The sequence below is a fragment of the Perca flavescens genome, chromosome 5, assembly GCF_004354835.1.
Source record: "Perca flavescens isolate YP-PL-M2 chromosome 5, PFLA_1.0, whole genome shotgun sequence".
NCBI classification, from domain to species: Eukaryota; Metazoa; Chordata; class Actinopteri; order Perciformes; family Percidae; genus Perca; species Perca flavescens.
The window spans coordinates 6,958-122,041 of NC_041335.1; the positions used below are offsets into that span (position 1 = coordinate 6,958).

Sequence of the window (115,084 nt, forward strand, 5' to 3'; positions counted from 1 at the left end):
AAAAGCCCTCTTTGTCTGTTGTGTTTCTAGTCTGATTCCAGAGCTGGTGCAGTCGGACCCCCTTGGTGTCCCGGAGCATGAGGCAGCAGGGAAGCAGCAGAGATGCAGTGGGACGTCATGGACACGCAGCAACAGTGTTGGGGTCTCATTTATAAAACTGTGGGTAGGATCCTTACTAAAAGTGTATGTATGCCCAAAAGCCAAAAATGGCGATCGGCAAAAAATAATTCTGACTTATAAAACCGTGTGTACGCACATTTGTAAGCAATTTTCCCATTATAAATCACAGATTGAGTGCGTACGTAGATCCGCCTCTTATCCCGGCCTGTACGCGCCCATTTTTAACCATAAATAGTCAATGCAAAGCACCTCGTCAATGCTGATAAGTATGTTAATGACCCTGGCAGTTGTTCTTTCGTCATGCCAAATCATGACTGCGGGGGAAAAAGCAAAAAAATTCTCAAACGTCAAACGGCAGGCATTACGGCACTTGGGGACAGCTTTGATATACACTTAGCTGTTTGACATTTCACTCTGGAAAGGACCTGTATTTGGACCGGGATATGGCACGGTTCCAGCACGTTGCCCTCTCTACTGGACCCAATTCAGTACATAGATCCAAGAGCTCAGCTTTAGGGAATTTAAATCTGCATATTAGCCAGTCATGGTCCCTGAAGTCTTTCTCTCCTGATTCTTCCATAGGGGGTTAGTCCTCCTGCCGGGCCAGCAGTGCCATCATGCAGCATTATGCACAGGGTCGGGTCATTGCAGTATTTATGTTTACAACAATTTGTGATTGTTAACACATCCATCCCTTGACCTTGTGTGAGTGTCCGCCCTCCTGTATTATTACCATTATACCATTATTGTAGTGATCCAACCATAACAAAGTTATACACTTTTACTGCCACTATGTGAAGAACTTGGGAATGTGAATTTCAGATGGCTTTTATTTGTAGAAACCCTCTCTACCACTAGGGGGAGACAAAGGCAACTATTTTCAATGTTTCAAGGTTATTAAATGTGAAGCTGGTTTAATTTTTCTGTCTAACTGTCCTTAAAAGATAATGAGTGATCTATTTAACACTCTTTTCTGACTTTGTGAATCCACCCAAGAGACTTTGGAGACTTTTGTGGTGTTTGGAGACTCGAAAGCACGTATCACTCTGCAGCTACTGTGCTCAACAAGCAGCGCGTGCTGCCGTGAGCCCCTCCCCCTTCCAAAAGCACTCACAGGCGGTCAGTCTCTCAGTAGCCTCGCGCACCAGTCCCAGCCTGCAGTCAGAGCAGAGAGGAGACACACACCACTCCTCATATAAACTCAGATGTTGCTCCTTGCAGACAGAATGGCCGCATCAGTCGAGGGAACTGCGACATGTTCCCCAGCCTTGCAGACTTTATTACTGATGCACGTCACACGACTTCTCCTCTCTATTTCAATCAGCGTCTGAGCACCTGTCAGCAATGAGAAAACAGCCACTGACCAAGCGGGAGTGAGAACGGGTCAAATTAATTTCCTTGTTTCTGTTATGAAGACGATCATGTGTGTGACTCGAACATCTCACATTTACCAACAAAACGTACAGCGAAAGACCGCGCAAAACATTTCAGACTCTACTGCCAACGTGTGTACATTTTAACATCAATGTACGCTGTAACGTTTTTTCATTATATAGTCACTGAAGCGGCTGCTGTTTCAGTACTGTCTGCTCTCTGCAGCGGGGGGGCTGCTGCTCCATTTCCCCCGCGACTGACGTGCGCACGCACACACACACACACAAACACACACACACAATCACACACGGTGGATGCACGAAAAAACGCAGATGACCTAAATTGAGGACAGCTATGCTCGTTATTGTAAGTGCAATGATAAGTTAAAGTCCAATAAGTACTTTATCAAACCGTATCAATGTGTGTGTGTGTGTGTGTGTGTGTGTGTGTGTGGCCAGGATAGGACATTAACTAACAATGTAAAAATCAACAAGCCACTGACAGTGACAGATATGTTCATATTTGATTCATTCAATAAATTATTATTTTTTGTCTTAAATCCACCAGCCATTTTCCTATTATACCAACATTTGCAGCATCCAAAGCCTTTTAAGGTTCCTAGGAAATCTCAGCCCAGAGTAATTAATTAATAGTACTAATTATTATTCTCCCCAAAACAAGTTTCCTTTTTATTTTTAAAGAACTATAAAAAAAAATTGCAACTTTTTTTGCACCTTTCACTGTCTTCTGCAACTTCATTGCAACACACATACAAAAGACACCACAACTTTTATTGCATTTTTTACAAAAGCTCCCGTGAAATCAGGCATTTTGGGCCGCAACAATCTCAAAAAAAGGCTGTGAAATACTGGAGGGACTGCCCTTGTGTGTTGTTGGGGACCAAGAAGCTGGTTAAACAGTGATTTGGCTCAGATTGAGTTGACTGCGGAGGCAAGACAAAGGATCTTGGCCTACATGTGAATCCCAAAGCCAGTTTCACCAAACTCCTACAGGCTGCTACTTGGAAGCAGAGTCCCTAAGATGGAGATTCTACATTCAACATGTGGAGGGCAAGGCAGACTGGTGGTGAGACAAAGAACTGCTTCACACCTGTGAGAAGGTTCAGTTTTCCCATTGGTCGTTGGGTCTTTGAATGCACCACCCCGCCACTAGGAGGCGGAGGAAGGATAAAAGCTGTCCGCGTTTGTGCCTTCTTCGCTTTCATGGTAACCCCCGGTTGCTGAAAGGAGGCACTAGTCCGGACTAGCTATCCAGCATCACCTCGCTGGTCGAGTTTTGAACTGGGACGACTTTATATCGGTCTGATATACAAAGGGGATCCGAGGAAATACTGGCCGAAGTATTCCCTCATCTGCAGCGGGTTTAATCAGCCTGGATTCAAGAAAAGGACGGCGTTCTGTTTCTTGTTTGGTCGACCTGGATTACGTTCGTCTCCTGCTCGGGACGAAACGGATTGTTAAGCTCTGGCGAGAGACTTAACTGACAAACAACGTGCACAGTAAGGAGGCTTACACAGTTCTGGGCAGATATTAGAACTAGTGCGTTTTGTTTTGTTATTAATGAGCAAAGGGTTCGCTACCATTGTTGCCATTATTGTGATCTGATTTAATCATGTACTGGTCCATATGTGATTATTAATCTGTTCTGTGAATTTATAACCGATCCCTATACTGTTTGATTTATGTTGTGTTAAGTAGCTGGTTAAAACCATAAGCGCTACCTGCTAAGTCACTCCTTTCATGGAGTTTAGTTACTGTCTGTGATAGAATCGCAAAAATCAGCTGTTAGCTACTGGAGTGGTTATAGTGACGTTTTCCTCAGCAAAACCAAAAGTCTCAGTCTGTCCTAACTACACGTTAGCCCAGACCTGAGTGGCTGAGGGGAACTGGGTCATTATCGATAACTAAGATCAGAATCTGCTTACGTTCGTACAGAGCTAACACAGGAACTAGCTACCATACCGGCTAAGCGTGCGCGTTGCCTAGCAACCCCCCCGGCTTCTTCAGCCCCCTCTCTGTGCACCCAGCACCACTACCGCCCTCTTGAGGCTAAATAGTTTGTGCAGCTCACAGGAGTAGCCATTTTTTCACACACACACACACACACACAGACACAGATGTGTCCGTCCATGCTTTGTTTTTGGTTGTGATATTGTAAAAAGGTATATAAGTTTATTATTGAAGGATTATTGATTAGCTACTGATAATTGTGACGTTAATAAATGTTATTATACTTAATTAGCAGCTGCTTGTGATTATTTGTGTACTTGTTGTAATAATTGCTGGTCGAAAGGGTCGCGCTCGAAATCACCCCTACCTTTTATTCCTTTTAAAGGATTTTTACAGAAATGAGACTGTTCCACAGTTTGATTATTGGTCCCTGACAAGCAGGGTGGTGCCCTGTTTTGATTGTTTGTCGATTTGATACAGTTATTAATAACCATATTCATAACTTTATTAATATTGATAAAACATCTTTGATAATTTGCCAATGATCAAATCTGTACCCTACGAGAATCCTACAGTGTTTTTTCATGTGTTATGGTCAACATTCACCAGTGTTTTTTTGTTGTTGTGGTGCGCGTAGACTACTCCTGATTTTGTCAGTCATCCCATCTCTTATATGCTGTGTCTCTATGATCCTATCCTGTCCTATTCATGGTAGCCTACTCGTGGACATTGCGCCGTCATCACGTGCTTTAGTGGGGGGGGGGGCCCGCCTTGATAATCCTGCATAGGGGCCCGGTGTTGGCTAGTTACGCCACTGACCTCCTGCCCTCTTTCGTCATTCTGGGCAGCATTGATGCAGCAGTACTCTCAACTCTGTGACGTCACCTTGAAGATTCTTCTCCCTTTCACGTTGGCATATTTGTGTGAGGCAGGATTCTCAGAAATGACTGCACTCAAAACGAAATACCGCAATCGTGCACAAATCTAGGATGATTTGAGGCTACGTTTATCAGACATTTTGCCAAGAAATTGGAGGGGGGGGCCCCAACTGCAATGAACCAGCTTTGTGGGGGCCCAGCTTGCAAAAGGTTGAGAACCCCTGCCTTAAATGTTTCGGGACCCCCGTCATCTGACCACAAATGCAGAAGTGACAGTAAAAAGGAAGTTAAATATTTAGGGATGGTAGTTACAAAGAGTATGAATATTAGGGAAACATCTAATATAAAAGTAAACAGAATAGTAAAACTATCCTGAATAGTTGGCTTCAGAGAGACTTGTCCATCTTTGGATGCATTTTGAAGATAGAGTTTATCTAGACTTGTATATCCAGCCTATTCATTCGATATTTCTGGTCAATCAAGACTATTTCAATTTTATATGGAAAAATAAACATATGGAGAAATGATATAGTGAAATCTGATGAAGAAAGGAGGTTTGATCCAATGAATGGTATCATCAAATTAAAATGGTTGCAAAGTTTCTTTAGGAAAGGTTTGATTTTTCCATCCAAGATCGTCAGGAATTTTGGTGGAATAGATTTTTTTTTTTTTTAAGATGTTACTTTGATATTTCTAAACTACCTGTCAAGTTATCTGCTTTTCATCAGCATGTCCTCCATTATTGGAAACTGATATACAAGCATAATTTACCCCAGACATGGTCTCAATATTTGAAGCATAATAATAGAGTCCTTCTTTTACAAAGTCTGTCTGTCTTAAAGGTCCCATGACATGGTGCTCTTTGGATGCTTTTATATAGACCTTAGTGGTCCCCTAATACTGTATCTGTATCTCTTTCCCGAAATTCAGCTTTGGTACAGAATTACAGCCACTAGAGCCAGTCCCACAATGAGCTTTCCTTAGGATGTGCCATTTCTGTGTTTGTAGCTATTGAGGAGGAGAGAGGGGGGGCAAGGTGGAGGGTGGGGGTGTGGCCTTGACCAACTGCCACTTTTCTCGTTTGAAAGCCATGATGCCTCTCTCTCATGCGTGGGCCAAATTCTCTGGGCAGGCAAAGCAGAGAAAGGGGAGGTAACCTTGCTCCTTATGACCTCATAAGGAGAAGATTCCAGATTGGCCCATCTGAGCTTTCCTTTTCTCAAAGGCAGAGCAGGATACGCAGGGCTCGGTTTACACCTATCACTATTTGTAGCCACTAGGGGACCATAGGCAGGCTGGGGGAACTCATATTAATGTTAAAAAACCTCATAAAGAGAAATGTTCATGCCATGGGACCTTTAAATGCTCTATTAAGTAGTAATTGCACTTTATGTGAAGTATATAATGTGTGTGCACTAAATGTAGCCTGTTTCGTATGTCGTTTTTATATAATGTCTTTTTCATATATTTTTAATGTGTAACACCACTTGATCCACGGTGAAAGGTTGTGTAGTTTCACTATATACAGTGTATATGGTTGAAATGGCAATAAAACCCACTTGACTTGAATAGATGGAGAGAGGTATCTGGTCTATCATACATTTATTAGACAATTCTGGTAATGTTCTAACACATAATGCTTTCACTTCAAAATACAATCTTGTTTACATAACCTGCAAACAGTGACTCTTTTAATGCAAGGCATGATGACTTCTTCTGTAGTAATTCCACAGATACCTTCATTAGTCAAAGATGAATGTAGTTTTTTTAGAAAAAAAAAGCAATAACAATTGTTTTAAGGACTAATCCTACCTCCTTTTGTTTCCCATTAACCCTGAAAAGAACGCATTTTCCAGACTTTACTAATCCCTCTGTGGTTAAGATAAGAACTAGTTCCCTCTCTTTTCCAGTTCCAGCTTCCACCTCCTTAATTTCCTTCGTGATAAATCCAGTATCTCTGTCTATCTACCTAAGGCTAAAGAAGTTGACTTTAAAATGATAAACGACATTTAGCCGTGTAATGACTTCTTGCGTCAAAGGTTTAACTTGGATTTGAATGTTTGTACTTTCTGTAACATAGACATTGAAAACATGGAAGATCTTTTTTCCTCTTGTTGATTTTAGAATTTTTGGGATGTTTTTTTAATACTGGTTTACTTATATTGATCCTAGTAAACAGATTTTAACATATACAAATTTTAAATTTGGTCTCTAACTGGAGGACAAGAAAGCACAATTTGGGAATTATCTTGGCAAACATTTTTTATAAATTTATTTCATTTATATACATTTCTTGAACTCTATTCCTACCTCACCTGCATCATTCATGGACTGTTAATCATTAAACCAGGCAGAACCAAGAGGATTGATGTGAGTCACCTGTCTAAAGGTCTTTACACACCGGGGGCTGATGTGATTGGCACATCAATATATTGTTTTGAACTGTTTTTGATCACTAATACTTTCACAGAGAACGCAAATGTTGATTTTAAAATGGTGTTTCTGTGACATGTTTATGTTGTGAAGAAACAGATTGTAGCACTATGTCCAAGACAAATTTCCCCTCGGGTGTATTCTATTATTCAATTCTATTCTATTTATAGAATATAAAAGTCATAATGTAGTATGTCAAAAAAATTCATAGTAGTCAAGAGGAAGTAGTCCATTCTGATAGGTATTTCTCACCTGACGGACTAGGCTACCCTGCTTTTAACTAAATTTATAGAGGTAGTCCATTCTGATAGATATTTCCTATTTGTGATATAAAAATGTTCAGATAAAATCTAATGTAAAGCATATATTAGGTGAGAGAGATGAAGAGTTGGGCTGGATTGGGATGAGGAGATGCTTCCCCAGAGGCTCGGGGCAGAAGGAGCCTTCTCTGTACACCAGCCGGCCCCTGACAACGGTCACACACACCACTCCTTGCAGTGTGATGCCGAGGTAAGGAGTTAGCTGCGTACAGACACACAGCATCATAAGCTCAGTCATATAAAATATGTGCATCTTACATTATACCATTTGTTCATTTAATATGGTTTACCTTTTTTTTATGATAAATACTTGCTTCTTTAATCTGTGAAGAATGACAGAAAATGAAATTAATACAGTAAAACGCAATGTATTTCAGGGAACATTGCAGTATTGGTAGCAAAGTAGCCAGTAGAGTCCGGATCGGGCCAAATTTTTCTGTCCGAGCCCGTCCCGCGTCCGACAGAGCCGTGACCGAACCCGGCCAGAGCCCGACAGGCATTAAGAAATTTGTGTCCGAGCCCGACACAGTTAAAATCTCATTTTGTTCTCATACTAATGACACATGTAGGTTACGTTTTTGTGTGGAAAGCCCGCTTTCATTAAGCAACTGTAGGAAGGCATTCAGAAATGTCAACAGATGAGGCATCAGCTCACACGGGGCAACAAGCGCACGTTAATAAGCTGTTAAAATGTTCAGTGTGTTCACCTCTCCTGATCACTTCTTTTCCGACCGTGATCAGAAAACCAGGGGAGACTGGTTACCTCCAGGGTTTTAGGTTGTAAAAAGTTAAAACCATGCTTATGTTTTATGTTTTAAATAATAAATTGTATGCTGCAGTCAGCTTATGAAAATAAGAATGGAATCTAGAATGACTAGCCTATTAAGGTAAAAACAGCTGGTTATTTATCTCCCCCTCTCTTCCTGTTTCTTGCAGATAGATTATGTTAAAACAAACTATTAACATATGAAGAGAAATGTCTCTTTGAGTCTCCAATCTCCTGGTGCCAAGTCTGGGTTAGAACAAAGGAAATGCAAACTCTGTAAACTTGAATATAATCAGCACTACCAAGATAAATGACCTTTTGTCTGTGACCTGAAGTAGACCTGAAATCAGAGGTGTGTCCTTAACCTGAGGGACATATAATTTGGATCCTGAGAGAGATTCGGGGCTTCAGCTGTGTGACCCCGCAAGGGGAAGCTGCTGGAGTCCGCTGTTTACAGTGTATTTGTTTTGTCATGTCGCATGGCTGCTAACTGTGACCCGACAGGGCAAGCATGTTTTGCAGTCTGCTGCTGGCAGTGTTTTATGTTTGATTGTGTTTTGACTGTCGTTTTCACGTAGTTTCATTAAACCTTTTGCTTAACTTTCAATTCGACCCCAGCCTCTCCTCCTTCCTCCAGAAATCAGAACGAACAGGTCTTTTAGATATTCTTAACAAGAGCCGACGTTATAACATGAATAACGTTGGGGTTAAAATCCCATTTCTGATGAGCAAATGACTGAACTTGGCTTTCAGTCTGGGGTTTATTTTGGACACCGCACACACCGGGTACAAAACTAAAACTTATTCCACCAACTCTGCTCTGGTCGCATAAAACACGTCTGCTTCCTCTTTCTCTATCGCTCTTCTGCCCACTTTCCACACACACTGAGCTCTCTTAAAGGAGCCGCAGCACCATTTTACAATAAATGCCTTATCACGCTAATGTAACCGAGCTCGACCCGAACTCGACCATAATTTCTAAATATCTGTCCGAAGGTATCCATGCCTTAGTAGCCAGGTGTACAATAGCATTGTTATTCAATTCTTGGGCCATTTCTAAACAGTTTTTGTGTTGTTCATGTGAATGACTTTAGTTCTCCAAAGACGGAAGTCCAGGAAGCAGCATTACATTACATTACATGTCATTTAGCTGACGTTTTTATCCAAAGCGACTTACAATTGCTATATATCAGAGACAGCACGCCTCTAGAGCAACTAGGGGTTAAGTGCCTTGCTCAGGGACACATTGGTTGATGCATCACAGTGGGAATCAAACCCAGGTCTGCCACACCAAAGGCATGTGCCATATCCACTGCGCTATCACCACCACCTAGCGAGGGCACACATTGAGTGCCTTGTGCCATGGCTTAGAAGGCCTCTACAGATATTGTGACTGCAGTCTAGTCCTTCAAATTTACCAACCCTCAATAAATTTCATAGAATGTATTTATTTCAAAACATTTCATTTATTAAAACCCCCAAAAATAAAACCAATTACAAGTAATTAAAAACATTTTCAAAGAAGCCAACTAAAAAATGCATTCATTAACTGACACAAACTCGGAGCAGACAGTCAGTTCTTCCAGGTGTAGCTGTAGTTGTTCATGTAGATGTGAGTTAGAGCCGTCTTCCCCAGACCTGAGGTCTGCTGGAGCTGCTGGAGGGAAGCAGGATGGAGTCCACAGCCGGACAGGTCCACAGACCCAACAGGACTCTGCAGACGCAGAGAGACAGACTTCAACACAAGTCTTTTACTAAGCAGCTAAAACACATTTACATGTCAGCATTAGAACCATTTAGGTATGTAGTTTGCAATCTCTATGTATTTTATTTTATTTCCAGCAGCTGTGTCTTTTTGAATCTCTGTAGTTTTAGCTTGTAATTCTGCTCTTTTTTTTATTGCTAATCGTTCTGCTTCTGTGTTGTATTGTTTTGTGCTTGTGTTGTCTTCCTTTCTTGTTTCTTTGTTTGTATTATTTACAGAAAGCCTTTTTAACATTAAGGCCAGGGGACTACACATGAGCACAGCCTTATGGCTATCTGTGGCATTGTTAACCCATGTAGATTCATGTGTTTTATTAACGTGCCGTTCTTTAACAAACTGATTGAATATAATCAAAATCTGCGTACAGAAAGCCGTCTTACCTGCTGCAGCGTGGGTGTCTGTGAGTTCATGACGGCGGTGGGTGTGTGTGTGTTCATGACGGCGGTGGGTGTGTGTGTGTAAAGAGCAGCCGAGAAGTTTCCTTTCTGTGCAGGTCGTAGGAGAGTAGTGATGGCGTGGAGAGACGAAGGAAGGATCGGTCCTAAAGGAAAGAAGAGAAATTAAATTAAAGTGCCTCCAAAGAGCGCCCTACCTCAGACGTTATGTTCAGTAAGTATGACCCATATACTGTAGGCTATATAAGATGATATACCTGTGATCTCCAGACTGCTGATGTTCTGGAAGGTAGAACCAACTTGGCTCTTCACATTCACACTGCGTGCCTGAAAAAAAAAAAAAGACACAGACAACTCTTTAGGATAAAAAAAAACCTGTGCATTGAGACAGAATTGCGGGTTGATGCCTCACTTTGTTTGTAGTTTTAAAAGAAAGTAGTTCACAGACCGTCCAAAATCATAGGAATGACCACTGAATTTAAAAAGGTATTAGACTTTAATGCCACAAGAGCAGTATACAAACTGAAGCAGAGAATGTGGAGGTGACAGTGGCAGCTGGGTTGGAAGATAGCAGAACCCAAAGGTGGTAACCTGTTTTGCAAGGTCGTCTAAAGAACAGTCACATCTGGATGCTGAAGTGATGTACACGTTGGACAATGGGAATACCGAGCCCTCTTCATCAAGTTGGGCATCACCTTGCCTGATGGTTCCTAAATTGTACAACGCCCACAGGTTTTGTACCAATTTTTGCAAGGTAAATGCGTTGACTAAACCAGATTCCTTTCCACTCCCATGGCTGGAAGACTGCATTGAATAATAATGATAATCGAATAATCGATCAATCCAGCTTAACGTTAGGCTACTACAAGGTGCTGGTTGACAAGTAGCTAATGCTTGCTGTATAATGTTAGCTAATGCATTACGACACCGTTCAACAGACTCATAAAGTTATTTTTAGTATGATTGTTTTGACCACAGTTAACAACTCTGCATTAACTGTATAGATAGATAGACAACTAATCTAATGCTAATTTAGCCAGCTAGCAAAGCCGAGTCTGACTGCTTGCCTTACTCTCCAGGCGCTACAAGGCTTCAGTCAGGATGCTGCTGCTGCTGCACATCGGCCATCAAAACATGAACTTAAGGCCACACTTAGTGTGTGCGTGTGTATGTGTACCCGCGTACCTTAAGTGTTTGCATGGCGGCCCCTCTGAAGGCGCAGGGAGCCAGCAGCGTCGGGGGTAGTCCAGCCTGGGAGCCGGCAGCCGCCACCAGACTCTTACAGCTCATCAGAAAGTTGATGAGGGTGAAGGTGTGTGAGCCGTCCACACACACCAGCGACTCGGGCCGGTGGTCAACACACACTGTCTTACCCTCCTTACGACTGCACCACGGGTCAAGGAGCTTCACTCATTCTTTCCCAAGGGCTGACACTAACAGTTATATTCATGTTGGATTAATGTGTGAATTATTGTCTGGATGAATGGATGAGTTGCTTGGTCTCTAAAATGTGGCTCAGTGTTTCCAAAAGCCCAAGATTGTTTTGTAGACAACTCCAAGATATTCCCTCCTACTGTCATAGAGGAGAGAAGAAACTAGTAAAATTTAACAAGCTAACATCACACGTTTTTCATAAATATTACTCAAAATGATTAATCGATTATCAAAATAGTTGATTAATATGAGATTAATTTAATAGTTGACAACTAATCCATTCATCCCTGCAGCTCTATATGTTAGTTGTGCTACAGCAGAGAGTGAGAGCAGCAGGAGGATACAGTTGAATGGATATGCTGTCTGGCTTCTTGATTTTATCCTGGACTCCCATCTCCTTCAGCCAGGAGAAGCTGCCATCTTCATCATCACCATCCTCTTCATCATCAGCTGCCAGACTGTCCTCGCCCTCATTCAGCTCACAACACCTACGATTCAAATTAAATAACTGTCAATTAGCTTTGACTCATTTTATAGGGTTCAGGTGTAGTGTGGGGTCACAGGTGTAGTGGAGGCAGCAGACTCACTCCATCTCCTCGTTCAGCTTGTGTTGTTCCTTGCTCCTGCTCCTCTTCTCCACCAGAGGCAGACTGAACTCGATACCTGAACAGGAACACAACATCAATGCATTAACGTAGGGTTATAGTCACAGTGGTGTTTCTGCCAGCCAGAAAACGTCATCACGTCTTTTGCAACCAGCACAAAGGCTCCAAAGGTTGTTGCACTGTGGCTCTGAATTTTTGTATCTCATCTGTATGATTCTTCATCTACAGACCACAGAGTCAAACACTGTATGATTCTTCATGAACAGACCACAGAGAGTCAAACATCTGTATGAGTCTTGATGTACAGACCACAGAGAGTCAAACATCTGTATGATTCTTCATGAACAGACCACAGAGTCAAACATCTGTATGAGTCTTGATGTACAGACCACAGAGAGTCAAACATCTGTATGATTCTTCATGAACAGACCACAGAGAGTCAAACATCTGTATGATTCTTCATGAACAGACCAGAGTCGAGCAGCCTTACATATTAAATGTGTGTTCAGAGAGAGACACCACACTGGGAATAGAAAAAGCATTTTGCTGAAGAGTCTGGAGGGCTCGTTTTGTCAAAGTCAAAAAAACAGCCTCATGGAAAGAGTGTTCTAACAGACGTGTCACTTACAGACGTTAAGGATTAGAGTAGATAAATGTAATGTTTCGCGGTACGTCAGTGTTTAAAACTGCTCTAAGCGATGTCACGTTTTTTAGGCTACAACATTTTTTGTCACATACAGCAAACCTCTCCTCACTATCTGCTAGCTGCCTGTCCCCTGAACACACTGTAAAAATAACACTGTCTCTGTTAAGGCCGAGATTCTGCGATATAAAAATCAATATTTTTTTTCCCAAGAAAGTATTGATTTTTAAGCCGCTAGTATCGATACATAAGTCCCATTCAAATCCCCCGCGTTTACCCCCGTTCGCGTTGCAGGAAGAGCGATTTGGTCAGCCAGCCGCTAGTGTCGCTGTAGAGCAAGTTACCCGTACTAACTTTACAGACGCCGACGTCAACCTCTTCCTGTTTACGGAGTCAGAGCGAGGAGATTCAAGAAAATGGCGGCGAATATAAATCCAGCACCTTCATGCTTAAAAGCAGATGTGTGGGAGCACTTTGGGTTTAAAAAGAAGGAAAGCGACGACTTGGACAAAAGCATCGCGGTTTGCAAGCTGTGTGACACAAACGCGAAACCTGAAGATACCACCAACCTACGAGCCCACCTAAAACAGAGACGTGCACTTCTCCAAGAGCACGTTGATCAGATTCTATTCCTGAGCAAAAATCTGAAGACAATGTAGATCACTTGGTCTGCAGTTATGTGGAGAGTTTCTGTTTAGCGTTCACTTAAGGCCTTAAGGTACTCTGCTAAGATGGGTACAATTTTAAGTTGGCTTAAATGTTGCTCCTATGGACTTGAATTATTGGCTGGCTGCCATGGTTTATTTTTCTTTTCTGCTGGCTAGACTGGCTACCTCACATACTTGTAGGCCTACAGGCCTTAAACTACTCGGCTAAGATGGGTACATTTTAAGTTAAATGTTTAAATGTTCTTCTTAGTGACTTGAATTATTGGATGTTTTGGAGAAGCCATGGTACTAGGTTTACTTACCTGGTGGCTAGACTACCTCATATGTTCAGTGTCAAGCTAAAAAAGCTGTCAAAGAAACTGTTCAGAACAGGCCACTTGCTGCACTTTTTAACTCTCCATTGTTAATTGCAATACTGCACTTCATTTACTTTTCAAAGGCTTGTAAGCTACAGTTTGCATAGTTTCAATAAATGGAACCAATTTTCTCAACACATCTTTGATTCATTTTGTCCAGCATTTGCAAGCTGTAGACTCTCGGTCCAGTCAGAGACATATATTGTGTAATTGATTGTTTTAGTTTTCAGTTCAATTAATTAAATCACCAAAATCACTCTGTCCCCTTTAAATCTTTCAGAAAATGACGTAAGTGTATCAAATTATATTGAATCCTATCGAATCGTATCGTGAGCTGAATATCGTGTATCGTGAGATTAGTGTATCGCTACAGCCCTAGTCTCTGTAGACAGCCCAGGGTCCACAAACGCCAACAAAAACAAACTGCGCCAACCTGAACAAGAACCGACGAGAAGGATTTGGGGTGGGGGGGTTGGGGGTTAGTGTGCAGAAGGGAGGGGAGGGGACGGGATGAGGAGGAGGAGGGGCAAGCTAGCCTCAGTTATGTTTGACAGTACTTACGATACAACTTTATTGTCAGCCAAAGGCTGAAATTCTTTGAACGTCAACAAGAAGTGACGTCACCCAACATTGCTTAGAGCACCTTTAACATGGATGTAGGGCTGCAACTAACAATTATTTTTATAGTCAATTAATCTATTGATTATTTTCTCGATTAATTGATTAGTTGTTTGGTCTATAAAATGTCAGAAAATGGTGAAAAATGTAGATCAGTGTTTCCCAAACACCCAAGATGACGTCCTCAAATGTCTTGTTTTGTCCACAACTATATTCAGTTTACTGTCACAGAGGAGAGAAGAAACTAGAACATATTCACATTTAACAAGCTGAAATCAAAGAATTTTTACTTGTGTCTTAAAGAAAATACTCAAAACGACATTGATTATCAAAATAGACCAAGTGATACACTTTGGGGATGTTCTTATGTATTTATTGCTCACCATATGTAAACAGGTTATAGAACAAGAGTACATAGCGTTACACTTGGCTAAAGGCTTCACATGACGCTTCCCTGACTGGTGTTAGGTTGATAAGGGGTTGAAATGCTTTTGTGTTTACCTCAGACATTTTTCTGCCTTCGCGGTTGTCGAGCTACCAGCAGTAAACATAGCGAACATTAGCAAAGTTACTTTCCTTGTGTTAGCCTAGATTGTTAGCAAGCTACTAACCCAGCATAACGCTAATTGTAATGCCTCATTATGTAAATAAACACAAAATACCAACAATGGTCTAGGCTGAACAGACAGTATGGACGTTATCTAAGGTATAACATTAAACTTAGCGAACAAGGAGAACAGAAGTAGCCTTGACTGGCGTTGACGACTGAAGTGGAAGCCCGGGGCTGTCAGTCAGTAAACAAGGAAGTGATGTCCTAACTGAAGCCCCACCTTGATGAGACGTCTGACATATTGCATTATATTTGAATAAAGAGACCAAAAAACCATGGCAAAATGAAATGCAATTGGTTTCGCTTTCATTCTAATTTTTTGTCCAAATAATTTCAACTGAACTGAGGATTGCATTGAAACTTTGCATATTGAAATGTCAATTGCAAAATACATATTCAAATTGAATGACAAAATTGCAAATTAAATTGACAATTGACAAATACATTTCCATTTGAATAAAGAGACCAAAAACATTCAATAGTTAATATGATGTTGAGGATGTATAAGAAGAGAAAAGCCTTTGTATTATGAACAGTGAAGATGAGGTGCGGGAGCGACTCACCTTCAGCCTTCATGGCCTCTCGGAGCCCCCTGGTTGTTGGAGAGATGAAGGCAGTGATGGAGCTGGAGCCCCCGAGACCTGCGGCCCTGAACAGCACCGTCAACTGACAGACACGTCCAACATCAGAACATTCAATCACAACAGGGCAAACATGTTTTCAGATGCAACCATCCCATTTAAAAAAAGCAATGTACTTTTTTTCAGTAAGGATGTAAGCATGCATGGTTTAAATTTGGATATGTGTAAAGATGAATGAATCTTGATGCAGTTTTTAATCTACATTTGATTTCACTTGTCTTCAGACGTCACTACGTGTTCTTAGTTAATTTATTAGAAGATATTTGTTTCTACTTATTTAGTTATTTTAATATGGGATTTGTTTTAAAAATCAAATTTCTGTAAAGGAAAAAATACAGTTTCAGTGTCACTTTTGGTAAGAGGACACATCCGTTATTTTACACAGTTTATAGAAATAAAGTAGGCCTGTAGCGATGCGTCGATGTCAAATTTTTGCTTCGACGCTTCGGCACAGATCGCCACCACAGACAGTATATAACGTGGGAGACCAAAACATTGCAGAATGGAGAACGAAACAGCAACCTCCTCACAGAATTCCCAACAAAGCCCTGCAAAAAGCCCCAATAAAATAAAAAGTCCTAAAAAACAGCTTGCCCTAAATCATCGAAGGTATGGGAATACTTCAAATTTAGTCCCAAACGTAACGTCGTTATTTGCGCTCTTTGCCAAATGGAGTTGCCATACCACACCAGCACAACAGCAATGTGGGAGCATCTGAAACGGAGGAACCCCATTGTCACTCGTGAAGGAGACAATAACGTAATAACGTTGGCTAAAATTAATTTCATGTTTGTGTGTTGTGTTGCTTGAGCTCTGCGCACTTCGGTGGTGCTAGCTAACTATCTTAGCTCTCCGTGCAGTTTGTTCGTGCTAGGCTGGTGCTAGGTTAGTAGCTAACGTTAACGTTAGCTAGCTACTGGCGCCTAGACAGCGGTGTTTAGCTAACATTAGTTATCATCTAATGTTGGCTTGAATCGTAGCTAGCTTACGGCTGCAGAACACAGCTATCTATAGTAGCTAACGTGAACATTAGCTACTAACCTAGCACGAACAAACTGCACAGAGAGCTAAGATGCGTTGGTTAGCCTTGCATCACCAAAGTACACAGCTGCTAGATCTAGCTAACGGTAGCAAACAGATTGCAGTAGCTTTGTACAGGAGAGATTTAGGTTGGGACTGTAAAACTGAAAACAGGAATTTTATATTGTGTTAAACACTCTCAAAAATGTCTATACTGCACGGTATTTTTTGCACTACAACTTAGGCCTGGGCGATATGGACCAAAAGTCATATCCCGATATATTTTGGCTGAATATCGATATACGATATATATCCCGATATTTTTTTCCGCAAAGTGAGAGCAAATGTTCAGTCAAAGCCAAAATCAAATATGACATGTCACAAGTAGTTTCATAGAGACAGTTGCAAAATCAAATAAATAATAAACCGGTTTCTTCACCTGGTTCATGATTAAATGCTCAGCTGTTCAAATAACAATAAAATGTAAACCTAAATACTGTATAACAGGAGTACCTTTTTTGAAATCAAAGCTCCATATTTGTGATTCGTTCCAAAGGTCAATTAAGCTTTTGATATTAATATAATCTACTTTGTTCAAAATGTAATGCCTCATGCCTGTAAGCCTAGGTTTATAGTCCCATTCTTCCACTTGATACTGCTTCCACTTAAGTAAACTAAAAGATGAACTATCGACTACAAAACAAAGAAACTAATTAATGTGTTAATACAAAGAATATTTATTATGATCGGTTCACAGATCTGAGTCCAAACGGAAACTTCACCCTTCTGAACTAAGAGTTTCTGCTTCAAGGTGAAGTTTAAAACAGACTGAAATGTCCAGGCTCATTCCTCCACTATTTATTTCTGTATGTATTTATGCGTTACATGTCATTTTAACGGGCACTGAGCTCCAGATCCTGCAGCTGCAGACGGTCTCTGCTGCCCCGCTGTAGCTTCTCTCCGTCCGCCTGCCGCCGGCAAACTTATTGGAACTTTCCGCCGATATCGACATACAGGTCGTCCTGGACTACGTGTAAGATCCTACCGATCACCACTCTGTCTTTGGCTGGTCCGATTTGGATCAGCGGGGACCCAGCGCAGCAGCGAGGCAAAGCTGTGTTTTTCCCGGGGAAGAGACGCGCTGCGGCCGGCCACGGAGCTCTCCGCCTCCCGCTGCCGCCGGAGCTCAGGTTGCTGGTCGAAGGCAGCATACATAATCATAAAACACATTGTCACCTGTTAAATGTTATTCATTGCTGTTTGTTCTTTTCATTTCCTCTATCGAACATAATTAAGCAGTACAAAAGTCCGGCATCTTTAGCGTTGATCTGAATGCTTCGCACCCCTGTTCCAAGATGGCGGCGGTTTTGACGTATGTTTAGAACCTCAAGGCGACATCTGTGTATATATCTATGGGAGCAAGGATCACATTTGAACTATATCGATATATGCGATATGGTCTAATTCCATATCTCATTTAAAAATATATCGATATATTTTTAATATCGATATATCGCCCAGCCCTACTACAACTTATTCATTTTTTTAAGTTATGAGAGAGTTATGTTTGTACTGTAAAAGAGTAAACTGGCTGGCCTTTCATTTTGTATAACAGTAAAATAATTGTATTTATTTAATTTTGTGTAAAGCAGAATACTTTTTGCTGTGCAAAACTGTTTAATAAAGTATATTAAGATTTTTTTTGGTATTTATTTGATACATTATGGTTTTTATTAATGGAGCAACAGAAAAATAAACTTTAGATTAATCATCCGATTAGTCGACTAATCGATAAAATAATCCCCCCATTAATCGTTTAATAAATAATCGTTCACCCCCAGCCCTAAAATAAAGGAAGATTTTTCACTCATTTGTCTGTATCTCATTTGGTTAACTTAATGAATCAGGAGTTGAGTGTATTGTTTACATTCCGAGTGTTTAAAATCCATAAAGATGTGTGATGTATAAAGTACATCAGTACCTGATAGGAGCAGAGGTAGAAGTAGGGACAGAGTCTGGCCTTCAGCAGACTGTAGAGAGACGACAGACTCACCGACCTGGAGAACAACACACTGTCATATCAGACCTTTACAAGACTCAAGTGTGTGTGTGTGTGTGTGTGTGTGTGTGTGTGTGTGTGTGTGTGTGTGTGTGTGTGTGTGTGTGTGTGTGTGTGTGTGTGTGTGTGTGTGTGTAGGGCTCTACAGTGCGACCAATTTGGTCGTAAATGCGACCAAAATGTGTAAGGGTGTGACTAACATTTTTCCTAGGTCGCACCGGTGCTCCTAACGTCCTCGCATTCGCTGCCTCACCACAAACGAAGCGATGTTAAGTATGAGAGGAAACCTGTATTATTAACACAGCTGTATATTGTTAAGTATGAGAGGAAAACCTGTATTATTAACACAGCTGTATATTGTTAAGTATGAGAGGAAACCTGTATTATTAACACAGCTGTATATTGTTAAGTATGAGAGGGAAACCTGTATTATTAACACAGCTGTATATTGTTAAGTATGAGAGGAAACCTGTATTATTAACACAGCTGTATATTGTTAAGTATGAGAGGGAAACCTGTATTATTAACACAGATGTATATTGTTAAGTATGAGAGGGAAACCTGTATTATTAACACAGCTGTATATTAAGTATGAGAGGGAAACCTGTATTTTTAACACAGCTGTATATTGTTAAGTATGAGAGGGGAACCTGTATTGGTACCAGTGTTTCCGCTGATATCTCTGTTATTGCGGCGAAAATCACTTTAGAAGTTATTAAATGCAACTAACTTCAGTTTGTTAGCGTGTAAGACGGAGCCTGCTGGACCATAGTTCATAAAAAATGCAGCACAGGGACGATAAAGACATTTCATAGCCTACGCAAGACGTGTGTAACACCGCTGACCAGCCAAAGCGCATTTGACCCGTGCTGGACCCATTCATAATAATAATAATAATAATAATAATAATAATAATGAGTCAGCCATCACTCTCTGAGTAGCATACGCTTCAGTCCATCACACTCCCTTCTCTCCCCCTCTGTCTCCCTATGTCTTTCGGGTCTGTTTTTTTTCTAAGATTTCAGCCCTTATTTTGATAGGAATGCTGAAGACATGAAAGGTGAAGGACATGTAGGAAAGGGCCGCAGGTCGGAGTTGAACCTCTATATTTACCAACTGAGCTATCTGGGCTATCTGTTATTGTTGTTGAAAACAAGTGAAGCTTTCTCAGAGAGAGAGAGAGAGAGAGAGAGAGAGAGAGAGAGAGAGAGAGAGAGAGAGAGAGAGAGAGAGAGAGAGAGAGAGATCTCTCTGAGAAAGCGGAGACATTTTTTTTTATATATTCTAGGCTATTTATTTCAGATAAGTTTTATTTATGTGTTGCAGCTGTATATTTTCAAACTGCAAAGGACACCCTGTCTTTGCATTTTATTTTAATCACATCTTAAATCACCTTTTAATCATATTTTAAATCCTAATCTGTTTTAATAAAAGAGCATGTGAAAAGTTTAGCCCACTTTGTAAAAAATACAGAGCTATATATCGTGTATTGCCATTCATTCAGCCCTAATGGCAATTTGAGGAAAAATTTGGGTGCACCTAAATTTTGTGCTGGTGCACCTAAATAAAAAAAGTTAGGTGCACCAGTGCAACCAAGGCAAAACATTAGTCTGGAGCCCTGGTGTGTGTGCGCGTACTAACTGACCATTCAGTCATAAGGCTTTGCTGCAGAGCCCGGTCCTGTGCCCAGGGCGTGCTCTTCCCCGTGAAGTTCCTGTCTGCGTTGATCCGGGGGAACAGAGAGATCCAGGGCAGGGAGGGGTGTTGCCAGTACACCAGACTCTGCTGGAAGGCACAGCGGAGCTCCGGGCACACCCGCGGGTCCTGCAGGGGACAGAGAGACAGGGACGGACTGTCTCTAACATAACAAGCACCAACCACAGTTTGGAGGCCAAGGAGGCAGAAATGTAGCATCAAGGTCAAGTGTTTATAAGGGGTGTGTGTGTGTACGAGTTGATGTGGGGGGGTTCTTTCAATATAGTTAGTTCATAGTTTTGGCCACATTAAAGACTATCGCCATCAACATAAAGTCAAGTAGACAGTGTTTCCTCTATGTTGATTTGACAGTGGCGGCCCCCCACAGCAACATTCCTGCCCCCCACGGTATCAGAAATAGGGCTGCATTGTTAGAGTGCATGTCGGAGAATAGCGTGGATACTTTACTCTGCAAAAAAAGGGAGAAAGGAAAAAACTGCTGAACGGATGATAAACCAGTTGAGATTAGGGGTGCACCGATCCGATATTAGGATCGGATATCTGCCCCGATGTTGAAAAATAAGCTGGATCGGAAAAATTAACAGATCCACGGGCCGAACCAGTTTTTTTTTTTTTTTTGTTTTTCTCCGTTGCAGCACCGGGACCCCTGTTAACTGCGTACCCTTCTCACTCATGGTAGTAACTTTATAACACAACAATTAATAACCCACAACTAACTCTCTTTAAAAGGATAAAACACCATAGCATAGGGCTATAACAATTTGTGACTTAAACAGTTTCTAACACTAATAATTTTACATTTACAAATGTAGCTACACCGCCCAACGGCATGCTGGGTAACATTATAGCTGCTAGCCTAGCCAGCTAGCCAGGTAGCATAACAGTCTGTTAAGCTGGGAGAGGCTCCGGTCGCTACTGCACATTCAAGAACCGAGAAGAAAGTTAGCTAGAGGATGAAGAAAGACCGGAGATACACCAGAACAACGTGTGCTCAAGAGAGGAGCCGTCTGTTGTTCCCAAGTTTTTTGTTTCTAAAAAAAAAAATCTAACATAATTTAGCCACTGTTGTTGCCCATCGCTCTAACGTTACCGTAACGTTACTCGGCCATGCTAACGTTACTGTGCTAACGTTAAAGACATGTCACTTCAAGCATGCAGCGGAGCAACGTTATGAACATAATCCACCTCCGGTCCCGCTACAGACCGCTGAGAAAGACGGGTTCAGAGCAATGATTAAAACTCTGGATTTAAGATGTCTCGCCTCGCTGAAATACGTCCGCCAACCTGCTAACATGATTCAAACAGCGAAGGAGGCTGACAGCGGAGCTCCATTCAGTCACCTATAACCTAACTTACCTGGGGCCAAGGTAGTGTTTATACAACTAGCTAGCTTACAACTATTTAGTTTTGAAAGGGAAACAATGTTAAAGTTGTTTGTATGTGTAGGCTATTCATTTGATTTGAGTTTATTTTACTACTTTGCACAATAAAAATAGTTTAGCTTCTGTAACTGTTTGATGTATTCTCATTCATATAAAGTTATTGTATAATGTCTTGGAGCCAAACCCTTTAGTAATCAAAGCTTTTAGTAAACATGATGACATTAACATGTTTTTGTGATATTCTATGTACAGTGGGGGAAATAAGTATTTGACCCCTTGCTGATTTTGCAGGTTTGCCCACTTACAAAGAATGCAAAAATCTACAATTTTAATCATATGTACATTCTAACAGTGAAAGACAGAATCCCAAAGAAAATTCCAGAAAATCACATCATATGAATTTATTAAAATTGATAACCATCTGATGAGGAAAAACAAGTATTTGACCCCCTGGACAAACAGCAAGTATTCTGGCTCCTACAAGCCAGTTAGTCTTTCTTTAAGACACAGCCCCAATCCGAACCAATTATCTACATCAAATACACCTGCCTCACCTCGTTACCTGTATAAAAGACACCTGTCAACACCCAAACAACCAGCATCCAACTTCACCACCATGGGCAAGACCAAAGAGCTTTCTCACGGACATCAGGGACAAGATTGTTGATCTGCACAAGGCTGGGATGGGCTACAAGAGAATCGGAAAGCAACTTGAGAGAAAAGATCAACTGTCGGTGCAGTTATCAGGAAATGGAAGAAGCACCACACCACCGCCAACCTCCCTCGGTCTGGGCCTCCACACAAGATCTTGCCTCGTGGGGTGTCCCTGATCATGCGAACGGTGAGGAATCATCCCAAAACCACAAGGGGGGAACTGATGAATCAACTGAAGGCAGCTGGGACCACAGTTACAAAAGAAACGGTTGGTAACACACTACGCCGTCATGGGTTGAAATCCTGCAGCGCACGCAAGGTCCCCCTGCTCAAGAAGAAACATGTACAGGCCCGCATGAAGTTCGCCATTCACCACCTGGACGACTCAGAAGAGGCCTGGAAGAAGGTGATGTGGTCAGATGAGACCAAAATAGAACTTTTCAACTTGTCGTGTTTGGAGGGCAAAGAACACAGAGTACAACCCAAAGAACACCATCCCCACCGTCAAGCATGGTGGTGGCAACATCATGCTTTGGGGGTGCTTTTCAGCCAAGGGGACGGGACAACTCCATCGTATTGAGGGGAGGATGGACGGGGCCATGTATCGTGGAATTCTGGACCGACATCTCCTTCCCTCAGTGAGAGAGCTGAAGATGGGTCGAGGATGGGTGTTTCAGCACGACAACGACCCTAAGCACACCGCCAAAGCAACAAAAGAGTGGCTGAAGAAGAAGCACATCAAGGTTCTGGAGTGGCCTAGCCAGTCTCCAGACCTGAATCCGATTGAAAATCTTTGGAGGGAGCTTAAAATTTGAGTTGCCAGGCGACAACCTCGAACCTGAATGATTTGGAGGCTGTCTGCAGGGAGGAGTGGGCCAACATCCCTGCCGAAATGTGCACAAACCTTGTCACCAACTATAAAAACCGTTTGACATCTGTGCTGGCCAATAATGGCTTTTCTACAAAATATTAACATGCTGTTTGTCCAGGGGGTCAAATACTTGTTTTTCCTCATCAGATGGTTATCAATTTTAATAAATTCATATGATGTGATTTTCTGGAATTTTCTTTGGGATTCTGTCTTTCACTGTTAGAATGTACATATGATTAAAATTGTAGATTTTTGCATTCTTTGTAAGTGGGCAAACCTGCAAAATCAGCAAGGGGTCAAATACTTATTTCCCCCACTGTACTCCTGACAGTAGAATAAGCCATTATAAACCTATATAAAGGTGGCCCATTATTGAAGGCCCATTATTGTTATTTATTAAAATTTATTTTAAGAAGTTTGATTACATTATATTTTCAATTTGAATGCACAATTGTTTTTTTAAATAACAAATAAATAAGAATTCAATACATTACATCTGTGTTATTTTGTCTTAGTTAGGAAAGTAATGTTTAGTTAGGAAGGTCTGGTGCCTTTAGTCTCTTCCACATGGTGGAAGGAAGGTATGAGGTGGAAGGTATACAGTTTATTATTAATTCAGCAACGGTATTGGATCAGTATCGGGTATCGACAGATACACAAAGCCCTGGCATCGGTATTGGTATCGGGACTGAAAAAGTTGGATCGGTGCATCCGCAGTATTGACATTCTGTTGAAAATATCACAGATTCATGTCCCCCATGTATTGATCCTGATAGCACTATACAAGTGGATGAATCTGAAAATGTTTTCTGCAAGATAACATGTAGTACTAGTATTATTCCAGTAACATGTAGTACTAGTACTATTCCAGTAACATGTAGTACTAGTACTATTCCAATTATAATCAACAACAGACCATACAAAGTGGTGAAGCCCCTAAGTAATAAGAAGTTGACTGCAAACATAGTCAATTTAGCATCCAGTTCACGCTAGCCACAGCCTGTCCCAAAAGAAAATGAGACGGTGTCTGTTTCTCGACTAAGATCACTTAAATCAAAGGTAACCAAGAGAGGGGCAATACTTAACAACCTAATTGGAATTAAAACTACCACTGCAATGATAGAAAAGGATAGGAAAATTAGATGTGGATTACTAAATATCAGATCTCTGTCTTCTAAAACAGTACTAATAAATGAATTGATATCTGATAATCAAATTGATCTATTCTGTTTTACTGAAACCTGGCTGGGCCATGAAGAATACGTTAGTCTAAATGAAGTGACTCCTCCCAGTCATATTAATACTCAAATTCCTAGAGGCTCAGGCCGAGGAGGGGGAGTTGCAGCCATATTTGATTCAAGCCTGTTAATTAATCCTAAACCTAAACTAAATTATAACTCTTTTGAAAGCCTTGTTCTTAATCTTCAACATCCAACACGGAAATCAGAACAGCCAATTATATTTGTTGTTGTCTACCGAGCTCCAGGTCCGTATTCTGAATTTGTATCTGAATTCTCAGAGTTTTTATCATGTGTAGTCCTTAAATCAGACAAAGTACTTATTGTAGGTGATTTTAATATCCATGTGGACGTTGACAGCAATAGCCGTACTACTGCTTTCAACTCACTACTAGATTCTATTGGCTTCCTTCAGAGTGTGCATGAGGCCACGCACTGTTTTAACCACACCCTTGACCTCGTGCTGGCATATGGTATCAAAATTGAAGATGTATTAGTATTCCCGCAAAATCCTTTATTATCAGACCACTTCTTAATTACTTTCGAATTCTTAGCTAAACTTCAAGCATGTATTAAAGATATAAAATCCTGGATGACCTATAATTTTCTGATGTTAAACTGTAACAAAACTGAAGTTATTGTGCTGGGCCCTAAACACCTCCGAACTCCAAACTTCATTATCTAAAGATATAGCTACTCTGGATGGTGTTGTCCTGGCCTCCAGCACTATTGTCAGAAATCTAGGAGTTATTTTTGATCAGGATATATCCTTTAACGCCCATCTAAAACAATCATCGAGAACAGCCTTTTTTCATCTTCGTAACATTGCCAAAATTAGGAATATCCTGTCTCAAAACGATGCTGAAAAACTAGTCCATGCATTCGTTACTTCCTGGACTATTGTAATTCCCTACTGTCAGGTTGCTCAAATAAGTCCCTTAAGACTTTCCAACTGATCCAGAATGCTGCAGCACGTGTTCTGACGAGAACTAAGAAAAGAGAACATATTTCTCCTGTTTTAGCTTCTCTGCATTGGCTTCCTGTAAAATACAGGATTGACTTTAAAGTCCTTCTCCTGACCTACAAAGCCCTAAATGGTCAAGCACCATCCTATCTAGAACAGCTCTTAGTACCTTATTGTCCCACTAGAGCACTGCGCTCCCAGAATGCAGAGTTACTGGTGGTTCCTAGAGTCTCTAAAAGTAGACTGGGAGCCAGAGCCTTCAGCTACCAGGCTCCTTTCCTGTGGAACCAGCTCCCAGTCTGGGTTAGGGGGGCAGACACCATCACCTCATTTAAGAATAAACTGAAAACTCTCCTCTTTGATAAAGCTTATAGTTAAGAAGTGAGGAGTTGCAGCGTCCGCCTAACCCGGCCCACCTGCTTCTCTTCGTAGTCATCAGATTTATTGATTTGATTCCCTTCAAACGCCCGGCCGCGTCCTGCTGCGTCTGCTGCACCCACCCGTGCTCTGCAGCGCCACGTTTCATCCCGCAACCTCCTGCTGTGACATGAACTACAACGACTACCTTCAAAGTCACTGTTCCATTATCTTTAATGCGACAATTATCGCCATCACACCCCCAACCGGCCCCGTCAGACACCGCCTACCAAGAGTCTGGGTCTGCCGAAGTTTCTTCCTAAAAGGGAGTTTTTCCTTGCCACTGTCGCAATAGCCACTGCAAATGCTTGCTCTTGAGGCAACTACTGTAATTGTTGGGGCTTCATAAATTATAGAGTGTGTTCTAGACCAACTCTATCTGTAAAGTGTCTCGAGATAACTCTGTTATGATTTGATACTATAAATAAAATTGAATTGAATTGAATCCCTAGTTGAGATGGTGTGTGTACGTCCTTGAGAACTGTAAGTGGTATAACTTATGTTGTCAGTTCATTTAAGCCTGGTCTTGTAAATTTAAATTAAGTTAACTGGTGATTTTCATTGTTTGTATTCTTCACCTGCTAGCTAAATTGTACGAGGCTGTTTATTGGGCTGGGGGGGGTGGTGTGGTGTTCAGACCTGCCCCCACTGCTAAAAAAAATCTTAAAGGAAACACAAAGTAGCACTTTAATTTTTGTTTTCATATCCTCTGCTGGAAAAATACAGTTTAGGATTTACTGTGTTGCAGAAATGTCGGCGGATATTATAGCCTGGTTCAGTAACGTTACTTTAATCTTTTGCTGAAACCTGCACATCTTTGTCTATAAACCCACCATTTAAAATAACACTGAGAGTACCTGCAGACTGTGAGGCAGAGACAGGAAGTGAGCTCTGCAGTGCTGACTCAGCCCTGCAGCCTCCTCCTGAGCTCTGGGATGCTCGGCCCAGGACAGCGTGAGCGGCGAGGTGAAGAGGAGGCGGGTCTTCAGGCTCCAGTCGGCCGGGTACTCGGAGCACACAGGAGGGGAGATGGAGGCCGGAGCGATGGCCTGGGGACTCTGGGGACACAGAGACGTTTACAACAAGGCAGACACGTGGAGAAAGACAGACATTTTGTACAAAAATCAAACCACGAGTCCAACCTTCAGCAGTGGAGCTTTAACCTCCTCTTCCTCTTCCTCTTCAAACAGAGAGTCGTCTCCAGAGAAGAGACGCTTCTACAGCAGACGACACAGCAATATTAAAAAGAGCAAAACATAATCATTTTTCATTTAAAAGAAAAATCTAAATAAAATTATATTAACAAGTAACAATTAAACAATTAACAAGTAACTCTCTAAAAATGAAAATAACAGGACAAAGTAACTCAGTGTTTTCTTATCGTTTCATCAGACTAACAGGACTGACTCATGTTCCACACCCACAGTCAGATCAATACTTGACACATAACTGACTGAGGTTTTAACAAGGGAGAGTTTAACTGAAAGTATTTCCAGAAAACTCCAGGCAAGCTTCCAATCTTATGGATGGCTTTATACACAAATAATTCACTAATTTAAATCTATTCATGTCAAACAGAAATCAGTTTCAGCTTACGAAACAACGAGACAGACGGCTGCCTGAAACTAGAAAAAGAAGCCTAACAAATGGCTTCTGAAGAGCAACAAGAGGCTTGACGGTTGTGATAGATGAATATATGTAACGTTATATAGAAAGTTTGATTATTGTAACGGTCCGGACCTTGCTGGAGACATGTTCCTGTTGTTCTGCCTCAGTCAGCCTATCGCTGAGCGTTAAACTTCCTCGTGTCTCTGTTGACATGTCCTCGTGTCCCTCTTTGTCTGTCCATGTCTTCATCTTGTAAGAAGTGTCCGCAGCTTCTTCGTCATAAACGAGACATTTCTTTTTGGGGCTGTAACTGTTTTCGATGTTAGCGAACGGGTTCCTGCGTTTTCCTCCGGAGCGCGGCTGGCTGCTGAACAGCGGCCCCGGGGAGAAGGGACGGACACCTGCCGCCAGGAATGAGTCGCTCTGTTCCGGGCTGCCAGTGGAGCCCTGGCCGGCCTCGCTTCGACTTCTTTTCCTCCTCATTCGCATGATGTCCGCCGGTCGCTTGAAGCTGGGTGAGTATCCCGCCTGCTGAGACATTCTGAGGGGAAGAGTTGGTCTAAACCATTGACATATATCTAAACAGCCGAGAAGAAACACCAACACTGAGCTGCTGCTGCTGCTTCTGTTGTTTTGTTATCGCGCGCCTTCCGCACTGGACGGATTTGGCGCGAGGCGTAGCGTGCTGACGTAGGTGTTTCCGCTCGTGTTGCGTTTGCGTCTAGAGAGAATAAATGGAAACGGCACATCCCGGTGCAACGGACAACGGGGACAGTTTTTACGACGCAAGTGAGTTATCACAACTCTTTGTGACAAAAACACATATTTTTTAAAATTGAAAATGCACGCGCTAGCCTGTTCCATTTACGTGTTTCTCCGAATGACGAGGAGCCTTGCCTAGCCTCTGGAGGACCCGACTTGGAAGGACCCTCGACTTTGAGAAACAGCTTGAGTGTTACATACAGAGGAGCTGCAGCATGAAAAACATCAAAGCATATACACCTATTCTAGTAGACACCAAGAGGACAAATATGACGCTGAAAAGAAGTAAAAATTATCAGTTTTACCTGCACTTTAATGTTTTAATTTGTTTTTTAATCGTTTTCTAACTGCTCTTTAATGTTTTATGTAAAGCACTTTGAATTGCCCTGTTGCTGAAATGTGCTATACAAATAAAGCTGCCTTGCCTAAAGCGTGATTTATGCTTCCGCGTTACATCAAATTAATCAACGCCGTAGATAGGCCTAGGCACAGACCATACGCTGTAGTCTGACATGCACCTCTCAAGAAATGTAAAGGCCTTTTTATGGTCCTGCGGAGGCTCCATGCAGAGCTTTCACCGTAGCTGACTAAGTGGCCTGATGTTTATACTTGTGCACTGGTGTGTGTCGAGCCGGCATGTGTGCTTTAAGAAAGGTGTGTGTGGTAGAGCGAGTGAGAGAATGATGGTGATTATCTTCAGAGTGAGTAGTGACTCTAGACTAGAGTCCTAGTGAGAGAAACAAAGTGTCTCCCCTGTTCTTTCTGACCACGGTGGGAGATCTGGAGCAGGAAAAGTTAACTCTCTCCTTGATTTCATGTTGTTGATGGAGAACCAGGAAATGAGTCGGGGGGGAAATGCAACGCTACCAAGCCACGACCGAGCAACGTGCATCGCTGCGACGTGTAGTTACATTTTTTCGAGAGGTGCACCTACGGTGTAGGGTCCGGAATAGACGCAGAGGGGTCTGCGGGGGTCAGTGTTGCCAATTATTTTCCAATGAAAGTAGCTAGATGACATCATATACTCATTTGCATATTTGTTATGTCATTACGCAACAGATTTGTCACTAGTCGCTTTTTTGAAGAAAAAAAACGCTAAGGGGGGTCTGAAAAGTTGCTAAATCTAGCAAGTTCTCCTTCTCCTTCTCCATCAACAACATGAGATCAAGGAGAGAGTTAACTTCTCCTGCTCCAGATCTCCCACCGTGGTCAGAAAGAACAGGGGAGACACTTTGTTTCTCTCACTAGGACTCTAGAGTCATTACTCACTCTGAATATAATCACCATCACTCTCTCACTCACTCTACCACACACACCGTTCCTAAAGAGATCGACACACACACCAACACACAAACTTCAGGTCCCTTAAACATTCGGTATTCGCCGCTGACAAAAATAGAGTGGTGCACGACCTCTGGTTAAGCACTTTGAATCCTGGTGCGCCAGATCTACGTCATTTTGACATCACATTGTCATGCGACAGGTCGGGAACGGCGACTGTAAAGAGGCCATTACGTAGACTACAGCGAAAGCTCTGCGTGGAGCCTCCGCAGAACCATAAATCACGCGCCAAGTGATGGCTGATGTTTGGAAATCAATTCATCTGTTAGGGTGGAAGAGAAGAAAGAGCAGAGCTGGGAGTCTGTGTTAAATGATGACCAAATTACCTTATGCAGGGCTCGATCCCCAAAAAGCTCGGTCCCTTTTAGATAAAACTGCACAACTGCTTTACAAATCAGAATCAAAAACAGGGATGTTGGATCCTTTTCAATCTTTCTATTATCTTGTTAAATAGGGTTCCACCTTCCATTTAAACAGCTGTAGAAAATAGACCTCCTTTTCTTGGGACTGCACTCAACTTTGGGACGCAGAATGTGATGCGACCACTAGATGTTGCTGTTCACCAAGGCTGGATCCCTCTCATGTTGAAGCTACCTGACTGCAGGGCTTCTCTGGTTAAGTCTCATCATATGCAGTTCTCAGACCCCTTGTGATTTGACCCAAATGTTCTGGTCATGCCCCAAATTGTTCAACTTTTGACGCAATCTCGAAGGTTTTGGCGTTGGGGATCTGTCCCTCCGCCCATATAGCGATCTTTGGCAGACCTCCAGACACACTCAAATTGACCACAACTCAAGTTAATGTTATTGCTTTTACCTCTCTAATTGCTCGTCAGAAAATTCTGACTCTATGGAAGTCACCTTTACCACCGTCGTTTAAAGCCTGGCTATATGTGAAATGTAAATGGATTGTTTTTATATAGCGCTTTTCTAGTCTTAACAACTACTCAAAGCGCTTTTACATAGTACAGGAACCATTCACCATTCACACACATTCATACACTGTGGCCGAGGCTGCCGTACAAGGTGCCACCTGCTCATCACATAATCATTCACACACATTTACACTCCGATGCGCAACATTGGGGGCAACTCGGGGTTCAGTGTCTTGCCCAAGGACTCTTCGACATGGGACTGCAGGGCCAGGGATCGAACCACCAACCTTCCGATTGGCAGGCAACCGCTATATATATAAATATGTGACACATTGTCTTTCTTAAAACTTGAGATAAAGTCACTCTCAGAGGCTCTACTGATTTAATTGGAAACCACTGATTAATTATGTGAACCAGCTTTCCGTTAGGGAGATGTCACTGTAGTGGCATATTTAGTATTTGTCTGCATAGGTTCCTACCTCGCTATACCTCACTGGCTGCCTGCCACATCTACAGCCGCATTAGAGGTGTAATTGAGCCATAGCCCTCATGCTTCCTGCTGGTCCATGAATCCTAGAAGGCTGGCGCAGCGCCCTGGGTGTAGGCAACCACTAACCTTTTTCTACAGTTCACTCAGTCCTCCTAACTTACTGATTTATTTTATTTGTTGTTTTGTTTCCTGATTTTGCTCTCTAGTAGCTATATGTATGTATGTACATGTGTACATATGCGTATGTGTGTATACGCATATATATGTCTAGAAATTGATTTACATTACTTACTTATTTTTGTTTCTTCTTATTATTTATTCCTTTTTGTTTGTTCTTTTTTGTGTCTAAGTGGCTAGAATTGTTCATTCTGAAAAAACACAAAACGAGACTTATATTGTACTATGTTATATTGTAATAATATTGTTTGAAAGCTGTATGTATCTAATAAAATATATGAAGAAAAAAAAAGTCTTATCATATGCAAACTCCAAACAGATTCACTGTAACCACAAGATCCAGAGAATCCTGGGAAACAAAATAAGACACGTTCACATGTGTTGTTTATTTTATAGGTACTCTTATCACAGTTTTTTTTGTAAATTAACTGTAATATTGTACAGAGAGGAAAAAACTACGGGACATCTGCGAGTTCCATGAAATCAACTTTAGATGATTGACCTTTTTAAATCTATAAAACAATGTAACAACCTAAACACACAAACACAGTTGTCTATACCAGCTCATCCCTGCATGAACATGTCTAATGGTTACTATTAATCTATAAATGGACGGAGTAATTGTGATGTATTATAAACACTGCCTGTGACAGACAGCTTAGCATATAGCAGAACTTTTTAACAACATGCTCAACATAAAACACGTATCCCAGCATTCCTTGCACTCAGGTATTATGGCACAACTAAGTTGCCAAAATATAAAACTAAAATGTTCAATACATCACATCACCTCCCCTTTTAAAATAAAGGTAGTATACTGATGCCATAATACATAACTGAAAAAAACACACTCTCAGAGACAAATTGATCAATTCTTTAAATGCAAAGAGTGTGTGTGTGTGTGTGTGTCTGTGTGTGTGTGTGTGTGTGTGTGTGTGTGTGTGTGTGTGTGTGTGTGTGTGTGTGTGTATGTGTACAAAGTTATTTGTCTGATTTACTTAGAGTTCAGACATGGTTCATATTTTCACCCTGTCTGTGACTCGTCTTGACTGACATCAATTTCATTTTCAATTTCATTTTTTAAACTCAACTTCTTTGTCCACAGAATCCTTCTGCTCTGTTTTGGGTAGCATTAGCCAATCAAGTGCATGATATCTCAGTCCAGCACCCCCCAAAGCAGGAGCAGATGAAGCCATGATGGGAGGGGGGACGTAGTCCCGGCTGAGGACGCTCGGATGGGCACGGAAATCCATTCGGGACCGCACAGGTGGGAGGAGGTAGTGGACTGGTGCTGCAGAGAAGCTGGAGTAGGGATAAAACAGGAAGCCTCCAAAGTGTGAGAGGCTCACCAGCTCCTGTTACCATGGAAACAGTACATACAACAGAATATCAGTTGGTCTGCAATGGATAAAAGGGACAAGTTGCCCTTTACTTTATGCTACTTTCTTCAAATACTCTAATACTTTTCAGAGAAAAATTGTGTACTCTTCCACATTCATTTAACAGCTCTTGTAACTTTGCAAATTAAAATAATACATGAAGTAGTAGTAAAAGGTAGCTCGGACTGTAACATGAAAATGCACCTTAAACACCAAAGGATAGTTTGATAGTTTGTGGTCAGGTGCTGTATGAAGATTGAAACATGTTTCCCATGCTAATCATTCCTCCAGCTCATACTGGACTACAGTCCTGCAGATGCTCCTCCATAGCTATATAGATTACATATCTGTAACTAATAGGGGTCAAAACGTTAATATGGGGCTTCAGCGGACTCAGTTACATAAATCAAGTGAGGATCTTAAAGTACACTTAAAGTCAAATATCTTCCCGGAGTAACTATCCTTCTACGGCAGCTCAGCGAGGAAACAGGGAGAGTGTTACTGTGGAAGCTTGTCTCAGTCACACTGCTAATTAAGATAATGCATATGAAGGGTTAATGGTTGACTACACATTATTATGCACTAATAATAACCCTGTATTATAACATGTAACAACCCTACTAAAGTCTTAAGTACATTTTACCGCTACCTCTTCTGTACGTAAAATTTTGAATGAAGCATAATTTTATTAATTCATTAATAATGAATTAATATATATTATATTGGGGTATAAAGTGATATGGCTACTTTAACTTATGATCTAAATTCTTCTTCCATCACTAGTTCCAGTATTTTTTCTGTGTATAAATGACATTAAAAATGATGTGTTCTGTAAGTATTTTATGTGTTTTAAAAAGGATTTGACTGATGTGTGGGCCGTCTGTGTACCTGCACCGGGATCCCTGGAGGTCCTGGAGTCCTGCCCGCTGCTGCCAGGCTCTGTCCACTTCCTGTTACCGCAGTGGCCCCGCTGGTCCAGGTGTTAACCTGAGCCGAGTGGAGAAGACTGCTGGGGATACTGGGATCCCACAGATTTGGGTTACAGTCCGGTGGATAGACTGATCCTCTGCACAGCCTGCCCATTGGCTGTGTCTCTGAGTGCTGAGGCTCGCAGCAGCCCGCTCCACCAGGGGAACTTGTGAGGACAGGGCTTTGTCTGGGGCCCCAATCTCTCCCTGTCCTCTCTGCTAGGGAAACCTTCGGCTTAGTGCTGCTTCCGCACAACTCGTGCCAAGGATCGTCCTCGACATTGTCAGCATTGTCACTGTCGCTTCCATGAACACCTTGGATAGATAAGATAGATGGGAGAGTTAGTTTTGGATTCATATTTGTAGACTCACTGAAGGTTATGTATTGAAAGAATTTGTATTATGCAGGTTTTCCTTACCTGAAGATTTGGAATTGTCTGAATATTGTGCAGATGATTCTTTTACAGGTTCAGATTTCATGTCAGTCAGCCGCATCTCTTTAGACTTTTGTGATGACTGTTCTAGTTTCCTTATGAGAGAGAAAAGAAAAGGAGTTTACAGTGAGGACTCATCTGGTTGAACTCTTTAACTTTGACATAGCTTTCTGTGCTTGGACATAATACAAAATTGTCTAAAAGTTAACATTTTTATATTTCTGTTAAGAAAATGATTTCTGTAATTTGGAAATATTTGATTCTATTCCATTTTATTTATAGCTACATATGTAATATATATATATATATATATATATATATATATATATATATATATACAGTAAATATATATATATATATATATATATATATATATATATATATATAATATGCTATATACAACAGTTACCTCAGAACTCTTTACACAACTATCAGTTACAGAGACACAACAATTCCTCCAACATCCAACATTTATGGAATAATCAAAATAAAACAAAGTATATGTTTTATATCATATTTAATAATCAATATGTCATCAAAGTATGAGGATTGTTTTATATCTAAACGTTTGGACTGGAATACATCACAACAAGACAATAATCTGCAGATTCATTGATAATGATGAATTAAATATGTGTTGTATACATTTACATTGTAATACTTACAATAAATAAATAATTTAATATATTTTACCCTCTAAAAACATAGAAGAACTTCATGTTGCATCAAGATTTACTGAAAAGATAAAATATGACAAATCTAAACAATTCTCTATGGATTTTAGAGACTATAATAATATTTAATACTAAGAGTATTTCCTACATTTCAGAAGGAAATGTTCTTTTTTTCCTCAGCTTCATTTATCTGACAGCTAGAGAAACTTTACAGATCAAGTTTTTAAACACAAACATATGCTGAATGTTTAATAAATAAAAAATGCACTGCTTTAGAAGAAACAAGTCCTCTATTAGCAGCTTTAAACACATATCAGCAAAAATAATCTGCTAATATACTGACTATTATAACACACAATAACAATAATAATACTAACACACTTTTCTGCATAATGTGTACTTTCACTCAGTGTATTTTGCATGATAATACTTGTGTACTTGTACTTCAATCAAATTGAAGGGGCAGAACGTGGCCATGTTACAACTCTTTGACATTGTTCTGCTGCTAATCTGTAGCTCAGAGCACGCGCAGGACAATAATTAGGAGAAATCATGAAGCTAATATGGCTGCGTATATTTAGTGAAATGAAAAGAATGACTTGCCTCTTTTCTCTTCTTCCGTTGCCCGTGTCTCTGAATCCCTTCGCAAAAGGATTGTTGTCTATTTTCAGCTGTGTTATCTGAAAGAAAGGAGGTAGATACTTATCTTTATATCGCAGTGAGTTATAATTATTATGAGTTATTAGTATTTATCAGTGGATTATGATTACATACCTAAACTTGAAGTAAATTATGTGAGTTTTTTTTTAGGAAAGGTCAGGGGTTAATGACTACCTCGTGGTTCTGGTAGGCTGTGACTGCGATGAACTGCGTCTCCCAGAATGCATAGGTCCTGAAGGTGCTGTACGGGAGGCTCAGCACATCGCTGGCCTGCACGATGTGGAACCGGGGCTGGTATCGGTGCATCGAGTTCAGAATGGTCTGGACACACACACACACACACACACACACACACACACACACACTCATCAGGTAAACAATATAACAAAACCTCATTTATCTGTTTTATTGTTTAAAAAAAGAATTATACAGATATGAGCAAGAAGTATAATATATCAACATAACGTCATGCATCACAGCAAATATCTATTTACATGTTAGAAATCAGCACAGAGGCCTTTAACACATTCTCTGATAGCATAATAATAATAATAATAATAATAATAATAATAATAATAATAATGATTAATAATAATAACAACAATAATAATAATAATTATTATTATTATTATTATTATTATAGCCTATTATTATTATTATTATTAGATCAAAAATAGCCTGTTATTATTATTATTATTGTAGGCGGAAGTCCGTTACAGTTTCAGAACCCAAATCCAAACATACGAATCCATGCTTGTCGGAGATGTTGTTTGTCAGCTTGAGTTTGTGGAAGTTGACCACTCTGGACATCCAGTGCCCGCCCGGGGCCGGGCTGTCCGGGTGGATGTACATGCGTCTGGGCATCTCCGGGTCCGCCTTCCCCACCACCATCCAGCGGGAGTTGTGGAACTTATATCTGCAGTCATCAGCCGTCACGATGTCCATCAGAAAAATATACTTGGCTTCTGTGTCCATCCCGGTGCAGCGGGCCCTGAGCGGCGGGAACATGCGCCTGCAGGAGAAGACAGACACAAGATTGTTTAAAGCCCCGTCCAACTCTCCAACTGTCCATCCGCGCGCAATGATTGCACTTCAGCTGTACCTCCCAGATTTTGTAATGACCATTTCAGTGCCGCATTTGTGGAACTGTGTCCAAAGGTCGCTGGCCTCCAGATAAAGTTTGGGCTCATCCTCTGTCGTTTCTTCTTTCTGCAGAGTGTCAGGAAGCCTGTACAGAACCGGAGACTGCTCCGGGGACGCCGAGTGGCTCACCGGGTCCGCGATGGCATCAGAACCGGGATCGGATGAGGCCAAGATAGTTCCGAGACAGGCTGCATCTCCGCCTCGCGCGGGAAAGGCGCGTGGCTCCGAGAAGCTGCGCATGGTCTCCGAAGGAAAGGGGAAACTTTTACGCACGACTTGTCGGGCTACACTTTTACGCACCGCTGACACCTGCAGGATATCTGCAGGTTTTTAAAGTCTCTGAGACGCATTAAAGGTAGCAGCGTTAATAATGTTCCTGCTGTTTGACCAGTGCGGTCTAATGCCTCCCAGCCCGAGTCCGAACTGATTTAATCCTTGACACGTTGGGACTGGAGTATGACCGGCAACAGTGGGTGGAGTTTCTCACTTTATGTGCAGAAAAATGCTGCTTCATGTTTCTTCATTGGCTGATAAAGCTGTCTGTGACCATTTCTTTATTTATTATTACTTTATCAGACGCAAAAATTAGCATCTCTAACTTTATTCTTCAGAGTTCAAAACACAATGGACTCTGATGTGTGTGTTGAACACCATCAACCCAACGGTGTGGTGCTGACTCTGACTTTCAGTCCCCTACACCATCCCTGTGACCTGTGGTAGGGTGATCTCCACTGATGCAGTGCTGCAGTCTGCAGGAGTTCGGCCTCTGCCAGCGACTGTCCTGGCTGGATTAGGCTCTGGCTTTGGTTACAGACTTTACACTGCTCAATGGTCCGTGACAGAGATGGAACGTTCCGGACAAATCTTTCTGTGAGTGAGGGTGCCAGCTTCATATGTGCCACCCGTTATCTACAGTATGTCATCATGACACAAGGTGCTGCTTAATATGAAGTGACCTAAAACCATAGTGTTAAAAATGTTTCAATATTACAAACCCATCAGTATCAATGAAAGTTTGTCACACTAAATGTTTTGCCTTGGTCATTGGCCCACTTCACTCATCTCCATCAAATGATAGAGGCTCCAGGACAGAAATCTAGTAGGTGCTAAGATTTTTATTTAGATCAAAGAAAATATTCACTCATTACATTTATAACATAGTTTGCATGTTATGCTGCATTACAGATGTAAATTAGCATTCTTACTAATTCTGCATGTTTAGATCTTGTATTCTGTCACGATCAGATCAAGCTTCATCTTTTTACTAAAAATGTTTACAATGCCCTACACACACACACACACACACACACACACACACACACACACACACACACACACACACACACACACAACCTCATAAACACAATTTCTGCATCCTTGGCCTCCAAACTGTGGTTGGTACTTGTTATGATAGAGACAGCAATACATCAATATTAATACAATAAATCTTGAATTACTTTCAGGTGTTTCTTAGATTTTTTTACATCTAATGTTTCTTACTTCCTCACTTTCTACAATATCCTGATACGTCACCCTTACAGTTTTTTCCAATTGCTAACACACTAAAATGACATGCGTAGCACAATTATTTAAACTGACCCACAGAGAGCAAAACCTCTTCTGAAGTCTCCAAAAGTCTAAACATATTTTCTGCTTTACACACATTTTGCAATTCAAAATGGCACTTTTTAAATGCACTGAACACGGTGCTCTGCATAAGACAACAATCTGACATAAAGTCACATGTTCTGCCATTCAAAATGACAGTACATGAGCTAATTGGCCAATACATGTGCCACCTGGCCAAACACCTCAATGGTTCATTTTTACCACTTCAATCATGAAGTAGGCACTATGAAAAGACCAGAGGTGAACGCCTCTTTTTTTCTTCTTTTTTTTACATTTATGCAAATTTTTTCAGCAATTTTCTTGTTTAGTTTACTGTTTATTGTGAGCATATTTTTGTCCAGTCCAATGTAAATATATCTGATGTGCATATGTTGCACTGACGTGTTTGGTGAAAAATAAAAACATAAATGTTTCAGTGTGTGTGTGTGTGTGTGTGTGTGTGTATCTGCAAATATTTCTGTGCATGTGAACAATCTGAAGAATTTTCTACAATTTGAACTATTTTAGTATTATGGCAAAGCACACTAAAGATGAGAGTGCTTTTCATTATGCCCAACAGTGTGTAGTTGGTTAGACAACAATTTGGTAATATGAATGAAGTGTGTGCCATTTGGTGCAAAAGTTTGATTTTGATAATGCTATATGTAGTTCTGGTTGCAGTGCTTCATTTTGCAGGATATATATGAGGTAGTTTGCAGTTTGGGTGTGTGGTTTGGTGAATTGTGTTAAGTATTTTGATAAAACCAGCCTAGTTTGCAGAATTGTGTTTTAGCAATTGGAAAAAAAACTGTAATAGGGTTGGGTCAGGGAAAGATTGTGGTTATGGGAAATAAATATGATTATAGTATGGTAAGGGTTGGGCAGCTAAAACATTAGGTGAAGCGCTTTGAGTGTCTATGATAAAGAATTATATAAACGTAATGAATTATTATTATTATTATTTTTATTATTTAGGTTCTTTAGAGGAAGATGGCGGTTACAGAAGCAGGTTGTGTAGTAGTCGGGCTGGGGAGTAATGGAATACATGGAACAGCGTTATATACATCATAATTAGGATACTGTATTCTGTTAAAGTTACAGAAATAACATAATCAGAATACAGAATCATTTAGTAATAATACACTACCACGCAGCGCATGTGCACACATTAAAACACTTTACGACACCACGCCGGTGGTGCTTTTTATAATGCCCTGTGCTGATAAGAGGTAAGGCATTTTTCTCTTCGACACACTCTAATTTTCACTTGCACTGTTGAGCCTTCTGGTAATGGTACCAGAACCCGACCCTTAACCCAGATACTAACTGTAGACTCATAATCTACCTTAACTAGATTGCATTAAACTGAAAAGCAAGGAGTAATTGGGATTATTTGGTTGTACATGTTTGTGATGCGTTTTTAAATAAGAAAATGTACTAAATCATAGGATGACTTGCGATTAAAGTCCGGTGTTGATGTCTGTTAACTTATTTATAGCTTGTTACAACTTCTAGGTCATGGTCTTTGATGAAACAATGGTAGGAGTAACAGCAGTTTTTCTAAAAGTCTCACACTGAGGCTTGCATTTCAGCAAGGACTTTACTGTGAAATCAGGAAATATTTCACACTGAAGCTTTTGTTATAGCTTCCTAAGTAAGCACACTTCTTCTTCAGGAGGTCATTCAAGATATGCCGTGGGTGGCAGAGCTGTGGATGACCCAATCTCTTTCTGGCAGTGAAGAAGGGGAAAACCCTGCTTGTCCATCAGCCAACTTCAAAGAGCCAGTCTGTAATCTGAAACAGGCCCGAGAATGATGGCAAACAAGACGCCTGGCTGTTATGTGTGGGTTTGGCCCTCAAGCTGCATGTGAAACCTGTTACTGAGGATAAAGCCGCAGATCTCCACTGGGTCAGTGCCCAGCAACACACTCTCCCCAGCAGAGCCTGCACATTACTGGATGCTCTGTTTGGGTTAGGGGGGTATGGTCCATGAGGCTGCTTAGTTAAAAGCTTGCTCTCTTCACCTAAAAGAGTACTCCATCTATTTAGCATTACACTCCAGTAGCATTGTCAGACTCACGATTGGCAGAAAAAAGTGTTTAGAATGAATGCAGCAGTGTCAGAGATACCATCTTTCTTATTCCACAGATTATTATTTATTGTCAAAACCTGGTGCCTACATTACCCACAATGCATCTCAATCGCCAACAGTTCGGTCAAAAACGTGGGTGTGTAATGCTAGTAGCAACTAATGTATACGGAGCCCCAGAAGGGTACCGGCGAGATTTTTTCAGGGGACTACTTTTGTGTTACCTTGCAATACTTTCCTTCTTCCATTCCCAAGACATGGGTCTATTTCCACTCAGCTGCTAGCTGCTAGCTAGGAATGCTGATATGGCCTACTGCTCAATTGACACATTCATATCTGTTCTATAATTAGTACCTATTTCTTAAATTAATGAAAAGATAAAGTGCGTGTGTCGCATGTGGCGATGAACCAACACTGATCGAAGAGGCTCCACTCATGTTTTGCTAAGTTTTAGCTTGTGTCCATTTTATTTCTATGGTTGTATCAAATTAGACAAATAACTAATATTTTCTTTATCTTTATCAGTAAACAAACACGTAGCCTATCATCTATTTAGACACCACCTAAATTAGAAACCGCATAATATGCCGCAATAGACCCAAAATGTTTTAATGCTTATAGACACTATACATCTAAAACCAAATATCCTAATACTTGAAAATTATTTTAAGACACCATTTTATCTAATTTGACATCAAATACAATGCTATTAGATCCAAAATGTGTGACAGTAGATGCCATGCTACCAAACTGTAGACACCACTTTTACTAACCTGGACATACAGCTTAATTAGACAGCAGGCTGTTATTATAAGAATGTAATCTCATGTCGTGCATAGCCTTTAGTCAGACAAAACACTGAGAGCTCAGAAGACAATACATTTATTTGGCCTTTAATTAAGTTTCACTTTCTGTAATTTGTGGCTGATTAGAAGAAAACTCCTGTAAACTAAGTCAAACCACATCAGGTCACATCTGGTCACTACTTCACACGTCCCTTACAGCCCATGTAGACACCAGACTATGATGTAATTGTTGATGTAAATCTGATGTGATTAAATGGATTTGTCCCACACAGTACAGGAATATAGACCATTACAGGTAGAAAATGAACATATAGGCGACTGAAAGGGGTTGTAGCCATGGTTGATTGTAACCACAGTGCAGGCTATATTTAACATTCTCTCTTAGGGAGCTGCAGTTTGTTCATCGCCACATCATGAGAACCTCTGACATTGCACATTCTCTTTTTTATACATAAAGAAATAGGCTATTGATCATAGCCTATATATGAGATATGAATGTGCCCATTGAGCAGTATATCAGCATAATGCATAATTTCAAAGTAAAATTCAACGAGATGATTCATTGTGCTGGGCAGCTGAGTGGAAATAGACACATGGCTCAGAAGGGATGGAAGAAGAAAAGTTTTGTGAGAGAATGCAAAACATATTGCGAGGTAACGCAAAAGTAGTCCCCTGAAACAATCTCGCCGTGACCCTTCCGGGGCTCTGTAAATGTATCCTCGAGCCGCTCCAGAGATCTGCTAAGCTCACTTCTTTCAACCTTTCAAAATTAGAACAGAAAAAATACATTGCACATCTATATTGTGTGTGGAGGGGGACAAGTTGGTAAAACTTTTATATTTGCAAGTGAGACAGTGTGCAGGAGTTTCTTTGCAACTTTTCAAACTTGCAGTTTTCATCCCCAATAGACGACATGAGAGTAAAGAGAAAAAGAAAAAAAAATGGAAAGTTGAGAACGCTCAAAAAGCCTAACTTTAGCAAATGTTTCAGTGCATCAGTCCGAGTTGCTGTGTCATGGTGTGCTACTTTTCCGTTTTTGATACCGTTAATGCTTTTTAGTCAGTGCAGCCAAAAAAAGTGTAGCAACCCTCAAGCATCATTTGTTCACAATCTCTTAGGCAATATTATTCATTTGCAATGTACCACATCTGTGATCCCCAGTCTCCATGTCATTGTCCTGCAGACTTAAAGCGCCCATATTATGCTAATTTTCAGGTTCATAATTGTATTTTGAGGTTGTACCAGAATAGGTTTACATGGTTTAATTCTCAAAAAACACCATATTTTTGTTGTACTGCACAGCTCTCTCTCACTGCTGCAGATCCTCTTTTCACCTGGTCTCTGTTTTAGCTACAGAGTAAGACCTCTTTTCTTCTTCTTCTTCTTCTGTACTATCTTTGATTGCACTCGCACATGTGCAGTAGCTCAGATGTAGATCATGTCAGCTAGCTAGCTCCATAGACAGTAAAAGAAAGGCTGTTTCTTCAACTTTGGTCAAGGCAAGATTAGCTGGGAGACTTCTTCTAAACCAGGGCGCACATGGAAGTAGTTCATTTGTAGATTATGGTGAACTTGTGTGTGTTGTAGCAGTGCTTTGCTAATGAGAACGAGGTAGCATGCTAACGCTAACGCTACGAGCTAACGGTTGCGGTTAGCCAGCTTGTTTCAGCTTGTGACGTCACAAGCCGTGCAGATTTTGACCAGCTCACCAGGAGACTGAAGGCAGGACACATTCAGAAACCATATCTCACTCAGAACAGCATGGATGGTTTTTTTCAAAGTTTGTATACCGCATAATAATTATAACACCGCATATCCCAGAAAAAGTGTTTGTTTCATATGGGCACTTTAATGTCCTCTGACTGGAAATCTTCTCCACTAGAAGGCTACCAAGCAGCTCTGGCTGTGCTGCCTACCTAACACCTCTCCTGTTTGGACAGAGTTGATGAATGGCCTGGTGGTAACAGGTTAGTGCGAGTGAACATAGTTGGGCTTCGGAGGTGGGAGGAATGTAGTTTAACAGCAGAGCAGAGGTGTTAAAGGAGGCACACGCACGCACGCACGCACACACTGTTCTGTTATGTATTACTGCCTTCATGTCCTATTCAGTCTAACAACATGATGGAGACATCCTCCTAGACTGTAGAAATAATGTATTTACATTTTATTCAGAACTACAGAAATAGTTCTTCCCGTAATAGAGTATTCATTGGAATTGTATTCAAATATTTCAGGGGGACTTCAAGGTGATGCTAAGCATTCCTCACACTTCCCATGGAACAAGACATATTTGATCGTAGGCCCGGAGATGAACAACAGTACCCATCAGCGCTGTAGCAGTGTGTCGTATGTGTGAAGAATCACAGGTTGAAATAACCCCCATTTCTATGTCCAGAGTAATTACATTTAACAGCAGGGGCTCCATGTAAAGAACTGTGTGTTCCAAACAAGTGTGCATTATGTTTGTTGTGGAAATTCTTTTTTTATTTTTGTTGCTTTTGCCTTGTTATGCAGAGAGAGTGTGCTGTTTTTGTAGAGTTTCATTGTTGACTATCGGGTTCCATTTTGCTTGATAATCATAGTTTTTCTTTGATTGTATTTAGTGATGCAGAAGCATGTAAAAGTCTGAGCTCAGGGCAAACAAATTAATTCTATTTTTAGAAAGCATATACAGTATGTATGATTGCTAATCCAGTCAATTCATTGAAAACAAAGGTTTATGCAAAGAAAAAAGGAAACAATCCAGTTTTTCCAGCAGCAACCCAGTGATAAATCATCTGCATAGGAAGGTGAGGGATGAAGGGATGAGAGAGTGCTGAGGGAGGAGGAGAACATTAGACCTATTAGCTTATTGAGAGAGGGAAGATGGATGGACGGCTGAACGTTAAAGACAGCTGTAAGCCTTAAACAGCTTCTCCACTGATCAGCTCTCCATCATTACTTCATTTCCCCTTCCAATGGAAAACTATATTTAACATTCCTATTTCAAACACTTTCACTGCTAAATAAAATGTCCATCATTTAATAAACATGACTGACATGATAATTGATCATACATTTAATACTACTTCTGCTCCTGTTTAAAGGATAGTAGATGGTTTAGAAATAGATGAAAGGTAGTAAGAGTTTGGCAGCCTGCTATATTAAATGGATCTTAGGAGCTAAACTAAACAAATCATTTAATAATATATTTAAGTTTAAGTACAAAACTCCATATTTGACATATTTATATTTATTCAAAGCTGCAATATTTTATTCAATATATTATATGAACCATTGACTATGTGTAATGTGTAATGGGAATTCTCTCGGTGTCTGTCAGCTCGTTGTTCTGGTTTGGACTGCTTTGGTTCAGTCTCATAGCTCAGATCTGTCCTTCTTCCTCAGGTTTCTCTCTCTTTATGTTTACGTTTTTTGGTTTGTTTCATTGTGGACTTGCTTTTTCAAATCAAAGATGTCATGTTATAATCAGCCAGGGTGATGCAAGTTGTACACATGAAGCCCTGTTGCAGTGCATTTCAACTTGTGATTTAGTGTTCTATGGATAAAATGACAGGAGTGAGAGTTTGTCGGACCCTTCCATGGTCATTGCAAAGCTAAACATCACTGTTTCCCTTGAGATCAACACTTTAATAGCTACTAGTTTGAGGAATATTGGCCACAAAAGTAAAAGAAGAGGAGAAGAGTGGTGATAAATATTCTGGACAGTACATCTAGGCTCTATGCAGAATGATAGCAGGCTGCACCCAAGACAATAATGTCATACAAATAATGTAGTATGACTACATTACATTACGTGTCATTTAGCTGACGCTTTTATCCAAAGCGACTTACAATTGCTATATATGTCAGAGGTTGCACACCTCTGGAGCAACTAGGGTTAAGTGTCTTGCTCAGGGACACACTGGTTGATGTATCACAGTGGGAATCGAACCCGGATCTCCCATACCAAAGGAACGTGTCATATCCACTGCGCCATCACCACCCCATAATGACTATGTTATAATGATAAATATTTTCTGTGATTGTCACCTCTCAGCACTTTATCTCCCTTGACAAGTCAATCTCCTGTCTTTTCTTTTAGTGTGTATAGTTCAATGTCCTGAACTGAGCCCCAGTGCACTTTCAGGATAATTTACAGAAGTTGGCAGACTGTCACTAATTTTCTGGAGTAGCTTTTCACTGCATTAGCAAGTCAATCTTTTTAAGAAGAAGTGTTAAAGTGTACGGATTTGCTCAAACCCAAACAGCTTCCTGCTCTCCATCTGCCACCTGGGGGCCAGCTGAGTCAAAATGTGGCTCCATTCATTTTTCACGATATCTATGCAAACAGTATAGAATGACTGGAATGTTTAATTAACATTATTTGTGTTAATCATAATGTCATGATGAATGCAAATATCATACAGAAAATAACCCTCTGCCTTGATTTGAAATATAGACGTGTGTCTAGGTAACACATCCTGAAGTGATAATAGTGTTTCAATTAAGAAGATGTGTTTTCCTTGTTGTCAGCACAAAGAACCCATTAAAGAGCCTCTGAAAGAAGCCGTGGCTCTATTTCACTCCGCTGGCTGCTCTGACAATACTCCTTCTCGCCTGTTGATCTGAATAGTGTGAATATTTATGTCCAGAGGTGTTTGCCTCTCCTTAATGTCTGCACTCTTTAAACAGACAAAGAGGACAGGTCCTCGTATATTAACAGAGGCCTGTCCTGCCAGAGGAAGCATTACTGCCTCCTCATTATGGAATCACTGACTGCTTCATATACTGCTCAGCAGGCTGGCTGCTGCATCAGTGTAAACTCATCCACTCACTGAGCATTTACCAAAGAAGCTGCTGTATGAATAATGCTCACATCCAGGTGATGTCTTCCCAACGAACCATCCACACAGCCTCCGGTAGCTCTTTCTTCTGTAAAAAGCTCTTTTCATTATAATACAAAGTAACTTTTACTGAACAGCAACAACAACTGTGGCCACAAGAGACAATTACAGCATAATGGCTAATGTATAGTGTAATCATAGCACAAGAGGAGAAGTCAAAACAAGGTATGATATACTGTATATATATATACAGAAAAATTATAGAAAATCAGCCTGAAACCATAAAAGAAGGGTGACATGCGCCTTTCTTCACATCCTTTACATCGGTAGTAATGCCAGAATAAATAAATATTTGTAAAATGCATCTAACTGTGTCAGCTAAATATAGTAGAGACAATAATAAAATATGTCTCTGAACTATAGTGGACTAAAAGTCTCTCAAAATATGTCAGCGTTACACGCATGTCTGGGATCTTTAGAGACAAGGGACCAAATGGCCATCTCAGTCCATTTGTTTAATAATAATAAATTGCTTTTGCATCACCTCACAATATGTTTTGTGCTGGCTCGCTACAGCTAGCTGCTCTGCCTGGCGGTGGCTGAAGCTTCTACACTACCAACAGATTCTCACTCCCATGAAAGGTGACAAGCAGGACACGAACCCCGGTCTCCTGGGGAAAAGTCCTGAGTTTGACCCATCCGCCACCCAAACCAACTTCCCTGTGCAGAATTTTTCGTCGCTTCAGACGCTGACAGCCACTGACAGCCACTGTCCAAACGTCTGTATTTTACGAGTTCGGAGTGAGAATGGGTAGACATGACATGTGTGTAACCAATATACACAATATATGATTAGCTTCACCTCAATGCTCAGCAAGCACCAACATATGTTGGAAAATTCTTTATTAGGAATAACCCCTTGAGATGTAACATCTCGTTTTCAAGGCGGTCCTTAAAAGCAAACATATACAATACATTCACAATTAGACAAAACAGTTAACAAAACAACTTGAGGAGACCTCAAGAAAAACATACATCATCAGACATACATACATACATACTAACAAACAAAAGCAAAGCTCTCCTTCACACCAAAACCACCCATATCCTCCCCATTTAAACCATTAAATATTAGACAATAAACAGTGAAGGTCATTTAAAAAAATAAAAAATAAAAATACAAAATAATCACAAAAATAATATATATAAAAATAATAAAAAATGAAAATACAAAAGATAAATAAATAAATAATCATAATAAAAATAAATAAATAAGTAGATGAATAAATAAAAATATCAAGCATGAGAAAAACAGTTGCAGCTTGTATGCAAATAATTAAGAAGAGCCATCTTAAACTGATGAAAAGAGGAGATAGATCTAAAAGACCTAGGTAAACCATTCCAGTCAGAAGGGTCTTTAAATTTAAAGGCTCTCCTCTCAATTTCTTTTGATATATGTGGTACAAAGAAAAAAAGTGGTCAGTATCTCTTAAACTATAGGGGGATTGATATAAAATCAAGTGTTGTTTCAGATAGGATGGGTAGTTTGAAAAAATACATTTATGAACAAACTGCAACCAGTGAAACTGACGTCTAGCAGTTAATGAAAGAAGATTCGATGACTGATACATTTGACAGTGATGGGGTCTAAATGGACACCTCAGAACAAATCTGAAGAGACTATTATAAATCACATTCAAAGGTTTAAGATTAATTGTGGCTGTGTTCTGATAAACAACATCCAAATAATCAACTATAGGCAATAATAGTTGAGTAATAATTTTTAGTCTAATCTGTTTTGTAAAACAGATAATTGAATGTTAAAATATATGGAAGTTTGTGATACAACAACTAAAAACTAATGGGTCCCAACCAGTGTTAACAGGATAACAGCTTTGGTGAGTCCCATTCCTCTTCTTTTAGAAGAAGGTAACTGCCTTCCCCAACCCTGAGTCCCTGTGCCAAGCTAGCACACCAACTCAACACAGACTGAACCTCTGATATCAGCCATCCAGCTAACTCGCACACAGCAAACAAGCTAACCCCCAACATGTTTTCATGTAATTATTGTTGAATCTCAAATTGTAATCCCTTACACTAGCCTTGGGCATCATAACTGTAATGGCTGTAGCTGACACATAATTTATAATATTATATCCTAACACAGCTCAGCCAAACTCGATGTATGTGCTGAAAATGTACTGCGAGGGAAGGCAAAGGTATCTCAGGAAAACCAACATACTGTAGCAACATGACCTTTAAGACAAATCAAGACCAGGTAATAAAGGAGGACTCTGGGGCAGTTCCTGATTGGCCTGTTTGGTTATCCATCCTTTCTTTTATCACAAATAGATGAGCATAAATAATAGATGCTATTTTATCTGCTCAGTGAACTACAGTATATTGTAGCAATGCACTATATTGGGGTGGCATGGTTAAGGAGGCACGTGGTCGTAGGAATCGTGGGGTTCTTGGTACCACTGAACTCCGAACCACTAATGAGCAGTTTGGCATCTTGAATGGCGGCCTCTGCTATCAGTGTAAGGATGTGTGTGTTTGTGAATGGATGAATGCTGGCATGTGTTGTAAAGTGATTTGAGCATTATATAAATACAATCCATTTACCATTTATATTTACCCTCTATTTCCAAACTTGTACAACACACATGGGCTGCATTGCTGAAAACATATAGAGCATGTGGGTGTGTAAAAGTGATGCCTTCCCTTCCCTTGGGAAACATTTACACCCAATTGTTTGCACTAGAACAGGTGTGGACGGCTTTAATAAAGATGAGCACAGAATCTGGCTGGGACCAGTGGATATTAAAATATCTCATGACCTTGCAAACAGGGATTACAGTGCAAGTCTGCCACAGCAGGAGGCGACTGCACGCAACATGCCCTGAAATCCTCTCCACTCAATAAGCTGAGCCAGAATTTATGGCCCTGCAGACAGCCCGTGCTGTATGTGTTGGTCTCCGCTATGGATTACGGGATACACAAATGGTGATGCGTGGGTGTCAGGAGAGGTGCTAGACGCTGATGTTTCAGGTTTCAAGGTTCAGCTGGAATTATGCAGCCTTCTCAATGTAAATGAATCATATCTACCCAAGGGACATATATACAGGAAATACTCAGGGCCCCAAGTCACCGCTGGATCATAAACACCTTTATGTTTGCTCTCTTATTCCCACTCTGTCTCTTTGTCTGCCTCTGAGGAGCAATAGCATCACTGTCAAGTTGACTGCATTACTGTAATTTCTCCCAGGATCCTGACTCAAGCCTGTCGTCCACCATTACATGTCAATACTTGGCTCTGTCCATTAATCGAACCAAGGAGCATTTATTTACGAGGCACAACAAGGCTAGGTGAGCGAGGAAGCAGACTCTGCAAAGAGCTTAGTCAAATATAATTCACTGTTGATCCAGACGCCATAAGTAAATGTTGAAATGCAGGTTTGCCTTTCTGATTATCTTCCTGTCAAAATGCTGCTGCTATCTCCTGTTTATTCATAACTTTCTCACCCTGCATAGTAGCTAACGTTCTGTAATCCATTGACTGTAAACTGCTGAGATCAGCATTTATTTGAAAAGAAATTACTACATGCAATGTGAAAGAGGTCACTTACAGTAACAGACCCACAGAGAATTCTGCAGTGTCCCTCATCTCTATCTTTTTAGGGTCTTTCAGCTCATTGCTTTGGTTTTTATAGACCGAATCCCCCTGACACAAAATCACTTCCTGTAGACACATGGCGGTTAATCTGAAATGGAGAGATATGTGAAATCAGCAAACTTGTTTATTCCTGTTGTCATTTTCAGCCGTAACTGTAACGTTTAAAGATACATAGTTAAACACGGAGGTCTCTGCTGTCTTATTTCCTGTCCTGTGTAGCTTGGCTAGCTTGGTCTCTTGAACCAAATCTAGCGTTAGGAACAGCAACATGTCCCCGCCGGTCGGACTGACTGCTGGTTTGGGTGGTGTCATTTTCTTTAGTCTGTGGCCCAACAGGTAGACTAGCTCTCCAAGCTAACGTTAGTCAAACTGTTGACATATGAAAGCATCAAACATACATTTCAATGTTGTTAAATTGTATGTACGGGACACAAGAGTTATCTATCCTGAAGTTATTGTCAACAGACATTGTGACTGATTCTAAAGCCCACAAATTCCCTGTATCATCAACCTCCTCTCCAGCAAAGCGTTGAGAAACCAATACTGCCTGTAGCAACTAACAATGTTGGGAATGAGCTACTAGCTCAACGACATTTTCCAGAAGATGCTCGGTAGCGTCCCAATTTACAAAATCATGTACAGTATCCATTAGCAAGCAATGCTTTCCACTAAGTAGTGGGGCAGTGTGACTGAACACTAAAGGGCTAAAGATAAAATAAACCCTGAATTGATTCATCCAGCAGCACATTTCTTTATTCTTCTTCATTATAATATTATGAAATGTTGTAGACAATGTATTCAACCTTGTGAACCTTATATTGCACCAAAGACTGGATCACATTCTCCAAATCTTTTTTTTCTGTAATATGATGCCTGAAGGTAACCATTTGTGTCCTCCATAAACAGTTGCAGTGGGTACTGAGAGTAGGATACTTGGTACTTTAGAAAGTTACCAGAGGATTAACCAACTTTAAAACTTCAAAAGTGTCTTTACAGTATGTATGGAGCTGGAGTTACTGACATCAGTTGCAGATAAGAGGACCCTGAACAGACTGCTCTCTATAATGGACAATGACTGCCACCCCCTGCACACCACTTTATCCAAGCAGAACAGCATGTTCAGTGGTAGGCTCCTGTCTCTGTCTTGCAAAACAGACAGGCTGCGTAGGTCCTTTGTCCCTAGGGCCACTGGGCTCTTCAATGCTACACAGAAGGGGAGGAGTGTGATTGACTGAAGTGTTTAAGTCTGCTCTGCACACTGCCCTTTGTACCATGCCTTCATCCGGGTCCCTTTATGCATACATATAAACTACCCTGGACTGGACTGATTGCCGCTGTTGGCCACCCTTACTGGCTCTATTAGCCACCTGCCCATTTGATTTTACTAGCTTGCCTGTATGGTCAATACACCACCATGTTCTTTTTGCCTATATGGTCACTTTTCAACTTTAACGTAAAAATGTCCTCAAGTCTTTCATTAGTGTCTATGTATAGTTAAGTAATGATTATTCTATTTTTTATATATTGTGTAGCCTGTTGTACTTGAGTAGATAGAGAACTTGCATTGAAACTTTCTTGTTACCATTGCACGTTTCTGCATTTTTTTGCTACAATCTAACTTTACTGTAAGGGCACACTATTGATATCTTCCTTTGTATTTTTGTAGTATATGCGTACGTGGATGTCATATGTCTGTGTGCCTATGTGTGTGTATGTGTATAAGCTATTGGACACCTTAATTTCCTTCAGGATTAATAAAGTATCTATCTATCCATCTATCTATCTTAGAGATATATTTATTTAATTATTATGGTGATGGTGGTTTCTAATGATTACTTAACAAAGACAAATCTGAAGGCCAGCCCATAGGAAAAATAATAGCAGTTGTGTGATTCATTTTAAGTTAGCTAGAGATATTCAGACTGCAAAAAGAAGTTAATCTATTGTACCTTGAAATTAAAAACGGTAAGTATTTTCAGTAGTACTGCGTGATGGGTAACATTTGAGTGGCCGAACCTTGGATGGATGACTTCTCAGATAGATAGAAAGCTAATTAAGTAAACATGTAAGTCATACAAGAGGACATGGAAATCAACATACAGGTTAACATCACTACAAAGCCAAGACAAGCTGTCAGCTTCAGAATGGCTTCCTCTGGGCTGGCTGCACGCTGTGCTGCCACTCAAGTTCAGGACATACTATCAGCATTTTGTGATCTTTATACAGCAACTAATGACAAAACTTACAGTAGACATAACCAGCCTTTCAACACAGGTGGAAACCACATGGCTCCAAGTGATGATGAATCCAGTTTAATAACTGGGGACTGATTTAGACATGAGGCCCGCTGCAAGAAGATGGAGCTGTTTTCCACCAAATAAGTTAGAAGGTCCTGACCATACAGTCTGCTGCTAACAGATGGACCACGTCACTCAGGCTCCGACATGCTCTCAGATGACTCATCATCACCATAACTGCTTCATTCGGGGAATTTAATGAGGTGATGCTAAATATGTCTTTATATATTTCAAAAAGTAATTGGGCTACTAGGATTATTTATGGCATTTACATTCTAGTCTAAGATACTTCAATCAGGAATGATGTCAACAGGACTTATATCATTATTATAATTATATATCATTATAATAGTCAGTGGGTTTGCACGGTTGACCTGGATAGTTGTGAAGTTTAAAGGATTGCAAAACCAACTAGAACAATAAACTAATAACAACATAATTCTACCCCACTACATTTATTTGGCATGGTTTTACTGATAAAACATATGATGAGCTTATAAAGCACGATGCACTGCTTTGGGCTGGAAAAGTGGTTAAAGTCAGCTCCACCAACAACATTTCATATCTGATTTTATGTTTGGATATCAGTTATTATATTATAATATGATTAATAATAGCATTACATCTGTGCTTTTGCCTGATGATCTGTGCTAATGACTTCAGTACCTGGGACATGTGGCATCGCTATTTTTACTTCAGTAAAACTAAAACATTAAAGTTGTTTTATATCTATGGTTATTTCTGAATACACCGTAGTGGATGGCGTCGGAAGAGAGCAGAGCAGGCAAGACGATGAGTGCTTCTGGAGGAAAGGAGCAAAGACGTGTGTCTGTTGGCAGTGACCTTCAGGCAACAACTGGGCTGTGAATGGTCAGGAGTTAGGTAATGACGGATCAGGAAGTGAAGTTGGGGAGATGGATGTTGGACGCGGGAGTGTGGAAGGGTGGAAAGTAGTTAAAAAAAACGGAAAAATAATGACAGGGATAAGACGACTGATAGTGATAGCGATAAGGGAACAAATACGGTGAAAAGGAGTGAAGATGAGTTTAAGGTATTTATCAAACTGTTGCAAGAGGGGACTACTTTTGATAAATGGTCCAATCCTACTAACCAAAGTGCTACACAAAGATATTGGGGAGGTAAGGAGTGCTAAAAAATTGAGAAATGGTTCTTTACTGGTGATATGTCGAAATGTGGAACAACAACAGAAAGCAATAAAGATAAATACACTAAATGGACAGAGAGTGAAGTGTTCAATGGCATTTGATAAGAAGTTTGTGAGGGGTGTAATCTCTGGGATTCCTCTAAGTGAGTCAGTGGATTCAGTGAAAGAAGGAATAAACAACGTTAAAGTCAGGGAAGCAAAACGACTAAAAACAAGATGGCAAGGAAATATATGTGACAGTCTTTCAGTCTTGCTAACTTTTGAGGAAGAGAAACTTCTAGAAAGAGTCTTCATTGGCTACATGAGTTATGATGTCAGGGTGTACATACCCCCACCGCTGAGGTGTTTTAAATGCTATGGGCAAAAGATATGGGCATGTAGCTGCGATATGCAAGGGTAAACAAAGATGTAGCAAATGCAGTGGTGAACACGAATATGGAAAATGTGAAGAGGGGGCCAAACCAAAATGTTGTAATTGTGGAGGAGAACATAGTGCAGCATATGGTGGTTGTGAGACTAACAAAAGAATGCAGAAGGTACAGCGAGTTAAAGTAGTTCAAGGTATTTCCTTTGCGGAGGCAACTAAGAAAGTCCCAAAAAGTGTGCCGGTAGAGACAATAAAGACTAGGACTAAAGTTGTAGGGGAATGTGCAAAGTGTGATAAATTGAAAGAAGAGTAATTGATTGTGAGTAAAGGTGATTTTGTGCTCTTCATGGCTGAGATAATCAATTGTTCGGCACAGACCAGTAGTGGAACTGAAAGAATTAAAATAATTGTTAAGGCTGCCGAAAAATACTTGGATGCAAAGGGAATGCCTTGGGAAAGAGTAAGAGATATTCTTAATGATGAAGTACAACAGTCTCAGCCATGGGGTGGGGATACATAATGGTTTTAATTATACTCCAGTGGAATGCTAGGAGTTTAATTGCTAACGGTCAAGAATTTAAGAAATATGTTGACAGTTTCAAAGAAAAACCTAATATTATTTTTGTACAGGAAACATGGCTAGTGCCAAGGCTGGATTTTGTAATAAAGGGGTATAATTCTATAAGAAGGGATAGGGAAATAGGTAAAGGAGGAAGAGTTGTAATTTTTATACAAAGCGGGTTTCAGTATAGAGAGATAAAGACAGGAAATGACATGGAGTACATAGTTACAGAAATAAGGTCGAGTAAGGATAAGGTGACTATTATAAACTTTTATAATCCATGCAGGCAAATAGAGATGAGGCATCTGGAGGACATTTGGAAGGATTTGACAGGGAAAATTGTTTGGTGTGGGGATTTCAATGCACATAGTTCATTATGGGGAGAGAGGGATGGGGTTAATGGAAATGTAATTGAAGACTTTATGGAAGAGAAAGAGTTGGTATGTCTGAATGATGGTTCTGGTACCAGGATAGATGTGGCAAGGGGTATAGAGACAGCAATAGATCTTACTATTGTCACAAAAACAGTTGCAGTTAAATGTATTTGGGAGGTATTGAGGGACAATACAGTAGGGAGTGATCACTATCCTATTAGAATTAAGATAGGAGTGGAATTAAGAAAGGAACATGGAGTAAGAGAAGAGAGATGGATTTTGAATAAAGCAGATTGGGATAAGTATAGAGAAGCTAGTGATGAATTATTGATATCTATTGATAATAATTATATCGAGAAATTATGTTGTGAAGTTAGCAGTGGGATAATTGTTGCAGCAGGAGTGTCTATTCCAAAGACTAAGCCTAAGACATTAAATAGAATAGTACCATGGTGGTCGAAAGAATGTAAGGAAGTCATAAAAGATAGAAATAGAGCATTTAAAGAGTTAAAGAAAACACATAATTTTCAGAATTTAGTTCAATATAAAAAATCTCAGGCAGTAGTCAGGAAAACAATAAGGCAAGGAAAAAAAGATTACTGGAAACAGTTCTGTGATTCTATTGGTCGTACTACTCCATTGGAGAGAATTTGGAACATGATTAAAAGAATGAAAGGGAGTGGAAGGGAATATGGTTATCCAATGCTGATTGAGGGGCAAAAAACTATCACTAGTAGTAAGGAAAAAGCAGAGGTTATGGCAAAAATATTAGCCAAAGTGCATAGCACAGGAAATTTACAGCATGAAGAAAAGATAGGTAGAGGAGAAACAGTTAAAAAATATCATTATGTGTTTGACAATGAGGTTAGTGAAGGAGGGGTATTGGATGTATTATTTACAAAGACTGAACTTAATAAGGCATTGAAGAAATTAGGTAAGTCCTCTCCAGGGCCAGATAAAATCTGTTATTCCATGTTGGAGAACTTAAGTGATAAGGGGAAGGATGTGTTGTTGAGTATGTATAATAAAATATGGATGAATAGGTGTATTCCTAGAACCTGGAAGGAATCTATAATCATTCCTATTAGGAAACCTGGGAAAGATCCTCATGTAGCGAATAACTATAGGCCTATTGCGTTAACGTCTCAGATGGGGAAAACTATGGAGAGGATGATAAATGACAGGCTTACATATTGGATGGAACATAAAGGATTAATGCAACATTATCAAAGTGGATTCAGGAAAGGTAGAGGTACCATGGATCCCATTGTATACCTGGAAGATACAATAAGGAAGGCTCAGGTGAATAATGAATCTGTAGTGGCAGTGTTTTTTGATATTGAAAAGGCATATGATATGTTGTGGAAAGATGGTATGCTGATTAAGTTAAGACTATTGGAAATAAAGGGAAGAATGTTCCAGTGGATAAAAGGGTTTTTGTCAGACAGAACAATTCAAGTAAAAATAAATGGGGAACTAAGTAAGAGCTACAGTGTGGAAAATGGTGTCTCACAAGGGAGCATTATCAGTCCACTATTATTTTCAATAATGATTGATGATGTTTTTAAGGATATACAAAATTCAGTTGGGGTAGCATTGTTTGCAGATGATGGAGCAATGTGGAAAAAGGGAAGAAATATAGATTTTGTTGTGGATAAGATGCAACAGGCAGTAAACAAAATCCAACTGCCGTTCAATGGGGATTTAGGATCTCTATAGACAAAACAAAGACTTTATTCTTCTCTAGGAAGAAAATAAGTATGAATGTGAATGAGATCGGTTTTTGATTATGGGTGTATAGTGTATGGGTCTGCTGCTAAAACATCATTAAAGAAGTTAGATGTAATTCAAAATCAAGGTTTGAGGCTATGCTGTGGGGCAATTAAGACCACTCCAGTGGCAGCTGTTCAGGTAGAAATGGGGGAGATGCCTCTCCATCTTTGAAGAGATCAGCTGGCTCTTGTGTACTGGGCGAATTTAAGGGGTCATGGTGACAAACATTTGAGTCAGTCATTTTTATGGCAATGTCAAGAAAGAGAGAATGACCTAATTAAAAGTTTTGGATGGACAATAAGGCAGAAAGTAATCATGATGGGAATTAGTGCACTGGACATAAGCCCTTCAGTGGTCTGTCCAGTTGTTCCTCCTTGGCTTTTGTTAGAAGTTCCAGTTGACTCAGGCTTATTGGAGGAAAAGGAAGTCACTGAAGTGGATCATTACAGGGTACAGAGATACATTTCAAGGAAATATAAAGAAGGAATCATTATATATACGGATGCATCAAAGAAGACCAATACGAAAATGGGAATCGCATATGTTATCCCTCAATTAAACATTGAATCTGCTAAAAGAATTAATGATGATTTAGCTTTATACACAGCAGAATTGTTAGCAATATGGATGGCCTTGCTGTGGGTAGAGAGCAATAGACCTAAGCAAGCTGTGATTGCATCAGACTCCAGCTCAGCTTTGACAAGCCTTACATTTCTTCATTCTGAGTCTAGACAGGACATAGTGTATGACATACTGCAACTAGCTAACAATCTGATTAAGTCTGGTATTAGTAGTACATTTATATGGGTACCAGCTCATGTAGGTGTAGGAGGTAATGAATTAGCAGATAAGTGTGCGAAGAAAGCAGCAGAGCTGCCTGATATAGAGGTGAATATTAAATACAGTAAAGCTGAAGTCAAAAGTATAATTAAAGCTAAAACAAATGCTAAATGGCAGTTTTTGTGGGATAAGGAACAGTCTGGGAGGCACCTGTATAGAATTCAAGGAAAAGTGGGGAAGAACAGGAATGCATACAGATGTAAGCAAGAAGATGACATTGTGTCCAGAATGAGGCTAGGACATACAGGATTAAATGGAACATTATTTATAATGAAAAAGCATGTTGATGGAATGTGTGAATATTGCAAAAGTCAAGAGACCATAGAGCATGTAATAATGTATTGTCCTAAATATCATCAAGCCAGACAAAGATTGATTTCACAACTTGTTGAAAACCAGATGACATTACATTTACATGATATACTGCAAAAAGGGTCTGGTGAAATTTGTTTTAATTTTTTGTTTTCTTTTTTGAAAATAACTGGGTTATTTATAAGGATTTAAGAAAGTGTAGGTTGACCTCTTGAACCACACTCCAGCCCAGATGGTGGCGGTAATGCTCCAAAAGCTGGTTGCCAACCCCCATTCAAAATCACAAGAAGAAGAAGAAGAAGAAGAAGAAGAATACACCGTAGTTGTTCCCATTGACATATTTGTTCCTCAGAGAGGTTTTAATTTGAAAGTAATAACCGGAAGTGTAGTTTTTTCACGCCTCACGTCACATGTTGTGTAAAGATGGCGGCCATTGTCACCAAGTCAGATCCGCTGGGAAGTTTCTGGCCTTTATGTCCAATGTTTCATTTTAAAAACCTCCAGAAATTAACATGTTTGTTTGTTAGCGTTTGTATTTTAATAAGTCCGTCGCTGGCAGACGAACAGGACTTTATGAAGCGGGAATATTCTCTGGCAAAGCCGTACCATGGTGAGTTCAAGTCCTTCCAACCATGGATGGTTAAAGTTACTGAGCCGTACCGTACCGCGCTGAGTTAAAGTTACTGAGCCGTGCCGTGCTGAGTTAAAGTTATCACCAATAGCAGTTCCTCGTATCATAAATCGAGTCAGCCACATTGTTCGATAGCTAATGTTAGGTACTGAGTATAACAATTAACTTATGGCGCGTTCATGCCACCTCGGAATAACAGGGTTCGCCCCCGTGGTTACGTTGTTTTTCCGACTGGCAGCGTTCACCTGGTCGGGATCATAGACATATTGGCGTTTGGCATAACAACTTTTTGCATGCCTGCCACCAACGGTTGGGCGTAGCCGAGAGCATCAGAGGCCTGTACTACGAAGCAAGATCAACCAGCCCTGGATCTCTTTCAGTTATCCGGCTTCACCTAACCTAACAACCGCGGTCCCGCATAAGCTGTGTCACGACGCTGGTTATCAACTAGTTCAGTCAACTCAGGGTTTCCCAATCCAGCGGCGCGCGCGTTCACATAAAAGAGGCGGGGTTTGCGCACCACGACCAATCACAAACATCTACCAGAGCCGCATGTTATATATAAGAAGAGCAAATTATAATTCTACATAAATATGAAGAACACAGACACGGTTTTACAGGGAAAACGCAAAACAGTCGCTGCTTCCTAAAACAGGGAAGGAAAGCTGGCAAAAAAATAAAATAAAATTGCCAAGCTGTAGGCCTAGATGTTTAAATCACAACTCCAATATCAGTTCCCCATCAGTCAGAACAAGATCTGACTATAATTACACTTGTACTTTCCATAAACTGTTGTTGCTTTAGTCTATTATTTCAGTTGCAACCCTGGCAGTGGTAAGCGATTGTGAGAGCAAATAAAAAATATAAAAACATAATTCAAACCGATGTGCGCATTGGCGACACACGGCTCAAGAAGCCGATATGTAATTCCCTCCCATTAAAATATATATATTTCATAAAAATACCCATCAGGGAATGTTAACGGGGTTATCGGTCTCTAAATGTTTAAACTTTTATGAGCGCATCCCTCTCCATCCCCCATCATCATTTTAAACATGTTATGTCTGTGTATGTTTCTTGGAAGAGGCATTTGTCCACAATAAACAGTTTATTGTCATTGAAATATGTTCAGTGAACCAAAGTCACCTCCATCAAACGTCAGTTGTCAACAACGTGTCACCAACTGGGGAACTCGGTTAGCAAAATCCATCCCGAGTTTCCCACCTCTGATTTCCACAAGAAGTTGGGTGAATGGTGACGTTTTTCCAGTGTCCATTAACGCACGGTTACTCTCAGGATTTCAAGTCTTACGTCTGATGTCACCTTACGTGAAATGAGAGCTGATGTCGCTGTTAATGAGCCCAGCACGTTAACGTTAACATTAGTTGTTGCAGTTGATGTTTATTAAGTTGAGCTGAAACCGTGATATTAAGATTGTATGGACTGATTGTAATACTAATGTTTAAACAAAGGTGTGCAGATTAGTTTATGTTTGAGGGCCGTTTGACAGTCAGCAGCCTGTTGTGTTGCATTGTCCGCTGCCAGAGAGAAGCCTGGACAATGCTGTAGCTGACAGGTGACGTCACTGTGTTGCAGGCTTGGGGTTCTCCAGCTCCTCCCAGTGGGATCTGATGGGCACTGCCATGGTTACCCCGGAGCACGTGAGGCTGACCCCTGACATGCAGAGCAGACAGGGAGCCGTTTGGAGTCGAGTTGTAAGTCTCCCAGCCATACCTGAACCTCACACAGCCACTCAGGAGTACTTAACATGACCTTGAAATGAAAGTTAGATGTAATGTAATCAGGGTCCAAAATGAACTTTTTTGTCCACCAGCCAAATGGCTAGTTAATGTTCACATTGTAGATAACCATTGTTTTTTTGGCTGGTAGCTGGTGATCATTTTGGACCCTGCATGTAATCATTTTATGAATATCATATAGACTATTGTGTACTGACACTGACACCATATTCACAAGTTCAGCCTGTTTAAAAAGGGTAGTCTGTTACTCAGTTCCTTCCTGCAGCACAAAATAACCTGCTTGTCTTCATTTCCGTTGCTTTCCAGCCTTTGTTGGTGCGGGATTGGGAGCTTAGGGTGCACTTTAAAATCCACGGCGTGGGAAAGAAGAACTTCAATGGGGATGGCATGGCTATCTGGCTAACCAAAGACCGCATGCAGAATGGTAGGAAGGGACTGGATCCCTCTACAGGGGGCATGTCCCGTTCAATGAAAAGGAACTAGATGCTACAAATACTATAATGCAACGTGTTAAAGGACCACATTCACAAAGCCTAGTATTAAGAGTTGGCTTATCTTTGTGCTCAACAAAACTGTTGTGTACGGTTGGAAATCAGTAATTATAATGTGCCACTGTGTTTAACAACAACAAGCTAGCTATCAGCCATGTCATTGTCCCCAAAACAATATCCAGACTTTCAGGACCAATGATCCTCCATGTGTAATGTTACTGTCGGCAGCAGCCTGAAGTAAAGAGCTGAACGGTGAACGGGATGAGAGTATTCACTGTAAAACAAACTCAGTTCAGAGTGTGACTGACTTCCTGCAGCTTGTGTGTTAGCGCCGTCCTGTGGTGTTCAGAGGAATGTAGAACGGTAAACAGTCCTTTAGTAGGTGTCCTATAACACTTTTTATATGTAGGCTACACCCTGCAGTCATTCAGAATGGTGTATTCACCCAGACTCCCTACCATAAGCTACTTTTATTACTTTTTATTTACTGCTTGTTCATTTCCTTTAACAGTCACATGCAGGAAGCCAACCCAAAGTGTAGTCTTCAGAGCATTTTAGTGCAGCGGTGTGTATTAATGACAGAGCCCTGATGCAGCTCTCTGTGTGTCCGCAGGTCCTGTGTTCGGCAACATGAACAACTTCATTGGACTGGGAATATTTGTGGACACCTACCCCAATGCTGACAAGAGCCACGATGTGAGTGTGTTAAGTGATGCATGACTCAGACGGATATCAGCAGTGTGTCATATTTGTCTCTGTGCGAGCTTGGGGAATGTGCAGAGGACAGCCTGGGACTCCGGCAGCATCAGAAACACACACACACACACACACACACACACACACACACACACACACACACACACACACACACACACACACACCTGTGTAATAATGCCTGTGCGTTGGCGTGATGTGTTGACCTCCCCTGTCTTCCTCACAGAGGGCTTTCCCATACGTCTCAGTGATGCTAGGGAACGGGACTCTGTCATATGACCACGATTCTGATGGACGGCCCACTGAGCTCGGAGGATGTACGGCTATGGCGCGCAACGCAGTCCACGACACCTTTCTCCTCGTCAGATACTCCAAACAGCGCCTGACGGTCTGAACACTCTCATTACTCACACACTATATCTACATGTTACATTACTCACACACTATGGGCCCTATCATGCACTCAGCGCAATTGCCTTTGTATCATTCCTATTTTGCACCCGACGCACAGCAGACTTTTCCCTCCACAGACTCACGTCGGTAAATTAGGGAATGTGTTTGCGCTCCCGGGGGAGGTTCAGCGAAAAGAGGAGGCGTGTTCAGGCGCAAACGTTCCCTGGTGCTAAAACAATTCCGCCACTGACCAGGAAAAACCTAGTCTAAAGTCAGTGGTACTAGTCTAAAGTCAGTGGTGCTAGTCTAAAGTCAGTGGTGCTAGTCTAAAGTCAGTGGTGCTAGTCTAAAGTCAGTGGTGCTAGTCTAAAGTCAGTGGTGCTAGTCTAAAGTCAGTGGTACTAGTCTAAAGTCAGTGGTGCTAGTCTAAAGTCAGTGGTACTAGTCTAAAGTCAGTGGCGCTAGTCTAAAGTCAGTGGTGCTAGTCTAAAGTCAGTGGTACTAGTCTAAAGTCAGTGGTGCTAGTCTAAAGTCAGTGGTACTAGTCTACAGTCAGTGGCGCTAGTCTAAAGTCAGTGGCACTAGTCTAAAGTCAGTGGTGATAGTCTAAAGTCAGTGGTACTAGTCTAAAGTCAGTGGCGCTAGTCTAAAGTCAGTGGCACTAGTCTAAAGTCAGTGGTGCTAGTCTAAAGTCAGTGGCGCTAGTCTAAAGTCAGTGGTACTAGTCTAAAGTCAGTGGCGCTAGTCTAAAGTCAGTGGCGCTAGTCTAAAGTCAGTGGTGCTAGTCTAAAGTCAGTGGCGCTAGTCTAAAGTCAGTGGCGCTAGTCTAAAGTCAGTGGTGCTAGTCTAAAGTCAGTGGTGCTAGTCTAAAGTCAGTGGTACTAGTCTAAAGTCAGTGGTGCTAGTCTAAAGTCAGTGGCGCTAGTCTAAAGTCAGTGGCGCTAGTCTAAAGTCAGTGGTACTAGTCTAAAGTCAGTGGTACTAGTCTAAAGTCAGTGGTGCTAGTCTACAGTCAGTGGCGCTAGTCTAAAGTCAGTGGCGCTAGTCTAAAGTCAGTGGTACTAGTCTAAAGTCAGTGGTGATAGTCTAAAGTCAGTGGTACTAGTCTAAAGTCAGTGGTGATAGTCTAAAGTCAGTGGTACTAGTCTAAAGTCAGTGGCGCTAGTCTAAAGTCAGTGGTACTAGTCTAAAGTCAGTGGTGATAGTCTAAAGTCAGTGGTACTAGTCTAAAGTCAGTGGCGCTAGTCTAAAGTCAGTGGTACTAGTCTAAAGTCAGTGGTGATAGTCTAAAGTCAGTGGCGCTAGTCTAAAGTCAGTGGTACTAGTCTAAAGTCAGTGGTACTAGTCTAAAGTCAGTGGCGCAGTTATTCAGATGCTATTTTAGGGGCGCTTGCTTGGCCATAATGTAGCGTGTGCACAACACGCATACACCTTGCTTCTCTCATCTAAACGGACGCAGCAGTTCCCATTTTTGCAAACCATACATAATTACAAGGAAAAATATTACTGAAAATGCGCTTCAGGTGTTTGGATAGATCAGGAGGCACTTTACAGTACAGTCCTCAAAAAGTGTGTGTGGCTTGTTGTGTTTTACACATTTCCATGAATCATGGAAGTGTTGATGACATAAATGAGGAAATATTAGAGGACTTAAGGAGACGTGATGTTGAACTACGGCGGGATTGGACACTACTGCGGGATCTGGTCCGGGAGTAATGCGCGATGCTCTCCTGGTGGAGCGGGTGGATGGAGATGGAGTGGGGGGGAGGAGGAAGGGGCACAACAGGTGCAGGTGGTGCGTTTGGAGGCCCACGCTCCATGGCTGCAGCAATCCTCTCCAGACCTGAGGAGATGAGCCCGAGAGGCCACAGCAACATCGCCACCCGGCCAAGACGGACATTTATTACTTTGCCGCATCCCGGACAGCTCCCGCTGGCGTGCGCCAGACAAATCCACCGTTATAATAGCAATCCGCCATGGAACAAGCGCGTCTGCTCTTAAAGGGAATGTGAGATGACGCTCTGATTGGTTTATTGCACGTTACACTCAAACCCCACCTAGCTACTTCAGACCAACCCATTTTAGATTTGCGTTGGGCACAAGACTCATTTGTCCCGCCGGTATCATAGCAACAGCGCCCGAGATCCGCCCACAAAGCTACTTGCGTTTCACGTTTGATACTTGTGTTTCAGATCGTTAAAATAGGGCCCATTATCTACATGTTACACGGTATTAAATGTTTAAAGTTGTCTTAAGTTAAAGGATCCCCATTGACAGCTCTAAATTAATGAATGAAAATGACAAAAGTTAATAACGATAACTCATACTGCCCCCCCCCCCTCCAGCTGCTGGTAGACGTTGACGGTAAGCAGGAATGGAAAGACTGTGCTGACATCACAGGACTGTGGCTGCCTGCCGGCTACTTCCTGGGTGCGTCCTCGGCCACCGGAGACCTGTCAGGTATGATGCTCTGGTTGGTGACTCTAATGGCGTTTTTCCATTACATGGTACCTGCTCGACTCGCCTCGACTCGCTGTGCGTCCGTTTTCCACATTGGTTTTCCATTGCAGATTTTAGTATCGCCTCAGCGTGGCTGGTCGTCATAGCGACTGCCGTGGGCGTGGCTTAGTGGCGTCGCATTTCCCCGACTCATTTCCTGGTTCTCCTTCTCCGTAAATAACATGATATCAAAGAGATAGTTAACGTTTACTGCTCCAGATTTCCCACCGTGGTCACATATATATGACTATAGAGTCACTACTCGCTGCGGAGATAATCGCCGTCACTCTCTCACTTCTCCCTCGCTCACTAGCTCCGGCCACTCGACACACACACATCACACATGCTCACACCAGCGCACCAGTATAACCATCAGGCCACTTGTATGCTACGGAGAAAGCTCTGCGTGGAGCCTCCGGCAGCAAAAAAACACCGCTGGCTAAACTATTTAAAAATGCCGTCTCTCGCTAGCAATGCAGTGATCAGTGACGATTCTTTCCGACCAATCAGCAGCCTGCAGGATTTCACGTCACCTTCTCGGCTCGCCTCAGCTCGCTTGGAACCTTGACTGAGGAGATACTAAAAAAAGTACCTGTTAGCAGGTACCAGGTACTTTTTTTCGTAATGGAAAACCAAAAAAGGCGAGTAGAGGCGAGGCGAGTAGGTACCATGTAATGGAAAAGCGCCATAAGAGAAGTCTACTGCCAGAACAGTCCCAGGGAGAGGACGGATAGAGAGAGAAACTGTGACTGGGCAGAGCTTTGTGTTGATCAGTGTGCATGTCTCTGCAGATAACCATGACATCATCTCCATCAAGCTGTACCAGCTGACAGTAGAGAGGACGCCTGAGGACGGGGACCAGGACCAGGACGAGGTCACCGTCCCCAGAGTGGACAACATGGAGCAGTTCCATGGTAGGTGCACCGTGGCCGAGCGGTGCCGGCTCGGCGTGTCGGGGTGTTTAAAGTGACTATATGTGTCTTTAAGTTAGCGTTGATTCCAGCGGCCCGTCTGTGTTTTTACCGCACCTGCTGTCATAAAGGTATTTTCTAGCACGTGGCGGCTGGTGCTGTAATGTCCACGGGAGGAAGCATGTATTACCCACTGTATTACTGAGTTTTAAATCATTTCACTTTATCAGTATCAGCCATAACTACAAAAGATAACTTGTAAGATAAAATGAAAATACAGTTAGACCTATATAAAGAAATCTCCTGCTGCCTTTTACCTGGCTGCACAGGCTTTTCTGGTGTTAGAGCAAAATCTGTGACCCATCAGAATGTGTTACTGTAGCGCCATCTACCTGCCGCAAATCATTCTGGGACTTCACGGGAAAAATCTCACTGTTAGTCACAGGTCATTTATGATCATCAGATGGAACATTACACAGTTTCAGAAACATTGAAAAGTTCGTCATAGTTACTTTTAATGGGCTCATGATATAGATTGTGGGTCCCTGAATTGAATGGAATCGTGACCAACTTTGTGACCAAGTTGTATTTTACCCCCCCGTCCGGGTGTCGTGTTTAAATAAATACTTGACTTGACTGTCGCAGTCTTTGTCCCAAAATGAATGCTGATTGTAAACTTTCACAGTGCAGACTGAAGCCAGATGTTGGGGGGGGGGAGAGAGAGAGAGCTATATTACGCCCTGAAAATGCTGGCTGTCATATAATATGAGATTAAAGATGACTTTGATGACATCAGCAGGTTTCCTGAGACTTTAGAAACAGACACTTGCTCTCTGAGGCGAAGTAATACTCCTGTCATCAGTGAACTGAAACTTGTGGAATCTTCCTTTAACTTCTGTAAATAGGTCTGGAACCAGGTCACGTTGTCTCAATGTGCGGTGGCCCTTTCTCTTTCTCTTTGCTCCCTATTGATGAAGTGGTTGTCTAAGACTGCTGGGAACCCTGATGTGTGTGATAAGAATCTCTCATCCTTTGCCTTTGCAGTGGAGGTCCAGGAGGAAGGGATGAGCGGAGTGCAGTTCTTCTTCACCCTGGTCTTCTCCATCCTGGGCCTGGCTGTGCTGGCCGTGGTAGGCCTGGTCCTTTACGGCCGCTGGAAGGAAAACAGACGCAAACGCTTCTATTGATCAGAAAAACCTTCCAAATGTATGTTTATATCAACCTAATCAACATCTACCACTCAGTGCAAAGACTGCCACAGCTTACTGAAGCATACAGAGGAGTGACCAACCGGATGGGTCTGGATCCCAGAGCCAAGAGAACACAAAGAGTCAGTGGCCACATATTCTTTTTTGTCTGCGTTATGGAAGATTAATGAGATAAAGCTGCTTTAGTGGAAAGTCTTCTGTTGAAACTGGATCATGTGAATGGCACTGCAACACGTGCACTAACTGAGACACTGTAGATTTAACATATGAGTTTCACCAGCAGGAAGACAAACCTCAAAATCCCAGATGCTGTGTGTAGTTTACTGACATCATGTTTAAGTGTATTTACCTCTGACTGCCACTTGGTGCTGCCACAGTGCAGCCTTAATTTGCTGTGGAGACCGATCAAGCTGTGGATCATCAGAGACTTGTTCTTGCTGCACTGAAAAGTCCAAATGTTTGAGCTGCCATGTATTTGAGATAAAATAAGCCAGAAAAAAGATGTAAATGTATGATTAATGAAACATCATGCTCTATGCTGTACGTCAAAGAAAGAATGGGTGTCGAGCTAGGACCAATAAAGACGAGCCCTGACTCCATGTTCCACGTTTGAGCTTCTCTTTTATTCTCTCTGTGACGTCACAATTCCCTCGGCTCCATGTACTTTCTCAAGTTGCCACCAGTTCTCAGTTGTGATAAGTTAATGTAAAGGTTTATCCAAAATGTATTTTCATTTAAAAAAAATCAGACCTGTAAATATAAACAGTTTATTTCATCAAGTCATTAATTTGTCATAATATAACTTTGTTATCATATAAAGTTTGCTCTGTTAATTAATATCCAGGAGCATGGTGAGTCAGTCACACAGCTGATTGTGTCCTATGGAACCGTCCCGCTGGGGACCAGGGCGTCTCCACTGTCTCTGTGCTCCCAGAAACAACTGATGTCTCTAATGTGTGGAATTCCCTTTTGAATGTATGTACATGTCTATATTTAATGTTATATTTAATCAGATATCAGTCGGTTATTATCTGCTCTCAGTGGCTTCAGTGTTTAAGGCCTTTGTTAAATCAGGGCCTGTAGTCAATTCAAACCCAAGCTCTACCCCCCTTCAATGTGGAACCAGTGTCAGGTTTGATCTGTGTTCATCTGCACATGGAGCTGTGGATGTCAAGTCCACACAACACAACAATCAGGTAAAAGCTTTAACATTCAAACATGTACACACTAGTAAATCAGTTATGGCTCTCTATGACAGCAAAAAGACTAATGATGTCATGGTCGAGTGATGTCACTTTGGGACTGTTGCTGTGTCACGATGATCTCTACAGAGTTACGTTGACCACAGGAACTAATCATAATAATGCATTTTATTTGTATGGCGCTTTTTACAATCCTCAAAGACACTTTAGTTAGTTTTAAAAAAGAAATCTTCCTCTCAGCTGTTGGTAGACAGAACAGAAGTCTCAGTGTCCTTCCTCCTCCTGACTTCTCTTCCTGCTCCCAGCTGTCTGTGGTCAGTCACACCAACACACTGCTCGCTGCAATCCGCTGGATTATCTGCCGCTGGATTATTGCTGCCTATAGCGAAGTTAAGGTAAGATATTTGTTCACTTTGATTGGGATTGATGTTATAATTATAATTCCAAACACCATGAATTTCCAAACAAAGGCGGTTGAGTAATGAAGTTATATTTCAGTAACGCTGGTAGTGTAAGAGTAGGCGTTATTTCAGAACACCAGTGTGACATGAAGAGAAGAAATATTCAGGAACACGGGTGATCTGTGGAAGACCTATGTTACTGTGGTGGCTGAACATTCTCCGACATTTTGGGACAAAGGAATGGTTCATGTGGAGATAAGAGGCGGTGACAATGATTAACTGGAGCTGGACTGGGCCCAGGGGGCCATTGTGCCTCTGTTGCCATATCAAACAGTGGTGTCCTGTAAACACTCTTTTCCTGTTTGATTGCTGCATCATCTGCTCCACGTCATGTCTTTCAGTGTTTGAATGAACATCGTTACAGAGAGAAACTACCAGGAAGAATGAATCGCTGCTGTGTAAACTGCTCCAAAACTCTGCTGATACATCTCAACTTCCTGTGCTGGGTAGGTAGTGAGTGTGTGTGCATACATTCAATTTTCGTAAAGAACTGAGTTCTGATGTCAGTATATGTGCTAGATTGTAGCAGGAACTCACTCCCAGAGTCTCTCTAACTGTCTGTCTGTCTGTCTATCTGCATCTGTGTCTGTCTGATTGTGTGTTTGTGTGTGTTACTGTGTGTGTGCCCTAACTCTAACTTTAAAGATAAATGTTCCTCTTTGTTGTGGTCAAAAATCGAAATGAGAGTACTTCCTTGTTTTATGAAAGAAGCGGTCGGGCAGTTTAAGCAGCCAGCTGTCTGACCAATCACCAACGGCCATCCCTGCAAACCCCGCCCTGAAGCTTCCTGTACTTTCAGAAAGAGATACCCCCCGTTTAGAGAAACAAAGACCCCAGGAATTCATTTAATCCTGGTCCCTGCAGTCGGAACACAACCAGTTCCTCAGAAGGTTCCTTGTTCCGCGCTCGGAACACAGCTTTTATGTGTAAAATTGGTTGAGTGGCCCTTTAATCAAAAATTACTAAAAGAGTTTGTCCTGTTGAAATAAAATGAATGAATCTGAAGGTTTTAATAATAATAATAATAATAATAATAATAATAATAATTCTATTATTATTATATATTTATTATAATTGATGTAGTACAGTCACACATCCAGGATCCTAACGTGAGCTGTGTGTGTGTGTGTGTGTGTGTTGGAGCTGTGTGGGGCGTTTGTGGTGGCGTTTGGGGAGTTCCAGATGATTCACTCCCAGTTTGCCTCCCTGGTCCCCAGCTTCTGGCCCGTGTACCCGGCCAACACGCTGGTGGTCAGCGGGACCATTGTCACGTGTGTGTGTTACCTCGGAGTGTTAGGAGGCATGAAGGAGAACCGCTGCATGCTCATCACTGTGAGTATGAGACAGGAGTTCTTAAAGTCTGCTTCGTTGTTCTAAAAACATTAGCCTGGCAAACTCACTGCTCTGAATGTGATCTGCTCTGCTCCAGTTCTTCGTCCTGCTCTTCATCCTGATGCTGGTGGAGCTGGCTATGGCCTGTGTGTTCCTGGTCTACAGCACCGAGGTGGGAGCGCTCATCTACATGTTTGATTGATTTATATCTATATATACATATACATATATAATACCTTCTGCCAACACATACTGTACTGCCATGGCACGAGAGGCTGATGTCTTTAATAATAGATACTATTATAATCTAGCTGGCTGTCTGTTGTGCAGATTGACACATACTTTGAGAAAGACCTGATGAAAAGCTTGGAGATCTACAGACAGTCCAGTCCAGAAAGCAACACAACCATTAAAGATGACTTTGATGCTGTCCAGGACCTGGTAAATGATGTTTGTCTTTGTGACTCTTCTTTTTATTCATTCACCTCCCCCAGCCCAGCTGAAGCACATGTCCATTCCATCACAGTAATTTTCTTTGTACAGTTCAGGTGCTGTGGAGTTCATGGTGTGGCGGACTGGAAGGGCGATGTCCCAGTGTCCTGTTGCAGCAGCAGCCCCTGCAGCATGCTGCTCCACCCCCCCTGGCCAGAGGTATTATTTTGTGTTAACAGATAGACACACAATACTGTGTGTTCCACATTTGATCTGATTCTGGGTTTGTTTTTTAAAAATAGCTTGCACTTGCTCTTGAGTTCCTTCCTGCAGATAATTAAAAATATGACATGGTGAAGTCTCTAAATAATAATCTGAAATCCAAACCCTCCTCCTCTGTAACTTCCAGACGTTCCAGGTGTCCTCTACCTGTCTCACTTGATTTAGCCTCCAACCCGTTCATTGAGTTTCAATTTGTTCTCCTCATGACTCTGGCTGCTCCTCTTATTTTATTTGTTGATGTGACTGTAAATATGCACATAGGCTTAGCCAATTTACTCTATGAATAAATGATAACCATCCAAATGTTGTCTTTCAGGGTTGTCTCGTGAAACTGAGGAACTGGTTTGCCAGAAACTACCTGAACACAGGTGCTGGCGTTGTCACCATGTTTATCATACAGGTACAGTACATTCAGTCTTCTTATTTTTCTTAGTATAAAGCTTACAGGGGGAATTCACCCCATGGCACAGAAGTAACAACGGCAGTGACACTGAACCACAACGGGAAATTTACATGCACCCTGCATACAGGGTGATAATTGTCTGTGGGTTTGTCAGTATGCACGAGTAATTAGTAATTTAACCTGTTGTATATATAAAAAATGTTGATAAGCTTTAAGGTGTCACATTTGCGCAGTGGCCTATGCTCACAGCTAGCATCAGCATGCTTTGCTTACCTGTACTTTAAAGCCAGAACAATGTACACTATATTCATTGTTAAGTTAGTTTTATTAGCTTTTTTTATTAGAAAATCATTGTTTAATAGTAGTTCAAGTATATTTTTCTTATCTTCTTGTTTTACAGTTTATTTGTCTGTCCATCACCGTCCCTCTCTTTTGCCACTTCAGTCGACGTGGATTGGGTTACCAGTGATAAACTGGACCTGCAACTTACAGTGACTTCCCGCATGTCAACAGGTTGCTTTTCCCTGTATCAAAGTTTTATTAATCTGTTTCCAATGCCCAAAAGGTTGACGTTTGCAATGAAAAAGGGAGCCAACAGTTGTTCTTTGACCAGGGATGAACTGAGAATCGCTACTGAAAATGTTGTATGATCATTGAATGTGAAATGAAAAACATAATAGGAGACATTTAATTGGTAGATAAGTTATGATATGATAATGTAAGGCCTGTCCTAACCCACACAGACCCAAGAGACCTGTTCCCACTGTGAGTGCTAGGCTGCCCTTCCCAGTTTGTTGGACTACAAGAACATTTTAAACTAGACCCAAACACTAGACGTAGACACGTAGACACGTACAGGGAGATGCGCAGCATGTTGCCAAGGAATAAATGCAATGGGGAGATCCCTTTGCCGTTGTACATCATTTAATCCCAGTGAATACTCGCGGTGACCGGACCGGCGTCTTATGTGCTGTGTGTGTGTATGTGCAAACGTGAACGTTTATGTTGTCAACGAGGTTTAATAAGAACTGCACACACTGCTACACATAACAGTCAGTTAACACTCGGTGTAGCGGAGCCTTTACGATTAATTAACCGTGACGTTTTACAGCGCGGTAAATAGTGAAATCGGTTAACCGCTGCATCCCTAGGCTATGCTCACATCGTAGCTGCTCCATCTACATCATTTCAGAGTATTCCAGGTAGGCCAACTTCCCCGCTTACTCTTCCCCAAGAAAGCTCCTTTTTCGTCCAGTCTCTGTAAATAATGAGGTGCCACAGACAGCTTCAGTAATGTGTTCCTCCATTTCTGATGCAACATTAGGACATCAGGAGAATCTAAACACTGATTGGTTTTCAAGCCACAGTATCACACAAATTTCTCGGTTGATCACATTGCGTGTTTGCGTCATTCGCTTCGCACCATTTTGTCTATTTGCTTCTTTGCAATGAATTAGTATGTTATCACGCTGCCGAAAATGCCTCGTTCTGAATGCACCATTAGACAAACTTGACTTAGACACACTAGACCTTACTGTGTTCAGTCTTTGTTCTCTGAGACTGGGCCCCCATATGTAGGATCCTGTCAATGTCATATTTTTAAGATGCATTATTTGAACTGTTTCCCTGTTTTTATTACATGTAGGACATTCTGAAAACTCTGTCAAATAAACCTAACAGATTACAGTGCTTGTAACTCCATGTAATTGATCCAATTTTAAATTACTCCCCTTTCAACTTATTGCCATATAGTGCTGTTTTGTGGTTTTGTCTGTTGGAAACATTAATCATCAGATTGTTTTCACAATTTATTTCTCAATAACACTTCTCACCAAGGAATTGGGCATCCTCAACTGCCAGAGGAAGATGATCTGCAGTACCGCCTTCAGCCACAGCAATAGTCAATGAGCTTTTGGCACTGTTTAGATGTGTACTGACCAGTGAGAGAGGAAACAACTGTACTGTGTGTAGAAAGACTGTCCTATGATCTGTATATCATGGTTCATTGTGCTATGCTTCTCAGATGCCTTGAGTGTCGTGTCACTAAACCTGGACAATAAGACATAGGCTGTGTCTCAAACCGCACACTTCTGCCAGTATACTGCTAATGGTCACTGACCACTTCCTGCCGTCCCTGGTCCCTCCCCTTTCCGCTGCGTAGTCAAGATGGTGTCCATTTAGTGCGCGTAGAGTCCATCGTTTCCAAGGGGGTAAGCTTCGCTTCAGAACGCGTAGCTCCTATGGCGCCATTTTGATGCTACAACAATATCACCTCCCGTTAGCATCCCATTGACTGCCATTCATTTTGATGTCACTTTGACAGCGAATAACTTTACATCTGAAGCGTTTAAAGACTCTATTTGTCCATTGTTTATTTCTAAAGAAACACGACAATGTATAAAAGGCTCCATTACCTTGTACCTCACGTTTTGGCTCCGTAGCAGACGTTTTTTTGTAAAAATAGGCTAACGATTGTGTCATAACCACATACTGTATAGTACAGGAGAAGCTCGCAGGCAGTTTCGGCTTACGTTAGCTGTTTAAGTTTAATTACTAATGTTAACTATCATTTTAGTTAGCAATAATTAGCCTGTGCCTATGTTATCTCCTTACATATACCTACGCTCTCCGTCTCTGTAAGATTGGGAATGATTGAGATTTCTCTTGGCACAGCTACCAGAAGACTTCACACTTTCAGACAGGTTGCTCACGTCACATCTACATTGTCTCTGTCAGTTGGAGGCTGCGCAGTAACGCTCAGCGCTCACCGGAAAAGTGACTTCTAATAGAGAGCCGAAGTCCCGCCCCTTCCGGTGGACCTCATGGGACCTTAATACATCCATGACCTTAAGTCAGAAAGAATATGAACGGTGGTGAACGGGGAGAGGCAAATTAGTTTTTGATCCCGTTTGAATTGAGCCATGGATTACAAATATGATGTTCGTCAAGATAATTTTTCAACCGAAGAAAGTCTCAGTTAGCCGTAGGTTTGTCGTAGTACCACTTAGTTTTGTGTGAAACATCTCCCGTTTCACACAATCTACGTCACCTAGCTTGATGCTAGGTTTGCTCGCTAGATAGCTAGCTTAGCTCTGCTCCACAACACATGTAACGTTATTTTAATCGCTGTGTTTTATCCAGTCAAGTGTCTTCAGCAGAGAAGCAAAAGAACAAGCAAGATCCTCTGCTCATTTGAGTAACGTTACATCCCTGGTACGATACACAAAGACATTGTAGCTTCAGAGAGACGTCATCCATGAAGTTTGTAGTCTTTCTAATTACATATTTTCACAGTCTCATACTTCAACAGTTTAACAATAAATGGAGACTTTTTTCGGTTGAAAAATAATGTTTTAAATTGACGAACATCATATTTGTAATCCATGGCTCAATTCAAACTGGATCAAAAAATAATTATTATCTCTCCATTGACCCTCGTTCTTATTTTTTTGAAAGATAGGTCCCATGCACCGGAAGTAGAAGGGCGTGACTTTGGCTCTCTATATCCTTCACTGGTCTCCGTCCAGAGACCAAGGGGGTAAGCTTCGCTTCAGAACTCGAGCCATCATGGCGCCATTTTGTTGGTAACTGGCCATCACCTCCTGTTAGCATTCCGCTGACCGCCATTTTTTTTTACGCTTTAAAAATAAGCTAACGATTGTGTCATAACCAAGTGACTTACTGTCGCATAGTAGAGGAATTACCGTATAGTACAGGAGAAGCTCGCAGGCAGTTTCGACTTACATGAGATGTTTAGGTTTAATTACTAATGTTAACTAGCATGTTAGTGATCAATAATTAGCCTGTGCCCATGTTATCTCCTTACATACAGCTACAGTCTCCGTCTCTGTAAGATTGGGAATGATTGAGATTTCTCTTGGCACAGCTACCAGAAGACTTACAACTTTCAGACACGTTGCTCACGTCACATTCTCTCAGTTTGAGGCTGCGCAGTAAAGCTGGCCATCACCGGAAAAGTGCTTCTAATAGCCTTCACTGGTCTCCGTCCAGAGCAACGGGGTCTATTGGTCCATTATATACTGTCTATGCCAGAGACACGGGATCTGTTGGTCCATTATATACTGTCTATGATCGTTCTCCCGTGAACTTTTTTTCAGTTTTTAGGGGGTCATCCGGGTACTTTCAGTGCACTGACTTTTTGCGTTATCTACACGATATACTTAAAACTAAGTGTTTGAAGTGTGCAAGTAAACGGTTTGAGACACAGCCTAATAGTCCAGAAAAAGGTTTAGGTGGGGAAGACAGCCGTAATGCTAAATGAAAATAAAGTGTTTGCTAAGCTTCTATTTTTTACATATCATTCAAGGCTATGATGCCTATGCGTAGTGCATATTGGTTGGATATCATTGGTCTGATCTAGAGATGCACCGTTTGTCCGGCCAGGGACCGGAATTGGCAGATTTTCACATGTTCGGCCATGACCGGCGACCGGCAGGTCAGTTTTATTCAGGTCATTTTATGCCGGTCAAATGCACTCGGGCGCCGCATGATTAACATTGTGCAAGATCAGCACACCGCTGCTCAATTAGCCACACCAGGAGTAATTTATATAGTTCTATTTTATAGTGATTGATTATCTATTCAAAAAATGTTCTATGTAAAATGTTCTATTAAAGAAAAGATATAAAATAAATATTTGTGTGTGCTGTAAAGTGGTTAGAAAAAATGTAATCGGAATCGGCTAAAATCGGTATCGGCTGTTGATGGAGTTGATGGACAATGTTTTCCTGATTTTGAATTTTTTTATTTTAAGATGGCAGCCATATTATCTGTTCAGAGCATTCACCAGTGTTGCTGCTGTTTACATTCCTCCTGATGAAAATTCAAAAAAATGCACCACAGGAAAGCACTGCTGTTTCTGTTTTGTAGCATCAAGGGACTGCACTTGTTGACAATAAGTTCACCTTAAACCCTAAAACGAGTAAGACTATTTTCAACTAACCCAGGCTAAGGCTAACTTAATTAGCTAGCTTTAGGGCTTATCAAGTTTGCCTGTGAGCGTTGTCATTTCAGCTGCAACCCGCAGCTGAAATGGTTAGCTACAGTTATCATTGTACCGATTGTACAGTTTTTCTCCATTGTATACACACAAAAAATGGAACTATGCACACAATTCTGGAATGCTGAACCCTCACACAACTCCATTGTTTTTATTCAAATAGAAATTCTAAATCAACCAGGACTGAAATCTATATTTTAAGGATTTACACATGGAGTAACTGTGTGCATATATCTATGAACTGCGTGCAGGTAACAGCTAGCTTGATTATCTGGTTAAAAAATAAAAATGGATTGTGATTCCTCTACAAAGATGAAAGATTCAAGGACTCGGAGTCGAATCAAAACCTCAGGTATTTCAAAAGTTAGTTAGCATAGATAGCATAGCTAACCACCAGCTTGTTTTTCACTTTAACTCTTTGATTTAAAGAAGAGGGAAACTCCACTATGAAATAAAATGATGAATATATGAGCCACAGCGTTAGTTAACTTGGCTAGCTAGTTAACATATCCACTGTAAACAAGTCTCCGTTGAAACATTGTGCTGTACCTGTATTACAGAGAGTGATTCTTGCTAATTAAACTCATACTGTTTGTTAACACTATGGGTAAGCAAAGCTTATGCTATGTGCACATGTTAAATGATAGAATTGACATGTTAATGTTAATGTAGTTATTGTTCCTTGTAAGTCATTGCAGAAAATACATTGCACAAGTGTTACTGTATAAAACTATTAATTTCAAGGAGAAATGGAAAGTCTAGCTGGCTGGGAAGTCGTTTAATGAAAGCTTGTTTAATGAAAACACTAAATGAATCAAATCCATTTTCATTTCCAGAGAAACAGATGAAAGCAGATCATGGTGCAGCAAAGCTGGTCTTGGACAGCCATGACAAACTTAGGACAAGACAAAAGCCATTGTTCAAGGCAGGCCTACCTCTGGAGGTAAAGTTTGCTTTGCTGAAGTGCCCTTTAGCAAGAAATTAAAAGTGCAGTAAGCAATGCTGCCCAAAGATTGTTGATATTTGAACTCAACTGCCAAACAGATACCCCCCCCCCGCTCCCTTCAGAAGCTCCACCCCCCCAGATTCAAAGGTTTCAGTTTGTTTCCCATTTACAGAGCCAGGGCTGTGTAGGAACAACTGATTATTTCTATAATATGGAGCTAGGTAACCACCTCAGTGAATTTGACAAAAAGTGTATTGGATTAACATAGTTTACTGCACCTTTAAACCACACTAGCACTGTGTTACAGTGTCAACGTAAACCACAAACCTCCAACTTCACTTGGAGTTTTCATTAGCAAAGAAGAGCTTTAGATTGGTGAACATGGAAGTTGAATTGAATGTAGCTAATCTGTTTTCTTTTCCTGTCATTCAGAAAAAAATTGAACAAGAAAAGCGGAGGAGGCATGTCCTGATCAAAGAGCACAACAGGCTGTTGTTTGCCGTAAAGGAAAAAGAGACCAAGCTGAAAGAGCTGCAGGAGTCATTGAAAGCAAAGAACCTTGAGCCGACAAATGAAGACACATGTAAGCAGGTATGTGTGCAACACCCCCCCCCTAAAAACACTGCATGGGAAAATACTTAAAACTACATTCTTTTCTTTTTTTGACACTTGGGGGCAGCCAAACACAAAATGTGACATATGATTACACCTTTCACTTGATCTACACCATATATCTATGCTGGGATAAGGCAAAGAAACGCTCCGGCTTATTTGAATTTCTTCATCCATCAAACTAATCCCAGCCGTCCTGGGTGGCACTGAGCAGAGCTAGAGAGAGGGGAGGAACATCCAGCATGTCCGTTGGGCCAGACTTCTTTACACATAACCATGTGGTACATCATTAATATAAAACCGTTGATTAGAGCAGCTTTTTCTCAATATGTGTCCAGAGGACTCCCATAATGAACGCCTGTCGCATGTAGGTGTGTATCCTCGCCAGCCCTGGCACCCTCCACGCTCCAGTTACTGTCCACTGTGGCTCAGGCAAATGTCAGCTAAACATGTGTGAGATGTTCAGTTCAACTCTGTACAAGATTACTGACCACACTATGTTCAATCTAGTGCTAATGTATCAATGATACACTGGGTATCAGTTTAAATGACAGACATTTTAAAGTAGATGGGGCTAAATATACAGTAAATAATCTTTTTGACACCCCTAGAACTGTTGACCACCTGTGTGTCTAAAGAAGGGCCAGCAGAAATTGCTTAGCAGTAATCATGTGTGTGGGAACAGCTAACACTGGATGAATTCATTTACATTTCAACATATCTTCTGTTATCCTATCGTATCATTGATCACTTTCACTTGTAATGTCAGCGTATACGACAGCTGGAGAACAACCTGGACAAGATGAAGATGAAGACCACAGAGGCTAGGGAAATCCAGACGGCCTATCAGCACATCCGTGAGCACCTGCAGCAGGTGAGCTGTGCTGTTTTATACTCCGCCAACCACTATCAGAAATATTTTATCCATAGCTGCGTATCAATACAGATACTCTGTCAATGCATACTGATAAGAGGGACATCATGTTGTGTAGAAACTTACCATTATTTTCACTTTTGGTAATAATAGGAAAAAACATCTGGGATACATCCATTAAAAAAATATAACTCAAGATTGAAGAAAAAATATACAGTATCACTCCTGCGTAAAATAGTTTTTATTTAAAGTTTGGATAAATTAGCAACTGCTGCTTCACTGAGACTCTCCAGAACCACAGGATGTACTGTCTCTAAAACTGTCACACCTCTGACTCTACATTGAACTTGGATGCATATTTGACATACTACTGGTATTTTGGTACCAGTTCTTTTACCCCTCTGTACTGTTGGGGTCCATAAGGTTAGAGAGGACATGGACCAGCACGCTGCTACATTTAGTTACATCATCACTGCACAGAGGCTTTCAGTGTTCATGTAAAACATGGTTGTTGATGTCCGAGTAAAGTATTCAATAAAACCACTAATTAGATCTCAACATACACTCAGCAAAATACAATCAACTATATTACTTAATAATAGGTTGATATAAAATAGTCATATGAATAAATTGTGTTAAATATCTACAAATGAAACAATCATTTGTAAATTAATTTAAGAACAGACGAGCGCATTTACGCAGCGCGGGGCGGCTTTTTCTAAGAGTTTTCAATGAGAGTCAAGCATGCTGTGTCTGGTTATTTATAGCAGCAGCCTCTAGAATAACGTTAGCATTGTGTTAGCTTTAGCTAACAGGAGCTAACTAGCTAAGAGATGCAGGGGTGTACATGATTGGCTGAAAGGTGAGGGGGCGGTGACAACATAATGAAATAAACGGTTACATGACGTAAAAGTGTCATTTGGAGAAATGCTTATATTAAAATTTTGAAAAAGAGCCTTTTGAAATAAGAAATGCATATAATAAAATAAATAACAATACAATAACAAAATCTCTTAATAAATGAATGATGAAATTTTATTCAATTATATTGAAGGAGTTTGAATCATATCTATATTTTATATGATTTAATCATATGATCATTGATTTCCTGTCTTATTTATTTAATATTGAGCACTCTGGGGCTCCATAAAACTACACTCCAACAATGTCATGCTTCCTTCCTGAGGACACCAGAGATGTGAAAGGAAAGTTTGACCTATGGACTAATGTGAACTAGCATTAGTCCATTAGCACACCATGATTAGAAGCACATTGACATGCTAGCCCCATGTGATCAGTATTGAGCCAGAAGCTGATGTTTGGTGTCTGTCTGTGTTCAGGAGGTGTGTGGGATGTATAAGCTGCTGGAGCAGAAGCAGCATGCGGTGGCCGTTGGCCAGGCCGAGGTGCAGCGAGCAGCCCAACACTTCCAGTCAGTCACCGCGGCTGCAGACTGCACTCGGGTAAGACTGTCTGCAGCTCCACTCTCTCCTGCATGGGAAATACTTTCTCGTCACTATATCTTTCTATCAAGTATGCTGAATGGAATAGAATTGAATTTAAATTGACTACTCAAATCATAGATAAAAGATAGAACAGAACACTGCAGAGAAAAGAGAAACCATACTCTGCTAACATGGTGCTCCCTAACAGTGAATTCAGCATGACGAACCACTGGTTTAAACTTTAACTCTAACCCGAGTCAACCACATTTTACTGAAGACAAGCCCCCCCCCCAGACCCGTCCCTGGATCAGCATGCTGATAATATCAGATGACATGATGTGAATGCTTGGATAGGATTTACACTTTTCATTTTGAAATGGTTTCTTGATTACATGAGTTTATTGTATTGAAACTATAGTTTTTTTTTCTCCTTTTTCTTATTTTATATATTTTTATTAAATACTGTCACATATAATGTCCTTACTTTGAGTAGGGGAAGTAGTTTAAAGATGAACACAGTACATGTACTTCTTTGAGTAAGTGAGTGATGGCCTTTTGCTTGAAGGTTGATGGTTGCTCTTAGTGTTTTGAGAAGTGAAGTGTCCCTGAACAATTCTCAGTCTAAAGGAGTTTTCACACCTGTAGTTGGTTTACTTTGGTCCGAATCCGTTGATGAGTTTATAAACTTGGAGCGGTTTCCCTTTGGTTTGCTTTGGTTTGAAACCTGGTACAAAATCCAGGCAAACTAAAATGCGTCATTACCAACACGCAGGAACGTTCACTCCTCTTATTGGTCAGATGTGTCTGGGGCGGGAGCAAGAAAGTAAATACAGGAAGAAGGTCCTGTGTTCTGGACGTCTCCATGGTCAAACCAAGGGGGTAAGCTTCGCTTCAGAACTCAAACCTCCTTTGGCGCCATTTTAATGCTACAAAACGATCACCTCCCGTTAGCATCCCATTGACTCCCATTCATTTTGACGTCACTTTGACAGCGAATAATTTTACATCTGAAGCGTTTAAAGACTCTATTTGTCCGTTGTTTATTTCTAAAGAAACATGACAATGTATAAAAGGCTCCATTACCTTGTAGCTCACGTTATGGCTCCGTAGCAGATGCTTTTGTAAAAATAGGCTAACGATTGTGTCATAACCACGCGACTTACTGTCACACAGTAGAGGAATTACCGTATAGTACAGGAGAAGCTCACAGGCAGTTTGGACTTCCATTAGCTGTTAAAGTTTAATGACTAATGTTATCTCCTTACATATACCTACGCTCTCCGTCTCTGTAAGATTGGGAATGATTGAGATTTCTCTTGGTACAGCTACCAGAAGACTTCACACTTTCAGACAGGTTGCTCACGTCACATCTACGTCTTCAAGCTCAGTTGGAGGCTGCTCAGTAACGCTCAGCCAGCACCAGAAAAGTTCTTCTAATATCCTTCACTGGTCTCCATCCAGAGACCAGTGAGATTCTATACTATTAGGGGTGGTACGGTTCACAAAACCCACGGTTCGGTTCGTATCACGGTTTTAGGGTCACGGGGAGAACTGAGCAGCCCCGCCCACTGCAGAGACCTGACAGGATCTAAACTGCAGCCGCTTCAGCAAGTTTAGAGTGAAAAAACATTACGGTACATTGTCTTTCGCTGTACGTTTTGTTGGTAACTTGTCCACACCTCTTCTTTCGCGCGAAAGGGAAACACAAGGTCACATACAGGCACCTGACGGACATGAGGCTACATTGCGCATGCGTCAAACCGTGCGGCACACACACGCTCCGAACCGAGACAAGCGGACCGAGCGGTTCGGATGTTTTTTTATGAACCGTATGTTCATGTCTAGACCTACTGTCTATGGGTCAAACCAAGGGGGTGGAGCCATTTTGATGCTAATAAGCCATCAGGCGCCGTTAGCATTCCAGCATTTTTATTTGCTCTCACGAGGGCTTCCCACTGCCAGGGTTGTAACTGAAATAATAGGCTAAAGCAACGGCAGTTTATGGAAAGGACAAGTGTAATTATGGTCAGATCTTGGTCCTGACTGATGGGGAAGTGATATTAATAAGAGATGATATAAATGCAGATATATAAATGTAATAAAAAAAATTGATTTTCTAATATTGCACCTGTCAATACACAAGGAAATATTCTGTAGCCTATTTTGCCATCAATACTGCCGACGTTGTCTTTGCTGTAATCAAATCAGTATATATTTATGTTTAACATGGTATTTCATTTTATCAATGGGAAACTGGAAAATCCATGTGTCCAGACAAGGCTAGCAGCGCCGCGTCAGACACCTTTCTGGTGTGTAAAGACATAGAAAAATCCACGCAGCCGCCACGCAACTGACACGCAACAGAAATGCCACGCTCACGCCACGCAGGCAGTGTGTGGCCGGACTTACTGCACTCAAGCAGTAGTATACTTCATGTTAAACATAAATATATACTGATCTGATTACAGCAAAGACAACATCGGCAGTATTGACGGCAAAATAGGCTACAGACTATCTCGTTCTGTATTGACTGGTGCAATAATTGAAAATCTATTTTTTTTTTATTACATTTATATCTGTATTTATGTCAAAACCTAGAGACTTTCAAACATCAACATGTCATTTATTAAATGTGTTTGTGTCAAAATGAAATATAAACATCTTTTCCTATTCTATTTAGCGCTTGCGTGTCACGCGAAAAATAGGCGTCAGTTCTATTTCTAGCATGCACACGCGTGCCACGCAGGCAGTGTGTAAGCTCTAACCTGTTAACATGGGAGCCGAAATATGAACAGACACGCCACGCAGCTGACACACTCACGCGACGCATCCAGTCTGTCGCCAGCCTAAGACCCGCCTCCCCAGTGGTAGCCACTCGGCAGCTTTTGCTGATGAGTTGATTACCTCTCTTTGTTGGTGGAAGGTCAAAGAGACTCAATGCAGAGTCCCATGGCACACTGAAGAGACATAACCAGAATCCTGGTGCATTGTATCTCCCTGTGCTCAACGTAAAACTAAATTAAAAGAGCAATTTCGATGTTTTAATGTTTTTTGGTATTTTTTCGGACTGTTGGTTGACCCTCTGCCCTGGACCTAAAACCAAATCTCACAGCTGCCTTGGTTCTTCTAAAGATTCATGTAATGGTCTTGGTGTTTTTCATTCTCTTCTGACCCATCAGGGCATGATGGTTCAGATGGAAGATGAGACAGTGGGAAAGAAAAGAGAAATGGATATCGAGCTATGTGAACTGAGTGCAGAAGAAAAGGAGCTGAAAAGGCAAATGGAAACCCTGGGCCGCCTGAGCCCCACAGCGCACAGCAGGCTCAAAGAGCAGGTAACAATGGGAAAGTTACATCCATCTATTTGCAAATAACTGATTGTTTATGGTTCATTTATTGTTGTCATATTTCCTTTTCACATGCAGGAAATTGAAGAAGAAGCACTCTCAATTCCTGTCACAGGTATTGCAACAGAGCACTTGTTGAATGCAACTGTCTGTCCCGACACACTTTATTACGCTTTGTTATCAACCAAATGTTTGGTCGAGTCGTAACAAATCAAAGACTCCACAGGTCTCTTAATGATAAACAGAAGGAGCCACTACACGCTCATCAGATATGGATCAAATTAACATAGGATGAAAATCACCAAAATAAGAGACTTTACTAATCCATTATCAGTATTCAGGTCCTAAAACGGAACCAGAATCCCATAAGATAAATAATATATAATAAAATAGAATAATAAGAATAAAATATCTGAACAATATGTTTCCGTATTAATATAATATCACATTTTTATTGATGTTCTGTTTATTTTGTTTTATTTCCATGTTTCACCATTCACAGGAACTCTTGTTCCACAGCATCAGTATCAAGCTGTTGTATTATATGTGAAGCAGGGGTGTAACTCTGGGCCCAGATCTATCGCCTTTCCAAAGCTATTCATCAAATATAACTAAAATATGTTTTTATATATATATATATATACTGTATCATGTGCTATGGATAATTAGTATGTTCAGAGGTGTACCTTTTTTTTTATAGACAGAACAATGTCACAGTAAATCCTATTCCTGAGCCTACATCTGATCTTCCACTTGGGAGTACGTTGTGTCTCATTGGTGGAGTTCTGTCACTGAGTGCAGCTGCTGTAGATGTTATACCTGTCTTTCTTTAATGTAAAACTATACTCCCATCACTTCAAATGTACAATGAAAATACATGAAACTACTCGTCCATCAGTGTAACAGAGCAGTATGTTTCCTGCACTATGACCCTGTGATCAGTAACCATTATAATAATCATTGTGCTGCATGTTGTCTGCAGATCATCAGGGTTATGACATATGATCCTGTGATCATTAACCATTATAATAATCATTGTGCTGCGTGATGTCTGCAGATCATCAGGGTTATGACATCTGCGGAGCGTCACAGGCTGACATGGAGCTGGTGGAGGAGATGGAGGCTCTGAGGGAGGCGCTGGGCTGTGCTGACGTGCAGGTACCAACTCCTCCACACACACACCCCGAAGCTCACACACACTCAGTTCCACGCTCGCCGCCTTGCTCAGGGATACCTCGGCAGTGCCCAGGAGGGGACCTGCCATCTCTTCAGCTACCAGTGAACCCTCTGTACTTTGGCACTTGAACCAACCCCCCTCTAGTCCCCAGGCCAGGCTCCCACAGACTGAGCTACTGCTGCCATATAATTCAACACAATTTTCATTTCAAATGTATTTATAGTGTCATATCACAACAGGAGTTATCTCAGGACACTTTACAGATAGAGTAGGTCTAGACCACACTCTATAATTTACAAAATGAGACACAACTATTCTCCCCAAGAGGAGGCATTTGGTGCGACAGTGGCGAGGAAAATCTTCCTTTAAACAGACAGAAACCTCAGACTCTTGGTGGTGCCGCTGCCGGTTGGGACACAGAGATATATAAAAATATCTAAACATCTGTCTGTATGGGTGTTGCGATTTGCTGGAGTCTCGTCACAGTGAAGTTGCCAGGCAACAAAAAAAGTAACTTAATTATTTTCTTGGAGAGAGCCGGGCTACCTTTTTCCCTAGCCACCGGCCGCTGAGTCATACACAGACATTGAAGTGTTATGGATAATCATGGACACTTATTTGACTCTCAGCAAGAAAGCACATTCCCCGAAATTTTGGACTATTTCTTTAAGTAAATTCACAAAAAGGATGCATCATATCATTTTATATCAGCGTTGGGGCATTTTTGTTTTTGTAGCGCTAGCTAGCTTTAGTTTGTTTTTGAGGACACATTGTATGTATTAATCCTCATTTGAAACTCTGCAAATATGTCCTTCGCTGCATTCCACAGTATCTGCGTGGCTTATACACACAGCCCCATGCCTGTAATATTCTCCTTATTATCATGATATTATGTCCTGTTTAAACCACTGTTGTCTGGCTGAATTATTTGGTGTGTTCATAGGAACTAGTTAACAAGGTGGTGTCCCAGCGAGCCACCAGGCAGCAGCTCCTCACCGAGGTCAGCCAGAACGAGGAGCTGGCCCGGCAGGAGGCCCACGCCCTGGCCCATCTGGAGCTCCAGTATGCCCAGCTCAGGTTCAGTGCCCAACCTGCAGCCACAAGGTACTGCTGCTGAGCTCCACACTTATCCAGTCATCACATGGTAGTCCTCAGGATCATATTCACTCACCAACAGTCAGATTTTAATTTGGCACACCACCTTTCATTCTAATACAATGTCATTTACATAGAGCTGAAACAATTCCCATACATTTCAAAATAATTTGGTCCTGGAATAATTGTTATAATATTGCAGTGGTTTGGAAAATAGAGGCTACATGTCTGTTACAGCAGCAGAGTTACAGCTGGTAGTTGAACAAGGGAGCGTTGGTAAGTACGCAAGTCCAGAGTAACTGTTGTTAAACTTTGTTCAAATCTCAAAGGGTTTCAGCTTCTAATAGCAAGTGTATAGCACAGTAGAATATATAAGCAGACATCAGGAACACGCTTCCTTTCTTCAGAAATGCTAAAAGAGAGAGAGAGAGAGAGAGAGAGAGAGCGCAGTCAGTGCCAGAGACATAGTGACCTCATGTGTTTCTTCTTCTCCTGTTTCTCTGTCCACTCACAGTGCTGACCACTGGTCGTGTGATCAGCCTGTGCTCTCTGAAGCTGTTACTGTAGTCATGGTGACCTCTAAACTGACCTTTAATAATAATATCCTTTAGTAAATAATAGTTTATACTTTATTAATCTCGCAGGGTAAATTTCAATGTTTAACAATATAGCCGACACTTAACCATGTTTTCTTTTCCATTATCCGATCATTTCATATTTGCTCTTTATATCACTATTTTATGGAGTTTTATTTGAACTTTATTGTCTTCACATATTTAAACTATGTTGGATTAGTATCATCATTTCAGTATACTTCCAAATATTTTCCATTGTCCAGTTTATTCTGTTCTGAATGGGCTCTCATGTGTTTCTGATTCTTTCATTTTATTTTGTAATATTATATATGTATATATATATATATATATTTTGTGCCTAATGCTTGAAAAGTGCTATACACATCCATCCATCCATCCATCTTCGTCCGCTTATCCGGTGTCGGGTCGCGGGGGGAGCAGCTCCAGCAGGGGACCCCAAACTTCCCTTTCCCGAGCAACATTAACCAGCTCCGACTGGGGGATCCCGAGGCGTTCCCAGGCCAGGTTGGAGATATAATCCCTCCACCTAGTCCTGGTTCTTCCCCGAGGCCTCCTCCCAGCTGGACGTGCCTGGAACACCTCCCTAGGGAGGCGCCCAGGGGGCATCCTTACCAGATGCCCGAACCACCTCAACTGGCTCCTTTCGACGCAAAGGAGCAGCGGCTCTCTCCGAGCTCCTCACGGATGACTGAGCTTCTCACCCTATCTCTAAGGGAGACGCCAGCCACCCTCCTGAGGAAACCCATTTCAGCCGCTTGTACCCTGGATCTCGTTCTTTCGGTCATGACCCAGCCTTCATGACCATAGGTGAGGGTAGGAACGAAAACTGACCGGTAGATTGAGAGCTTTGCCTTCTGGCTAAGCTCTCTTTTAAATCAACGGTGCGATAGATTGAATTCAATACCGCACCCGCTGCGCCCGATTCTCCGACCAATCTCCCGCTCCATTGTCCCCCCACTCGCGAACACAACCCCAAGGTACTTGAACTCCTTCACTTGGGGTAAGGACTCATTCCCTACCTGGAGAAGGCATTCCATCGGTTTCCTGCTGAGAACCATGGCCTCAGATTTAGAGGTGCTGATCCTCATCCCAACCGCTCATCCCTCCCAGTGAGTGCCTGAAATCTGCAAAGAGCAGCGATGAGATCCCCAGCCCACCAAACTTCCCCACCCCGACTACGCCTCGATATCCTGTCCAAAATATTACAAACAGGATTGGTGACAAAGCAGCCCTCACCAACCCTCACCTTTGGTCACTTTGGTCATACAGAGATTGGATGGCTCTGAGTAGAGACCCCCTCACCCCATACTCCTGCAGCACCTCCCACAGTATCTCCCGGGGGACCCGGTCATACGCCTTCTCCAAATCCACAAAACACATGTAGACCGGTTGGGCATACTCCCAGGCTCCCTCCAGGATCCTTGCGAGTGAAGAGCTGGTCCGTTGTTCCACGACCAGGACGGAATCCGCATTGTTCCTCCTCAACCCGAGGTTCGACTATCGGCCGAACCCTCCTTTCCAGCACCTTGGAGTAGACTTTACCAGGGAGGCTGAGAAGTGTGATACCCCTATAATTGGCACACACCCTCTGGTCCCCCTTTTTAAAAAAGGGGAACCACCACCCCAGTCTGCCACTCCTTTGGCACCGTCCCAGACTTCCACGCAATGTTGAAGAGGCGTGTCAACCAGGACAGCCCCTCCACACCCAGAGCCTTTAGCATTTCTGGACGGATCTCATCAATCCCCGGGGCTTTGCCACTGTGTAGTTGTTTGACTACATCAGTGACTTCCGCCTGGGAAATCGACGACAATCCCCCATTATCCTCCAGCTCTGCCTCTAACATAGAGGGCGTATTAGTCGGATTCAGGAGTTCCTCAAAGTGCTCCTTCCACCGCCCTATTACCTCCTCAGTTGAGGTCAACAGTGTCCCATCCTTACTGTACACAGCTTGGATGGTTCCCCGCTTCCCCCTCCTGAGGTGGCGAACAGTTTTCCAGAAGCACTTTGGTGCCGACCGAAAGTCCTTCTCCATGTCTTCTCCAAACTTCTCCCACACCCGCTGCTTTGCCTCTTTCACGGCAGAGGCTGCAGCCCTTCGGTACCCTGCAACTGCCTCCGGAGTCCTCTGGGATAACATATCCCGGAAAGACTCCTTCTTCAGTCGGACGGCTTCCCTGACCACCGGTGTCCACCACGGTGTTCGTGGGTTACCGCCCCTTGAGGCACCTAAGACCCTAAGACCACAGCTCCTCGCCGCAGCTTCAGCAATGGAAACTTTGAACATTGTCCACTCGGGTTCAATGCCCCCAGCCTCCACAGGGATGCACGAAAAGCTCCGCCGGAGGTGTGAGTTGAAAGTCTGTTGGACAGGGGCCTCCTCCAGACGTTCCCAATTTACCCACACTACACGTTTGGGCTTACCAGGTCTGTCCAGAGTCTTCCCCCACCCTCTGACCCAACTCACCACCAGATGGTGATCGGTTGACAGCTCTGCCCCTCTCTTCACCCGAGTGTCCAAAACATACGGCCTCAGATCAGATGAAACGATTATGAAATCGATCATTGACCTTCGGCCTAGGGTGCTCTGGTACCAGGTACACTTATGAGCATCCCTATGTTCGAACATGGTGTTCGTTATAGACAATCCATGACTAGCACAGAAGTCCAACAACAAACAACCACTCTGGTTTAGATCAGGGAGGTCGTTCCTCCCAATCACGCCTCTCCAGGTGTCTCCATCATTGCCCATGTGTGCGTTGAAGTCCCCCAGCAGAACAATGGAGTCCCCCACTGGAGCCCCATGCAGGACTCCAGTCAAGGTCTCCAAGAAGGCCGAATACTCCGAACTCCTGTTTGGTGCATATGCACAAACGACAGTCAGAGTTTTCCCCCCCACAACCCGCAGGCGTAGGGAGGCGACCCTCTCGTCCACCGGGGTAAACTCCAACACAGCGGCGCTCAGCCGGGGGCTTGTGAGTATCCCCACACCCGCCCGGCGCCTCACACCCTGGGCAACTCCGGAGAAGAAAAGAGTCCAACCCCTATCCAGGAGTATGGTTCCAGAACCAAGACTGTGCGTAGAGGTAAGCCCCACCAGATCTAACCGGTAGCGCTCCACCTCCCGCACCAGTTCCGGCTCCTTCCCCCACAGAGAGGTGACATTCCACGTCCCCAGAGCCAGCGTCTGCCGCCTGGGTCTGGTCCGTCGAGGCCCCTGACCTTCACTGCCACCCATGTGGCATTGCACCCGACCCCAACGGTTCCTCCCACAGGTGGTGGGCCCATGGGCTGGAGAGATGGGAGCCACGTAGCTTGTTCGGGCTGTGCCCGGCCGGGCTCCGTGGCAAACCCGGCCACCAGGCGCTCGCCGACGAGCCCGCCGTCTGGGCCTGGCTCCAGACGGGGGCCCCGGGCTTCCTCCGGGCAGGGTCACTCCATCTCTGCTTAGCTTTTTCATTGGGGTTTTTGAACACATGAAATTATTATTAGATCATAATTATTGTTTGAAAGCATCTGGGTGCTGGCAGCTCTAATAGGCTGTTTGTGTCTTCTGTCAGTCTGTGAACAACGTGATTGGCCGGCATTGGGCATGTTTTCACTAACCTGTCTCTCTTCCCCGCGGACCATTCTCAGCGTGTGTTGTTGCACGGTGACATATCAGAATCCCATCTGCACTCATCACTCCATCTTAGAAACAGCTGGGACACTGTGTACTGAGGAGAAGGGGCCAATGACAGTGGGATCATACAGCGCACAGCGAGACACATGACTGCCATGTTTGAGCCAGCTTGAAGAACTCCATCTGTGTTTTTTAAGGTTGGACGAGCAGAAGGGAACGATGCAGGCCAAGCTAAACGAGGAAGTGGTCCGTGTGGAATGCTTGCAGGCCGGGCTGAAGCAGTCTCAGGACATGTTGGATGCTGTTGAGCGGGGGGTCAACAACCTCTACTTCAGGATGAGCTGCGTTCCCGTGGAGGTCTGGACCAGGACAGTCCTTTTGTTTACTGCTGTCTTTAAAGGACATACTTTCTATCTTTATAGAGTGCTGCTCACATGTGAGCCCTGAAAGAGTTCCAGCATGGAGCCACTGTGCTGTAACCATAATATATCCATACATTACATAGTAAGTGTCATAGTAACTGACTGAAATGACCCAATATGTGATACAAACTGCGACTGAAATACCCTTTAAACTTCACAAACAGAAAGCTTGTTTATGTTAAACAAGACCTTTCTGCAGCTGACTCATTGACATCAAAAACTTATTCTAAAATAAGTTATTCCTTCCTTTCCTTTGTGCATTGCATTGTGGGTAAATAGTGTCCATCGACAGTGCACTCAAAAGAATCCATAGTAATGCTATGCTGACATCAGCATGCTAATATGTTCACAATGACAGTGCTAACACACTGATGTTTAGCATGTATAATGATTAGGATAACATTTTCTAATTAGCACATAGCACAGCTGGGGCTGAATGTTTGTAGTTGTGCAGGTGTTTGGTCACAAACCAAAGTGTTATTGGACACGTTAACATGTTGAACTGATGGTGGCGCCAGTTCTCCTGAGATGATCTTGTCTTCTCTGATCTTTACATCTTGTCTTGCTAGCCTCTTGTCTAGTTTGCTTGCTTGTTGTTGTCCCACTGGCAGGGCTTGCCCAGAGCTTCCTGTACTGAGAGCATGGACAAACTGAGGGACATCAGCGCCCGTCTACCAACACTACTGCACAGAGCATCCAAGCACCAGCCTGAGATCAGCGGCCTGGACCAAGAGAGGGTGCTACACTTCTCTCATTCATCTCATCGGCTTAATGTGCTGTGTCTGACATTTTCTGCTGATGTTATTATTATTATTATTATTATTTTTTTTGTATTATTATTATAGTTTTCCACCAGCTGGTCCTTTAACACTAACACTGATTTAATAGTTGTGTTATGAAGTATGCCAGTACCTACATTTTACACATCTTTAAAGTGGATTGTTTCCAAAATGTTCCACTAAGTCATCTAAATGTCGTCGATTTCCTCAACCGTTCATCTGATTGTCTTCTCACTTGGCGGCTGTATTGCAGTGTCAGTGCGAGCTCTTGAGATATACATATTTATTTGTAGTGCATTATGTACACACTGTACAGTATATTGAGAGGGGACCCTATTAACTGTAACACCGCTGAATGGCATGCTGGGTACAGCTGGCTCTCTATCACTCGCTCCACAACATTAAAGAACAGATAAAGTCAGAGAGACGGGAGATGTGAGATTGTAGCAAACTCAAACATTTCACAGACATTGTAGAATGAATTTTTTTCCTGGAAATAGCCTGGCGAAGAAGCAAATAGCAAATAGCTAGCTTTTACCACATGATGCATATACTATATACTAACATAGCACGGAGACTCATCTATGTCATGGCAGGTGTGTTGCTCAGTGTCCAGTGAGAAGTCGTTTGGATGAGCGGGCCGAGCCATCGACCTGTTCCCAACAGGCACTACTTTTATATAACTACTAAAGGAGTACTTTGCAAACAGTATTTCTGTCTAAAGCACAGTTACATGAGAAGATTGATATGCAGTTTTTTATAAAAGTGTATCTTGTATACATTGTATGCATCTGTCCTATCAGTTGTTCATAAGATGCATTTTTAAAGTGCTCATATTGTGCTTTTTGGCTTTTTCCCTTTACTTTATAGTGTTATATATCTTTTTTGTGCACGTTAGAGGTTTACAAAGTGAAAAAGCCCAAAGTCCCCCCAATGGGACTTACCATCTCCAACAGAAAACACTGTTCACAAACTGCTCCAAACTAGTGTGGCACGTCCGCCAACCAAGCTAGTTAGAGCGGAGGCCCCAAGAGTTCAGCTATTGTATCGCCATGTCCAGGAGACAGAGTAGAATGAAAACCTTACGTATGAAAGATTAATTTGTTAACATTTAAATAACTTCCCACTCTGAAATGTCTTGCTCCAGTCTAGGTTGCGAAGCTGGTTCTGGTTGATCTGCCTGTGTTTCGTTATAAGACTAGGGTTGGAACATGTACAGCTGAGCCGTAGCCATGGTTACCGGCTGAGCTGTAGCCATGGTTACCGGCTGAAGCGGGTTTGTTTCGGATCACACTAGCGTGCTTGTTAGGCCCCACCCTACTCTGCTTCTGACTGGCTAGCAGTCCTTACCTTGGTACTGAGCATGTGCAACTAACAACAAAGATGGAACAGCAGTGAGATGTCTCACTCTGTAGCTAAAACAGAGAGCTCAACACACAGGGTGAAAAGATGAGATGCAGCAATGTGCAGTACAACAAAAATATGGTGTTTTTAGAAACTTAAACCATGTAAACCTATTCTGATACAACCTCTAAATACAATTATGAATCTGAAAATGAGCATAATATGAGCACTTTAATAAAAGTCACAAATCAAATTTGGTTTAAATTCCCTGTCCATTAAAACTACTATAAAAAAAGCTCCTAATGTTGCAATGCCTCTCAGCTTCCAGTCTCTCTTTTGGGAAAAGTCAAATTATTTGTGAGCATAAGTCTGTTGTGTGTGGTTAACCTTTGCCTCTGTGTCTCTGTCTTACTTAGGTTTACAGCTTGCTCGAACAGCTCAACAAGATGGAGTCGAGGAACATCAAGAGACCAAGCACTCCGATATGTGAGTCACAGGATGTGTCCAGCAGCTTAGTGTTGTAAAGAGAAATACACAGGAGCGAGGATCTGTGGTTCCAGTTACAAACATCTAAGAGTCAAGGCACACTTCATTTTAATACAATGACTCTAACAATGCTGAAATGGTACAAAGGGTTCCAGCACTGGTCCCCAACCTGGTGGTCCAAAACCCCACTCACGGTCACCAAAGCTCTTTGCAGGGTCACAAGGTCCACTTGATTTTAAGGGGTGTAAGAGCAATTTATATCAATTATATATATATATATATATATATATATATATATATATATATATATATATATATATATTTCTTATAGAATTTATAAGAAAACCCAAATTGTTACCTCTGCTGAGAGACAACTGCTCCAGATGATCAGGTGGGAACCAATTAAATTTTATATTATTTATAGTGTCATATCATAACAGGAGTTATGTCAGGACACTTCACAGCGTAGGTCTAGACCACACACTATCATTTACAGAGACACAACAGTTCCTACAACAGCAAGCATTTAGTGCTTTAAACAGACAGGAACCTCGGACAGACCCAGACTCTTGGTGGGCGGTCATCTCCTGCTGCCGGTTGGGCCACAGAGACACATATCCAACCAATCACCACAGAAGTAGGTCTGCCGCGGTTCACAAGCTGCTGGAACACAGTATACTAGAGACAGTGTACTAGTGTAAAAGACTTTAGCAAGTGAATTCAAGAGAAAAGAGCATGGATATGCTTCCCGATGTTGACTGATTAGATCTGGGGTATGGAAACTCAAAGTGTCTTTAAAATCATGTTTTACAGGAGAAATAGTAAATATTAGGAATGCATTCAATGCAGTGCAGTCGTGCAATTGTCCAGATGTCTTGACTGAGAATATCCCTTTCCCTAACAGACGCTATCCAGCTTAATGATGATGATGATGAGGAAGAGTGCTGTCCGTCCCGCGAGGAGATCAAGCGCTGTAGCAGAAGACTGATCGAAGTCGAGCAGAACAAGAAGTCGTCGAGGAGAGCCAAGAAGAAGGAGTAGAGACACTAATGGAATAAACAGGAGAACAGCAGGACTGAGTGATTGTCGCTGATCCGCAGACATGCCTTTTCTTTCTACACTAAATAACTGTGACAGGCATTTACATCATACAGCACAGCTCATTCTTACTAATTTGCTAATTTTTATATTTAAACTGTAATTCATTTGAATTATTTGGGGCTTTACAGTCTAAATATGTCCTTAATGTGTACAGCTGAATATTCTTTAATTTAGCGTAAACTGTAAGAAGGCACAAAGACAACCTCAGGACAGAACTCACTTAAGAATGCAGAGCAGATATTGAACCACTAGGTGGGAGCATTGTGCTACAATCTCTGAGTTTTCACACTAAATGCTGCACTCCTAATGTGTGCCTGGAATATGACCGCACACTGAACACCAACACCTGCCTATAAACTCAACATAAACATGGTAAAGTCTTGTGTTTTTACAGTAAACCATACATTCATACTTATACAGTGTGTTACATACTGTACAGTATTATTGAAGACAAGACCTAAAATCCTTAAACCTTAAAAACCTGGACTCTACCCTGATAATATGAACTTGTCTTTTTCCACCTCAAAAACATTGCCTGTCTCCGCCCATCTTCTGCCGAAAACCTTGATCCATGCCTTCATTACTTCCAGAATTGATTACTGCAGTAGCATTCTATATGGCTCATCATCCAAAGTCCTTAATACACTTCAATACATCCAGAACTCTGCTGCTCGTCTGCTCACCCATTTACGCTCCCGTGACCACATCACTCCGGTCCTCCAGAACCTCCACTGGCTCCCTGTCCCACAACAAATACAATTCAAAGTCCTTCTCCTCACTCATAAAGCCCTCCACAAACAGCCCCCCACCTCTCTCACTGACCTGCTCCATCACCACACTCCTTCCCGCAGCCTCTGCTCCTCTGATGCCAACCCACAGTCGCCACCAATCATGACCAAGCACCAGACCTGGGGCGACAGACCTTCTCTAGAGCTGAGATAAGGTTTCAGTTCAGTTTGGGTCGTCTTTAGGGAGGAATACAGTTTACATCGTATAGCCTGACTTTAATGCAGAACTGGAACAAGGTGATGATGACATAATGTTAGACAGGGTGGAGAAATGTTGTTTTCTAACGTCAAAGTCATTAAGGTGAAATGTGAGGGTAAATCACGGTTTCTGTAGCTACAGCAGCACACACTGAAGCCTGGGAAAGCATGGCCTAAACACAGGAACGTGACTGCAGTGTGCTGTGCTGTCCAAAAGTACACACAGCATACTTTATAGAAATACGGTTTTAAGGCTGGATAACAGCCACTTTTTGCAGTGTGTACCTCGGTCATCAGTAGGATCTAGGGCACGATGTGACGATGTTCTGCAGAGACTAGAGACCCTCTCCTGCTGTGGCTGGGGGGAGGGGCGGAATCATGCGGCAGATGAAGGAGAAGCAGAACAATCAATAGACACTGCGAACACTATATTTCTTAGTAAGTGAGACCATATCTTAATATTTTGGCTTGCATGAGGATATAACTTGCATGAGGATATAACACGAGAAGCCTGTCCACCACCGGCTGCTGCTGTACAAACCGTGCTATCTCCTCATGCAGGTAAATATAGCGGCACGTAGCTTGAAATAGAGGACATGGTTAGCAGCAACATGACACGATTAATGTAGCAAGGTCTGCTAACTCGTGTCTTAAATTATCCCAGATCAAACTGATGATGGACATCACACACCGCACCAGCAGTCAAACTCACTTTTTTGTCTTCTTTTGTATTGCCTTTATTGATAGGACAGATTAAGTCATATTATTGGGAGAGAGGGGGGGATGACGTGCAGCAAAGGGCTGCATGTCAGAACCAAACCCACAGCCGCTGCAACAAGGACTGAGACGCTGCAAATGAGGCGTACGCTCAACCAGGTGAGCTAACCAGGCGCTTCTCAAACTCACTTGTTTTACATCTCTAAATCTATCTAAATTTGATAGGCCATGTTTGCTGTGTACCCAACACAGTGTCACACTTCAGTACAGCCACAGTTAGTTTGACCGTAGGTATGGAGAAAGATGAACGGCAGATACTTAGCGTTGCAGCTTTGGCTCACGCACACGTCACTCCCTCCTGAAGAAACTATTGATTTAATCTGTGTTAGTGGCCTACCACTGACTGCAAATGATTTTTCATCTGGTGTTTTTCAACTCTATTGGAGCACTCCTCCTCTTTGCCCTGTTTCTCAGGGCTTCTGCGTCATCTATCTCTCACTATAAACAAAGCAGGTCACCCAGGTAAGTAGGTCAGAGCACAGCTGAAGCTGTGAAGCCCTCTGGCTTCAGCTCATGCTTCTGTAGCGCACGTGTTGCCAATAGCTCCCCGGAGACATCAGACACGTGCAGACCTGTGTCACAACAGGAAACTCCATCAGCGTGCAAAGTGACATGTTGTTCTCCAACGCCATCAACTCTTAACTGAATTGTCGTTAAAAAATTATCTTTGATGATTTTATTTCTTTTCATCCCTTACTTATTAGAGGACAATTTCCCTATAAGTTATTGTTGTTATTCTGTGACTTCTCTGGCTCTCAAGACCTTATTCTTATCTCAGACTCAAACTCTTTCTCTGCTCCACTCCTACCTACTTGGCTGGTCAGTTGTCATCTTCCCTGGCTACTTTCATAGCAGACTGCAGATGCTGCTCTGCACAACCCAGACCTGCCTGCACTGGTATTAACAAGTGGAGCTAGTGGGTCATTTCCATAGTGTGTATTTGCCAAACCAAGCATAATCTTTTTGTAGTTGTATACACCTGTGGAAAGATGTCCGACTTTATTGTGACAGTGTGCAAGAAAATATTTTTTTCTCTATGCTAGCTGCATGACTCCAGGGATGTGAGTGTTTGTCTGTCTGTTGGTCTGTCTGTCTGTCTGTCTGTCTGTCTGTCCATCTGTCCGTCCGTCCCTCTGTCTGTGTGTCTGTCTGTCTGTTGGTCTGCTATGTCATTCAGTTGACAATCATGGTTCCCTGAAAATTCCTCTGACTTTGATGATCCGCGGACTCTTCCTCTAGAGCCATCATCAGGTCATCATGTTGTAAAACAAGCTTCACATTATACATGCATATAGATATATAGTAACTATACTTGTACATTGAACACCCTCCCATGGATCACATGGGTTATAAACAGGGGAAGCCTCTCCCCAGGCTCAGTGCTGGTAGGGTAGGCACTGTCTTAAAGGAAGGGTTCTCATTTTATCAAATGTATTTAAAAAAAATTGTGTGTATAATTCCAGTTTAAGAATCGACTCAAGAGATCGATTTACACCAGTTCAATTACATAATGGCAAATAAGTTTTAGTTTCAGAACTAAAGTCCTGTTTATAATGCTGTACAAATTATCTGATGTTAAAAACTGCCAATAGAACTATATGAATCCATTTGGAGCATTCACTTCAGCCATGACGCTAAAACATATTAAAATATCAATAAATAATATAGTGCACGGTCAGCAGTGGAATATTAAAGTGTGTTATTGGTGCAGGTTCCAGCTGGACAGCACTGATGGGAAAGTATGGTAATTTGGCTGGATTTGCATCGTAATAGAGCCAGTTTAGCCAAGTGATCATTGATTGACAGGTGGGTAGAAGAGCACAGATTGTTGTGGAGCTGAATCAATGGAACGAGTGAGAGGGAATCTGTGAGTTAGTTTGAAAATAAGACATGAAATGATTTGGAAGTTAGGGTTTAAAGACTTAAATGTGCAGAAGAAACGGTTGATATTGCCTTGGTTTTTATGAGCTGTTTTCTTCTTTTCAATTTGCTTCAGTCTCATCATGTTCATCCTTTATTTCAGGAAGCTTTACACATAATATTGTTAATACAATAAAATTTGTAGACATAGAAATGATCATAATCAATTGTATTTTCTAATTACACCAATCCATTTTGATGGAGAGTTTAGTTTAGTGAGTGTCCCATGATGGATGTGTTCCCAGTGAGCACAGAATTAACTACTGGGTCAAATGTTGCTTTAGTTCAGCTGTTTCTGATTAGAAATGAAATATTGTATATGTATTCAGGCCAGGTAGACCTTCTGTTGTCTCTTTTTTGCCAATACTGTCGACAAAGGAAACTATCTGAACTAAATCAGAGTTATTGACATAGGGTAGCAGAGCTGTAACAGATCTGCGTACGGCTATTTTAATCTAGTGATGCTCGCGGGGGGGACATGCGTCATAAATCTAAAAACAGCACCACGGACACGTGAAGAGACCCCCATGCCAGCTTTTCCACCTAGCTTCCATGTGGATAATCTGAATGCTGCAGCAGTCCAGTCCTCCAGTCCCAGGATGAAGGCTGCAGCCAGCTGTTTGTTGTTAGCTGTGTGATGAGTCACGATCAGTGATAGTAACTCTACTGCTTCCCATGAGCACCGTTAGGCCTGGCAGTCGGAGCTAAAGCTAAAGGTTCTCTAAATGATTAGATGTTATAATTTACAAAACTACAAATCATTTTAAAAAAATAGCCCGGGATCCATTCATCTCTCATTCCAATTATGCATAAAAAATAATATGATATTGTTGATCAAAAACACGTTTGTTTTAGTGCCATCATCAGGTCCACATTTCATTTCAAACTAATTATATTTCCATCAGCCTCAGCTGTACTTTGTGTTTTGTGATAATGATCAAATGTTAGCATGCTAACATGTCGAACTAAGATGCGAACATGGTAAAAATTATTACTACTTACTCAATTGATTTCAATTTTATTTAGTATCAAATCCTAATAGAAGTTGTCTCAGGACACTTTACAGAGATAATTTACAGAAACACAACAATCCCCCCCCCCCCAAGAGGAAGCATTTGGTGTGACAGTGGAGAGGAAAATCTTCCTTAAAGGAAGATTTTCAGAAACCTCAGACAGACCCAGACTCTTGGTGGGAGGCCTTCTGCCGCTGCCGGATGGGGGAGCGAGACATAGAGAGAGAGAGATATATACACAAGTATGACTCATGATAATTATAGCAGTGGGGACAATGGAATGACATGATGAACAGCGGCAATTATATTATTATCATCTTGTTTCTAGATGGGGAAAAGGTCAGCTGGCTCACTCACTGGTTAGGACTTCATACGCAGGACAGAAGGACAGAAGGCCGTGTTTGTTTAGAAAGTGACAGGTGTATTCATTTTGATTAATAGTGGGTGTGGGACCAAAAATCATGGCCCTGGGCCTTCCCGGGCCACAGCTAAGTCTAAGATGGAGTAGTGACGCTCTCTCATCATCTCCACGGCTACGGAAGACCAGAACAATGTGGTGGCTAGCTTGATAGCATTGCCACAATCCAAACTCCCTTTCTGATGAGGCCATGACGTTTGATTTTTATGTATCTCGAACAAACAGTAATCTGAGAAATAAAGTCATAGGACAGGTCAGAAGAGCTAAAGCAGATTTTTTTTTTAGATATAATTAACCAGGCTAAAGGGAATAGTAAAATGATTTGGAAGTGTATTAATAATCTTTCGGGGAAAGAGCAGATTAAAAGAGGACCGATCGAACTTTACATAAACATTGATAATAATGAAACACTTACACCTGCAACGCAAGTCACTGTAAATGACAGCTTAATGGTTGCCAATATGTTTAATGATTACTTCATTTCCTCAATACTGGTATTAAGTAACCCCTCTGAGCTGCTTTTAACACCCCATGCTGCCATTGTTGGGGCCACGGCTGGTGGTACCACAGGAGGATCACAATCCACCGTCGTGGAAGTACTGGACTTCGAATGTGTAAATGAAGGCAAGGTCAACGCAGTTATTACATCACTCTCGATCTCGAGAGCAAAGGACTCATGGGGACTTGATTCGCTGTTATTAAAAAAATATAAAGAGGTATTTGCTGTACCAATTGTGCACATAGTTAATCAATCATTTAGAGACGTTAAGATGGCAATTGTTACGCCCATTTTTAAATCAGGAAACATAAAAGACATTACAAATTATAGACCCATAAGTATACTTCCTGTAGTCTCTAAAGTAATTGAAAAAATTGTTGCCGAAAAGCTGATTGAGTACCTTAACTATGGAAATATGTTACACCCCATGCAATTTGGCTTCCGATCCAAACACTCCACCGGCACGGCTTGTTGTTATTTCCTTGAGGTGATCAAATCCAGTCTAGATAAGGGAGGAGTGGTTGGGGCCGTTTTTTTGGATCTACGTAAGGCATTCGACACCGTTAACCACTCAGTGCTGCTAACAAAATTGTGGAATTTTAATTTTTCCGAAAAAACTATTAGCTGGCTGCAATCTTATCTAGCAGACCGTTACCAGTGCGTAAGAATAAATGATAAAACTTCACCGTTTAGATCCTGTATTACAGGGATACCCCAGGGGTCTATTCTGGGGCCATTGCTCTTCAGTTTGTACATCAATGACCTACCTTCCATTTGTGAGGACGTGGAGGTCTTGATGTACGCTGACGACACGGTTTTATATACACACGGTTCCAATGTTAATATTGTTGCTGCTAAACTATCTGAGGCAATGAGTAAAGCAACAGAATGGAAGAACAAGTATGTATTTCTCAAATAAAAAAATTCTAAGTCCACTCCCACATATTTATGTGGATAGTTATATGATCCAAAATGTGGAAGAAGTTAAATACCTGGGAGTGATCTTGGATCCTGTACTAGATTTTAAAAAACATGTTAAAAGGGTTTGTCGTGTTTTGAAATTTAATATTGCTAACTTCAGGCACATTAGAAGCTCTTTGTCATTGGAAGCAGCAAAATCTTATTTTAATGCAATGATTTTATCGCATATATTGTATTGTATGTCATCATGGTCTCAAGCCAAACAAATTGTTTTAAATCCTCTTAGATTTTTACATAATCAAGCTTTGAAAATCCTAGACAAAAAACCTAGACGGCACCACCACTGAAGTATACTGGAGAAGTACAGTATTTTGAGATTTGATAATTTGATCAGGTATTCTAATATTCGTTTGGTTCACAAAATTCTTAATGATGCCGCTCCACCCCCTTTAAAAACATATGTACAGCTACGCTCTAAATTTACAAACAGAGCCTTGAGGTCTGTATCCAGGGGTGATTGCAATGTTCCCAAAAGAAAATCTGTTTTTTCTCAATCAGCCTTTTCCTATAAAGCAGTCAAAGAATGGAATGGGCTTCCTAACAATTTAAAGAATATCTCAAATTTTAAAAGCTTCTCGCGGGCAGTTAAATACTTCCTTTTAGAACATCAGACCTGCTCTCACTAACGCTTTTTATTCCATTGTTGTGTATATTGGTGTATTGCACCTTCGGTGTAAATAGCCTATTTATATTGTCTTAACTGTCTTGTTGTATAAACATGTTATGTTTATTGTTTTTGTCATGAACTCAACTCTGTCATTATAATTGTGGAGGACTACAGATGGAAAGTAGCATAATGCTAAATCTGGTGCAGCCATCTTTTTAATGTAACTGCACATTGTCCTGTTAAATAAACTAAACTAAACTAAATCTCCGCGGAGCAGACGCACCACTAAGCTGCTCTCTATCCGGTGTCGCCTGTTTGATTGATTATAGTGGAAGCGTAGCGTTGGAACATCCGCTCACATCCATGCAATATAGCTCGCCTGTTACACCTGCAACAATACGACAACATACAACTATACATTTACATTTACATTTACATTTATATCTACATTTCCAAGATCCAAGTTGCATGGGATCATGGGAGTTTTTGTCTTATTGTTAATGATTATTGCCAATGTGCCAGCGCCTGGGGTCTTATAACCTTATAGTGTTATTGTACTGTTTAGCCACCAAGCATTAGTATGAGCTACTTGTCAACATAGCACACTGTACTATGCTGGATTGATAGTAAATATATCAATAAATGATGTCTCTAATGTATTACCATGTTGCAAAGGGGCATGTAATTAATGAACAAAATGATGTATTATTGTTACTGAGTATAATTCTGTGACATGGTATGTTATATACTATTACTCTCTAAGGTATCATCTCCTGTTTCCCGTGTTTTGATGTAGGTTAGAGCAACTGCAGGGGTCAAAGGTTATATGACCCATTGACAGGTGACTAACTGTGACACAGCTCTAATCAGGGGCGGATTAAGGTGGTCAGGGGCCCCTAGGCGGCTCTTTGTGTGAGGCCCCCCCTTAATCATTGTGCTTTACTGGAAAAATGTATTTAGTGCCATACATGGTCCACATGCAAATAATAATAATAATAATTTTAACTGACACACACACACACACACACACACACACACACACACACACACACACACACACACACACACACACACACACACACTACCACCACACCACATAGGTAAAATTAGTAAACTACATCATCAAGTGGAAAGAATACCAGATATTATCCTCTGCCACTAAAATCACCAAAACAATATCAAAGGAAATGTAACTAAACAGCAAAGCAGCAGCATTCCCTGGATTCAAAGTTCAACAGCAAGCTGGTAATCACTTTTAGCTTTCTAAACCAACAGGTAGGCTACAGCATCTGCAGCAGTGCAGAACACCTGGTTTTAACATCACTACCAGTGGTGGAAGAAGTATTCAGATCTTTTTACTTAAGTAAAAGTACTAATACCATACTGTCCTGCATTGAAAATGTTACTTAAGTAAAAGTATGTAAGTATCATCAGGAAAATGTACTTGAAATATTAAAAGTGAAAGTACTGAATGTCGAAAAATCCTCATATTTTTTAAACAAACCAAACAAATTTATTGTCAGTCAACTAGTGTTTAATGGTCTATTCATCTCAGCTGACTTGTAGCCGTTATATTGTCGGCTAGTTTACTTTAGAATCAAACATCACATTTTATAAATTACATGTGTTTTGTGTGCAGAAATCTTAATGTGTAAAGTAACTAGTAACTAAAGCTGTAACAGATGAATGTAGTGGAGTAACTATAGTAAGTAGTAACTAAAGCTGTAACTAATGAATGTAGTGGAGTAACTAACGTAACTAGTAACTAAAGCTGTAACAGATGAATGTAGTGGAGTAAAAAGTACAATATTTCTCTCTGAAATGTAGCGGAGTAGAAGTAGAAAGTGGCATGAAAAGAAAAGACTCTCAACATTTGAACTCAAGTACAGTACTAGAGTACATGTACTTAGTTACATTCCACCACTGATCATACTGAGACACAAACCACTGTGCAATACACTAAACTGTGAATAAAATAAAAATAATAAAAACAGCAGCAGCAGCACATAACACTGTTATTAACAACAATAATGAAACAGCAGCACAACATGTAGGCTACATATTATTGCATAATCATCACGCCTTTAGAATTTTTTTTAGAATTCACATGCAGGATCCGAGCTATAGGTAGCAGCAGGGACGGACTGGGACCAAAAATTGGCCCTGGCATTTTGGCCCAGACCACACCACAAATACCACCCGTCCTTGCGCTCCCCTGAATGTGTATAGCAACTCCTACTCCTTAAAACTATTAACGCCATGTAAGGGGTAAGCAAGAATCATTGAGAGTTGACACATTAAATACAAAAAAGTGCCATTTATTAATATAATAAAACGGTATACTCCTCATGAATCATAAAACAATATATATAGGCCTATATATTATCATTTCACGACTGAAGAGGCCCTGTGCTTTAATTTCAAGAGGTCTAGCATGAGTTTTTGTCTGCCAATGCAGATAGAAAAGCTACAATTCTCATTAAGAAAGCTTGCATGATGTGCAACGTTTATCTAGGTTACTTTAAGGACACAAATGCACAAGCACAAGCTTAAGGTTTGATGAACCTTAAGGTGGTGTTTTGCTTATTATTAAGATGTAGGCTACTTTGTTGAATGAAAGGCAGGCTAATATAGCCTATTAATAATAAAACGGTGAGAAAATGATCAGTCAAGACTCAGATACCCGCGCACGCAGCCAAACTAATGCAATGATACAGTATAGCATGCCTATTTCTTTTATTGTTGTAGTGTTATCATCAACAGTTTGTCCACCACTCAGTTTTATCAAGGGGTTAGGGGTTTTAAGGGGAGTTGTGTTTACCGCAGCCGGTTGTAGCCTCACTCCCTCATCTCTGTCCCTCTCCTCCTGAGTCTCCTCCTCACTGTGCATGTCACTGTAGCCGACACCAGCACCACTATCATCGGCCACGGGAGCTGATGAAGGTCCTGCTACTGGCCAAAACATGTCTGTCCATTTGACACATTTGGCAGCGTTTTCTTTCTCACGCAGCTTCTCAGCACCTCCTTTGCGTTTCTTCTCCATGATCTCTATCACTGTTCTAGCCTGGCAGATGCACACCCAAAACTGCATGCAGGCAGAAATCCCAAAGAGGGTGCTGTTTAAAGATATGCTGTCCTCTCCATTGTCTTGGTTAACGTTATCCTCACCTAGCGCTACTTCACAGCTAGCTGCTGCTGTAGCGGCATATTCATCGCTTTGGACTGTTGTTCTTCATGTCTGTATCCCCAACAGTATTCGTAAAAAAAGTTTGTCATCTTTGGCAGCGTTGCCAAATACTTATCGGCGTCTTTTTTCTTTTTTTAGACTCATCTTGCTTCGTCTCTGTTTGTGTACTTCCAAGCTCTCCTGTCACTGTGTTTATCTTTCGCGCCGCGCACCGTTATGGACTAGTCCATTTCAATTTGAAAGTAGGGGGTGTATGGAAAAAAATAGTCTATGTGATATTTTTGACTAAAGTGTTTTTTGGCCAGCCCAGAGTCAATTGAAAAAACAATGGGCCAATTAAAAAATAAATGTTTCTTATGGGCCAATTAGGGTCTTTTTTTTTTCGCGCTGAAGTAAATTCAAAATAATAATTAATTGTCTAGCTAATCACGTGGGGCCCCTAGGCTGCAGCCTCAAAAGCCTGTGCATTAATCCGCGCCTGGCTCTAATAGTCACCCTTTACCGCAGTATCTGCATGACTTTGTTTAGTGTTTAAGGTTTCACAGCAGAGGCTTGTTTCACCTTGTTGTATTTTATTTACAGTTGTCAAATTATATGAATCAGATTTTATAGTCCATGCGCATACACGTGCACCATGGCAGCCATATATATATATATATAAGCCCTGGGTATTATAATCCTTTGGCATGTCTCAACAGTATGAGGACATTTTGGGAAGGACTATGCAGTATTAATCAAACAGCTGAAGTCAACAACTCCACTCCAGTTTTTTGAAGGTTGTTCACAGTCTCTCTGAAAAATATAGCACATTTAGGAGCCAACTCAAGGATACACCATGAGAAGCATTAATTGCAACATTTAATTCCAACATCAATCCTGGCATGCATTCAGCATCACAGATTTATGATATATATACACACATTAGTACAAGAGGATCCACAGCTGGAATTGCTCTTTTAAATCAATGAAGGACAAACTGATTATAGTAGCTTAATCATGAAAAATAACATTATCGTAAAACTGAATGCCAAGCAATACTAAATAACCACTCATATGTCTCCAACATAATAATTATCTTGTGATACACAGAGAGGTTATCCATTGATATTTGTACTTAAATCAGGGTGTTTGGAGGCAGAAATGGCAGGCTATTTCGTACAAGACTTTAAATCCATCAGTTATTCACCTTCTATAATGTATTTATCTGTTTATTAGAACAATATGATCCCATATTTATAGTGAAAGAAATGAGAAAAAGATGATGAATCCCATATCTTTTAAGCTTTATGCACAAACAACAATGCAAATCTATCCTAAACATACAGGGAATTTGATTTAGAATTGAGTTTCTTCCATATGCTGATATTTATGTGGACTACTGTGCAAAGCATTTAAAGTTACGGAAACCAAAATAAAAGCTGTTTAAAGCTGTTGTGTTTCTTTGTGAACATGTCTGTTTTCTTACTTGCAGTCTTCTTGCTTATATTAACGTACAGTACAGGCCAAAAGTTTGGACACACCTTCTCATTCAATGTGTTTCTTTATTTTCATGACTATTTACATTGTAGATTCTCACTGAAGGCATCAAAACTATGAATGAACACATATGGAATTATGTACTTAACAAAAAAGTGTGAAATAACTGAAAACATGTCTTATATTTTAGATTCTTCAAAGTAGCCACCCTTTGCTTTTTTTGATAACTCTGCAAACCCTTGGTGTTCTCTCAATGAGCTTCATGAGGTAGTCACCTGAAATGGTTTTACCTTCACAGGTGTGCCTTGTCAGGGTTAATTAGTGGAATTTTTTCCCTTATTAATAAAAAAGCAAAGGGAGGCTACTTTGAAGAATCTAAAATATAAGACATGTTTTCAGTTATTTCACACTTTTTTGTTAAGTACATAATTCCATATGTGTTCATTCATAGTTTTGATGCCTTCAGTGAGAATCTACAATGTAAATAGTCTTACTGAGGCCTTAGTCTCGCATTGTCAGACCTTCCTCCTCAGCGCTGTAGAGGAAGGTCTGGCTAGTCCACACAGCATTCCTGCATGGGAGAATAACCTGCTCTGGTTTATTGGCATTTCTTTAAACCAATCGCAATCATCTTGGGCTGTGCTAAGCGCCGGACGGAGCAACTATGCCTCTGCTAAATTGTCTCAGGAAGGAACTTGTTCTGGTGGAAAAGGTATACGTTCAAAAGTAGTTTTAGTTGTGCAACAGAAAACTCAGATTGGGCAGATAGTCTAGCTAGCTGTCTGGATTTACCCTGCAGAGATCTGAGGAGCAGTTAACCATAGTCTTCACAAATCCACCAGAGGTTAGAACACCAACACAGAGACAGAGGAAGGGGATGGACATCCGCCGAAATAAGTGAAATCTAGCCGAATTTCCGGCGGCAAAGGAGCATTCCCGGAAGTAGAACGTTGTGGATATAGACTACTGAGCCCCAAGATATCCCAACAACAGAGCCACTGTCCTGTGAAAGATCAGCCTGAAGGCTTTACCTGAGGCAATATTTTTAAATATATTTTTTAATGTATCCTTTCTTTAATCAGGGAAATCCTTAACAGTGTCGGGTCTACACCCGCCCCTTCTGAAATATGATTGTCCCCCCCCGACCCCCCAATCCACTAGAGTACTGTTAATCTGACAAATTGTGATTTCCATTGGATCAGAGTAATGTCCCTTTGCTGCCTGTTCTGCCAATCACTGCCTTTCCATTTGGTAAATGGATATATACTTTAAACACTCATTGTATGGCAACTGTACACTTTGTTAAAATGTTGAGGCCAAAGTAAATAATAATTCATGTTATTATTGTAGCCAAGTCGAAACATATTGAACTCACTGTAGAGCACTTGTTGCTGTAAGAAATAAATTGTGTATTGCACTTTATTTCTGTTCTGTTTCCTGTTATCAGAAACTGTGTACAGCAAGGTTTTCTTTGTTGACGTTTGAGGCAAGTTTATTGTAAATGTATTGCACTATTTTTATACGGTTCTGTGAAAAAAATCTTCCCAGTCCTTGTCACGTGACCAATTTATTTTTGAATTTGTTTGTTTCCACATATCCACATTTTTTCACCTTAAGAGCCCAGAAAATGTGTTTTATTTGAATACACAATTTGTTGAAAGAAAACCCCCAAAACAAGTTAAATTAATAATGAATGTGATGTGCTTTATTTAGCAAAATTACATTGTGTTGTTCTATCCTATGCAATATTTCCTTTGTTGCTAAGCAGATTTTCTATGCCGTATTCTGGTAAAATCCCCTGGGCCCCCCCACCCCCCATTTGCCACCCCACTTAAAAAATCCTGGAATCGCTCCTGGTCCTTAAGAACATTTTTGTATTTACAATGGTGACTTGGCCGAAAGCAAAGTCTCTTGAGGGAGGGGAATAGGTCAAGAAGTCAACTAATTAGACTAATGGCATCGATCTTCCATCAAAGTAGACACCCTGGTGAGAGTGCTATCCCTGTCCCTATATTTTTCTGAGTATGATAATTGGTTTAAAACCCAGCGCCTGAACCAGGACAGAATGATAATAGAATGTATGTAAACAAACAACATAGGAGCAAAAAACAACAATCTATGGCATATCTAAAAGCTAGCATCAAGACTACAACCATGATTAACACTTACTTAGCTACAAATTCACAACATGTACCAGTGTCAACCCATTTGATGGAATGTGATTTGTTGACTGTTCAGAAACAGCAGTGAAATAAATGTTGGTCACACTGCGGGAGAAAATGGGAAATAAATGTAGGCGGTGAGGCAGAAGAAATCTGCAGTGCTCTGGGAAATACTGGAGGATTGGCTCGTAAGCTTTTATCAGCTGTGAGCACAGAGTCTGACTGAAAGCTCATTCTGGTTCGGATGGTTTTTTTGTTATTTTACACTATGGCTTCTTTCATTCCAGGCTTTGATATATTCTCTGTAAGACATCATCATCTGTGGAGTTCTAAGAGAGGTAGTCTCACTGAATGGCCACAGTGATTTTATTTACCCTTCCCAACTACTGTACCACTATACAGCCTTATTTACAGTTACATACAGATTACATGATGATTATTGTTCAATACTTTACATTTTCACAGTAACTGCTGAACTTGGAAGTAAGTCTTAAATTAACTTTTCTTACCAAAGACAGCTTTCACCTTAGTTGGAGCAATGGCATCACTAACATTTGTAATTTTACAATTGAAATGATTTGAAAGCTCACTGACTGAGACCCAAGAGAGGGTGGTGTGGAGAAGAAAAGCTAAATGAATGTTTCACTGTTTTTTTTTCAGTGATATACCGTTTTCTGATCAGTTTGAACACCTGTGTGCACAAAGATAGTGCTGTCAAAGAAAATATAGGACTGATCAGAGAGAGCAACATCGGTCACTATAACCTTGGAAATGTTCACACCCTTTGAGATAATCAAGTCCAGAGTGTGTCCCTTATTGTGTGTGGGCTCTGTCACATGCTGAGTCAGTCCATAGTTCTCAAAAACACAACACAGTTCTTTGGTCCCTCTGTCCTGGAGGTTGTCAACATGAATGTTAAAATCACCAGCAATAATTACACAGTCAAAGTTAATACTGGTAAAGGTAAAGGTAAAGGTCTCATTTACTAGACCATATTGTCAGCCTATTAGCTTTCTGCTCATTTTGAGCACAATTATGGAGAGTATTGTCTTCAAACAGATTCAGCATTACTCACATTCTTGGAAAACAACTCTGAATTCCAACATGCATATTAACATGATTAACAGATTACTGGTTGAAACACACTGAAAGATAGATTTAACTTTTGTTCAACGGTACCCTGTCAGTAGTTTTTCTGGTTTGAACCCAAAAATGCAGACAAGGCGGTAATGTAAGGTTTCAAAGTTTTATTAAATAGAGCAAGCAAAAAGAAATTCCAAAAACACTTGGGGCACAGAAGATTAGGAATAACCCAAAACACTAGAAATACAAGTTCCCAGGGAGAGACAAAGGAAAAGACTCACATAATGACAATGATCGCACATCAGACGAAAGCACAGAGACTGAAAACATGAGGTAATGAGGGACAGGTGACATGAGGGCTGATCAACAGGTGAGACACATCAGGGCAGAGCAGACAATCACAAAGGCGGGAAAACACACAAGGCAAAAACAAGACACGACACAGGAGAAACAGACACTACAAAATAAAACAGGAAACTGAAAGCATAAAACATACACATGGATAGAAGTATACGAAACAGAGAACACAGGTAAAACCATGAACAAATACCAGGGAAACACTAACACAGGAAAATAATTGACTAAATGAAATTAATAACTATGACACTGAAAATATTAAATCACTACAATTCCCCAGGGCAGCTGTCTAGGACCTCTCCTATATTTTATATTTGCAAATGGTCTGCCATGTGTATTAAAAAATGCATGCATTGTATGCTGATGATACCACGATGCAAAGCAATGCACAAAGAGTTGATGCTGGTTTCTGAATAGGTCTCTCAAAAAGCAAAAGTATGATATTTGGATCCAGGCATGCTCTAATCCAATCCAATCCAATCCACTTTATTTATATAGCACGATTTTAACAAACACAAGGTTTCCAAAGTGCTGCACAAAAGATAAAACAAAGTAAATAGATAACACAATAAAAGCAGAGGTACCCACTATTAAATAAATGCAATAAAAAACGACAGACCAAGATCTATTGAGCAGGTTTAAAAAGGAGGAAGGTCCATCATCACAAGGTGTTCTTACTTTTTATCGGCGATAATAATCTGGTAGCGTTTGGCTCGGTACGTGTGCCTTAAGAAACATACCTTCAGTATATCCACAGCTAACACACACTGATGATGGACATTATCATGACACCTGACATGCCTGTTTTGTTGATATTGTAGATTGTCATAATGTGATGTTTGAATGTTTTGTCTTGTATTTTGTGTGGACCGAGGGAAGAACAGTTGTCCCAAATTTAAAAAAAAAGAATCTGATTCTGAGCATTAAATTCAAGTATAAATCTCATCTCATATGTCTTGATTTAACTCAGCGAGGACACACATCAGTTCTATTGCCTCTGTTTGCTGGCAACAGCAGTATGCTGGGATATTTAGGTCAAGATGATCCAGTGGGTGTCTCTTGAGACAAGCAGGATGAGGCTCAACACTTGCTAATGGAAGGCATGTCTAATTCTCTTGGCAAACATCAGTCAAAAAGAGAGATTGATGGAGACTGCAGGGACACTGCAAGTAATAGCCATAACAAGTTTGAAAGTTCACTGTAGAATTATTACAGTAAAATCACACTGAAACGATAGACAGAAGGTAACTGGTTGACAATTTCCCTCACAAACGTGACTGACCTATAGGACTACAGAGCACTCCTCAACTGTAAACATGGCGATGCAAAAGAGAGATGATGTGAAAGATAAAATGTTGTGAAACATGAAATTTCTGTTGTTTTTTCTTTCTTTTTTTAAGGCTTTTCCGAACACAAGACAGCAAGCATCATACACACCGTTATTGTTCCTGGGAGTCAGGTCTTAGCACCTCCTTCCTGATGACATCATGCGTGTGGTGAAAGACGGTGAACTTTGACTTGTTGTGGATCAACATGTAGTCTGTCATGTCTCTCAGCAAAGTCACAGTAAGATTTTTGTGTAATATAGCCTCATCTGACACACTGACCATCGTAACAGACAAAACTATTGTCCAATCAGAACCTGCCAAACTGGCTGGTAAGAGTGACTGGTTTACACGCCACTGCCAAATTCTACCCGCATTTGTTGTGTGTGAGTGCTAATGTCAAGCCATGCTCTCTACTGTCCACCATTAACCAGAAAATAAAGTTCCCAAAAAATACCCAAAGGTGCACTGTTGAGTTTCTCACCAAAGTACACTTTGGGTATCTTTCAAAGGTCTAACAAAACATTATGCATTTCTGTCCTCATAAATAATTTGCAAAGCATTTTTTTTTTTTAATTGCATGGTTTACATTATGCAGCTGCTTGTCTCCTCTGTCCCTGCCTTCATCGCGGCATCGCTCTACCCTTTTCAACAACTGTTGATCAGCAGATTTTTTTTTTTATTTAATCATAATTTCTTGGGGCTCTTATGGCCTTTAATTGTCGAGAGCTTGAAGAAAGGAGAGGAGAAAGAAGGGGAGGATGACATGCAGCCAAGGGGCATGGGTCGGATTCGAACCTATGGCCGCTGCCAAGGAGCCAGCCTCCATGGGGCGCACACTCTACTGGTCATCACACTGGTTGGCCTTACCTCGTTATAACGCCATTTTTCTTCTACCACTCAAAGCTGGCTGTTACACTTGGGCACAAGCTTTTTTTGGAAGTAACACGGAGAGTGTTGCTCCTACGCCTGAGCAGTAGCTAACACAGCATGACAGACATTTCTATAGCTGTTAGTTCCCTTGGGGCATGCTGTACCCTCAGCCCAGTATGACACACCCTCAGTGATAACATTACCAAATACAGCATGACAGGAACGAGACTGCAAGTCAGCAGACAGCGTTACATCAGGACGACAGGTGACTCAGCCCAGTTTATTGGAATGGTTTTAGATTATTAAGACACAGGGCTGACACACTCAGCCGGAGCATCAGACAGGTATCATGTAGAACAGCGAGCATACCAATAAAAGGTCAAATCAGGTTGAGACATTTCTTGAGTGGCTACAGGGTAACTGTCTTGTTGTAATGTCAGTGCTGTTGTCACTGTTCCCTCTACAGCCGGATGCAGCAATTACACAGCAGGGGCCAGATGCATAAAACTGTGTGTACTGTCACAGCCCCACTCTGTGAACTGGGACAAAAATAGGAGACACACTGGTGTACTAACAGATGAAGTAAATTATTAACCACAAAATAATAAAACCAGCCAAATATAGATTAATGAGGAGTGGATGAGTGAATATGTGCTGCAGGGGTATTGTGCTGTAAAAACTGGAGATAGGAACCAAAAGCCACAATGTAGAGATGTGTGGTGAGAGGAGATCTGCCCAGCATGGACTAGCTGCTGCTCTGGCTTATCAATAATAAGTACAGTAGATTTGGAAGGTGAGGCAAAACTGATCCAAAAAGATTAAAATTACAATACTTAATGATAACTGTATTTAACTCTCAGTGGAGCTGCTGTGGGTGTAAATGGGAGCTGTTAAATGTGAAATCACAGCATGGACTGGATGTCAAACAGTGTAGCACTGAAAAGTAGCAAGCATAATTATTAGTATGCTTTCCTGATTAAATAAAGGTTATGAGGAGACATGTGAGGTTAATAGCCTTTAACTGTCTTTAAAAAGTCATGTTTTTACAATGCTGTTCAGTTGTTGTTAATAATTCAATAGCAACTTGACAGAAAGCAGAAAAGGTAAGGTCACTTCACTAACTCTAACTCATGAATTGGTTTCATGTTGCCCTTAAAACTAGTTGATCTACATAAGAAACAGGCAGATATATTTTAAGAATTACCCAAAACATTGGTTAAATGACTATGTGCCATGTCTTTGCTTCCCCAATCTTACTCCAGTATGATCTGCCCTGATTTCCCATGCACACAGCTTACACATTCACAGTGCTTTTCATTACTGTCCTCTACCCAATGAGCATTGTATTTTACAGCCCCATATACCTCCCACAGCAGCATGGCACATCACAGCTATACACCTGTTTTTATCATGGGAGAGAGCTATTCATGGCCACAGAGCATAAGCATGTCATTGCCTTCTCCCCTGCGCAACACACACACACCAGTTTCAGTGGTGATGATATATTATGCTTATACAATGTGGGCAGAATGGAAACAAGAGGAAAACCTCCTCTCCCTTACAGAAAACACATGAATTTCCCATGTGACCACATGTGTTTTTGCATGTGGTTTTTCTGTAAGGGCTGATTCAGATTTGAGAGAGTTCCTCAACAACATTTCCTAAACAGTACAGCTAAATAACAAATCCAAAAGAAACAACTAGTAAGGGAGGGATGGGGGTTGTGTCTCTCATGCGTCCCTGATCCCCAGGCAGAGCCTGCTGTCTCCCATGCACTGTCAATGACGTTTCTAGGGACACGTATTTTACTTGTTTTAAACCTGTGGAAGTTGTTAAATTACAGTTGCTCACAGTCACTCTACTCTTAGCACCTTCTAATTAAAAGATGATATTGGCAACATGGATTCAGACAGTGCTATAGATTAACCCAATGTATGGTTCATTCCTTTAAAGAGGGCGACACTGATTAACAAATGCAGAGCACAGTAAACTAAGAGAGGATCATTTGACTTTCATTTCTAATCTCATCAAGGAGTCTATTGACCTGAGAAGCATGCACAATATGTTTCACTCTCTGGGGAAACAAAATCAATTCAACGTCAATAAAAAAAAAAAAAAAGCAATTATGCCTTTTAGCCACAATATAACCAAACACCATTGTGATTATGAAAGTGTGTATAATATACCACATAGTACAGGCTAGTAATTTACACAATGCTCATCACATTTCAATCTCCCAGCGCAGTAACAGACACTTTGCCTATCATAATTACCCAAGTCCAGGATTACGAATCCCTGTGAAACCGAAGAGAGACCCTTGAATCTCACTGCTAATGGGGCGCATGGGCACCACTGACTTGGGTGAGATAAGATTCCCTCTGTAATCAGATTCAGCACATAATGACATGGTCTGTCAATGCTGTCTGGCACACATTTCTGAAAAATAAATCCCAAAAGGTTTGGCTATACTGTATATCTGACCACCAAGGTGAGGTGGGGCGGGGTCACATCTGGGGAACCTTACTTCAAGAAAAACCATTGGCAGGGTTTTAGGATCCCTACGGATTCAGCCACTTGCTCCCTGAAACCTCTACTGGTTCCAGTAGCAGCAAGCTGCAGTGACTGTCTGTGTGTCTATGATTCCTGTCGTCACAAAAAATCACTGATTTTCCTAAATAGTCAATGCAAACGATATAATATATATATAATATAATTTTCAAGTCACCAACTCTTAGGGTATAAGTCGAATTTCATTGAACAAACCACCCAATGAAAACAATATTTTTTCAAAAATAAAAACTCAAAATGCACTGTTCCAAATTATTATACACAACAGAGTTTCAAAACATTTTATAGGTTGTAAAGAACTGAAAATGGTCATTTGCTGAATTTGCAGCATTAGGAGGTCATATTAACTGAAATCAAAAGCTATTTCAATCAAACACATCTGAACAGGGCCAGTTACATGAAGAGATCTGTGGCGGATTCAGATCACACACGGTTTGTGCAGATAAAGGCATAATGAGGAAGGTTTCTGCAAGACAAATTCATTGGATTAAGAGAGCAGCTTCTAAAATGCCAGATGGATGGAGTAGTGGATGGTTGGTGGATGGCCACCATGTCCCAAGAAGGCTGTGACGTCACCAAGGAGGTGGCGGAGTCATGTTTTGGGCCGGAATCACGGGGAGAGAGCTGGTAGGCCCCTTTAGGGTCCCTGAAGGTGTGAAAATTACCTCAGCAAAGTATGTAGAGTTTCTGACTGACCACTTTCTTCCATGGTACAAAAAGAAGAACCAAGCCTTCCGTAGAATCATCTTCATGCATGACAATGTACCATCTCATGCTGCAAAGAAGTGCAAGATGTGTTTGATTGAAATATTTTTTGATTTCAGTAAATATAACCTCCTAATGCTGCAAATTCAGCAAATTACCATTTTCAGTTATTTACAACCTATAACATGTTTTGAAACTCTGTTGTGCATAATAATTTGGAACAGTGCATTTTGAGTTTTTATTAAAAAAAAAATACTGTTCATTGGGTGGTTTGCTCAATGAAATTCAACTTGAAAATGATATATATATTATATCATTTGCATTGACTATTTAGGAAAATCAGTGTAAAATATCATTTGCATAATAATTTGGAACACAGTGTATGTTTTTGCAATATGAGCTTTTTCTGGTCAGACGAGGTGAGGTTAGATTTAGGTATGGAAACTGCGTGGTTCAGGTTAGGGAAAGATCCTGGCCTGGGTTAGAAAGCTACTTGGTTCAGATAAGGAAGGTTGCAAGAAACCAATGCTGACCAATGGACTCCACCATGTACCTTGATAGAACATGAAGCAGATTTTTGATTTGCGTGAATTTGACCCATAACAGCTAATAGCGACTAAGACGTTAGTTGTATCTAGCACGGTGTGCTCTCCTTCTCTTAAATCTGTACATTTACAGTACAAGCTTGCAGATCAACTGAAACCATTCAGTGGGGTCCATTTGTGGGGTCTGTAACAGCCATACTACTTAATCTTTTCTTCAGAGACACAAAAGTAAAAATGGCTGTCTTTTATTTTTTATCTATATGGGTCCGGACTTCCTGTGTTTTAAACCAATGTAAATTCTGCTTTTTGTTCAATTGTTTGACGGTGAGCATGATTTTCAATAAACTAAACTAAAATATGTTGTTTTAGTAATTTCAACCAGTGCTGTCATTGTTTTCATGAGGATGGTCTCATGAGAAAACAATGCACATTTTATAAAAACAGGACTAGAACTAATAGAAGTTCAATTAAGGCTATATTCATATGCTGAAAACATTTTTTTTTATTTGTGTCGAGCGAGCACCTTCCCAGCTGCTGCTACACATTTACCTGCCATGTTTTATCTGAGGAATAAGCGTTGTGCCGCTGTAAGCTTTCATCAGATTCTCAGTCACAGCTCAAGAGATTAGACAGCAGCAGGCTCATTTCATTTACCACAACTGTTCACCAATGCTGCTTCCAGAAAACTTACACGATATAGTTCCAGACCCCAAAGCCCCAAAGTCAATTGGGGAGAGTTGTGCACTCGTGTAAATGGGAACGCTGGTTGATGAGCACGGTGGAGATTAGAATGACACGATTTCACCAAATGTCAACTAAGAACAGCACCAATTAGGCAATGTTGGTGGGTGGCTGGTGATACTTTACATTCAAATGTCATGGTACCTTTATAAGAT

At 41.3% G+C, this 115,084-nt stretch overlaps 5 protein-coding genes across 5 annotated transcripts; 3 read left to right on the top strand and 2 right to left on the bottom strand.

Annotated features, from left to right (window-relative positions):
• Positions 1 to 9,344: 9,344 nt before the first annotated feature.
• donson (DNA replication fork stabilization factor DONSON) lies at positions 9,345 to 28,216 on the bottom strand. Its single transcript, XM_028578233.1, has 12 exons — positions 27,658 to 28,216; positions 27,060 to 27,134; positions 26,775 to 26,975; positions 20,321 to 20,499; positions 18,598 to 18,673; positions 15,519 to 15,621; positions 12,043 to 12,118; positions 11,800 to 11,943; positions 11,207 to 11,405; positions 10,279 to 10,348; positions 10,007 to 10,167; positions 9,345 to 9,575 (listed from the first exon to the last, which is right to left on the bottom strand). Exons 1-12 carry the CDS (start codon positions 28,063 to 28,065, stop codon positions 9,435 to 9,437), a joined length of 1,833 nt encoding a protein of 610 aa, XP_028434034.1. The 5' UTR covers positions 28,066 to 28,216; the 3' UTR covers positions 9,345 to 9,434.
• Positions 28,217 to 32,151: 3,935 nt separating this feature from the next.
• On the bottom strand, positions 32,152 to 36,866 carry tbx3b (T-box transcription factor 3b). The gene is made up of 7 exons (XM_028578907.1): positions 36,387 to 36,866; positions 36,029 to 36,296; positions 35,459 to 35,605; positions 35,228 to 35,304; positions 33,936 to 34,045; positions 33,437 to 33,831; positions 32,152 to 32,524 (listed from the first exon to the last, which is right to left on the bottom strand). Exons 1-7 carry the CDS (start codon positions 36,665 to 36,667, stop codon positions 32,243 to 32,245), a joined length of 1,560 nt encoding a protein of 519 aa, XP_028434708.1. The 5' UTR covers positions 36,668 to 36,866; the 3' UTR covers positions 32,152 to 32,242.
• Positions 36,867 to 57,450: 20,584 nt separating this feature from the next.
• Positions 57,451 to 66,340, top strand: lman2lb (lectin, mannose-binding 2-like b). Its single transcript, XM_028578156.1, has 8 exons — positions 57,451 to 57,733; positions 59,351 to 59,469; positions 59,821 to 59,938; positions 60,619 to 60,701; positions 60,946 to 61,107; positions 63,458 to 63,572; positions 64,403 to 64,525; positions 65,567 to 66,340. Exons 1-8 carry the CDS (start codon positions 57,547 to 57,549, stop codon positions 65,707 to 65,709), a joined length of 1,050 nt encoding a protein of 349 aa, XP_028433957.1. The 5' UTR covers positions 57,451 to 57,546; the 3' UTR covers positions 65,710 to 66,340.
• LOC114555318 (leukocyte surface antigen CD53-like) lies at positions 65,727 to 71,750 on the top strand. The gene is made up of 9 exons (XM_028577632.1): positions 65,727 to 65,852; positions 67,238 to 67,327; positions 67,735 to 67,839; positions 68,537 to 68,725; positions 68,823 to 68,897; positions 69,056 to 69,166; positions 69,269 to 69,376; positions 69,756 to 69,839; positions 71,679 to 71,750. Exons 1-9 carry the CDS (start codon positions 65,727 to 65,729, stop codon positions 71,748 to 71,750), a joined length of 960 nt encoding a protein of 319 aa, XP_028433433.1.
• Positions 71,751 to 75,039: 3,289 nt separating this feature from the next.
• Positions 75,040 to 92,671, top strand: LOC114556134 (plectin). The gene is made up of 13 exons (XM_028578993.1): positions 75,040 to 75,214; positions 75,699 to 75,805; positions 76,241 to 76,399; positions 77,190 to 77,294; positions 78,635 to 78,757; positions 81,919 to 82,074; positions 82,165 to 82,201; positions 83,144 to 83,244; positions 84,207 to 84,367; positions 88,772 to 88,931; positions 89,608 to 89,733; positions 91,536 to 91,605; positions 92,510 to 92,671. The coding sequence occupies exons 1-13, from the start codon at positions 75,151 to 75,153 to the stop codon at positions 92,644 to 92,646; spliced, it is 1,506 nt and encodes a 501-aa protein (XP_028434794.1). The 5' UTR covers positions 75,040 to 75,150; the 3' UTR covers positions 92,647 to 92,671.
• The last annotated feature ends 22,413 nt before the right edge of the window (positions 92,672 to 115,084 follow it).

Coding starts and splice junctions, on each gene's coding strand:
- LOC114556134 (XM_028578993.1), top strand. CDS start 75,151: ATGGATTGTGATTCCTCTACAAAGATGAAAGATTCAAGGACTCGGAGT. Junction 75,215..75,698: donor GAGTCGAATCAAAACCTCAG/GTATTTCAAAAG, acceptor TTTCATTTCCAG/AGAAACAGATGAAAGCAGAT. Junction 83,245..84,206: donor TGGGCTGTGCTGACGTGCAG/GTACCAACTCCT, acceptor GTGTGTTCATAG/GAACTAGTTAACAAGGTGGT.
- LOC114555318 (XM_028577632.1), top strand. CDS start 65,727: ATGTATGTTTATATCAACCTAATCAACATCTACCACTCAGTGCAAAGA. Junction 65,853..67,237: donor GAGCCAAGAGAACACAAAGA/GTCAGTGGCCAC, acceptor TCCTGCTCCCAG/CTGTCTGTGGTCAGTCACAC. Junction 68,726..68,822: donor ACCGCTGCATGCTCATCACT/GTGAGTATGAGA, acceptor GCTCTGCTCCAG/TTCTTCGTCCTGCTCTTCAT.
- lman2lb (XM_028578156.1), top strand. CDS start 57,547: ATGGCGGCCATTGTCACCAAGTCAGATCCGCTGGGAAGTTTCTGGCCT. Junction 57,734..59,350: donor TCTGGCAAAGCCGTACCATG/GTGAGTTCAAGT, acceptor ACTGTGTTGCAG/GCTTGGGGTTCTCCAGCTCC. Junction 64,526..65,566: donor CAACATGGAGCAGTTCCATG/GTAGGTGCACCG, acceptor TTGCCTTTGCAG/TGGAGGTCCAGGAGGAAGGG.
- tbx3b (XM_028578907.1), bottom strand. CDS start 36,667: ATGCGCAGCTTCTCGGAGCCACGCGCCTTTCCCGCGCGAGGCGGAGAT. Junction 35,305..35,458: donor CAGCCTACCAGAACCACGAG/GTAGTCATTAAC, acceptor CCTTTCTTTCAG/ATAACACAGCTGAAAATAGA. Junction 32,525..33,436: donor CTCCAGGGATCCCGGTGCAG/GTACACAGACGG, acceptor CCATGGTAACAG/GAGCTGGTGAGCCTCTCACA.
- donson (XM_028578233.1), bottom strand. CDS start 28,065: ATGTCTCAGCAGGCGGGATACTCACCCAGCTTCAAGCGACCGGCGGAC. Junction 11,406..11,799: donor GACAGCATATCCATTCAACT/GTATCCTCCTGC, acceptor CCCGTGGTGCAG/TCGTAAGGAGGGTAAGACAG. Junction 9,576..10,006: donor AGACACCCACGCTGCAGCAG/GTAAGACGGCTT, acceptor CTGCGTCTGCAG/AGTCCTGTTGGGTCTGTGGA.